Source organism: Phyllostomus discolor, chromosome 7 (assembly GCF_004126475.2).
Source record: "Phyllostomus discolor isolate MPI-MPIP mPhyDis1 chromosome 7, mPhyDis1.pri.v3, whole genome shotgun sequence".
Lineage (NCBI taxonomy): Eukaryota > Metazoa > Chordata > Mammalia > Chiroptera > Phyllostomidae > Phyllostomus > Phyllostomus discolor.
This window is the reverse complement of record NC_040909.2, coordinates 6,295,573-6,430,329: the sequence shown is the minus strand read 5'-3', so window position 1 is coordinate 6,430,329 and position 134,757 is coordinate 6,295,573. Positions and strand designations below refer to the sequence as shown.

The window sequence follows — 134,757 nt, the reverse complement described above, 5'->3', positions numbered from 1 at the left end:
TAAGATATATGTGAGTTTAGGTTCTCTTTAGCGCTTTGACTCCCTGGGAGAATATGATTTGTTGATATCCAACATGTGACAATTTGACAGTTAGCTAATCACTAGGAATTGAATAGGAGCCCCCAGTCCACACAACACCCGCCCCCATGGCAACACCCCTCCCACACCTTGGCCCTGAACAGAAAACCAGCTCTGCCTCATGCGTGCGCCCCAGCTCTCACTACAGAACGGCTCGGTTTTGAAAGGACTAATTTCTAGGTAGAACATTTTCTATTTGTTGACATTTACAATTGGTGGCATTTATAATTGCTGACACAATTATCATTTTACATTGTATACTGAATTGATGGGGCACAAAAAAAATCTTTCTGTTAAATCAGATCTCTAAAGTGTTGGATGTGCTTTTTACTAGTTAGCATAGAACGTTTATAGTTTTTCTCTTTTGATAAATAATGTAAGTTACCTATTTAGTAACTAGTGTTCGGTGTGGGTTTTGTTTTGTTTAACTTTGCCTTTTTGTGGTATTATGAACCAAAGAATAAAAATGGAAAAAGCGGTTTCAGTTCAGGTACTATTTAAATACTCTTTCAATTTTCTTTTTCAATATTTTATTTGTTTATTTTAGAGGGAGAGCAACATCAATGTGTGTTTGCCTCTCACGTGCCCCCTACCAGGGACCTGGCCTGCAACCCAGGCATGTGGCCTAGACTGGGAATCGAACCGGTGACCCTTTGATTCACAGGCTGACACTCAATCCACCAAGCCACACCAGCCAGGGCCTATTTCAACTTATGAGAGCTAAATATTCAAAAGCATACTCATATCTAAGCGGAAATATTTTCCCCCATAACAGCATCAAAACGCAATGCAATGCTTCAATGGTATACATATGGGAGAAGTGGGCCGCTGTACGGCCCGGGCTCCTTCAACTGCAACGTGTGCCCAAATGGGACTGAGAAATTCAGCAAAGGAAAATGCTTCCCATACATTTGAGTTTCAGATAAACAACAGGTCATTTTTACAAAAGTAGGTCTCAAATAGTGTGTGTCATACTTACATACACACACAAAAATATTTGTCATTTATCTGAAATTTAAGTGTAACTAAGTACCCTATATTTTATCTGGAAACCCTTCGCCCAGACCTCCAGGGAGCAACTGCTCAACATGTACAGGGTTTTACTGGGGCAATTTAAACATTTCGGGATGGGGTAGAGGGGCAGCGGCCCCACACTGTGAGTGTACTGAACGCCCCTGATTTGGTCACTTTACAACAGTTGATTTATGCCGTGTGACTTTTTATTTCACTTAATACATAAGCAGATAATAAGTAGAATATGTAACATTGGATATTATATATAACAAACATAATATTTACTGGTAATAGGAATCTTTATGTTGATGATCCGAAGTAATCTACAGATAAACTAGAAGACTTGGTAAGTTTTATGGGCTGAATTGGATCACGTCAGAATTTATATGTGGAAGTCTTCACCTCCAGGACCTCAGAATAACTATTGGAGAACAGAAATAACTGTTGGAGACAGGACCTTTAAAGAGGTAATTCAGATAAAATGGGGTCATATGGCTGGACCCTAATCCAATATGACTGGTGTGCTCACAAGAAGAAGAGCTTAGGCCCTGGCCGGTGTAGCTCAGTGGATTGAGTGGCGGCCTGTGAACCAAAGGGTCGCTGGTTCCATTCCCAGTCAGGGCACATGCCGGGGTTGTGGGCCACGTCCCCAATAGGGAGCACGTGAGAGGCAACAACATACTGATGTTTCTCTTGATCTCTTCCTTCCTCCCTTCCCCTCTCTCTAAAAGTAAATAAATAAAACCTTTAAAAAGAAGGAGAAGAAGAGCTTACGACAAAGATGTGCGCACAGAGGAGAGACTGGGAGAGAAGAGCAAGAAGGCGGCCGTCTGCAAGCCAAGGAGAAAGGCCTCAGAAGAAACCAAACCAGCAGACGGCTTCGTCTTGGACTTCCAGCCTTCGGAACTCTGAGAAAAGAAATCCCTGCTGTTTGAGCCCCTCGGGGTGTGGCATTTGCTATGGCAGCCCGAGCAGACGGATAGAATGAGGAAGTTTCATCAGGTCGCCTGGATACAAGGGTGCAGATATCTGCACCCACAAAGATGGAAGCAAAAGACACCATTTCCTTTAACATTAAAAAAACAAACTTTTTAGCCCTGGCTGGCATAGCTCAGTGGATTGAGCGCGGGCTTCGAACCCAAATGTCGCAGGTTCGATTCCCAGTCAGGGCACATGCCTGGGTTGCAGGCCACGGCCCCCAGCAACCACACATTGATGTTTCTCTCTCTCTCTTTCTCCCTCCCTTCCCTCTCTAAAAAAAAATAAATAAAATCTTTTAGAAAACACAAACTTTTAGGTATAATCTAACAAAAACGTACAAACCTCTATATAGAAAACTATATAAATGACTGAAAGAAATTAAACAATACCTGAAGAAATCTTCATGGACTGGAAGGCTCAATATGATAGCAATATTTATTCCAGCTCCCCTCTGAAGAGTCGATGCAGTGAGAAACTTATTTAAAACTTAGGTGGAAATGTAAAGGACCGAGTACAGTCAGGATACCCTTGGACATGAGCCCAGAGGGAGAGCACCTGCTGTGCCAAACACCCAGGACCTTTACCGAGCCACAGGAGCGAAGACAGAACGGCCTTGCACAGGTGCGCCCGCCACGCAGAACAGGGCATGAGAAAACCAGCTCACACACGCACAGTCGGCGGACTCTGGGTGAAAACGGTGTGGTAGAGCAGTAACGGGAGAACGAGTTCTCCAACGAACAGGGCTGAATGAACGGGGCACAGAGTCACCGACATCGCAATGACTACGGAAGGCGACAGATGGGTACGAGACTTACTGCGATAGCTTTGTGAGGTATATAAATGTTGGGTCGCTATGTTGTGCACCTGAAGCTGATACTGTGCATCAACTATAGTTAAAAATAAAATGAAAAGGCAGTGCTGAATCTGTGTATGGAGCCAACGCCATGGAATACTATACAGCAGCGAACATGAGCAAACTTCTGCAAACACCGAGGGTGACTCTCACCGACACACAGCCCAGCAAAAAGAAGTAGACGTACACGCACAGTTATACAAAATTTCAAAACCACAAAACCACAGGAAACCCAACCTATGGGGTTAGAAGTCAGAAAAGCAGCTAGCTCTGGGAAAGGGAGGGGGATGGTGTTTGTAAAGAGGCATGAGGCGCTTGTCTGGAGTTCTAGTCTTAATCTTCTTGACCCGAGTAGGGGTTACGTGGTACTCACTTGGGGATCCTTCACTAGCTTGTAACCCTTATTGTCTGTACACTTTTATGAATGCTTCATATAGTTCAATAAAATAGTTTTTAAAGTATTAGTACTCATTTGATAGTGCTGTGTAATGAGTTCCCACAAACTCAGTGGCTTCACACAACATCATTTATTGCATCACAGCTCCCAGAGGTCAGAAGTCCGGCGGAGCTGGGCTGAGTCTCCAGGGCGGGGCACCCCGCAAAGTGCCTGGGGTCGTCTGCACACAGGAAACCTCCTCACCAGGGCACTGGGATTCATTTCTGAGACGGGCTGGGGTTTGCACTCCCACGTCCTCCACTCGCACGCAATCCATTTCAAAACCTCTAATAGCTGTGAAGCATGCCTGGGTGTAAACAAGTACCAAATCCACTTAGGAAGCACTTTAAATGAGATTCTGCAGGTGTTGTGAGCCCCAGTGGGACCCCAGCTTGCCTTCCCAAGTCTCACTCCTGGCAGTCTGTCTGTCTGCCCGCCCATCCAGCTGTGTGCTGGGGCCATTGGCCTTGGGACCAGGAAGTGACTGCCTGAGTCCACGTTGTTTGATAACACCAAAATGACACTTGGCAGAGACTTCTGGGTTTGTCTCATCAGCGGGGGGAGGGGGCAGGAGGAGGGAGTAAGCGCCGTCTGGGACAGCTCTCCCTCCTCACTGTGCTCAGCACAGAGCAGTGCAGTAAATATCTGTTGAATCTGGTTGGAAGGAGAAAAATCTTGCTGAGAAAGAATTCTCAGGCATTGCCACGTCTCAAAGTCTACGTCAGACTTTCCCTAGCCTAACACGGTTTCCAGCGAGTGCATCCAGGTGGTCTCGTCTTACACAAACGGCGAACTCTCTTGAATAAACCCCGCCCCCCCAAACTCAGCATTGCTTGGAATTCTTGGGGTTTGTTTCTCTCCTTTGTTGTAGCTCCCGGCTCCCGGCTCAGGATCGGAAAGTGAGGTGTTTTCCCGCGGGGCTTCTCAAAGTCCTGCCCTCGCCTCGCCCACGCCCCTTTTAGAAACTGGGGCCCAGACTTCACATCCCCAGCCGATGGAGTGAGATTTAGCGAGAGAAAGCCAGCACTAGAGAGAGGGTGGGGAAGCCGAGATTTCCGGGAGAGCAGGTTTCTGGACCACCGTCTGGGGGAGAGAGGGCAGGGGGTGAGCTGGGCGAAAGGGAAGAAAACAAGCAGTGTACGGTCCAGCGTTGACAGGGAGGTAAACTCTGGTGATGGGGTGGGGGGGCGGGGAGGGAGGGAGGGCAGCACGCAGCGCCCCTCAACCAGAAACCAGGGAGGCCCAGAGCAAATGGCCCCTGGGCTGTCTCCAAAGACAAGCCAGTTCAAGTTCCCCCTAAGAACGACCTTGCAAGTCACAGAAAAAGAAATACTGCTGACCCTTGACCAACACGGGGTTAGGGGCACCGACCCCCAAGCACAGTTGACAATCCACATATGACTTGTGACTCCCCCAAAACTTAATTATTAATAGCCAACCGTTGACTGGAAGCCTCACCCAAAACGGTCCGCGAACACGTATTTTGTATGCGGTATCTATTATATACTCTATTCTTAACAATGAAATAAGCTAAAGAAAATATTACTAAGAAAATCATAACAGAAAATACATTACGTCTTTACTGAGAAAAACCCGCATGTCAGGGGACCCGCACAGTTCGAGTCCATGGCATTCAAGGTCAACAGTGCAAGCATCCCATGAACTACAGGAAACCATGTAAATCCAAACAACACCGAGATGCTATTTTTCACATCCAGAACTAGCAAAAATTAAGAGGCTCCGTACGGCCAGCTGGTGAGGATACGGAGGGCACGTGGGGGAGGGGAGAAGGGCAGGAAAGGGGACTGGTGCAACCTGCTTGGAAAACTAATTCGGGAAGGTTCGCCTTTTCACCAGGCAATTCCTCGGCGAGAAATTCACCAGCTGGTTACACTCTCCAGCATTCCCCAGGATTGCTGGTCCCCAGAGCTCCCTGCCAAATGCAGAAACTCGCCAAGTGTCCATTCATTGATTAAATAATGTATAATGTGTCTCCCAGGGAATTCGTATGATATACCCCCCAGCACACACACGCAAAGGGAGTCCTCTGATAAGCCTTTCTCTTCCTATCCGGTTTATGCAGCTGGACTGAGTCTGTCTGCCCCAGAGACTGCAGACCTGCATGAGCAAGAAGCCATCCTTCCAAGCCCCACACAGAGATCTGTGGCAAAGGCAGACAGACCGGGTTTCCGACCGCTGTTTAAGTTCCTCATTGAGAACAAAAAGCCATTAACTTGTTAATGAACTGGCGGGCGGGTCTCCTCCCGAGCTGTTGGGCGAGGAGCTAGGTGGGATTAGACGCCCTGCCCCACCTCCGCCGGAGGGACTCCCCAGCCCAGCCTGCCTGAAGGTTCCGGGAACAATGACAGGTAAGATTCGTTGCGCCCCTAGGAATTCTGTGACAAAAGTAGCCTTTTACCTTAAAACCTTGTCACCGTGCTGCAGAAATGGCTGTCCTTTCGGGTAACTCTTTCGTTGGGGTTAATTCCGTGCGTTCTCCGCCAAGCTAATCTCATTGCCTGCTGCGCCTTCCTTGAAGTTTAGACACACACTGGAAGTCTGTCTTTCCATTACCATGTTGTTGGGTTTGACTGTTCTTGGTTGGTTGGATGGTGTTAAGTCACATGCTTATTTGCGTGACTTTAAACACACAGGTCTGTGTCTCCTGCCCCAGGTTTTAACACACAGCACCTCAGAGGGCGACAGGGAAACGTCCCAAGGCCAAGAATATCATTTTTTGTTTTTTGTTTTTCATTTTCAGTCCTCAGTGCCCTCCCTAAGGGAAGAGGGGGACTGCCCAGGACTGGACAACCCCCATTTCACAAGAGTCTCCTAACCCCACGCCTCTTGCTTTCTGGGACTCGGACACGGAGCACTCGCTGGCTGGAGGCTGGTGGCCTCTGTGAGTTCCAGCAGTGACCGGGCACAGGTGTCCAGTGGCCGTTCTAGATTCGCTGCTCAGTGCCCTGACTCAGAGGCAGAAGCGAGTTTTTGCAGTTACCACAATTACAGTCACTGATTATTGTCCTTTTTTCTGCGACACGGTGGGGTCACTTCTCCTGACTGCGTCCCCAGAGCCCAGTAGACACATTAAACGAACAGCCTGGTGGTCCCCAGCCCAGTAGCAGATACCCAGCCACTCAAATACCGCAGCCCCCATCCTGAAACCCCGACCGGGTTGTCTCCAGGCTGCGCACACCGGACTTTCCCCGCCCCCTGCACCTGGGAGGAATGCAGGTCTTCAGTGAGTTCCCTCCGCTGCTAGATGGGGCTTGGTGCGGCGGGGAGGCCGACTGCCTTGGGGCGTGGGCGAGCTCGCCCATTGCCAGACTCGGAGCCCCATCCCTTCCTCTGAAAATGGGGAGGCTCTTCCCAGGGGTCCTAGTTCAAGTTCTAAAACTTCCACAACAGCCCTTTTGGATAAGGAGGCACCAATGCTGCCCGTTTGGCCACAGACCTGCCCACTCTCCGTGGAGAAGACCTTTAAACCCCACGAGTGCAGTGAGCCGTGTGTCCCTGAGGTGAGACTAGCAACGCCCACGCGACCTGCGCTCGGGTTTTGAGGGCTGTGAGCGCTGCACCATTCCTCCCTTTGTTTCCCTGAGGCCTCCTCGCAGCTCCTGGGGCTGGGAGGGTCGCCGCCTGCGCACCGCCCTCCCCCACATCCGGCTTCCAGAGCTGGGGCCGAGTTGGGGGCCCCCTAGGAATGCCTGCAGCCGCCCGGAGCCGGAAGGCCACACGGGGAGTTCAAGGACAGCGGGAATCCACCGGCCAGCGGCTGCGTGCTGCGGGCTTGGGAATGCGGCGAGCCCTGAGTAAACGAGCTGCATCCACCCGTGGATCTGATATGGCCCTCCCCGCCCCCAATAAAAATAATTCGACACTTAACTCTCCCAAGATGCAGCTGTGGCTGCAAAGAGCGACCCTTCTCAGCACCGGTGGACCCCGCGCGGTGACACAGGCAGGCAGACACTGGCGCGAGAGGGCCTCTGCGCGGCGGCTGGCTTCTGCCGCGTGTGGGGCCGGTGAACAAGGGCCGGTGACAAGGGAATTGCAAAAGAGCTGCCCGTTCGCAGCTTTTCTTGACTTGCAGTGTTTGGTAGGCGCCGGGCTTTGACTTTAGAAATTAGAATTCAATTATCTTGAAGAACTACCCATGACTTTGGACGTATTTAGTAACAGATTAAATACTCTGGGGCGCACCTCGCCAGCTGGGATGTGACCGCAAAAAAGAAAAAAAAAAACGCTTTGAGGATAACCGAAGACACCGCTGAATTTGGGGTTAACGCTGGTGTCGTGGGGGGCGGGGCGGCGAGGGCACGGCAGGGGGACCGCGCGGCGGGCGCCGGGAGGCCGATAAAATCTCGGTGGAACCCAGTGCCAAGCCGAAGCGGCCTCCCGTGCCATGTTTGTAGAACTTTGTCCTGGGGCGGCCTGGCACCCTGACTGCGGACCCCCAGGACCCCCAGGCCGCCCCCTCGCACCTTCCCCTGCTTCCTCCCAGCCTCCACTTGCAATTCCAGGAATTTACACGCAGTCACGTGAGGTCAGGAACCCCTCTGGGACCCTTCCTGACCCTGAACTTCCATCAGTCGGCATTGCTAGCTGCCTGGCCTTCGCCCCGCCCCCTACGCGCTGAACTCCCACCCCCCACCCCCGCCCCACCTGAGTGTGCCCAGGCCAGAGCACGGTGCTCGACTCGCCTTTCTTGGAACCTCAAAGATGAAAGCGAATTTCAAGAATTAAAACTTGACAATCAACTATCAAACACCGTGAGAGTCCCATAGGCGGTGCTGAGAATTTCCTGATTAAAGCAATTACTTCCCACCGCTCCTCCAACCTGGGATTACCACTGGATGGTGTCATTGAATTGCCTCTTTTTTCCCCCAAAAATAAGTCTGGTATTTTTAACCCGCAACTAACGATAGGTATTAGGCCTGTTTAACCCCGCTTTTACAAGACTCCACCTTTTCCACTCGCTCTTTGTTTGGGGGCCTCTCACCTCGGCCCCCCTCCCCTGAAGAGGTTAGGCGCTGTCAGAGGCGTGGGTCCTGCCTCCCGCGGTCCTGCATCCCCCCCTTCCCCCCTACCCGCCCCCCCCCCCCCCCGTTGCCCCAGGTTGCCCCAGATGTCCCTGCTCCTGCTTCTCCTAAGACCTGAGAAACGCATTTCTCATCTGAGATAGTTTTGTTTTTAAATTCCCATTTGCATATCGGGGTAGCAATGAATTCAAGCCCTGGTGACCTTTCTCCCCCTGAATTGTCAGGAGCGATGATGGGCTGCATGAAGACGGAGCGCTTCTCTTCCAGGTATGACCCCGTCTCTCCTAGGAACTTCTGGCTGCTAGAGCTTGCCAGTGTGAGAAAGCATGTCCCCCCTTCCCTGTCCTTTGAGTTCTTCCGCTCGAACCGTGACAGACCTGCCCACCACACTGCTGTTCTTCCTGAAGGACCCAGCCTGACACTTACACCCCTTTGGGCTTGGCTTTTAAGGTTTTCAGCCAGGTTAGCGGCTCCGTCTGTCACCAGTGTTTTTCGACTCCCGTGGAAGAAAAGGTCAGCTTTTACAATGAAATTAAAAATCTGTTTCTGAGGACATTAAAGGCATGGACAGAGTCAATCTTTGCCAAAACCATTGCAAATAAGGGGAAATTTTTTGAACTTAAAAAACATCTTTCCACTGACTGGTTTGCATGACATAGTAAAATGTGATCTATCCATTACACAGAACGTTATGCCACATTTTAAAGTTTGTACATGAAAACTATATACAGGAGAAAAATACATATGAAGTAGATGATCAAAGATTTATACCTGCTTAATTAAGGTGCACATGAGGACAGAGCCAAAGAAGTAATAATACATATTGAAGAGAGTTGGATAGTAGGTGGGTTTTATTCTCATTTTTCTTTTTGTTGTTATATGAATTAAAAGAAAGGGAACTGAAGAAAAGAAAGGTGATACTTGAGAATTACTCTAGAATTTCCCCTTAGGGCTCTGCGGTCTTGTCCGGGTGATGAGAAGACCCAGGTGTTAACGGAAAAGATTCTATTTGCTTTGTTTTGCTAACGATGTTTGATCTCGTCCTAGGGTGATTTTGATCATGGCCATTTCCAAAGCATTTGAATTGCAATTAGTTGCTGGTAAGAGACTTTTGGTTCTTTCGATCACTAGTAATTTTTATGTGGCCCGAAACACAGACTCATGAGTTGGTTTTATCGTTAAGGGTTGGACCGCCGTGAACACACACGTCCGTCACAGGGAGACCTGGCCTTCCGGCGTGATGGCCTTCGGTCCCAGGAGGAGCCAGCTCTCCGTCATCGGCCTTTCCACTTTGTGCCACCCCTGAGAATCCAGGACAGTAAGCCCTACCTGCCTTAGAGCTACACTGTGGGCGATTTCCCTCTCCCGGTCCTCCCTGTGTTTTCTGTCTTTTGATCCTCTGTCACCTGAGAGAGCGGGAGGGAACCTACTTCTGAGTTTGGGCGGATGGCTGGACAGGTTTTCATTATGGAGAATAGTCAGGTGTCTACCTCACGCCCCTGGAGTTTCCTTCACCTGCTCCCAGGCCACAATGGGGACTCCGGGAACCACCGCGGGCCTTGGCATGCAAAAGGTCTCCCTGCTCAAAGGCACAGTTAGCAAAAGGAACACTAAAAACCAGAGCTTTGCTCTGCGAGTGAGGTCAACAATGTCTAGACATCCGCCAACACATCCGGGAGACTATGCGCTTGGTGCTGTGCCAGCCTTTGCTACCAGAGCTCAGCTTTTCAATCCCTCCACCCTCTCAGCCACCTCTTACATTCCAGGTAAGGAGCTCAACAAAACCTGCTGCCTGAACGGGGGGACCTGCATGCTGGGGTCCTTTTGTGCCTGCCCCCCCTCCTTCTACGGACGGAACTGTGAGCACGACAGGCGCAAAGAGTAAGCCATTAGGAGGGGGTGCGGTGGAGAGGAGGGGAAAGAGAAGTGGGCACTTGAAATACGTGTGTATCGCCTCACCCGTTCCTTCTCAGGAGCTGTGGGTCTGTGCCCCATGACACCTGGCTGCCCCGGAAGTGTTCCATGTGCAAATGCTGGCACGGCCAGCTGCGCTGCTTCCCTCAGACATTCCTGCCGGGCTGTGGTGAGTGGCGATTGTCCTTTCTGGTTGTTAGTGGGTGGTCTGTGGGCACTTAGCTAATGGGGTCTTTCGTCTGACCTCAGGCGTGCTACAGATTGGCAGCCAAAGCTCTGTTCATATAAGCGTCAAGGGCTCCAGATGGCAATGACCTTGGCATCCTTGATAGTTTTGCCCCCAAAACATCGCTAGCCCTGCTGCCTTTTGGATGGAGAGTTATTCCCAGTCTCTTTGACGTTTGATAGTACGTGAATGTCTGTTGAGGAAAACAAACAAGAAAAAGACTTGGTGTCTTGAAACACCAAGAGATGCTTTCTGGTATTCCTTTCCTTCAGGCAGGGAGACCCCAAAAATCTCCAGGGGGAAAGCTCAGTTAGTACCCACCAGTGCTAATGGCACCTAACTCCAGCTAATGCCCTTAAATTGTACCAGAGGCTTGGCCCCACCCTCATTCCTTAGGGACTTTGTGGTTTCTAGAAGGTCCCTGCACAGACCACCCCCCTTTCCCCCGGCGATTGGTCTCAGACCCCTTTCACCTGGTTGACTTTCACTGACGTGAAGAAGACAATGACAAGAAGGGCAGGGACCTAAAGCGGGCCCAGAGGAGCGGGCTCTGTCCCCACTATGACCTGAGCCAGATTTCTAGGTCCACCCAAGTTCAGAGGCCTCTCCCAGTTCCCACCCTGTAGAAGTCAGGAAGGGAAACTGTTCCGCTCGGGAAAGTAGGTGGAAGCAGTTGCTTCTCTTGAGTACAAGGTGGGGCCCCCCGACCCGGGGTAGGGGGGTACTACGGACTGCGTCGGCGTCTGTCCCATTTGCCTCCTGAGTCAGGCCGGGACAGGCATTTGGTGAGTGCACACGCTGAGTGACTGGATGGGTGGGGACTGTATTTTCCTCCTGCAACTTGGGACCCAGAACATGCTGTGCCCTTGTCCCCAGAGGCTAATGGAGCTCAGCTGCACCCCTGCGATTGACGGAAGGTGCCACTGGCTGGGGTAGGTGACCAGGTGCGAGAGCACACGTCCAGGGGAGAGCAAGTTCACAGTCAGCCCGTGGCAGCTCTCGCTGAGAGATTTTTCCGGGTGTCTGAATTTATGTAGTCGGTACTGTTGATCCCATAAACACCCTGTGCTCATGAAATGTTGGGCCCCCGCCGATTTTTGGCTCGTGTGGACACGCCACGTGTGTGGGCAGCAGGATCTACTGCCGGAGGGATTTTCCTTTAATGACCAAGCGCCCCTACCTTCCAGATGGCCAAGTGATGGATGAGCACCTCGAGGCTTCCAGCACTCCAGAATTGACACCATCTGCATGCTCCACCCTTCTGCTGGCTGGCACCTGCCTTGCTATAGGGAGTTAATAGCCATCAACATTTGCGTGCGACATTTGTCATGCAGATTTTGTGACCTGTGAAGCTGTGGCTCCAAGGTCCCGAGAGATGATCACTTGTTAGTTGCCTTGAAGTAGTGATAGATTTCCACAGTGGTCCCTGACACTCCTCACAGTGCGAGCACACCTCCGAGATGCTGCTGGTTTGATTCCAGACCGCTGCCGTACACAAATGTCACAATAAAGGGGGTCACACAATTTTTCCTGTTTCCCAGTGCATGTAAAAGTTATGTTTACACTAGACGGTCGTCTATTATGTCTACAACAACATACATACCTTAATTAAATGTATTTTGTTTCTAAAAAATGCTAACCACCACGGGAGCCTTCAGTGAGAAGTAATCTTTCTGTGGGTGAAGGGTGTTACCTTCCATTTGTTTTTTGTCTGTTTTGTTTAAAAGATTTTATTTATTTTTAGAGAAAGGGGAAGGGAAGGAGAAAGAGAGGAAGAGAAACATCAATGTGTGGTTGCCTCCCATGTGCCCCCCACCAGGGACCTGGCCTGCAACCCAGGCATGTGCCCTGACTGGGAATCAAATTAGCGACCCTTTGCTTTCAATTTGTAAACAAAACAAACAAACAAACAAAAACGCCATGTCCTTGTGGGAAGCACAGAGAAAGGAAGGCGCAACCAATGAGGTTTGCTTGAACCAGCTATTCACCTCTGCCCAGCCCTTTCCAAAAAACTACTTAAGAAAAAACCCCAGCTATGTCTACACTGTGCCTGATTCCTGTGTTTCTTGATATATGTAACTCTGCCAAGAGCTTCTTAATTATTTTCCTTTGAACGATTGTCTTAAGATGGTAAAAGCTCATCTAATGTGGAACTGAGGCTAACTCGCATCACGTAGGTAGAGCTGATCACCATCGATTAAAGACGGTGTCTGGAGAGCAAGTGAGGGGGCAGGCTCCAGGGAGCGGTGAAGGCCCGGATGCAGGTGCTGGGGGAGGGGAGGGGCGTGGCCAAGAACACCAGCGAGCAGGAAACAACAGACTGGATTGCTAAACTGATGATTTGGGGGCAAGTCTCTATAGGAAGCTGTAGAAGACAAGGACACCCCTTTTTTCTCAAGGCACTGTGAAGAGAATAAAGTCTTAGGAACAAAAAATATCTAAATTTCTCCAACAAGAGTGCTTAATCACCTGTTTTTTCCACACCAGGCAGTTATTTTAACTTGTAAAAGAAAATAGTCCCAGTGTATTTAGTTGTAAACCAGGGGATAGAGCTGTAACACCCACTTAAAATAGGGTGTGTAGGCCCTGGCTGGCCTAGCTCAGTGGATTGAGCACCAGCCTGCAAATCAGGGTTGCCGGTTCGATCCCAGTCTAGGCCATATGCCAAGTTTGCGGGCCAGGTCCCCAGTGGGGGGATGCATGAGAGGGAACCACTCATTGATGTTTCTATCCCTCTCTTCCCTTCCCCTCTAAAAATAAAATGTTAAAAAAAAGACTCAACTTTAAAAAAATAACAAAATAGGTTGTGTGGGTAGGCAAGAGGGAAGTAAGCTAATGTTACTCAGCGTCCCTACGCGTCAGCCTCACCCCAGACAGGATCCAGAAACATCCCTCAGCAAAAGGACAAATTCCTTGCAAGGTATTAGAGATCCTTGTCTCACTTCAAAAGAGCAGAGAGTCCTGCTTCCAAGATCTATGAAAGTCAAGGGCGTTGAGCTCTGGTTCGTGACCCCTGGTCCTTAGATTTCTTCTAAATATAACTCATCCTGTTTGTTTTACTCCATGGCTCCCAACCCAGGGTGGGACCAGTCCCTGGGGCTGGGCGTGGGGGCGGTTGGAAAAGCTTCGGAGTGATAGAAGCTCTTGAGTTTCCACAATAAAGGAAAGGAGTTAGTGGCGTTCAGTGGGAAACGAAAGCAAAGCACGAGATAATATTTTGCCCCTCCAGATGCCGAAGGCTCTTCTATGTGGTCTCTCATTCCATTTTTTTTTTTTTTTTAAGATTAATGGTCTTTCCAGTTTAGGCTCCGAGTTCTTTCACCTTTTGACTTCTGCGGGAAACCGTGCTTGACCTCTGGGGTCTCGATCTCAGAGCGGACAGATGTTTCATTCCTTCGTGTGTCCAAAGAGCACTGGCTTCTCACCGTCTCCACTTTACGGACTGTAATAAAGAACACGCTGTGCAGCCAAAAAAAGAAAAAGAAAAAATAATAAAGTAGGCTGTGTATATGCGCATGCCCAGTGAAGACGGGAAGGCTAGTGACCCAAGTGTGAACTGGGGCTACTTCTCAGTGGCGCGGGGCCGAGTGCCGTGTGGGTTCTGCGTGGCAGGGGCGTGTCCCATCTGCTTGCACTTCTGGAGCCGAGGGACCGGGAGAGCCCAGAGCTCAGGCCCAGTGTGGTTGCCGGCTCTGGTGTGTGTGCTGCTTGAGGGACAGGACTGGTTCCCACCATTCAGCTGCTAATGGACCTACCACTCTGGTTCTTCCAAGCTGACGCCCTGCAGATGCAGAATTCCAAGCGAGTGGGATTCTCTGCAGTGCCCCGTGGAGGGGAGGTCAAATGGGTTAAGCGGAGAGCGGTGCGGGGATGCCCCAAAGAGCTCATAGCAGAAGGTGGGCAGCCCAGGGTGGAGGGCCAATCCAGCCAGGCTGGCCGGTCGGGTCATTCTGGCCATTCGTGGGCACCGGGGCCAGTCCCCCAGCCCGGGAAGCAGGGTTCGAGCCCACACCGCCGTGGTGTTAGGATGAAGCAAAAGAAAGTAGAACACTGGTACGAGAGAGGTTCCCAACAAACATCACATTTCTTCTCTTCCTACCTGCCTCTTTACCACAGAGTGGTTTTAAAACATGTGTTTTTGCCCAGAAATGGAAAACGTAAGAGAGAAATAAAGGAAGAAAACTTTTTAGAGTATGGAAAGAAGGCTTCCCGTAACCACACGGGGCGGGGCTGGGGCGGGGCTGGGGCGGGGTTTCCAAACTGAGGCATTCACAGACCACCTTGCCTTGGGCCATGTCGTCTGCGTTCAATGTTTTTCTTTACATCCAGTCACTGTTCTCACTGTTAAATAACTCATAACATAAAACGGACCATTCTCACCATGTTTAGGTGTAAAGGTCGGTGGTGTCAAGTGCATTCATCCTCCCCAGTGGAGACTCCACCGGTGAAACAGGAGTTCCCGTGGTCCCTGCCCCAGCCCCTGGCGACCGCCATTCCACTTTCTGTTGGTGAATTTGTCCCAGGGGCCTCACCCAAGTGAGGTCATCCAATGCACCTCCTTCTGTGACCCGCATTCCCCCTTGCCACCTACCTACCCCTGCCCTCACCCTGCCCACCACAGGGCGGGCGGAGGGGGGGGGGCACTCCCTGAGCTGCAAGCCCGCCAAGGGACTCACAGACCCCCTAACACTCCTTTGGGGGCTTGTCTCCACGTCTGCCTCTCCCCACTAGAATGTAAGGACCCTGGGCACCTGTGTACCAACCGCTGGGGACCCTGGAGCCGCTGGGGAGATGCAGAAAGGGAGAAGGGGTGAGGAAGGCAGGCAGGAGGGGGCTTCCTTATCTTCCTCGGCAGCAACTACGTGATAAGACAATTAGGAGACCACGCCCACATCCCCTGGGGGGTGGGGGGGATGCTGGAAGAAGAGCTGGGAGAGGCCATTCGACCAAAGGTCTGGCACCTCCAGGGGTCTGCCCTCCCCTGCAGACTCGCCCGCTCCAGCTGCTGACCTGAGGGGGGCAGGGGGAGGAGAAATCCGCCTGCTTTCTTCTAAGCAACGCAGCCCTCCTCAACGACACAATTCCTCCTCATGCTGAGCGTGTGGAGTACATAGACCTTCACGGCCCCGCCTCCGCTCGGGGGGGGGGGGGGGGGCGTCCTTCCGCGCAGATGCCGACACCAGGGATCCGAAGGCAGGTGAGAAATCAATCATCTGATTCCAAATCACCTGGGTTTCCTTTCAACTGGGAAAGAAGAGAAGGCAGGCAGGGACTACGGACTAGATAAATGAGCATGTAATCGTGTCAATCAGAAGAAAATGACATTGACCATTACAGGCTTTCATCCTCAAAAAAGTCGAAACTGATTTTGGATTCACCAGACATCAGAACCCACGTGCTACGAAAAGGAAAACAAGTCTTGTTCAGTGTCAGGAAAAGTCGGACGCTGATTTTCCATAGTGCCTGGAGATCTTTGAGAGATGGCGCTCCACCCCCCATAAGGAGCCATAGGTCCGCTGGGTGCACAGACGCAGCAGGTAGAAATATTGATAGCCCCCGGACGAAAGGTGGCCTTGGTTAGATCCTGTGCATAAGGCCCTTCCCTCCAGGCTTCAGGCTGTCTGCACTCCCACCTGCTGACAGTGACCACCACGCACCGCCAGACTCTGTTAGCCCAGCCACAGCCTGGCCAAGGGCCTCCGTTCCCCCAGGTCCAAGACTCCTCCCTGTCTGAGCAGGGGGAGGAGGAGGGGAGTCCTCCAAGGGAGGTCAGTTCAATGGCTTTGCAACTCCACGAGCCCCTAAGAGCCCCCAGTGAGAAGCATTGCAACAGTCACTGGCCACGTGGCCTCCTCCTTCCCAAGCCTTCCTGCCCCAGCCCCGCCCTTCCCTCCAGCCTGGGAAACACGCGGGTGCTCTGGGCCAGAGTCACGCAGAGCAGCTCTTTGGAGCTGGTTCTGAATCCAGCTGGCTGTCTCTCACCTCTGAGGACAGGGATTGGCAGCCCCCTGGTGTACACTGGGCCTCAAAGCCTCCAGGCACACCAAGGACGCAGATTTGGAGAGATTTGACCCTGTTCCCAGATGTCCCTGTCCCAGCCTCCTTTCCCCTTGACAACCGCTGGGTGGGCAGAGCTGACGGACGAGCATCTGCCATCCACCCAGCATTCCCAGAGCTCTTGGAAATGAACTCGGCTCTTGCCCTAGCTTCTGCCGATCCCAGCGGCCGGTGCTCTCACAGAGCTGTCCTCATTGCCCTTTTGAAAATAGCCAAAAGGAGGCCCAGAGCCCTAAACAGAGAGGTCAGTAGGTGTGCACACGCATTCACACCTACGCACCCCCACTCACACATGCTCCTGGAGACCAGGCACCAGCGCAGGCCGGTCCTGCCTCCTCACCAAAGGGCCAGCTTCCCCTTGGTCTCGAAGGAGGCCGAGCCAGCGCTTTCCTGGCACTCAGGGCGAAAAACCTCTCCCAGGTCAGACCTGTGCCGGGAAGAGCAGGGGCTGCGGGAAAGAGGGGCCCTCGGAGAGGACGGAGGAGAGCAGGAAACTGCAGGCACTCCTCCGGCTGCCGAGAGCAGGTCTGTCCAAACCGTGGCCTTCTTCCCCACACGCTGGGTTTAGATGCGGACAGGCTGGAAGCAAACGTCAGCGGGGCCTGTTACGGGCAAGTCAGTCACTTAACAGCCCGCTCTTCGGCCGGAGGAAGGCACGGCAGGCTGTCCATCGGGGTCTCGGCCAGGGCAGGGCTCAGTGAATGTGCTGGAAGGCCGTGTGGGGAGGGTGCGGCCACTGTGCCTCCCAGCATCCCGCAGCTCTCTCCCCGCAGACCCTCCCACCCACTCTCCCCCGCCGCAATGTGTGGGCTCAGCACCCCGGCTGAGTCCCGGGCGGCCGTGGCAAGCGTGGCCCTGGTTCCCTGGCTTTCAGAAGGGGGCTGATGAGGTTCTCATTTCAGTTGCATCACTAAGAGCATTGTGTTCTTTTTTCCTTCCCTTTATGATTTTTTTTCAATTGTTTTTGCAAACATTCTTGTGGCACCCACAGAGTACTGCGCGGTCACTGGAGCTCAGCAGCGCAGCAGCCCATCCAGGTGGCAGTGCCCCTCGGCCCCACTCCGAGCAGGACGTGGGGCGTGGCCGGAGGCGGCTGGCTGCCCAGGCTGGGTCTCCCCGTGCCCCGCCCCCACCTCGGTAGGTGTCACCACCAAAACCAACAGGAGACGTTCCTGAGCGTTGCAGGGGTATCTACGTCACTTGTGTTGCTCTTGCCTGAAAACAAGGTTTGCCCCTGCCTGGCTGGCCGGCAGTCCCAGCAGGTCAGGGGGTGGGGTTTGCTCTTCCGCAAAGTGAGGGTCATCCCCGGCCTCCTGCCGACCAGGCCGGGGCAGGAGGGGGGTGGACCAGATGGCGCAGAGGGGCAGCCGGCTGTCTGGAACTCCACTCTGCGCCCCAGCTGGCCTCTTCAAGCTGCCAGGGGACAGCCCTGTGCCTGGAATCCCAACTACAGGCTCCTGCACTTGGACATGTGGGGAGGCGCCCTCAGGGAGGGCCCCCCCGAGGCAGCCTCGGATGCTCCGAGGTCGCTGGTGCCGACCCCTTCCACAGGGGTCTCGTCCGCATCCCCACACCGGCCACCTACGAAAGCAGCAGTGTCACGTGTGCTGTCTGTCCCCTGCACCGGGACCGGCGCTCCATGGGGGCTGGTGCCGCGCTCACGGCTGTGTCCAGGAAAGTGCCAGCACGGGGCAGGCGGCCAACACACGGCTGCTGAAGAGGAGGGGCAGCAGCTCTGCCTTCGGCTGCTCCGTTGGAAGGCCTGCGTTTCTCCGTCTCTGCCTCTCTGTCTCCGTCTGGCTTCTTTGGCCAGGTTTCCGGCGGCTTGTTCATCCCTGTCGTGAAACCGCGTCCAGGCCGCTGACCTCCCCAGAGCCCTGGCAAGCCGAAGGGGGCAGGCAGGGGGCCGAAGGTCACACTTGAGGTCACCACACCACATCTCCCGCAGACGCTGTCGTCACGACTGTGCAGCGCTGACTGAGAGGGCCTGGGCCCGGCGCCCGTGAGGACTCTGTTCAGCACCCACGGAGCAGTGCAGGCCCGGCCTCTGCCGCTCCTGAGCAGGGGATGCTGGAGCTGCTGCCCTCGCCTGCAAGGGACCATCGGAAGAGCTGGCCCTCGGGCCTGCATGAGAAGCAGAAGAAACGGGGAGGCCCTGGCTGGTGTGGCTCAGTGGATTGAGTGCCAGACTGCGAACTAAAGGGTCACCAGTTTGATTCCCAGTCAGGTCACATGCCTGGGTTGCAGGCCAGGTCCCCAGTAGGGGGTATGTGAGAGGCAACCACACAGTGACATTTCTCTCCCTCCCCTTCTCCCTCCCTTCCCCTGTCTAAAAATAAATAAATAAAATCTCTAAAAAAAAGAAGAAACGGGGGGCGGGGGCGGGCACCTGGCATTGCAGTAGGTGCTCGGTGACTGAGCTGCCAGTACTCTGTCCTCACTGCACAGAACGCTGGTCTTTCATAGACAAATGCCATGAGTAAAGTGTGTGGCATCAGAAATGCAGAATCAGGCGTCCTGCCAAGGAGACATTCGGTCACCAAGGGTCCCGGCCATGGTGACTGCCCTGGAATTTCCAGGCTGTGGGGCCTTGTATGGAAATTCTCTTAACGAGACACACCACTGAAAAGCTGTGGGCCTGGCTCAGGGCGGAGGACACCCAGAGGCTCCCTCGGCCTCGAGTCCCCTGTCCCTGCAATGGGGGTGACGTCACCACCCAGGTCTGAAGGGTCTCTGGGCGTGGTCCCCAGCATGGTCGGCCAGGTTTCCCCGGGGACGGCAGGGCTGGGCTGGGCCCACAGTGCCCAGGATCACGCCCCCACCCCCAATGGCGAGGCTTGTGTCCCCTCTGCCCCTCCCTGGACACAAGGCCCAGGCCGCAGCACGTCACGTCTCACAGATTGAGACCGGCCGTCACGCTGGCCCCGTAGTCTCCGTGGCTCTGACGTCCACACATCTCAAAGCATTTTGCAACTACACTCAAGGCAGTTTTCGACTCGTAGCCTCAGGCCAGAAAGCCACCATCTTCGGATGCCCAACCGTCCCTGACCCAAGGACCAAAGTCAAGTCACCTGGCACGACCTTCGCTGGAAGACCTCTTGGTCTCCAGAATGAATATACACAGACAGACAGTTAGACGTGTCAAGCTTGGCTGCAATGAAACAATTTTGCCACGTTGGGTGTTCTACAGAGAAACATTTCATAAACGGCGATTCATCTGTTATGTCCCCCTTATCTTTGTATTCCCTTTGCTGTCGTTGTTATTGGTACACGTCTGGGGAACAGCAGACCACAGGCTAACACATTGTTGCCCCAGAAAATCTAATAGGCCAGCTCGAGGCCTGGGAACCCCTTCAACCACCTTTGTGGGGAATGACAACAGCTTGGCTTGCACAGGACACGGCGGGACAAGCACAGGGGTCCCCTCACGTCAGCCGCCCGCCGTGAAGTGCAGGCTGTGAGAGACGCCCACATCCATCCTATTGTTTATGCACCGGCTCCCCCGCAGCTGTGCGTAAAGCTTGGCTATTCGCGATTTGATTCGTTATTGAGGATGTATTACAATTTACTCACTACTGACTGAAGTTGGCACGAATGATTTAGTCATTAGTGATTAACATCCACACTGATGCTTTCAATTAAAAGAGAAATTCAGCCCTGGCTGGGGTGGCTCAGTGGATTGAACTCCGGCCTGTGAAGCAAAGGGTCTCTGGTTCGATTCCCAGTCAGGGCACATGCCTGGGTTGCAGGCCAGGTCCCCAGTGGGGGTTGTATGAGAGGCAACCACACATAGATGTTTCTCTCCCTCTCTTTCTCCCTCCCTTTCCCCACTCTAAAACTAAATTTAAAAAAAAAATCGCTGCCGAATGCCTGCCCGTGTGTTTAAAAAAAAGGGAGAGAGAGAGAAATTCAGCCTTAAAATACCTCATTAGCCCTTAGAACCTCACCTCAGCCGAAGAGAAAGGGGTTTTTCAGATACTCTCAGGCGGTCATGCCTTACCCCCCTGTGGTGTCTCTGTCGAGGGCTCGGGCTCCAGAGCCCGCAGCCAGCCATGTGAGGCCGGGCAGAAACCGCCGACACTCTTTGTGCTCCTGACGGCGGGTGTGCGGCCTGGATGGGAGTTATTCATACAAAGAGCAAGGACAGGGCGTGGCCAACAACGCAGGTTCTCTGCGTGTCATTGTCCCTGAGCCCTCTGAGGACTGAAGGAAGCTGCGGACTCTCTTCAGAAAGAAACCCACATATGAAGGTACATGCAAGGGCTTCACGGACCCTCTGGAGCCTGTTGATGATCCACGGACCTCAGGCCAAGAACCCTCCCGGAAGCCATTGCGTTCAATTGGGAGGTGACCTTGAACCCTGTCATTTCACAGAGGAATAGAAGGACTTAGAATGAGGAGTGTCCGAGACTGGACAGAGGCACAGCCCTTAGTCTTAACTCAGCCCCTGGGCTCGCCCAGCGCCCCAAGCCCACCCCAGGCTGCCCCTGGCGGCACCTTGACCACCAGGAGAGAACAACATCCCGGCAGGCCGTGGAGACCCTCCAGTGTGACCGGCGGCACCCCCGGCCGTCCAGCAGCAGCGCCGGCTGCATGCTGTCACTCACAGATCGCCCGCTGCGGTCCAGGCACGGGGTGTCACGTGCCTTGACTGGTACACGTGTTCTTGCTCACACGTGTTCTCGCTCACATGTGTTCTCGGTCACCCGGGTCCCAGTGGAGGGTGCAGGAGCAGCCCCATCACACTGCCCCTTCAGCCTGGCCCCTGCCCCATGAAGCCAGCCTCGGGGCCGGCCAAAGAGCTGCCCTCTGGGGCCCGTCCGCCCACTCTCCCTGAGCTGTACCCTTGAGATGCAAGGACGTGCTTGGCCAGACGAGGCTGGACTCAGCAGTCTCAATCTCAGCGTCTGGAAAAACCCCAAAATACTGCCCGCCCCAAATAACCTCCTCCATCGGCTCTGCCGGAGAATCTGTCCCCACTGCCATTTTTCTGCAGAGATGACAGGAAAGATTCCAGTACAAATGTCGGCGTAATCCGGGGCCGCTCAGGCACCACGGCCCCCTCCCCACCCAGCAGGACCGGCTTACCCGAAGTCATGGAACTCGGATCAGCCTCACCAAGGACCGGGAAAGGTCAGGAGAGAGGCAAGAGCCCAGGCCCTGCCAATGTCACAACTCTCATCTTTCCCCGAGCATGATTCTAAGTCAGTCCCCGGAGAGAAATCTCCAGGGGAACAGACTTCTCATTCCCTACAGATTTAGTGCATCGCGAAGCAGCCCAGTGCTCCCGGCCCCAGGAAGGCACTAGAAGCCTCCGGGGAGAGCTTCTGGTGGCCTTGGCAGAGGAGGCCCCTTCGAGAAGCCCCAGTTCCCTGCCCTGTGTGCGGTGGGGTCTGCGGTGGACAGAGACCCGGGCCGCTTGGGAAACAGGGCCGGTGGGCCAGCCGTTCTGTCTGTCCAGCCTGTCCCGCCTCTGCCCGGCGAGCCCAGCCCTCAGGGGCCCGTCCACCTACAGACCCTTTCCCTGCCCGCCCCCCAGCAGGAGCAGCCTCATCGTCCTGGGGGGGGGGGGTTCCCACACTCGTCTTCTCTCCTCCGTCACATCCGCCACACTTCTCATCCCTCTTCGTTGTCCTCACTGACGACGCATTCAATTCCATCACGTGAGCAAAAGCACTTTGCCCGCTAAAAAGCGTCCAACGACATCTGCTCAATTTTGAGTTTCACAGACACTTTCTTTACAGTCATGACACTTGACCTCACCACAGGGTCCAGAGGCGTCTGGGAACACGGAGCCGGGTCCCCGGGAAGGAATCCCCGAGAGGAGACAGAAGGAGAAGCAAGATGCTCACCTGCTTCCTGTTTCGCTCTCATGGGGTCCCCGGGGAGGAACACGGGTTCGCCTACAGGTAAAGCCACCCGGAGACGGCGGAGTAAGGAACACGGCCCCGCAGGAAACCCCGCAGGGAGACCTCCCTCGGATTTGGCCTCGCCCGGAGACCTCTGTGCTCGTGCCGACCGCATTTCACAAACCAGAAAGAGAGACGCATGGTCTCCGGGCAGCAGCATCCTCAAGGGTGAAGAGGTTAGGATGCTTGCAGTCGGGAATGTCCTCAAATGTTGCTTGGGAAGGTCGCCTTCCCTCCGTAACCTTGGTCATGGGCACCGTTGAACTGTCTGTGCTTGGTGGTAGGGTCCTCTGGGGACGGACACTCAAAGGGCCTCTTGTTTTCCGCTCGGCCTCGGCCGCATCGTACCAGGTTCCCCAGCGGACGAAGCTGGACGCTCAGGAGTCACGTAAAGTCAACGGGAGTGCAGCCCCCACGTTCTGAGGCTCCGAGCCCTCACCTTCTATCGGCCAAACCCCAAGAATCCAATTTTATTTGGCCATTTATCTGGTCATCTGGTGCTTTAACATTTCATTTATTGATCTTGGGAAGAGAAAGGAAGGGAGAGAGAAAGAAACACTGATCCATTGTTCCACTTGCTTATGCATTCACTGGTTGCCTCTTGTGTGTGCCCTGACCAGGGATTGAACCCGCAACCTTGGTGCATCAGGACGACACTCTAATCAACTGAGCTACCCAACCAGGGCTTGGCATCTGTTTTTTTTAACTAACCACCTTGGCCATTGAAAGGACCAGGGCAGTTTCCCAACTCGCTGGACTGTCCATGACTCAGTTGTCCTGACTCTCTTGACGGCCCGAAGCTTAATCCAAACTCTCTCCCACCGCGCACAATAGACACCTGGCACCAACCACTGTACCTGGTGGCCACACTGGCCCTTGTGCACCTGTGAACAGCCTGCCCTTTGCCTGACCCCTTGTCCCAGCTCACATCCTGGAACCCTGAGGCACCCGTCTGGAAGAACAAGAGACTAACCCGTCCTTTAACCCCCACAACTCCCCCACTTTTTCTTTTAAAACCCCACTCTTGCCTCCCCCACAGGGCTGCAGTTGACCCCAACCCAACCCATCTCTCAGTGCCGCATCAAATAAAGGCACTTGGATCAGATCAGCCGGTTCCTCCTGCCTCTATCTCTTGAGCACTTCTTACAGCCATAACTGTGTGTGTGTGTGTGTGTGTGTGTGTGTGTGTGTGTAATCCTCACCCAAGGATATATTTATTGATTTCAGAGAAAGAGGAAGGGAGAGAGAGAAACATGGATGGATGTGAGAGAGAAACATTGATCAGAATCCTCCTGCAGGTGCCCCAACTGAGGATTGAACCTGCAACCCACGTATGTGCCCTGACCAGGACTTGAACTCACAGCCTTTTGGTGTTCGGGACAATGCTCCAACCAACTGAACCATCTAGCAAGGGCTGGCCATCGCTATTTCCTATGTAAATAGCAAAGATTTAATTAACTTTGAATCCCCTGCTTCTTCCTTATTAAAATCATGGCCAGGGATGAGGACACCCCAGAGTCAAGGGTGGCTCAAATCATGCCACGTTCACCGTGGTTTATATGGATATCTACAGTATACACGTCCTGTGCCTAACATGTGACGTCAAGAGCGTCTGCCTGCTCTGAGTTCAGACTGACGTAAGTCCGAGCCTCAGCTCTGCCACTGGCAGCTCTGGGGCCGTGGGCGTGTCCTTTGGCCTTTTTCAGCCGCAGCCTTCATATCACACAATAAACCCAGGCGACAGCTCTCAGTGAAGAACCACAGTACGCCCTGGCTGGCGTAGCTCAGTGGATTGAGCGCAGGCTGTGAATCAAAGCATCGCAGGTTCGATTCCCAGTCAGGGCACATGCCTGGGTTGCAGGCCATGACCCGCAGCAACCACACATTGATGTTTCTCTCTCTCTCTCTCTTTCTCCCTCCCTTCCCTCTCTAAAAAAATAAATAAATAAAATCTTTTTTAAAAAAGAACCACAATACAACACAAAATGCTTCACACTATAACACACACAAATATTATTTTTATCTTCCCCTTCCTCCCTCAGGTAGAAAACTAGTCTCCTGTGCTTAAATTTAAACATTTTACCTTGTGACTGGGGGAATTTCCCACTCCTTCTGACCAGGAAGCAAAGGGATAGATAACTAGCGTGTCCTGCGCATGCGGAGCATGGTGAGCTCTCGGAGGGAACGGAGCTCGTGGTTAGAAGGGAAGATGATCTTGTTAGTAGGAAGGCCCTGGGCCAATCAGCTTTTCCCAGAAGAACATCCAAGTGAAAGCTAGAAAACGCCGTGCGACCTGCGTAAACGCTCCAGGTGTCGCAAAACCAGCATCAGTAAGAGGCTGGAATCGGCTCCAGGAGCCCGTGGGCTCCCGGATTTCTGCCTCAAGGAACTTGGAATTGCTTATAAAAGGCCTAACATTGTTGGGGGGGGGGGGGGGGGCAGTACTTGCCTTCTCAGCGGAGGAGCTGTTTGAGAAGACCACCCCCCCAAGGCATCCCTGCCTGTTCAATAAATTGTACACACAGGATGAAAATTTGGAAATTCAGAAGGTTGTCCATTCAAAATTCAGTCGAAATGGAAACATCATAAATGTTTGTCCTCTGAAGGAACAGATTATGGAGCCTGTGAAATTCCACGCTAGGGGATTAGGGAGGGTTTTTTGGATTCCCCCCGCCCCCCTCCCCCAGCCCAGGGGAGTAGCCACACTTAAGAAGCTTAAGCTGATAAGTTTTTCTTAAAGGACTTGCTAATAACTTCAGTAAAGTTGGAGGACTCTCCTGTAACCAGAAGTCTTTCTCAACATTTAGCATGTCAGTGGAAAAAAAAAAATCCTTCAAGATTACCTTTCACCTATTAAATATTCAATTCTCCTATGGATTTCTTTTCAAGAGGGAAATGGTATTTTCAAAATTTTTACTGCCGTTTTATCCTGTTCTCTCTGTTTGCATATCGCGTCAGCTAGAAAGACCCTAAAGCAAAACAGGTGTTTTTACCTGAAAACATGCTCCGGAGATAATCAGTGTTGCTCTGGGTATCGTTTCGAATAGGTGATGCGTTAGGGGCGGCCCCCAGCCCTGCCTCCGGGTCCTCCCCGTGAAAAAACCCTCCACTGCACAAGCCGCCTCTGCTCTTTCATAAGACGTGCACTTTGGGAGGGAAAAGGCTTATTTTAAAAGATTTACTTTTAGAGAGGGAAAGGGAGGGGGAAAGAGAGGGAGAGAAACATCCATGTGTGAGAGAAACATCTATCAGCTGCCTCCTGTACATGCCCCAACCTGGGACCCCCCCTGCAACCCAAGCATTTGCTTTGACCAGGAATCGAACTGATGACTCTTTGATGTGCAGGGCGATGCTCAACCAACTGAACCACATCGGCCAGGGCGGGGAAGGGCTTACTAAATCCGCCCACACAACCAAAATCAGCTATTGCAGCTGCTCCACGGCCCTAGGCTTCCGCAGGGGAGGTCTGAGCATCGATAACCAGGGGTCGTGGCCCCGCAGGGTTTGGTGAAGAGCTGATGGTCCCAAGGGGCCATTCCAGGTGTTAACCCAAGAGCATGGCGTGCGCGTGGGAATGGCTTCGATGTTGCTTTCAACCCAGGAGCCCTTCTGGGTTTGAGGCCATTCCCTGGGAGACAGTCCCCGTTCCCTGGGACACGGTCCCCAAGGCCAGTTCCCGCTCCTGCTGGGCAGCACTGGGCAGACTGTGAAAGTCTTCACCGCCCTACCCTCCAGGCAGGGATTAGCGGCTCCAGAGGACAACAGGCTTCTCTAAGTCATCCTGTAAAATGACTCCGAAGTGTGACTTGTCACACCATCCCAGGCTCCTTTACCCCCAGGGGCAGAGGGTGGCTTTGCCCGAGGCACAGTAGGTTCGTGCTCCCCGATAATCCAGGGCGTGTTCTGCACAATAACTGGTTCCAGCCAAGTCATGGTCCCTGCGGGGTCTGCCAGAGCAGAGCTCTCCGGCCCGGGGTGGGCAGGGGAGCAGGGCATGGGGGCTATTTTTCACCAGGAAGGAGGCCACCATGTCCCTGGAATGAGAGCTCTGTGATCCCAACCCTAATTCTATGCAAGGAACCCTGAAAGCCTGGGGCGTTTCTGTAACCCCTCCACTCCGCATATAAAGGGCTGAGAGACCCTGCGTCTCAGGACCGGCCCAGAGCTGTGGCTCCCGCCCCCCTTCACACCACCCAGACGGCAGCCGATTCATCTCTAAGGTAAAGGGGGTGTGGACGTGAGTGTGCCAGGGATGGAAGCTCACCTTGCACTTCTCGGGGGAAGTGGAGTGGCCGTGGTCCTTGCAGACCTGTCTTTCCCAGCCCCTGAAATCCACCCCTCCCCTCTGACGCTTCCCTGGCATCTGCTTGGGAGTGAGTTAGAAATCTCACGGGGGGCGAGGGGTGGGGGGGTTCCTATCTAATGTATGCATTTAGACGACGCCTTTCAAGTGAGCTAAGCTCGGTGCAGAAGCCAGAAGTCAGGGCCTGTGTTCACTGAACAAGGCTCCAAGGAGGTGAGATTCTGTGAAGAAAAGCAATGCGTTTTTGAGGGAAAGCTGCTAGCTGCCCCCAACCGACGGCCCCAAGGAACGTTCAACAGGGAGCGCCCCAGCCCGGGGCTGTGCAGAACACTGAGGCTTCAGAGGGTGAGCCAGGTGTGGGGCTGCCACGCCCGAGCAGGGCACCTTCGACTTGAACACGCCCGTGAGCCATCTGGGGGCTAGTTAAAACGCAGGGTTTGACCCAGGTGTTGGTCCTAACGACTCCAGTGCTGCTGGTTTGGGGGGGCAATCGGCAGCAGGGTCCCGTGATACTTCCGGGACGGTGAATAACCTCTAGACTTCTCAGTGGCTGAATCTGACCAAATCAGCAAAAAGTCAAAATGGCCATGATGGGTGTGGCTCAGCGGGTCGGGTGGTTTCTCGCAAACCAAAACGTTGCCAGTTCGATTCCCGGTCAGGGCACAGGCCTGGCTTGCGGGCCTTGTGTCCAGTGGGGGGCGTGAGACAGGCAATGTGTCTCTCCCTCTCTTTCTCCATCTCTTCTCCCTCTCTCTAAAAATAAATAAATAAATAAACAAACAAATAAATACATAAATTAAACCTTTTTAAAGAAAGTCAAAGTACTGCTAAAAACATTTCTGTTCTATTTTTAAATGTTTATTTTTGCATGCACACATGGTTAAAAAAACATCTCGTGTGTGTGTGTGTGTGTGCTCAGCTCTGAATCTATCACACCGACAGCTCCATGTAAACCACAGCCACAGTCAGAAAACAAGGCAGCTCTGTGGCGCACCTCAAACTCCCTGGTTCTCTGCCTTTGTAGCAACTCTGCCCCCTTCTCACCCCAGGCATTTGTTACGGTCTGTCTTTCCCAGGCTGTCCTATGAATGGGACGTAGAGAGTGTGTGATCTATTGAGACTGGCTTCTTCCTCTCAGCTTGATGTCTTTGGGGTCCATCTGAGGTCCCGGATGTGTCAGGGATGTGTTCTTCTTTATTGCCACGAGGCACTGCATCATATGGCTGTCAGACAGCTGGCCACCCGTCCACTCACTGAAGGACTACCAGGTTGTTCCCGCCCACCGGCCAGCACAGCTAGAGCTGCGTGAGGGGTACCGGCCTCTGCATTTCTCCGGGCCACACACCTAGGAGTGGGGTGGCTGGGCTCTGCGGTGGGCGTGTGTGCGATTCATGGGAAACTGCCGAACCGTTTTCTGGACTGATGCCTGCCTGCACCGTGCTGCATTCACAGCAGCAATGTAGGAGAGTTCCAGCTGCTCCACACCAGCCTCTCTCGCACTTGACATTGTGTGTGTGTGTGTGTGTGTGTGTGTGCGCACTTCTCACAGGAGCGGGAGTGGCGTCTCTGCGTGGCTGTGTATCCTCTGGGGTGAAGAAGCGCTCTGCCCATCTCGTAGCTGGGTTGTTTGTTTGCTCTCACGTTGTTGACTTTTGAGAGTTCTTCATACCCTCTGGGTGCAAATCCTCTGTCACGTATGCGGTTGGCAAATGTTTGTTCTAAGTTTGTTTCTTGTCCTTCATTCTCTTAACAGTGTCTTTGCAGGGCAGACTTTTTCATTTGGACGAAGCCCAATGCATTATTTTTATTCTTTTATGAACTGTGCTTTCGCTGTCACTTCTAAAAACTCTGCCTAGCCCCCAAGCCACAAAAGTTTCTCCTGCGTGTTCTCCTGAAGGTTTTACAGTTCTACATTTTGAATTAGACCTGTGATCCACTCTGAGTTAATTTTTGTATAAGGTGTAGGGTTTAAGTCAGGGTCTTGTGTGTGTGTGTGTGTATTGATATCCTGTTGTTACAACACCATTTGTTGAGGATCAGCCTCCTTTCTCTATAAAAACATCCACCTTGGGTTTTGATTAGAGTTGCAGCAAATCTACAGATTAATTCTGGGAGAGCTGATATCTCTGCTGTGTTGAGTCTTCCAACCATTAACACGATCGTGTCTCTCCATTTGTTGATCTTGTCGCTCACTTCATTCATCAGCATTTTGCAGTTTTCGGCACATTCTGCACAAAAGATTTATACTTAAGTATTTCATTTGGGTAGTTACTGTAGATGGCAATCTGTTTTTTTTTCTTGATCCTCACCCGAGGATATGTTTATTGACTTTAGAGAGGAAGGGAGAGAGAGGGAGAGAGAGGGAGAGAGAGAGAGAGAGAGAAACATCCATCAGCTGCTTCCCCTGTACTCCCTGACCAGAGAGGGGACCCGCACCCTAGGTGTGTGCCCTGAGTGGGGATCGAACCTGCCACCTTTCAGTGCACGGGGCAAGGCTCCAACCACCTGGGCCGCCCAGCCAGGGCAGTAGCATGTTTTTAATTTCAGTTTCCACTTGCTCATGGCTAGCATATACTAATGTGTATTGATCTCATATCCTGCATCTTTGCTAAACTCACTTATTAGTTCTAGGAATTGCTTTGTGGTTTCCTTCACGTGCACGCGAAAGGGACCCGTGCTCTGCCACCGCTGGGTGGAGAGACCCGTAAGTTACACTTCAGTGTGGCTGGCCGAGGGTGCGGCTCGGGCGTTCTGTGCCTGTGGACATCCTCTCTCCACCCGTGTCATTGTTTGGGTCAGAACCACGCCCTTGCAGCCCGTCCGGAAGCCAGCCCAGGCGCTCAGAAGCAATGTTCAAGGAGTTTCTTTCCAGAGGTCCACCCTCCTCTGTGGTCTCCCGGTGATTTCCAGTTCCCCGAACTCCCCTTGGCCGGCCCTTCGGCCAGAAACCTGGGGTTTGGGTGGCCTGTTTCTGCCATGCATCGTGCGCTTCGGGTGACCGCACTCACACCTGGGGTCACGTGCCCAGGGGACTGAGAGAGGGACTAGGCAGTGTGGGTCCACTCCACGGGACCGGACACAGCTCCTCCTGCTGGAGCGAGGTTTACTGTCCTCGGGAGTCTCTGTGTGCAGGCCCCGCTGCTCACTGGTCCATCACCCCCACTGCCGCTGCGAGCCTCCCTCGCCTTGGAATCTCCTGGAGACCCACCTGAGAGGCTGGGAAAAGAGCAGCGAGTGATTGCCCCCTCCTCCCCTGAGCACTAGGAGTCTCCTTTCTCCCTAGAATCAGAGGGCTTCTTGGCGCTCCCTCTGCCCCCGCTCCCATTGTGGGTTGCTGTGAGTCCAAACTGGGGAGAGCAGAGTGAGAAAAAAGAGAGAGAGAAAATTTAGCTCCATTCAGTAATAACTGGAATTCTGGTCTTCAATGCACCTGCTTCTGCCTGCATCCTGAGTCCCCAGTCGGCTGCCGCGCCCAGTCTGTCCGGGCTTCGGAGCTGCAGTGGGAGGAGACAAACCGTGTGGCCTATTTCGAGCTGTCATGTTTCTGAGGGCTTTTACAATGTTGTGAAAAATAACCGCAAAAGAGCTGCTCTTAAAAGGTGTCAGATATACGAGAAGTATCACAGGGGCACGCACGGTCAGCCGGCGCCAAACGAGCCGCTCTAGAATGAGTGGCTCCTAAGAGTGAGCAGTACAATCCAATTCTTTAAAAAACAAAACAAAACAAAACAAAACACCTTTCGAATTCCTCATTCTGACTTTAATACTCCCAGTAACCCGAGATGTGGAAAATCACGTGGCTGGCACAGCGTGTGAGGCTGCACGAGGGACAAGTGTGCCTTTGTTTACTCAGTGGCTTCGCCGAACACCGCGGGCCCCTGGGCTGCGGAGCTGCCTCACGGGAGCTGCAAGTTTAACGAAACTGACGGGAAGGGGTCACCTGCTGCTGCTCCCTGCAGGCAAAAGTGAACTCCGCCAAGTGCATGATGGTCCTTGAGGTGACCGCTTTCCCACGGCGGTGCCGATTGGCTGGGCCGTCGCAGTCCCACCTCTCTCCGTGGACAGGTAGTCTGGTGGCTGTGTTCCCAGCCGAGGAGCTACGGAGGAATCGAGCCATTTACGTATCAAGGACAATCCCCTGTGTTTCCAGAGGGCTCTCCAGCAATAGACATTCCCCTCCTCACATTTCAGCAGGATGCACTAGTGGCCTCATGTTAGAAGCCCGGAAACCGACACACGAATGCTCACAGGAACACTGTTACCCGCAAAGGAACCGGCTGAGACGACCCCTAACAACGAGGTGCCCACGTGGCCTCCCAGGAGCTTAGCTAGGGACCTGGAGGAAGCTCTAGTCCAAACACAGAGGAGGTTGTTTTCTCTTACTGAGACGCAGCTGATGGGTAAGAGAATTCGCCCATTGCGCTGGCTGGTGTAGCTCAGTGGATTGAGCACGGGCCTGTGAACCAAAGGGTCGCTGGTTCAATTCCCAGTCAGGGCATATGCCTGGGTTGTGGGCCAGGTCCCCAATTGGAAACACTCAAGGGATAACCACACAATGATGTTTCTCTCCCTCTCTTTAAAAGAGAGAGAAAGAGAGAGAGAGAGAGAGAGAGAGAGAGAATTCGCTCATTTGACGAGTTTTGGCAATTGTATAATGCAGCTGTATCACCATCACTAGAAACGAGGTATAGGTTATTTTCATGATCTAAGGTCCCCTCCCCCATCCTGACCCCAGGGCACCCCACCCGCTGCTCCCCTCTGCCCCACAGGACTGTCACCGAGGCCTCGGCACAGCCCGCCTCCGCACCCTGGTGCTCCTTCCCACTCGTCCCCACTGTCCCTTCTCCTAGGAAGCACCCTGAACCCCTCAGGCCACGTGGGTGACTCTCCAGTGCCCTCGCCCCATCCCGCCTCCTGTCCCAGGAAATCCCGGTGCCTGTGACAGGTGTGTCCAGCTTACTCCCTGTTACACCTGAAGTCCCTTTCATGGTCAAGTTGACCTTCAAAGGCATTTTAAAGCCGAGACACTGAGGCTCGGAGGATGGACTGACAAGCAGAGGGGCATCGAGTCAACGCACAAACGGGGCAGAGTCGCCAGTGGGCTTCAAGCCCCTCTCCCCCCAGCAGACCCACGGCCCCCCTCAGTCTCTGGGAGGGGCTGTGGTCCAGACCCCCATGTGTCTCTAAGTCCCTTCCCAAGTCCTTTTCCTTGGAGGTCAGGCTCCCCAGCAACTCACACTGTCCAGCTCCAGCTGGAGGCTGCTCCCCAGGAGCCCGGCTCCGGTGTTCCCCCATCTTTGCACAGGCGCGGCCACCGGAGGCTCCACGGCTAACCCACACCTTCATTCACCACCGCATTGGCACCCCCAGAATACACTGGGACCCCGTCCACTTGTCATCATCCGTGCCACTCCCACCCCGGGCACTGCTGTCCAGGGCCCCCTAACTCTCTCCCTTGACCCCCAGTCCCCGCTTCTGACCCGTGCGCGGACCCACGGAGGTCTGGGAGTCGGGCAGAGGTTCTTCACGTAAAAGAACTGCGCGCTCTCCAGTGTCTGACGCGTATCAGTCCGCACCCGCGCGTGCTGCGTGCGCCAGGCACTGGGACCGTGCGCTGTGACGGCCCCTGCAAACGGCTCGGAAACCTCCCCAGGTCTGTGGTCTGCCTTCCGCTGGTTATGTCCGTGGGAGCACAGGCAAGCTCTGTGACCCGCAGGCGTCCCACCTATGCGTGGGGACAGTGAGGGCCACGCGTGGGACCTTGGGGTGGGTAGTTGTGCACACTGCCTGCACGCACTGCTGTGGATGAAGAGTCGAGACGCCGTGCTCGGGGGGCGGGGGGGACGGAGGTATCTGCCACGAGCCCGGGACCTGCCCGGCTTCTGGGTTCCTAGCCCTGGATCACGTGACTGTTGTTCCTCCCGCTGCCTCCGGCCAGGGTGTCCCTCGGGCTAACGAGGTGGGCGCCCTCGAGAGTCCGGGGGCGGGGGGTCCACGCGGGTTCCGCTGACACTTTCTCCTCCAGGGGATGAACAATCAGTACGTGCGCCGGGAGGTCTTCTGCCGGAACACCTGTCACGAGCTCAAGCGCTTCTGGGAGAGGGAGATCGGCAAGCAGACCTACTACCGCGAGTCGGAGGAGCACCGCCTGGGGCGAAGCGCGCTGCGGAAGTACGTGGCTCGTGTGTCTCTTACTAGTTAGCTTTTAGAAAGGGACTTTACTTCTTAGGGCAGGTTCACGGCAAAATCCATGTGTGTCTATTTCTTTATGCATAATTGATTTTCCCAGAAGAGTGCCAGATGGGCATCTCAGAGTATGAAATTATTTACATTTTCCACGTATATGTTGCTGCCACCACGGATGCGTGGTGGCGTTAACGAATGCGTACATATTTATCTTTACAAATGGGGGGAAAAAATCTCTCCTGTCGCTGGTTCTAGTGCAGGAGGGGTACACCAAATTTGGGAGCATATATTTGGATATCGCTTTTTTTTTATTCCATTTGACACTCTTTGCACTTTAATCGGATTGTTTACATCATTGACATCCATTGGTTTGATTGGGTTTCAATCTACCATCTTGCCAGGCTTGCTATTTCTCTCATCTCTTCTTTATTTCCTTTCTTTCCCTGGCTTCCTTCGGATCAAATGTTTTTATGATTTCATCCTATCTCCTTGGTTGGCTTTTTCATGATATCTTTTTGTGCTACTTTAGTGGCTGGTGTAGGATTCAGACGCACGCCCTGAACTCGCCACGCCGCGCCTGCCTTCAAGGCCGCATCGCGCCCCACGCGGTGTAAGAACCTCAGTGCTGCAGCCCCATTGCCCGCCCCCCCACCCCGCCTCCACCTCCGTGCCGTGGCACCCGGCGCATTTCAACTTCCACCTGCGCTACAAGCCCCATGTTACAATTAATGTAACTGCAGTTTCGCTTTCAACCACCGATTATCTTTAAGACAGGTTTAAATAGTAAGGAAAAGCTACTAATGTGCACCCACGCAGCCGCCTGGTCAGATGCTTTCATCCCGTGGGGATCCCATTCCCACGGGGTGCCACTGCCCTCTGCTTGAAGGGACGGCCTCGCACATGCGCCGTGGCAGTCTGCCAGTGATGAAGTCTGTTTTTACACACCTGAAACCCTGTTTGTCAAAGACGGTCTTGTTGGGTAAACAATTCTAGATTGACAGAGTCCCCCCCATATGTTAAAAATATTGCACTTTCAAAGAAAAATTAAGAGGATTAAGATTAGAATACTTTGAGCAGACAAGAGAATTCAAATATGGATATAGTTAAAGTGGCAGGTCCTCTGCATTCCCTTTGCAACCTGCAAACACACACACACACACACACACACACACACCCATTCAAGGAAAAAAAAAAAAAGGAAGGCGGCTTCCCCCGAACCAACGGTCAGGGAGTAAGCCTGTCCCTTCTGTGGGTTTCGTTCCTACTTTCAGGCTCAGAGAAGAATGGAAGCAGAGGCTGGAAACCAAGCTGAGGCTGCGGAACAATCAAGACGAGACGGAAAAGCAGGCGAACGTTGGCCGCGAGCTCCTGGCTTCGCTGACACCGGAGGGCGCCAAGCCCTGAGCCCGCGCTGCGGGAAGCAGGCAGCCCGCAGGCATAGCACGCACGGCCGAGTCCCTCCGCGGCGCCGCACAGATCTCATGCCCCTGTCTCCCCCGCCTGGGAGGGGTGTGCCTGCAGCCGCTTCCCCAGTGCTCGGTGGAATTGTCAGCCAAATTAGTCCTCTCTGCCTGTCTCCAAAGATGAGCTTGTGCAATGCCGAAGCTCCGTGTCTAGTATTGAAATCCAAATATTTTCACTTCTAAGCGCACCAGGGGGAGGAGCTTCGTGGCCACACCTGAGGCATTGCACAGGAGTGCTGCTCCACGTTTTCGTCCTAGGAAACAGTTTCCTGTCATCCTTTCTCTTGCTTCCTTTTTATGAGAAGAAAAATGCATCTGTCTGCAGAAATAAAAATGCTGTAAATAGTCGTCACAATAAGGTTTGCAAACCAATCGATCTAATGCCAGTTTTTCTTCATATGAAATTCATTTGGGCTTATTCAAAAACGTGATTCTCTAGACCTATTCAATAAGATCAGGGTAATTTTAATAAAACTCGGTTGCCTGATGCTCCCCAGTGTGTGTTTTATTGCTTTATTTAAAATCGCCACTTGCGCCCTGGCTGGCGACAGGGTCCCTCTTGCAGCCTGGGATTCAATTCAGCTAGTAAACTGTGAATTCCGGCCAGGTTCACTTGGGGCCATTTTGATGAAAGGGCTTTTGTTGGGTGTAGGAGGAAAATAGGAATGACATAGAGGGAGAAGGGAAGACACGGCTTGTGGGCTGGAAGGCTCTCCGAAGCGAAGGCCGGCCAGCCATCGTGAAGGGCAAGACGCCACTGCTGGAACCTCATGCGGAACAGTGAGGCAGGAAATGTGGGTGAAGAGTCTTTGTGTGTTTCCTGGTCCACTGTGGGCCAGGCACTGTGCCATAAACAACCAGAATCCAGCGGGGAAAACCAGAAGTACTGGCTCTGGGGCTACGGTCTGGGGAAGACGGCAGCAAAGTCAAGGTCGTTAGCGGAGGGGACTTCAGCGCTGGGAGCCGCAGCAGGTAGTGGGTGCCCTGGCCTCTGGAGGCTTTGTAAGGACAGGCTGGTTGAGGTGAGGCTGGTGAAGCCCAAGTAGTTGCCATGCAGGTGAAGGTGAGCTGCGGGGCCCCTGGGGCCTGGGAGCTTTGAGAGGACGCATTCAGAAAAGCTGAATGGGAGTGAGAAGAAGGGGTAGCGAGAGCGGAATCTGCAGAAATCTTCATGCACAGCTTGTTGGCACAAGAAGGTACCGTAGGGTGCTGGCCAGGGGGGTGCCACACGGCCATGGTCCTGGAGGGTTGTCCAGCACCAACAGGTGGGAGGACCGAGGTGGGAAGGCCCGCTGGGGGTGTCTGCAGACGCCTCCCTGGGGAAGCCAGAAGGCCCACATTCGGGCACTCGTGCGGCCCAGACAGGGAAGGAAAGGGAGGGAAGTATCAGGGCCGTCCCCTCACAGCACTGGAGGCCGGGAGTTCAAGGTCAAACGCCAGCATGCTCCGCTTCCTGTCTTGTAGACGGCCACCTTCTCTCACCGCTGTCCTGACATGGCATGGGGGCCTGAGTGCTATCTGATGTCCCTTCTTGTAAAGGCATGGTTCCCGCCACGAGGGCCCCGCCCCCTTGCCCTCATCTAAACCCAACTGCCTCTCAAAGGCTTCGGTCTCCAAATACTATCACGTTGGGGGTTAGGGCGTCAACCTTCAAATTTAGATGGCGGGGACGGGCGGGGGGGAGTACATGATTCAGTCCAAAGCAGAATGGGAGACTTGAAATCTGTGTATCAAGTCCTGGACACACCACATTTATAAAACCGACCAGGATCAACACAGCAAGCCCTGCAATTCATGGAACACGGCCCAGGTGTCACACTGGCCTCTGGGCAGCCCACAGCAGCGCTGCCAAGGCTTTGACAAGCAATCGACACGTGAAACATAGCCCACACACACGGGCCAGGGCATGCCCTCTTCACATAAATAGATTGCCTGCCTGCTAAAATAGACACGTAAGAAGGAGACAGAGTCTCGTAACCTTGTACTCAAAATGTCCAGGGGACAGTCTACAATTTCCTATGCCACCAGCCAAGGCGATCCCAGCTCAAAGGAGAAAGGATAAGGAACAGACCGAGATGCTGGGATTAGTCACGAGGATATTCAAGCAGTTACACCGATGCTCCGACAAGCAATCATAAGCACTGCTTAAGCCGATTTAAAAAGCAAGAAAAGACCTCCAGCCAAGATGGAAGCGAGAGGAGGCAATGTACTTTGCCTCCTCGCACAACCAAAAGCACAACAAATTTAAAATTAAAAAAAAAAAAACAACTAGAACTGCCAGAAAATCAAACTGTATGGAAGCCCGACAACCAAGGAATTCAAGAAGAAACGTTCACCCAGACCGGTAGGAGGGGCGGGCACGGGCAGCCGGGGTGGAGGGGACTCACCGCAAGGCAGCTCCTGGAGGAAGGAGAGGACTGGGGCGGGCAAGGCAGTGGCTGGCGGACTGGGCGGCCCCATGTTTGTATGTGGATAAAACAGGAGAAACAACTGGGAAGTGAGACAGACTCACTCTGGGAGTGAGTGAACCCAGGGTTCCAGCACTGGGGAATAAAGCTTCCAAATCTCTGAGTGAAAAAACCTATGGGGGTTGCAGCAGCCAGAGAAACTCCCAGCCTCATAGAAGACTTCACTGGAGAGATCCACAGGGTCCTGGAACGTACACAAACCCACCCACCCAGGAGTCAGCACCAGAAGGGCCCAGTTTGCTTGTGGGTAGCGGGGGAAGTGACTGAAAGCTGTCCCAGAGCCCAGCAAGTGGCATGGTTCCCTCTTGGACCCCGTCCCCACAGACGGTGCCACAATGCATGGACGTGGGTTGCCCCTCCCTGGCAAATACCTAAGGCCCCGCCCCTTACTATGCAACGGGCACACTGAGCGGGGGAAAATATATACATATATGCCCCAAATGAAAGAACAGATCAAAGCTCCAGAAAAAATACAACTAAGCAATGAAGAGATAGCCAACCTATCAGATGCACAGTTCAAAACACTGGTAATCAGGATGCTCACAGAATTGGTTGAGTACGGTCGCAAAGTAGAGGAAAAAGTGAAGGCTATGAAAAATGAAATAAAGTAAAATGCACAGGGAACCAACAGTGACAGGAAGGAAACCAGGACTCAAATCAATGATTTGGACCAGAAGGAAGAAAGAAACATTCAACCAGAACAGAATGAAGAAACAAGAATTCAAAAATATGAGGAGACACTTAGGAACCTCCAGGACATCTTTAAACATTCCAACATGTGAATCATAGGGGTGCCAGAAGGAGAAGAGAAGAGCAAGACATTGAAAACTTATTTGAAAAAATAACGTAGAACTTCCCCAATCTGGCAAAGGATATAAACTTCAGGAAGCTCAGAGAGTCCCAAAGAAATTGGACCCAAGGAAGCACACACCAAGGCACATCATAGTTACATTACCCAAGATGAAAGATAAGGAGAGAATGTTAAAAGCAGAAAGAGAAAAAGGAGACAGTTACCTACAAAGGAGTTCCCATAAGACCATCAGCTGATTTCTCCAAAGAAACCTTGCAGGCAAGAAGGGGCTGGAAAGAAGTATTCCAAGTCATGAAAGGCAAGGACCTACATCCAAGTTGACTCTATCCAGCAAAGCTTTCATTTAGAATGGAAGGGCAGATAAAGTGCTTCCCAGATAAGGTCAAGTTAAAGTTCATCATCACCAAGCCCTTACTATACGAAATGTTAAAGGGACTTATCTAAGGAAAAGAAGAAGATCAAAAACTATGAACAGTAAAACTACAACAAACTCACAACTACCAACAACCAAACCTAAAACAAAAACAAACCAAGCAAACAACTAGAACAAGAACCGAATCAGAGAAATGGAGATCACATGGAGGGTTATCAGCAGGGAGGGGGCAGGGGGAGATGGGTGAAAAGGTACAGAGAATAAGAAGCATAAATGGTAGGTACAAAATAGACAGGCAGAGGTTAAGAATAGTAGAGGAAACGTAGAAGCCAAAGAACTTACATGTACGACCTACGGACATGAACTAAGGGAGGAGAATGAGGGTGGGAGTGGGTGTGCAGGGTAAAGGGGAATAAAGGCGGGGGGGAATGTGACAACAGTAATAGCATAATCAATAAAATCTATTTTTAAAAAATTCAGCAGAAAAATAAAAGTTATAAAGAACCAAATGGAAAGTTTAGAAAGATATAATAACCAAAGTAAACAAACCACAAAAATAACGCTGGCTGAGCTCCACAGCAGACTGGGGAATACAGACAAGAACACCAGTGAACTTGCACAGAGCTAATAAAATCATCTAATTTGAACACCAGAGAGAAAACAGTTTTCTTTTTAAAGAAGGAACAGAGTGTCCGATCCATGGCAGGGGGCAGGGTCACCAAGCAGCGGCAGCCTGTGGGGTGGAGGCCAGCTTGCAGTGGGAGGGGGCCAAGGGAAGGTTCCAGCCATGCGGGCCGGCAGTGGGCCGGGAAGACCCAGGCCCCGTGACTGACCGGTGCCCAGAGGCTGAACGTGCAGGCGGAACCCTCAGCTGCTGCAGCATCCAGTACAGCCCCGAGGCCTGGAGCAGCATTGATAACACACGTCAGGAGACACAGAGCTTGTCTGTTGGGCGAATGAATGGGGGGTTTGCCGAGAGAGCCCAGGCACACTGCTTTCTGGGGAACCCCAACATAATACCCCATTGAAAGCAGGGCCCAGGACACTGAACGAGCGTCTCTCGAGGCTACTTCCTCCCAATTCTGGCGGGGACCCTGCCCACCGGCCTGAGTCAGTCAACAGGAAACAGAATGATGTCACCTGCTATGCCTCAGAGGCTTCTCCTTTTTCCAAGGCCACTTCCTGACCAGGAGACTTTCAGTGTTTCACAGTCGTCCCGGCGTTTCCATGCGGCCTATAAAATGAAGGCCCCAGCAGGGTGTGGTGTTTCTGGAACCTCCCCACGGCGTGCGCACTGCAGCCGTGGGCGCGGCGGCTTCTGTGCTTGCAGATCCCCCCCATCCCCCCAACACACACAGCTGTCCCTGGGCCTGCTGGGAGGCTTTAGTGACGATGGGCGGCCCCACCCCACGGTCAGGATCCTCCCTGCCCCAGCGGCTGTCTCGGAGGACAATTCCCAAGTCGACAAAGGACTTGAGATGAGAAGAGGGACAGACACAAAACTGAGGAGAGTCATACCCACGGAGGAGAGGGGGAGCACCGTCTTCTGGAAAACCCCTTGCACACACAGTGTAGAAAAGCTCCTTCATGGACCGCCCCACCCGGCAGAGGCTAGCCAAAGCCATGTAGTTGGTTCACACAGCATCAAGCCAGCCGCAGAGGAGGCCAGCCTGCAGTGTAGACCTCAGCCACATTGCCCAGGCTCCCGGGCCCAACCGGCTGAGCGAGCCCCATCAACCCACCACCAGCGATTTCTGCCTTAGAAAGCCAGGCGGCTTTCTCTTGGCCTGAAGGATTGATCCAGGTGCGGCAGAAGGTCCTAGAAATTGCAGACCCCACCCTGGCGGGCAAGGAGGAAGTCAGGGAGACTGTGTCATCCTTAATAGCCCTGGCCAGCAAGCTGAGGCAGCTCCAAACGTCACCCAGAGCCCAGGGGGTGTCACTGATCACTTCTGCTAAAATCAGGGACAAGTTTCACACCTTTTTTTTTTGTGGTTGCATGACTCCCATTACAGGGAAAATGCCCTCAGGGTCACATGCATCGTCTGGGTAAACAAAGGCAGCCTCGTTTTGAGATCTTCGAAGTGTCTGAGGGCCACAGGTGTCCCTATGACAACCACCCCCAGGTACAAGTCACCTACGGGCTTGATAGGATGCAGCCAGGTGTGTGAGGGGGAGGGGGGCGGTCTTCTGACACTGAGCCCTTAACCTGTGGGACCCCACCCTGTCTCCAGGTAGACAGCACCAGAGCTGAGTTAAATTGTGGGACACCCAGCTGGTGTCTGAGAACTGCTTGGTGGTATTGTGGGGGGCAGGGAGGGGATGTATCAGAATCTGTGACCAGAGCCTTAGGGAGAACCCACTCGTGTGTCTTTCCCAGCTTCCAGGGGCCTGACATTCCCAGGCTCCTGCCCCTCCCCCACCCTCAATGTCAACAGCAGCGCTCCTCTCCGGCCAGCCCTCTGCAGTCCCCTCCCCCCCCACCCACTGTCTCCCTCTCCCACCCTCTCCCACTCTGACTGGGCCCGCCCAGGTAATCCGGGATACTGTGCCCACCACAGGGTCCCTAACTTCATCACACCTGCAAAGTCCCTTTTGCCATGCAAGGTGACCCATTCACGGGTCCTACGGATTTTACACCATGGACACCTCAGGGAGACAATTATTCTGCCTTTGACCCCCAGCAATTTAAGATTGAAAAGGCAAAGCAAGACTTAAATTATAGGAAGCAGCTTCCTGTCCCTGGGGCTGAGGGGAGAAATTGGAAGAGGCCGAAAGTATTGAAACCCCACACTTGGAAGACAGGTCCCGTGGGGCAGGAACCCAGAACCCTGAGAAAGGGGTGCATCTCGGCCGGCCACAAGGCTTGGGGCGGAGGGGGCTCAGTGATGAGCAGGGTCTGCAAACGGGAGCTCGGGCCAGGCGCTGCTGAAGAGCCTTTGCGATACCAGCATTGGGTGTCAGTGGCCGGCACTCTCGCAGGCTGGAGCTGGGAGCAAGGAGGGCAGCTGACACTCAGCCAAGGTGACCACCGGTGTTTTGATTACAGTGATGGCCTGGCAGGCACTGCTCGGCACACCCCAGCGGAGGGCTGCTTACCGGCCTGCAACTGGGCACTGGTGGACAGTGGGAGACCCGCCTCCCAGGTCCTGTCCCTCCCGGGCGTCTCCATGGTGGATAAAGTGGGCCCTGCCCAGCAAGCCCATTGTTACATGGAAATGGTCCCAGAAGGGAGGAAACCAGCCATAGACGGACCATCCCACCTGCATGGAGGGGGGCCGGTCACCCCCAGGTGCAGCTATCCCAGAGGTGGGGGCTGGGCCAGCAGCCCCGGCTCCTCGTGAGCTGCAGTACGCTTTAGCCCACCAGGGTCCCGCTGCAGCTGGCCGAGCATGGGAAGGACTGGTTAAAGCCGTGTGTGAAGACAAGACCCTGCCCCACGGACAGAGATGCAGACCCTGAGATGCAGACCGTGGTGCTTGTCCTGGGAAGCACCCCCAGAATGCACCTTGTTGCATTTACCCCCCACTTGGAGCTGGTGGCCGGTGCACTGTTGATGTCGTCTGGCACCCGACAGTGGAACAACTGGATGATTGAGTCCCAACCCAAGGGCACAAACCCTGGGGCAGCAGGCTGCCCGGGCCCCATGCCCTCTGCTCGTGATACACACAGGTGCCCGTGGAAAAGGACACTCTGGCCGTGAGCATCAGTGGGACCGACAGGCTGACTGGTTCTGCATCACCCAGGTAGGACCCCGGCCACCTGGAGGCGCCATCTCACAGGGCATCGAGCCGCAAATCAAAGCCAGGCGACGTCAGCACGCGCTGCCAAGGAAGCCGGGCTATGGTGCCCGACTTCCCCGCCATCAGGTGACAAAGAGAACCCCAGGGGCCGGAGTCCAGTGCAGTGACCCTGCCGGTCCCGGCAAACGGACCCTACAAACCCCCTCCCAGGGTGGCACTGGGGGCTGACTACGCTGGGCGCCTTTTCTGGGTAGGACAGAGCTCCCACTTGCAGAGTGAACGCCGGCCACGCCATCCAAGGACTCCTCACTGTCCAGCTACGTGGTGAACTCCCCGACCTCCAGACACCACCGCCGCCCTGGCGGCCAAGAGCACCAGCAGCGGGCAGCAATGTGGGTGTTCACGTGACACGTCAGGCCCCAGGGCACCCACAGGCACAGGTGCCGTTAGAGATCAGAGGGCCCTGACCTGTGTGGCTCAGCGGGTTGGGTGTTGTTCCCACCAGCTGAAGGGTCGCTGGTTGGGTTCCCGGTGGGGGCACCTGCCTGGGTTGTAGGCCAGGGCCCCTGGTGGAGGGTGTGCGAGAGGCAACTGATGGATGTTTCTCTCCCTCTTTGTCCCTCCCTTCCCCTCTCTCTGAAAATAAAATCTTTAAAAAAATAAAAAGATAAAATGAACTCTTAAAAAAACTGGGGGAAAAAAGTGGACCCAAATTGTGGTCATTCCCCAGAAGAGCACCACCTGTTTAAACACGCTTTTTCATCACGTGACTGCAGCCACGTAAGGAGCCCTTCGGGAAACAGGCCCGGGGGACCCAAGGGGCAGTTACGGACACCGGCGACCATGATTGTGAGCGTGAGGTGCGAGATGCTCTAAAATGATGCGTTGTGATCACCTGGGCATGATCACCTGGGCACGAGCCCAGGCGGTGGGTGTGTGCAGCAGGGCCGGGTCCCACTGGCCACAGCTGGGTCCTGCTGCCCAAGGCCGAGAGAACAGAGCCGTCCGGCTGGTGGGGGAGGAGCGCGTCGGACTCCGGGGGGTCAGAGACGGCACCATCAGCATCTTCTGGCTTCCACACGGGATGCCCGGCCCAGCCAGTCGTCTCAATGCCGTGATGCCTTGTCCCAGACTGTCACCACTGCCCTCGCTCTGACTCCTGGCCCCCCCGTCCTCTCAGACTCTCAGCAGAGGACCAGACTTGGGAGGCAGGATGGCGACCCGGGAGGAATTTCCTAGATCGGACTGCTCTCCCTCGGCCTCCCAGTATTGCTGCCCGTGCCGGGGTCTCTCCCCATGCCTGGGGTCTCTCCCCGCCATGACAGCTACTGCTCTCCATTGACTGCTTGGCCGCCACCCCCTCTGTGCCCCTCCCCTGCCCTCTGCCAGCTGTCCTTGGACTAATCCTAATCCCTAACTCAAGCCCTAACACTGACCTTGACCCTGACCTAACCTTAACACATCCCTACCCAAGGGGCAGTCCAGCCCCTCAATGACCCCACGGTGGGCATCCCTGCAGGAGAGGTGACCACAGAGGCCGTGCGGCCTCACTTAGGTCTCTGCTCAGAGAACGTTCGCCGTGGGCCAGGGCTGCGCTGCCCAGCACGGGCTCCTGGCACCCTTGGGGGCGACCTGGATAGACAGAGGCCTGGGCCCCCCGAGACGCCGCCAGCTCCCACTTACAGGCACTACAGACCCCATTTCTCCAGCTTCCTTTCTTTGCCCAGCAGGCGCAGGGGGTCTGCTGGTGCCTCTGGGGGCAAGGAAGCCAGCCCTTCTCACCTGGAGGGAGCTGGGACCTCGTTTGCTGTGTTCCAGACCGTCACCCATGCATGGCCCGGGGGTGGCACCCAGCGGTTTGCATAGAGGCACCCCGGCCAGTCTGGTGAGGCTTGGTGACTGAGGGACGGAGGCAATCCCTGCAGGGGACCTCATGGGGCCCCCCTGTGCCCCCACCCCTTTCAGGACACGGTCCCCACCAACCACAACTGGGTCAAAGGCTGTCACCTGGTCGCCACGGGGCGTTTCCTCCAGCAGGAGTTCAGTGCCCTGCAGTAGACCGAGGCCCGCAGAGGTCACGCCAGACCCGCATCGTGCGGTCAGCTGTGGGCAGGGGAGGTCAACCTGAGCCCTGGAGCGGACAGGGAAGGTGGCTGCCTTGTTTCTCTCTCCTGGGGCTGGGACATCAACTTCCTGTCTATTTGCAGCCCAAGGCCGGCCCAGCCCCCATCTCCCTGTGGGTCCCTGCCTGTCCCAGCTGTGCGCGAGGGGCTTCTGTTTGCACAGATGTGCCCTGGCTGGTCTTAAACGCAGACCTGCCCTGGGGTCCAGGGCCCTTCACAGTCCGACCTTCCCTGAGTCAACCTGCTTCCACCCTCGCCTCCCACTGCTGAGGACTCAGGCCCAGGGAGAGGCCGGGGAGCAGGCACCCACCTGCCACGTATCAGTAACGTGATGGGGACGCCATAGGGGTTTCTGGCAAAACCAGGGCCCACGACCCTTTGTTCTGGCTGCCACACAGGGGGAAACCGGTTAGAGAAAGCTTCACCCCTCCCTTCCCGACAGTGGCAGCGCAGGGGGGGCAGCCGGGTCTCTGGCCCACTGCCCCACATCATCTCTGAGGGCTCGTGGGTGCCCCCCTAGGTACCCCCCAGCCCTGAGGCTCCCAGTGGGGATCCGGCCTTCAGCTCAGGTGTACTGGGCTTTCTCGGAGCCTCCCGCAGCCCTCCCTCGCAGGCTGAGGTGTGTTCTTCGTTCACGGAAGGCGCACCTGGAGCCAGAAGTGGTGACCGCCTTGCTTCGGGACGAGGCAGAGCGGCGGGTTGGGCTGGCAGCTGCGCAAACGCACCTCTCCCCACTCCTCGCCCCACAGCAGGGGTGGAAGGAGGCAGGTCTCCAGGAGCTGCTCCTGGGGAGAAGGCTGGTAGGCAGAGGGGTCACTAGCGGCCTGGAGCCTCTGAGCAGGAATGGGGAAATGGGGACAGACACCAACAGCGACAGGAGAATCTCAGTGACAGCCCAGAAGGACTTCCAGGACTCCAGCAAGACGGTGAAAGATCCTTTACAGACTGTCGAGCCCATTTTACAGACTGCCCCACTGAGGCTCAGAGATGTGGGAGCCAGGCTCCGGCAAGGGGAAGCCAGCGGCTCCTCGCCCCCAGCTCCAGAGCTGTTGCAGGTCAAGGTCATCTGAGACTGGTCCGGTGGCAGGGGAAGGGAAACCACCAGCTCTGGGGCCACCCCTGCCACCCCTCACCCTCACCCCCACCCTCACCCCGGTCGGGTCTGCCGCAGCGTCTCCCTGCGAGAAACTCGTCTCCTCTGAGAGCCGCCTGCGGGGGCCCACCCCGCCTCGGCTGTTGGGCCGGGGGGGCCAGGCGGGGCCACGCGAGCTGCACGGGACGTCCACAGCGACATCTCTCAGCTCCACGGTTTGTCCCGGAGAAGCGGAGCTACCAGGGCTCCCTGGAGTCCCGGCGGCTGGGCAGCCGATGCATGTCGTGCCGATGCATGTCGTGCCGCTGCAGGTGCTCGTAACAGGACTGGAGGGAGAGAGGCCGGGCTGATGCCACTGCCCGGCCCGCTGCCCGCCACCTGCACAGGCTTCCGGGCCTGACGCCAGGGACAGCCCCCCGCCTGGCCCGGACCCCTGTAACTGAGCTCCCACCACAGTGTGCAAGGCAACAAACAGGGCCTCCCCTCTCCCGCCGCGCTCGGGAGCGGACTGGAGCACCCTCGGGGCCCCGAGGTCCCGTCCCCAGGGCCGGCAGGCACTGCGGCGGTCCTCCAGCCCCTTCGACAAGGGCGGGACCGGGGATGGGTGGGGACCCCTCCCGTGGAGGCACACATGTTGTGAACATGAGTGAGCTCATCCCCACGATGGTGGCTGGGGCGGGGACAGCGTCTGCCCCGGTGGCCGGGACACTTGTGTCCCTCACCTCCAGGGCCGTGAGCAGGAAGTCGTACAGGCCCCCCGTGTGGATGGGGTCCATCATGTCACGGATCAGGTGGATCTCGGCTCCCAGGTGCTGGATGCTGGGGAACAGGCACCCCCGTGAGAGGAGAGTGGGGCCCTCGGGGCCAGGCACCGGGCCGCGGGGGAAGCAGCCCTGGCCGGGGGGGGCTGGGCCTCTGTGGCCAGGGCCCCGCTCTGCTCCTGACACACCGGGGACCCTGGGGGGGAGCCTGGGAGCCCTCCAGCCCGGGCCTCAGGGTCCCCACCTGCACCTTGGAAAGCAGTGTGTGTGGGCAGGGGCCGGGCGGGCGCGGCTCCGGGTCCCGGCCCGGCGGTAGCTCACCGGGCACCAGCTCACCGGGCACCAGCTCACCGGGCACCAGCTCACCGGGCACGCGACACCACGTAGATGAGCAGCGGCAGCAGGTCGTCCATGGGCAGCTTGTGCTCCCGGCCCAGCACCCGGGACACGGTGGCCTCGATCTCCCCGTACGTCCTCTCCAGCACCTCCAGCTTCTCCCGGGGGTCCACCGTGGTGCTGCAGCGGGGCAGCTGGCTCACATGGGTGCCCTCGGGCTCGGTCCCAGTGGCGGGGGAGGGGGCCCCAACGCTCCTGCCCCCTGCCCCACCCCGCCCGGGGCGCGGACTCACATGATCTTCTGCAGACACTCGGTGGCTGACAGGAAGCACTTGTCCTTGACCAGGGAGTGTCTCTGTGTGGCAGGAGGGGCAAGCAGATGAGTGAGGCCACGGTCCCCCCAGCTCTGCCACGTCCTCCTCCTTCACCGCCCACCCCGTCCCCGTCAGCGGCCTCAGCTCAGCCCTGCCCAGCGGGGGGAGTGGCCCAGGGCGTCACAGCTGTGCTGCGAGCCTCAGTTTACGCAGCTGTCAAGTGGGGTAAACGTTGGGCGGGAGGCTGGGGGCCTCATCAAAATGAACACAGAGGAGTCGTAACGGCCAAGGGCCCCGGGGTGCCCCCGGTCTGACTGCCAACGGCAACGGCTCCCGAGCCCGAGAACGGGGCGAGACACCAGTCCCCAGTTGTCCTTGTTTCTGCCTCAGGAGGTCTGGAGTGGGTCCGAGGATCTGCTTCCCCGCCAGCCTCCCGGGGCCGCTGAGGCTGCTGGTGCAGCAGTGCCCGGGGGGGGGGGCGGCCCCCCCAGCGACCGTCCTGTGAGGGGCTCTTTCACAGATGAGGAAACTGAGGCACAGAGACCAACCACCAGGCCCACGGTGGCAGGGCCAGTAAAGGGGTGGGGCCTGGGTTCGAGCCCGGTCACCTCGGGCCACCAGCTACACCCTCGGAAGCCTGGCATCCCCTTCCTCACGCACTGCCGCCCCCCGCCCCGCCCCGGTCCTCTGCGGCCCCTGACCCACAACGTGGAAGCTTGGGCGAACCTGGAGGTCCAGCTCAGGGCCCAGGCCTCCACCTCCCCGGGGCCAGGGAAGAGCCCACCCTCTCACCTGATTGGTTGTCAGCGTGAGGTCCTTGAGGGGCCACAGGTGCCTGAAATTTAAAAAACGAGACAGGAAGCCTTGCCAAGAGGAAGGGACAAGGTCTGAGGTCAGAGGGCAAATCCCTTGTGCCACCACGCCCCCCAGAAGGGCTGAGCACAGGAATGGGTCCACAATGGCACCCCAGGGTGCATGCGTGGAGCCCAAGGCAAAAGGGGGCAGAGAGGGATTGCCGGGGGTCGGGGGTAGACCTCCATCTGGCCCAAAAACATGAAGGCAACTTGGCAGCCGGAGGAGAGACACCTGGGAAGCCACCGGCCACCAGGTCTCCAGGCTGGTGACTGGACAGGTGCAGGGAACAGTCATCACGATGGGAGGGGAAACGGGGTGCTGGGGGTGCGGGTGGGAGGCACCATCGCTGACTGACAAAGACCAGCTGTGGGAGCAGAGCATCCGGGTCACCCGTAGCATTAACAGAGCAGAGGGCCGCTGAGGAACAAGGCTACTGCGGCAACTGCAGGCAGACGGGAGGCCTGCCCTGCCCCGGGAACAGGCCTCGGTTTCCCCCCGGGGATCTCCCTCCTCCACTCCCAGTCCAACAGCCAGGAACAGGTGACCTTGGCCCAGCCCCAGTGGGAGATACCGAGGCAGGCCCGGCCAGTCTGGGCAGCAGCCAGCAGTCAGGGAGCACTTAAACCCAAGCCAGGGAGGGACTTCGGGGCTGTGCTGGAGCTGCTGGGAAGGAGACGCCAGCTCCCTGTGGAGACGGGGGACACTGAGCTGGGAGAATATAGACCTTGAGTGGCTGGTACCATACTTGCCACCATGAGGGGGAGCTAGAGACAGACCAACAGAGACAAAGTTGCTTCCCTTTTATCATGCCATTGAGCACCTAGATCCAGCCACACCTGAATGCAGACACCAGCATAACCCTAGAACTTCATGAGTACGTGGCCAATTAATGCCCTCCTCTTTTGTTTGCTAACGGACAACCTGAGTTGAGCCTTTATCCTCCGCTACAGAGCCCTGGTGAACGCGGTGTCGGCGAAGGCTTACTTCTGCACGTCCAAGAACTCCAGAAGCTTGGTGTCAGGAAACAGGCTCAGGTTGGCGAGGCCCTGGCTGTAGAGACTGTCCTCTCTCTCGTGAAGAAGCAGGTAGAGAGTGAAGAGCTCCGAGTAGAAGCTGGGCAGTATGAGGGGCAGCACCAGTCCATGCATCCGCAGGTCCCTGCAAGACGGCGGCCAGGACAGGTTGGGGCCCGCAGGGAGGCGGGCTGGGGGCGGGGATCACTACGTGAGCTGCCCTCCAGTGAGCCCACATTGCTCCCTGCCCCCCAGCAGTGTCCCCGCCTCTGGCCTCCTCTGCTCCCAAGAAAACCCTCCCAAGCCTGTTCTCTGTCCCGGCACAGCTGATGGATCCTTGTGGCCACCTCCTTGTCTCACTTGGCCTGGAGACCCCACATGGCAGGTGGGGCAGGACTTTGATGCCGATGTGACTGAAAGCAAAACCAGGGCCCCGGGTGGACGGACTCGGGACTGGCAGCAAAGCCCTCTGAGGGCAGTCCAGCCGTGCATCCCAGTTTTGGGTGCTGCCTGGGGCTCGGGGGGAGGGGGGGAGTTCTCCCTAATGTCCGAGCCCTTCCTCAGGCTCCCTGCAGTGCGGTGACAGCAAGGTCTCTCTGGCCTTCGGACTCCAGGCCCTGGCCACCCTGACAGCACCTCTAGGCCCGGAGCCTGAAGACAGCTATGCAGGTCTGATCCCGGGGGACTCGGGGCAAGAGTCAATGCCCAGTGTACGTCCTGCTGGGCGACCTCCGAGTCAGCCCCTGCCAGGCTCACCCCCGTGTGTGCAGACACGAGGCTGCGCTAGCACGTTCCGAACAAAGAGACACATGATGCACCACTCCCCGCCCACCCGCACCCCGGGAGCAGAGGTCAAGGGTCATCCTGACCCTCGAATGCTCAAAAGACAAAGCTGGGCCAATAGCCTTAATTCCTAGCACTTCCCCAGAGGCGCCCCCCGCCCCCCGAGGGAGGCTCGGGGAGCCAAGGTGCCCCGGGTGGAGAGGGGGGACCCCAAGGACCCCGTGGGGCCTGGGGCAGCCACCTTGTCTCTGTGTCTTCTTCCTCTTCCTCCAGGGCCTGGCCCTTCCGCTGCAAAGCAACCTGCAGCAGACCCCTGTAAGCCAAGCAGAAGGGGACAGTGTGGCCGCCACCTCCCACAGAACTAGAGCCCCAGCTGTCTGTCACCAGGGGCAGGTGACCCCCCCCCCAGAACCATGGGGACTGGAGATGCAGCCTGCGTATCCAGGGTCAGGCTCAGCCTGTGCTGAGGTACAAGCTCCCTTGGGGTCAGGGGTCCGCCCAGGGCCAGGCTGGGCCTTGCCATCATCTCCCCACGCTCTGCTCCCCAGCTGCACGCTGACCAACCCATCTACCCACCCTCTTCTTGGAAGAAGCGCCATGCCTGCCCCGGGCTCCAGAACAGCCGATGCTGGGAAAGGGCGGAGCCCGCTCCCCGGGTCACAGGGCAGCAGCTGTTCCCACATGCCACCCAGCTCACCGGTAGGCGGCCCAGAGCTCCCGGGCGTGCTGCTTCACCTCCTCCTGGGCCAGCCCCTGCAGGTGCTTGTTGGCCCCGATGCCCGCGTACGTGGCCTGGAAGGTCTGCATCAGCGTCCGGAGCAGCATCCCCAGGGGGTGCAGCGAGCTGCTCAGAGCCTGGCCGGCATGTAGACAAGGAAGGGGCGATGCTCAGGGCAGGGGCTGGAGCCTGGCGGGCCCAGACGAGGCCCCCAGGACTGCTCCCACGTCACACATGGGAACCCCACCGCCCCCTGAGAAGAAGGGGCCACGGCCTGTCCCCTGGGTCAGCGACAGGGGCAGTGAGGAGGACCCCCACGGGCCCCGCCCCAGGGCCCTCACCTTCGTGAGGTACGACTGCAGGGCCGCAGGCTCCCGGTGCCGCAGCAACTCCTCCAGGATGTCCTCCATCCTGCCCACACTGTCATCCGGTGGGGTCCTAAGGCGGCACGCACACACGTCTGTCAGCCACGCCTGAGCCCAGGTCCGCCGGCTCCAGGAAGCCTTCTGGGTGTCCTGGTGGGCACGCGGGCACACCCACCCCCGGGCCTCACCTCTCGCAGCACAGGTACTCCTGCGACCTGCGCAGCTCCCTCGAGCTCTGCACGTGGAAGCCCAGCAGAGCCTCCTGCAGGTGCCCGGGGCAGCCGGCGCGCACGAAGTCCCGGAAGGGGCCGTAGACGCCCTGCCAGCGGCTCTCCACGGGGAAGGCGCCCAGGCCCAGCTGCCTGTGACGGAGGCGGTGGGGGAGAGGGGGTAGAAATGGGACCGTGGGGGGCAGGACCCTGCCCAGACCCGCCCCGGGAGAGGTGGGGGTAGCCAGCACGGCCCAGAGTCAGGGCCCCGGGAGGGTGGATGGACTGGGGGTATAGGTGGGGCTACCTCCGACACTCCCGGAAGAGGAAGGAGAGGCTGGGAAGGGACAGAGAGAATTCGCCCTTTGGTGGAGAGTAAAGAGAGGGCGCACAGAGCCCTGGAAAGGTGACAGAAAGTTCTGGAGAGCGGGAGGCGCAGCCCAGAGAGTGTGGTTTGGGCCTAAGAGAGGCCAGTGCCCGGAAGTCCAAAAGTCCCCGGCTGAGAGACCCTGCTCTCCCTCCCACCCCACCTGGGGCCTTGCTAAGCTTGACCCCAGCAGGCCTGGGGGTCTGGCTCTGCATGTGCCACTGCCCTCCCCCGTCACACTCACAGATTTCCCCACCCCGCACCCCACCGGGCTGGGCGCCGCCCCTGAGGTGTGCCACCACACTCAGCCCCTCCTGTCGGGAGCAGCAGTGTGCAGGGACCACGGCTCAGGCAGTCACCTGCACCCTGCCCCACGTCTGACGTGCTGGCCGGTTCTGCGCCCCATTAGAAGCCCCGCCCACAAAGATGCTCTCATCACTGCAAAACCAAGTCTTCCTCTTCCACTTAGCAAGTTTCCTTCTTCACCTGGCCTGCCAGGGAACTCAGAGCCAGACTAATGCTCAGTCACACTCCTTATAAGGCCTATCTGCACCTCCCTTTTTTTTTAAGCTCCACTCACATTTTTATTTTCTATTTTATTTTTTGTTTGTTTTGTTTTTTTAAGCTGTCTTGTACCCTTCCTAGGAAACATGCAGGGTCTAAGCAAAACCTACTTGGAATATTTTCCTCCGATTTGTGGCACGCGGCGGCATTATTGTCCCGTGGCCCTTGATTCCAACAGTCTCCTGGGTGCCCAGCTCTCTGCACTCTCCAAAGAGCCAAGCGGACGCACAGAAAAGCCTCCCTGATGAGACCCGAGCCCTCGGGGTGGAAACGGACACGAAGACGCCCCAGGCGAGCCCCAGAAACCCCGGCCAGACCTCAGGGCTCTCACCTCTTGCAGGTGCTGCTTGGGTCGGGCGGGGGGGCGGCCGTGTCCAGCAGGCCCTGGGTGTGCAGTCCGCTCCCGGCCCCGCTGCCGAAGGAGCCCTCCAGGGTGAAGCCGTTGGGGAAGGTGACCTTGCCCTGGAGGCCGGGAGGAGGGCACAGGGATGCCTGTCTGTCCAGGTGCCCTTCCGTCCAATCGTGGCAGGTCTCATGCCTTTCCATCCCGGGTGACACAGGCTAGAGACTGGTGGGTGGTCTTCCCTCCTCCCATTTAATCTTCCCAACCCCGAGGGAGCGCCCCAAACTCCCCCCACTGCAGGAGCTCCGCCCCCTGCACAAGCTCCCCCACCTGCACAAGCTCCCCCAGAAAGAGCTGTGCCCGTCTCCCAGGGGATCATCCCTGAGGGAGGAGCCAGGACAAAAAAGGAGATTAAGGGACTGGAAGCCCAGAGTGGGAGAACCACCACTGTGTGGCTGGGGCGGGCACATCCAGAGGTAGGCAGGGCCCTGGCAAGAGCATGGGGCACTACTGGCCCCGGGGAAGGGATACTATTTGCTGCACGGGGCTGCCCCATTCCCAGCACTCCCGGTCTCCACCCAACCAATGCCAGTCGTAACGGAACCAAAACAGCCCCCACATTTCCAAAGGCCCCATCAGGGACTCAGCCGCCTGCTGCGGGGTCAGCCCAGGCAGAAAAGACACCTGCCCAAGGCACTGACGATGCGGGTGGAGCCCCAACTGAGGGGCCTGTGGGGGGACATGGCCAGGGGACCAACAGCACCCTGCTGTGCCCAAAGCGAGCCCATGTCCCCCTTCTTAACTCCCCCCAGGATCAAATCACACCTCCGAAGAGGGAGGGCTCCTGGGATGCGTGGAGATGGGGGAGGCCCTCCCTGCCTCCTCACCCACTGCCCACACCCTTGGCCCTGGGCCCCAGCAGCAGGCTACGGACGCCGGCCCCAGCCTTGGCAGGGGGCGGGGCTGGCCCTCACCTTCCCCAGGAGGACCAGGTCCCTGGTGAAGGTGCCCTCATACAAGGAGTCGTCTTCAGAGAGGAGGACCCCTGGGCCCTAGGGAAGGAAGGCGGGCAGAGAAGTCGGTTCTGAAGGGCCAGGAGACGTGGGGGGAGGGCAGGGGAGAGGGGAGGTGGGCACTGATTCACGAGGGAACCGGGTTCTGGGCCCCGTCGCACCTCCCAGGACTGTGCCAGGTGGCAGGCCAGTCCTTGGCCTGCTGCGCACCAAGCATGCGCCCCAAGGCCCTCATCCCTGGTCACCCTGAAAGGCGCCCTGGGGCCCTGGCTCCTCCTCCCCGGGGCCCTCTCTCGGAAGCCCTCCCTTGGCCCCTGTGGCTCTGGAAGCACCATGCTTCTCCTGAACCACCCCCCCAGCCCCGTCACACGCGGGGAGGGGACAGCGGGGCGAATCGCACGCCCCTGCTGCGCTGGCTGGCAGGAAGCTCAGAGCCAAACAGGATACGATCTCGGTCCCACTTATTTCTGAATCTATGTTACGTGCCCATCCTCGTCTTTTCTCCCCCTTCGGTCCCTCCCAGAACCCAGTGCAGGGCAGATAGACAGACAGGCCACCGCAGCAGGGACAGCCATCGGGCCGGGGCGCCACAAGGTTCTAAGGCCCCAGCAGGGTGCCAGCGGGGCAGGGGCTGAGGGCCCGGTGCCCGGGCTCAGGGGACCTGGGGCGGAGTCTCAGCTCGGCCGCTCACTGAGAAGGTGACCGTGGGCAGGCCAGTCTGACCTCTCTGAGTCTCACATGTGTCATTCGTACATGAGGGACAATGACATGACCCACAGGGCTACAGGGAGGACCCCACCAGGTTGAGCTGGGAGGCTGTGACCAGAGCTGGGCCTCCGGCGGGGGGTCCACACCCACGGGCTGTGCCGGCGGCGGGGTCCCCACCACCGCACGCCTTGTCCTTGTCTGCAGCCTCACTGAGTCCTTCCCACCGGTCGTCGGCCGGAGCTGCCGATGGCGAGGCTGAGGCCGGGAGGGCTGGGACTTGGCCGAGGCCAGGGTAGGTGGGCGGCAAAAGGTTCTGGCTCCGTCCAGCACCCAGGAACCCAGCCTCCCACCTCACCCACCCCTGGCCGGCCTCTGGAGTCCCTGGAGGGGCGGGTTCCAGATCCAGCCGGCTTGCAGGGACAGGGACAGGGCAAGCTCGGGACGCGTGCGGGTCGCCCCACTCACCACCATCTTGTCTGCCTGGAAGTTCCCCTGGTAGCAGACTCCCGCCTGGGTGACCATGACCCCCGGGCCGTGACGCTGGTTGGCCTGCCACATGCCAATGTAGCGCTCGCCCCTGGGCAGGAGGGAGAGCGGCCGGAGCTGAGTCAGAACTGTCCCCATGCCCCTTCCGTGTGTTCTGCTGTCGTGTGTGCGTGTGTGTGTGTGCGTGTGTGTGTGTGTGTGATGGGAGGCGTGCAGATAAGGACCAATGACATCACCTGAACCTACTTGACTCAGACAAGGGGCAGGTAAAGTCGGGACCCCCAAGAGAATGGAGGAGGGAGGGCGCCTGGCAGGACATCCAGGGGGTGCCTGGGGGAGGACATCCTGGCAGACTTCCTGGGGGAGGTGGCAGGAAGGACAGAGGGAGTGGGAGCGCCATTCACACCGTGAGAAGCACGGAGGCAGGAGTGTCCAACAGAGAGGCGGGGTTGTTAGTGGTCTAGAAGGCCGGAGGGGCGCACGGGCGTCCTGGCAGGAGCGGGGCCCAGGGAGCCGGCGAGGCCTCCATCGCCAGGCCAGGACCCCGAGCTCCTCTCGCAGCCCAGAGAGCCCAGGAGGGCTGGGCCTCAGATGGGACCGGGTCAGGGGCCAGAAACGCCTCTCGGGCGGCGTGAGGAGGAGCGGGAGCTCTGAGCCGACACAGCCAAGGGCAGCAAACAGGCTCAGGGGACAAACGGAACGGGCTCCTGCCCACAGGAAGCCTGTGCTTCGGGGCTGTTGGGTCTGCGAGGGTCTCCTCTGCCCCCCTGCACCGATCCCAGGGGGGGCCGAGGGCTGCTCACCTGTCCCTGTCCTCCTGGACGCCGTAGCCGCTCCTCTGGCCCCTCTCCCAGTGGCCCGTGTACTTGCAGGGCCCAGGGAGCTGCGGGGCACTCTCGAGGACCCCAAAGCCGTGCCGCAGGCCGTCCCGGAAGTGGCCCTTGTACACCTGGTCGGTGCCGTGCCTGGGGAGAGTCGCCAGCGGCTGGCCCTGCCTCCCGGAGCTCGGCCCGGGGGCCGCGCCTGCACCCAGAGACCCCCCCACCTCCCCCCCCCCCCCCCGCCCCCTGCCGCCACCAGGCCCAGGGTCACTTACTCACAGATGCCGTAGCCACACATGCTGCCTTCCCGCCAGTGGCACTTGTAACAGTCAAACTTGTCCTCAGAGGCCTGGGGCACCAGGCAGATGCCAAAGCTGTCCGCGTGGGTGGGCAGGGAGGGGAGTCAGCAGTGGCCCTGGCGCTGGCCCGGGGGTGTGCCTGCCCCCGGGGGCTTTCTCGGACAGTGGGGAGAGACCCCCAGGTACTCAACCCAACTCTTCTGTCCAAGCCCCCTCTCAGCACAGCCCCCTCCATCCTGCCCCCAAGCACCCTGGGACCGCATTCGGGCCCCCCGACCACACCCTCCATGGCCCGCCCTCTGCAGGGCCTCGGTTTCCCTTTTGTCCAAAGACAGGAGCTGGACCAGATGGCCTCTGAGTTCTGCCTGGCTTTGGGGATTGGGATGGGGCCAGGCTGGGGACGTTGGCAGGGACGAAACCCTCTCCTGCCCACACCGCCCCCCCCACATGGGCCCAGCCTTACCCATGCTCCAGGCCCTGGCAAAAACTGCCCACATGATTCCGTCCATCTGGCCACTTCAGCGTCCCCCTGGAACACAGGTGAGGTCACGGGCATCAGGCCCAGCAGACCCATCTTCACACGCAGGGGACCCCCGCCAGCATCTGCCACTGAGTCTCTCAGAGGCCGGGCCTCCCCTCAGGCTGGCCTCTGCCCACCAGCCCTCTTCCTGGCTCTAGGACCCCAGGGGCTCTCAGCCCTCTGCCCTGACACGCGGGCCCGGCCGCCTTGAGGGGCCTGGTCCTCACACCCCGTAGGGAGAGCTCTGGAAACACCTGGGTTCCCCCCCACCCGCTTTTTTTTAAAGATTTTATTTATTTATTTTTAGAGAGAGGGGAGGGGAAGGAGAAAGGGAAGAAACATCAATGTGTTTTTGCTTCTTACACACCCCCAACTGGGGGCCTGGCCCGCAACCCAGGCATATGTCCTGACTGGGAATCGAACCAGTGACCTTCGGTTCACAGGCCGGCACTCAATCCACTGAGCCACACCAGCCACGGCCAGGTTCCCTTTTACGCTTGATGGACAGGAAGCTCAGCTGCTAAAGTTCAAGCCCAAGCCAGATGCTAATCACTGGGGCTCCTGCTGCCCCCCTCTCCCCTTCTGACACACCGTTGTCTTATCTTCTTTTTGTCCCTAAGCATCCTCAAGCCCTTTCCGAAAGCAAGGAATCGGGAGACCAGAGCCACGGACGTGCTTGTGAGCTGTAACCCTGGCGAGTCCCTTTTGCTTCCTGGGCCTCACAGCTTCGCCAGCTGGAGCGCAGGGTGGGGTCACGTGTTCTCCAGACGCCCACCTGCCTGTGGGGTCAGGGGGACCTGGAATTGGCCCCATACCCCGCCCTGAGGGCCTCGGGCAAGTCACGCCAGTCTCAGGCCTGTTTCCGCACTGACAAAGCAGGGGACACGGCCCCCCGGGGGCATCCCCTCAAGGACCAGTGGAGACAGGATGTCTGCAAACCCCTCCGCCACCTCGAGGTGCCGGGCAGAGGTGGGAACAGCCCGCGGGCCCTGCTCTGCGGGCCGGCCACCAGCCCCAGCCCCACGCCCCTGTGTCACAACATCGGGACTTTATCCAGCACACCCCCACCGCAGGGCAGGCCTTGTCCCCGACAACTGAAGAGAAACGCTGGGGACACACGGAAGTGACCGAGCGACCACAGGAATGAGCGCCTTTGGCTCATACCCCGAGGCCCCGAGTCCCCCCCCCCCCCCCCCGTGGGTCCTGCCTGCCCCCCGCCCCCCGGGGGGGAGCCCCGGTCACTCACTTGCCGTGGGGCCTGCCGCGGCACCACTCGCCCTCGTAGGTGGCCTGGCAGAGCCGACCCTCTGCCAGGAAGGTGTACGCCACGGAGCGGCAGGTGGGGGTCTCGGAGGGCTCCGGGCCTGCCCCCAGCACCGGGAAGTCTTTCTTCCCGCGGAGGGCCTGGCACACGGCCTGGGTGATCTTCCACCGCCAGACTGCCTGCCGGGGACAGGGCAAACACAGGACAGGTCACCACCATGCCCCTCCGGGACGCCTTCTGGGGTGACTCCAGATGACCCCCTCCACACCCCACCCTGCCACTGGGAGGAAGCGCCACCTGCTCCACACTGCTCCCCGGGGCCCTCCACCCACCCACACCTGAGCCCCAGGTCGGCGGTCGGGGGAGGGTGGATGGCACCCCAGGCAGGGGCCACCACAGGCCCCAGTGCCTGAGGCCTGGCAGCCCCGTGGCGCCCCCGGGGTGGTACCCTGGAGCCCTCCCCTCCCTGCTCGCCCCCACCTTGGCCCCACGCCCCAATTCCCAGGTCGCCCACACTCGCCTGGTCCTGGGGGTTCTCGGAGGAGAAGAAGAGCTCTTCCTCAGGTGTGAGGAGGTGGAGCGCGCACCTAGACAGACGGGAGTGACGAGTAGGCCCCCGCTCTGTCCAGGAGGGTGCTGAGGAGGGCCCGGGTCGAGGCCTTGGGGTGCGGGCGGTTTCATGGGGTCGAGGGAGGAGAGGCCCGGGGTGTCCCTGGAGGAGGTGGCTCACCCGTCCTGCTCGGGATCCACCCACACCAGCTTCAGGTCGAAGGTGTGGACGCTGTGGCCCTAGAGGACGACAGGGCACACGTGTCACCCAGAGCCCAGACCGTCTAGGCGCCCACCAACCCTCCGGGCGGGGCGAGGTGTCCCCAGACTGCGTGGTCCAGCCTGGCGGGGAGCCCAGGACCGGCCTCCCCCAGTCCTGCTCCATCACGGCCACCAGAGAGCTCTTCTGGAAATACAGCCAGGGGTCATCCCCTGCTGGAAACCCCTTTAGGGGTCCTGCTGCCCCAGGGCACGAAGGCCTCCCGGCTGAGCCCCCCACCTGAGGCCACAGAGCCCGCCCAGCTGACACGCCCCGCCCACCCGCCCTCCCCATGCTGCTGCCTCACGGCCACGCCGCGCTGGCACCTGCTTGCATGTGCCCCACCCTCTCCTCCACCTGACGTTCCTCCTGCCTGAAATGCCCCCCTGCTCTGACAGCCAGCCTCCATGTCCCTTCCCCCGAAGACCTCCCACCGGCCCAGGCCAGCCGACCCCTGCCCCGCCGCCACAGAGGGGGAGAAGGGGCCAGGCCCGGGGCCAGGGGAGACAGGTGCGCCAGACACAGGCCAGGGACGAGAGGGGGTCCGGCGGAGACGAGGGGACGTGCAAAGGTCCGGAGGCGGGGAAGGGCTCCACGCACGTGGGTGATGGAACCCCTTCGGTGTACCTGGGGCTCCGAGTGTGGAGTCAGGAGCGGAGGGGAACTCGGACCGAATCAGAGCAAGCCCCCCAACCAGGCTCCGCCGGGGCGCGCAGGTTTGGGCGGGCCCACTGGCGTCTCCCCCTGCGTGCAGGAGAGTTCCAGACTGACCTTCCGGGGGGCACAGAAGACAGTGCTGTGGCCGTCACACGGGCAATATGAGGTCAAGGGGACAGGGCACAGGCAGGTCACTGGCCACGTCGCAACCTCAAGCCCGGGCCTGGCTCTCCCTGGCTTCAGCACGCTGAGGGCCCGGGCCCTGCTGCTGCGTGCGAGCCTCCTCTAGAAGCCTGCCCACCCCCTGGGGGGTAGGGGGGTCCTCCAGCCCTCCTCAGCCTCCATGGACCACCCAGGACCCGCCGCCTGCGGCCCCTCTCCTGTCTGAGGAAGAGAACCGAGCCGGCCGGCACCTAGTCACAATGACCCCATTTTCCAGATGAGAACCGGAGGTGACGACATTCGCAGGGGCCCCAACAGCCCTTCCGCGCCGTCCGGGCTCCGTCAGCGACACCCCCGCCCGCCCGCCCGCTGCCCCAACCCACCCGGCCCTCTGCCCCAACCTACCCGGCCCTCTGCCCTCCCGCCGAGGCACCTCCCCCACGAGCCCGGGTTCTCACTCCCAAGCTGCTCATCCCTTTCCCACCTTTCTCAGTCAGACCCCAGGGACCCCCCCACGGCTCCCAGACCTCCAGTCCGCCCCACCCAACCTGCAGAAGGACGAGGACGTCATCGAAGAGCAGCACGCGCTCTGCCCGCAGCGGGGCGACCGTCACGGGGATGTCCTGGCTGTCTTGCAAGAGCCGGCGAGCAGGGGTGCGGAGAGCATCCTGGTGGGGGGGACAGGGGCGGCGCAGGGTTCAGGCAGTTGTCCTGGGTGCAGCCCGCCGCTCCCCTGCCCGCCTCTGCCCCCAACGCGTGCCCCCAGGTCAGTGATGGACACTGATGGACGGTGCTGGGGCCCCAGGGTCTGGGGGGTCGTTCCCAGCCACCCCGACGGGGCAGCATCACTGTGTCCTCCCCCACCCACCTCCAGCCCTGGCCCCACCCAAGCCCCTGTTAGCTGTCACCTGTGGTTCCGCAATGCCTGCCTCCCTCCGGCAATTCTTGTCCACGCCCGCCCCCCAACCTGTTCTCCCGATCCTCCACCCTGGGTCTGGAGCCTGTCACACCCCCTCAGGACACAGGGACCTGTGTCCCCCCCCCCCCCCCCCCCCGTTGCAGGGACAGCAGGTGCCATGGCGGGCAGGGACGCGGGGATGCAGCCACGTGGTGACATCCCAGGAGACAGGGCCGGTTTTGCTGACCGCTCCCGCCCAGGGCCAGCTCAGGAGGTGCTCAGCAAGTGGGCAAAGACGGCCAGACAGAGGGACCATGCAGCCACCTGGTTCGGTGGCCACCCCGCTTCCAGACGAGGACCCTGCGGCCCGGCGGCACTCACCCGTGGCCGGCTGCTCAGGGTGCGCCAGAGGGCCTGCGTGGCCTCGGCCTGGTCCAGCGCCTGCCTCAGGAAGGACTGCAGGCTCCCGAAGAGCGAGGCCGTGCGCACCACCAGCTCCCGGGCAGGGTGGCGCTGCGGGGGGCAGAGCAGCCAGGGCGGGGGACTCATCAGGGGCCTCCCCCTACTCGGTGAGGGCTGCCCCAGCTGTGTCTAAGCCCAAGTTCACCTGTTCTCCCCACCAGTCCCCCTTCAGGGAGCGGCCAGCACGCAGGTGCTTGCTGGGGGTCGGGACCGTCCACGGCTCCCCAGCGGGGCCTGCGCCCTGGGCCCTCACACCCAGTATATGGTTCCCCGTCAGCTCCCTGGGTCTCTGCCAGCCCCCCCAGGGCCGGGCCAAGAGCCTCAGCCTCCCCAGGGCAAATACGTGTCCCTTAAACCCCCCGGAACAGAGCCAGGCCCCCAAAGCCTGGCTAGCTCCTTCTCAAACCAGGGTTCCTGAGGGCGGCAGGCGTCCTGAGCCGGGGCCCTGTGTCCCCCCACCCCTGGCTTCCCCGCAGGCGACACGCCTGGCCAGCAGCGCCCGGCCACTTACGTCTCCGATGGTGTCGCCCAGGCTCAGCAGGAGGAGCACGTACTGCTGCACGTGGTGGGTGAGGGGCTGGCGCAGGGCCTGGACCAGTGCGGGGCCCGTTGCGCGCTCGGAGCCCATGCCCCACAGGAGCTGCCGCAGCGCCTTCCGCTGGGCCCGCCAGTACTCACTGGGTGGAGGGAGGGCCACAGGCCGCTGTGACTCCCCCTCCTGCGTCCCCGCGCCCACCGCCACCGCCTCCCTGCCCTGCCAGAGCCCAGGCCTCTCCCCCAGCGGGCTGGCGCACAGCCAGAGTGGCCCTCTTGGAGATTCGGTGGCAGCGTCTCAGGGTTTCCGTGGGTCAGTGACTACCACCACCCGCCCCAAGTGGTAGTGCCGCCTTCCCCGCCGCCCCAGGGTCACCCCGGGCTAGTGGATTCCGGGAGTGTGCTCTCAGCAGGTTTGCCGCCCTTTCCGGTGTGGATCAGGGAGGGATTCGGAGACGGGAAAGCTCAGGGCCCAGGGTGAGTCACCCGGCGGGGCTGTGGCACTCAGGGCTCTGAGGCAGGGCCTCCCCGGCCCTGCCCTACCAGACACCCCACCCACCCGGAGGCCCACCCCTCGCTCACCTCCTCCACTTCGCTGCCTTCTGAAAGGCCTGCACCACCACGCAGCTGGTGTAGGACTCGATGTACCTGTGGGCAACACAGGGGGCGCCCTGCAGGCCCAGCGCCCCACTCCGGACTCCGCCCTTGCCCTTCTAGGGTGCCCAGATCCCACTCATCGAGTGGCCCCAGCCCTGGCTCGGGGTACAGGTGCCCTCGGTCCTGCCTGACCCAGTGAGGCAGCTCTCACTCACGGACTCTTCCTTCCCTGCGGGGGCCCCGAGGCTCAGGTCTGGGGTGTCCCACCCGACACCAGGCTGATGCCCAAGGCCACGGAGGCCAAGCCCAGATGGGTCCCCTGCAAGGTGAGGCTGAGACCCCAGGTGAGCCCGACCCCAGGTGAGCCCCACCCCCTGCCCAGCCCTGGCCCACGTGAGCCCGGTGCCGGGTGGCACTCTGACCGCCCTCCTTGCCGTCTTACTCCACGTGGACCCGCAGGACGTGGTCGGCGCCGCACAGCAGCTGCACGGACTCCAGGCCGACGGCGTCCGGGTGGCGCAGCCGCTCCCGCAGCGAGTGCAGGCTCTTCTCCGTCGCCTCCCAGAGCTGCTGGCAGCTGCTCTGCAGCTGGAGCAGGAGTCGCCGGCACTCTTTGCCCTGGGGGTCCGAGGGCTCTGGGGCAGGGCCACAACCACACTGTGAGGGGCGCGGGGCTGCCCCACCTTCCAGGGAGCGCACACGGGCCCCAGGCGGTCACCTCGGGGCCAGCAGCACCCCACAGCCCGGAGCTACAGCCAGGGTCCCACATCCCTGGGGTCCTTGGGACGAGACTAGGAGCCTGTGTGCCCCCTGAGCAGCCCCCTGAGGCATAAATACACACACTGTCCGCCTCCTACCAAACAGGGACAGCCCCAGTGACCCTGGGGCTCCCAGCTCATTAGTGGCCCAAGTCAGCTTCCTGGGACCCAGAATGTGGAGTCCACAGGGCCCTGCAGTCCCTGCCACTCACAGATGCAGGGCACACGTGTGAGACCCAAGCTGGAGGTGACATGTGCCTTCCTGCCCTGCCCCAGGGGTCAGCAGATAAGCACTCGGCCAGAGAGCCCAGGCCTGTGCCCTGGAAGAGGCAGGATTTCGTCTCCAGGCACAGCTAGGTCTGGGCTAGCATGGGGTTCACAGCCTGGCCCCTCAGGGACCCCGGAGAAAGGAGCAGCCAGCCACTGGGGGCCAGGACCGCAGTGCCATCAGAAGCTGCAGCTCCGAGGGCCCGGCAAGGTAAAAATCAGGTCCCCGGGACCATTCCCGCACCCCCTACCCCCATTCTCCCCATGGGAGGCCCGAGACTCACCGGCCTCGAGCAGGGGCTGGAGGACCTGCCCGTTGATTCGGTCGAGGGTGGCCAAGAAGACCTCCTCCAGCTGCAGCAGGGCCTCCTCCTCGGGGCTGCACATGGCCGGGGCCGGCCTCAGGGCCTGGGAACGTGCCCGGGGTTGCAGCGATACAGCACCCGGCCGCAGGCCCAGGGCCCGGCCTCTCGGGCACGTGCCAGAAGTGAGGCCCGTGACCGACCCCCCATCAGAACGGAGCAGTGAAGCCAGGTAGCCTCAGGGAGGAGCCCCGCACTGGCCACTGCCCCCTGCCCACCCTCCGCCTGGGCCCAGCCGCAGGCAGCCTGAAGGAGTGGGGGGCAGGACTCAGAACCACCAGCAAAGCACCCCTGGCCTGCTCGCTCCCGGGCTCAACCACCCGCCCTGGCCCCATGGCTCAGAGAGACATCCGGAGGGGCTCTGAGCGAGCCCTCTCTCCACTGAGTCTCTGGAAACCAGGACACGCTGTCCGGGGAGCCCAGCCTTTCTCCAGGCCGTGGCACAGGCCCCGCTGTCCCCCAATAGGGCAGGGTAAGCAAGGCGATGTCTGGGGGGCTGGGGAGTTCCACTGGAGCCGTGGGGGGTGGGCAAGAAATAAAAAGGCAGAGAGGAGGACAAGGCATGGGCAGGTGGGAGACCATGAGAGCAGGGGCTCATGGGCATGAGGGCCCCGGCTCTGCGGGTGGCCCACCAAAAGCATCCTAAGTGGCCGACAGAGGAGCCGTGGAGGACCTCGAAGCAAGGGGGTAGTGTCAGTCAGACATGGGGACAGCTGCAGAGGAGACGGTGCTAAGCAGTGAGGGGGTGAGGTCAGGGTGTGTGGGGGCCTGACCCTCCATGCCCCCCAACCTGCCCGACCCTGCTGGCTGGGTTCTCCTCAAGACGTGGGCACAGGCAGGTGGGCTGGAGCCTTTGCACTTCCTGCTCTGGAATGAGAGATCCTCCAAGCAGGCAGGGATCACCTGACTGGCGACCCACCTGAATGCAGCCTCCCGACTGCAGGGAGGGACAGCGTGGGGCCTGGGCTCAAACTGAGCCCCACAGCCAGGCCGCAGCCTGCCGGCGGACACGGCCCTCTCTCCCCAGACCGTGGTGCCCTCACCTGGCCAAGGAGGTCATCTGCCCAGCTCTGCCCTTCCCTGGCGCTGACGCTCTGAAGCTCTGGACTTAGATCACCTGGGTGGAGCAAGAGACACAATGCAGGCAGCCAGTGACAGGCAGGAGGAACGGAGTCCCGTCCCTCCGCATCCAGCCCCAAGGAGCCTATAACTCCCAGGACATTGGTCCTAGGGCACAGTGGGGCAGGCGCCTGGGAACTGTGGCGAAGGGGGGTGGGGGGGCGGGCATTCCCACCCCGCCTTTCCTGCTCCTGCTGCTTCGGGAGGGCGAGGCCTGGTGGGGAGGGGCAGGAAGAGGAAGTGGCTGGATGCCCAGCTGCAGCCTTCTCTCTCCGCAGGCCCCTGAAGCAGCCCCAAGAACCCCCACCCAGTCCCCAGAGGAGAGAGGCAGGTTGCTCCAGGTCAGCTCAGGCAGGCCAGCAGAGCCCAGCCAAGGGTCAGGGGTGCGGCAAATAGGGCCCTGGCCCAAGCGATCCTCACCCACATCTCCAGAAACTGCTAGAACGGAAAGGTCCTTTGGGTGGTGACCTGCCCGCCCTCAGCTGGCAGGTAGCTGAGGTCTGGGCTGAGAGATAAGGGCAGTGGCTAAAGGTGGCAGAAGGAGGGTGCAACCCGGATGGGAAGTGCGGACCGGGGGCCAGATCAGGGTGAGCCGGGGACCTGCAGTAAACACCTCGCTGCTGGGAGCCTCGAACACCAGCACCCCCACACTCACCTGGGGCCTGGCAGCAATTCCCCCCCCCCCCCCCCGCCCACCAATGCCACACTCAGGATACAGAGCCCTCTGCCCCCCTCTCTGCAGCTGGCAGCTGCCCCCCTACCCTGCAGCTGTGGCCCATATCTCAGCTGCTCCCACAGGGCTGCCGGGCCCCTCCCCAGCAGTCCAGCCCAGCCATGCCCTCTCTCCTCCGGGGCCCTGCTCCTCTCTGGCCCGCAGGCACCTCCTCTACAAAACGGGGGTCTGACCAGGTCAGAGCTCCTCGAATACTCAGCTCCCCCTAAAAAGGATACACAGGGGAGGGGAGTGGCTCTGGGTTTGGGGACCTGGTCCTCAGCTTCCCTCACCTCTCAGAGCTGCCCGGGACCCTTCGGGATGAGTTTCCCAGACCTGGTTTGCACACGCTACTCTGGGGCCCGTCCAGGTCTGTGGCCCAAAGGGGTCTCTAACCCTAGGGAACTGAGTCACACGGACCAGAGGAAAGGCCAGAGGTTAGGCATGGCTGGTGAGGCGTGGGTGGGGGCAGGCTGCCGTTGAGGCTCAGGGCCTGGGCTGGTGGCTCCCGGGTTAGTAAGCTTTGGGCTTCATCCCAGAGGTGAGGAGGGTGTGAGGCAGGGGTGAGGCCCCACAGGAGCACGTATGAGTCTGTGAGTGTCTGCAGGGGAGGAGGAGGGGAGGTGCTGACCCTTAACAGGAGAGGGACCCAGCAGGAGTTGCCCCCTCTCTCACCCAGCCCCACTCCGATGGCCGTCTCACCCTCTCCCTCCACCTAGGTCTAAGGTTCCTTAGTGGCAGGCTGCCCGTGATGTACGTATGGGGAAACTGAGGCCCAGAAAGGAACAGGAGAGCCCAGAAACACCAGCTGTAGGCCTCTGGCTCCCAGTCCCACCAAGCTCACCTGAGCTAGGTAGTTCCGAGAAGCTGAGCAACTCACCTGAGGGCCCACAGCAAGGTCCTGGTGGGGCCCCGACTCCTACCTCCCCAGGCGGCCCTAGCACTCCCCAGGGGTGGAGTAAGCACCGAGCTGGCCAGTCCAGGCATGCCCAGGTGCGTCAGGCACCCAGCCCGGGTCAGCCTAACCAGCAGTGAGGTCTGCCCTCTCCCCTGCATTCCTGGCTCCTGGCCATAATGGGTCCCTCTCGGGCCAGGTCACTGGGGCCTCCCCTGCCCTCTGGGAAGCCTGGCTCCTCTGACCCCTCAGCCACACCCTGTCAAGGCACCCATTCTGGTATTTCCTGGTCTGGACAGGCAAGGAAGTTCTGCTTGCTGTGGAGAATTTCTCCTGGGCTGCCCTGGAGTCCCCCTGGTGAACCAGCAAGCCCAGCGGTAGACAGCTAGGCAGGGGCTGACCAAGGGGGTGGGGGCCTGGTCACCCCCCCACCATTCTCCCTCTCCCTGCTCTGCCCCTTCGTGCTTCCCAGCTTCTAGTCCTAGAGGCTGTTCCACTCCCAGTCGGGTCACATACTTCACCACTTCCCCTCCTCTCCCGCCCAGGCGCACGCAGACACTGGAGTTTCCCAAACATGGGCTCCTGTTCAGCTCCCAGGCAGGAGCCCACACGGTTCTCACCGCAGGCGACACCAGCCAGCGCCCCCTCCTCCGGGCAGTCTCTCAGGCTGGCTGAGGCCGAGCCCCTGCACCGCGGCCCAGGCCAAACCCCAGGGCGATGCGCCCCCGTGCGGGGCCGGGCCCCGGGAGTGGGGGGCGGGCGGGAAGGGAAAGGGCTGCCCCTACGCTGCACCTAAACCCGGCCAAGCCGGGAGATCGCAGGGCAGGGAGGACGAAGCTTGAACTCCGCGGGGTCGGAGGGGACCTTCGGACAAACTCGTGTCGCCGGGACCGACGAGTCGCAGAGGGACTGCGGCACCTCGGCCCGAGGGGGCGCGGAGGCGAAAGTCCCACCAGAGAGAGGAGAGCGCGGAGCAGAGGAGCCCGCCTACAGGCGCGCGCCTCCGCCGCTCTTACCTGCGTGGCGCTGTGACCCGTGCGGGGCGAGCCGGGCCGCGGTACGCTCGCCGCCGCCCGCACGCCGCCGCCGCCCGCCACGCCCCTCCGCGCCACGCCCTCGCCACGCCCCCTCCGCCATTCGCCACGCCCCCAGGAGTTCCTCTCACCAGCGGGAATAGCTCTGCTGCCGGGCCCACCTAGGAGGAGGTGGGACCTGGCGTCCGTCTGCTGTGCGTCCTAGGTCTCTCTTGAGGTCTCCCTCCGGTGCCCTTCCGGGTCCGAAGGTTCCTGGGACCCAACGAGGGGGACAGGGAAAGGGAGGGGGTGAACTTGACCCTTCCGCCCCCCCCAACACATGGTCACTGAAGCCACTCAAGCCCAGGTTCACCTCACTTCCCCGGGGCCAGGGCTCCGAGTAGAGCCAGAAGGGGCCTCGGTTTTATCCTCCAGGCAGGGCCTTCCCGGTCCCCCCTCGGCCCCCTCCCCATCCTGATGCTCTGCTGGCCTAGGGTGCAGCCCATGGCCTCGACCCTCGCTGAGTCACAGAGGCCAGCACAAGCAGAGCACTGGGTGGGTTTTGTGAAACCTGTGGCTGTGAGTGGGGTAAACTGAGGCTGCCCCGCCACCCCTTGGACCAGGCGGCCATGGCCAGCCGCCACTCTTGTCTGTGACCTTGGGAAAGTCCTCCTCCCCCTACTCCTGGGTCTCAACCTAGCCTGGTAGAGCATGAAGCCAGTGGTTGTCTGCACCAGGGCCTGCGACCTTGAAAAGGGTGGCGTAAGCCTAGTCCCGAGGACCTCCGGGAGGGGGAGGGACCAGGGTTGATGCCTGTAACAAAGGAGCCTGCTGTCTGACCCCGTCCCCCTCTGGCTGCTAGGCCAGCTTCCCGTCACTTCCTGCAGCTCGCAGTTTCCAGGAGGTGACCAGACACACTGGGCCACCTCTGCCTCTTTCACCGCTGAGAACACGTCCAGCAGCAGGCGGTGCAAGAGGAAAAAGGGTAGGGGGTGGCCCACCAACCCCCTACCGAGGTCTGGGGCGGTGGCAGGCATGTCCCATCCTGCCGGGCTGAAGGGAGACCCTGGTGGAGGGGTCCATGGCCAGTTCCATGGGTTCCTTAGCAGATGGGCAGGGGCTCGGGAGGTCTGTGGGTCCCCGGCACATGAGAGTGGGCAGGCAAGGGGGTTTTTGGGGCTTGGGAGGAAGGGCCAAGGGCTGGAGAGTGTCCATGGCCATGTGGGGAGAGAGCAAGGTCATCCAGGAACCTGTGTTGGCACCACTGGTGACACCTGGGGTAGGCAGGGCCCTAAGCAGGAGGAACCTCATCCTGTGCTGGTGTCTCTGGGCCAGCCCGTCCCCTCTCTGGGCCTCAGTTTCCTCGTCTGCACCTGGAGCCGAGGGAAGGCGGTGCTGCCGGGACTCGAGCAGGAAGGGAAGGGCCCCGGCAGCTTCCTCCCCAGAGCTCAGGCTTCCTGCTCAGCCACATCTGAGGGAATTGGAAGACTGGGGGCCAGTCTCCGCTCCCCCACTCCCCACTCACTGGGTGACCCCATGGGCACTGCCGAGTCCAGCTTTACTGTCTGCCCAATGGGTTATGACCGGCCCAGCCTCTCTCCCAGCTCATCCTCGGCTTGGGGCCAGGTAATTTGTAGTGGCCCAGGCAGTGCCCAAACAACAAGCTCCTCTGGGTTCACCTACCCTGGGCCACCTGCAGCACGGCCAATCCCACCCCAGCCCCACCCTCACCCCCACCCCCACTTGCACGTATGACACCGCAGTAATGTGGTGGCGTGTGCACTCACTTGTGCCACACAGACCCATCTGCTATGGGACTCACTGGCGGGCCTCAATGTTGCACAAGTCAGGGGCAGCCCTGCATACGGGCACAAGTGTGCAGACCATGCACACGCCCACGCGGACACAGACGTACACACTGCTCCGTGAAATGCATGCTGAGACTCACTCCCAGACACACATAGGCAAGTGCACTCGAACTCCTGTGCACACAAATGCCTTGGAACACAGGCTCGTGCTTATGCACACACACACAGGTACCACCCAGGCCCGGCCCAGCCCCAGAGCTATTCTGAGCCGGGCGTGGGGCCAGCAAGGTCAGAGATTGCCAGCTCCCAGCAGGCCCCGGCCGCTTGTCACAGGCCCAGGCTGCCCCGCCCCCACCCCCTAGTCCAGGCTGAGTTCAAGGTGCCCCAGAGCCCACCCTGACTCTGACTGGGGGGGAGTCCTTGCTTCCTCCTCCTGTTCCCTCAGAGCCAAAGCTTAAGCCCTGGGGTTTCAGGCCCCAGGAGAGAACTCTCCTCGGCATCCCCTGCCCCTGCCGACTGACTCTGCTCATGGCTTGCAAGCCAGAGGCGCTGGAAGCTGGACTGGGCTCCTGCAGGAAACCCACACGAGCTAAAAATAGCACACGAGGGACAAGCAGGGTTCCGCAGGCCGGCTCTCATGCGACCATGCACGAAGGGGACGCTGTCGTCCAGGGAAGCCAGGCTGGGGGGCCTGGGCATCCAGAGCCCCACCACCCCGGACCTGACGGGCCCAACTGGGGGCAGGGTGCAAGGGGACAGAGGAGCCCTGTGAGAAGTAGGAATAGTAGCGGACAGTGGGCAGAGCCAGGGCTTAGGGGCTGAGGACGAGTTTGGAGCCCCAGTTCCTGAGTGGCCGGAGGCAGGACACAACCCCGCCCCCCCGGGCCTCAGTGTGCCGTGCGTGAACAGGGGAGAGGAGTAAAAGGATGAACAAGGCTTGAGCGTCCAGGACGCTCCTCTCAGCACGGTGCTCACTCTGGGAGAACCGGAAACAATGCAGATGTTGGACAACGGGGGGGGGTTCTTCAGTGTCGTGTGCCGTTGTGTTCAGTGGCAATGACAGCGAGGACCACAATGACTAGCACTTGCGGAAGGCCTGCGGTGTGCAGGTGCCGTGATACCGCAGCCACACGCGTTGTTACAGGTGACCGCTGAAGCTCCAGGAGGTGAAGTGGCCCCCAAGGACTCGCAGCCGTCCACGGGAGTGTGCCCCAGAAGTCTTAGTTCTGAGCGTTAAAGCATCAGAACCTTTCGAGGTTGTATAGCACGAAGCTACCGATTTACAAGAGATGTAATTTCCAAGTTCAGTTACTTACATTTTCTCTCTGCTAATCTAGTGAATTTTGGATAATAACTTTTTTTTCTTGCCCGACGTTTGCCAAAGACATTTAAATAATGCAGCTTTCAAATGGTGTTTCTTGCAAATGTGTAGCTTTATACTCCTGGGGTTATTAAAGCTTAAAACTGCACGGAGACTGTCAGGACAGCCTGCAACTTTGAGTCAGTGTGACTTCACAGCCCGTGTGACAGTGTTTGACAGTGTGTTTGGGGTGCGGGTGGCGGGGGTGGAGCTAGGGTCCTTGTGCCGGGTACAAAGCCCGGGGAAGCGTGCGTGGTAAACAGCGCACAGTGAGGCCGCAGCTGTGTTCAGGAGCCTGCGGAGAAGTGGAGCCCCCTGGGAGCAGTGGCCGTTTCAGAGGACAGTGGGGACGTATGTGACTGTATTCCCCTTCGGATTTCTTCGTGGGGCTTGCCCTGCCTCTTGGAAGGAAAGATGGTGAACTTCACGAAGAGAGTGGCAGCCCGCCCCTCCCGGGCTGAGCCATCCTGTCAAGGAGAGCCGGCACGCCCCGTAAAGGTGGCTCATACAACCCTCCCTCGGCCCTGGGAGGACAGTCCTGCCCTTGTCACCCCGCAGGTGAGGACATGGAGGTGCAGAGGAGTGATGTTATGCCTGAGGCCACTGTGAGTTAGGTCCACTAACCCCAGCCCAGTGCAGCCAGGTCCTCTCAGACCCCATACCCCAAGGTGACCCCATGTCCCTGGCTGGTCAGTGTGGCCTTCCCTAGCCTGGCCCGTGACAGGGGGTGTGGGGAAGTGGGGCGCAAGCGGAGAGCTGCTGCAAGTGACTCGGGCTCCGGGGGACCCCTGTGTGCCTGGCAGCCTGGGGAGGATGGGGCGGCCCGGCCCACCCAGTCCCCTGGACACGGCCGTCTCTGCCAGTGGCTCTCTCCTTTCCCTGCCTCCCATCATCTCCCAGTCATGACACCTGCGCGTGTCTCAGGCTGGCCTGCTGCCCTCTGCTGCATCCGCCTTGGTCCTTGCCCATCTATGGCACCTCCCGGCAAGAGCCCCACGAGCCTCTGCATCCGTAGAGTACCCAGTTCTGAGGGTGGACCAGCACCCCAGCCTGCTGGAGTTCAACACCTGAGCTGCCCCTCCAGCAACTGGCAGGCGGGAGATGAATGATAATGGGAGGAAGGAAGGAAAGGAGGGAGGGAGGGAGGAAAGGAGGGAGGGAGGGAGGGAGGAAGAGAGGGTGGGGAGAGGAAGGAAAATAAAGCAGAAGGGTCTCCCCACCCAGGCTGCCCACTCCTCTTCCACAGGCCTTTCCAGGTCCCACAGCCCCTCAGGGCCTCCCTCCCTCCTCCCCTGCACCCCTGGGTTGTCAGGGCGCACCCTGGGCTCAGGACCACAGTGAGATGTGGGCCAGGTTCAGTGTGGGGTCAGGGTCAGGGTCAGGGCTCAGCTTTGTCAGAGGCTGAGGGTCAGCCGGAGTCCGCTTTTCCCGGGAAGCCTACCCTGTCCTGCTAGCTGCAGATGCCAGCTCCTTCAGGAACCTTCCACAGCACCCACAGCCCGCAGCTCTGCCCGTGCTATGCCCTGCTCCCCATCCCCCACCCCAGCTCTGGTGTCCAGGGTGACCAGAGCCGCCTCTGGGCAGGAAGCCAGCCCAGAAAGCCCAGGACATCCCTGAGCGCCTGTCACCATGGCAACATGCCTGCCATGCCCCCCTCCACCTAGGTCCAGGACAGTGTTTCAAATCCAGAACGTCAAAATGGGAAGGGCCTCCTAGATCAAGCGATTCCGGCCCCTCCCTTTACCCCAGATGAAGAAACTGAGGCCCAGTGGGGAAGCGAGGGTGGGCCCTCCTCCGTCCAGGTGGTGGTGGGGTGGGGGGGTGGTCTGGAGTCCGATCCTCCCGGAGGGGGCGGGCCCTTCCCCGGCTCCGCCGCCGTGGGGGCAGACGGCACAGCAACCAGACACCAGCGATGAATAAATGATGCTCACTCGCAGCCTGCGACCACACCGCCACCGTCGAGCGCCAGCTGGCCAGGGGACCGTCTCCGGGCCTCCAAGCATCGCTGGGCTCCCGGACCCGCGGCCCTGATCAGCGGGCGGCGCGAAGATGGTGGCCGGGAGGCGGCCGGGCGCGGGGCCCCTCTGGGCGCTGGGCGGCGCTGCTCTGGGGGTCTGCCTCGCGGGGGTCGCTGGGCAACTGGTGGAGGTGAGACCTGGCGGGGGGCGGGGGCAGCTGGGCCAGGGGGCGGGGAGGGAGGCCGTCACGGTCCAGGCGGAGGATGGGGTGGAGGGCCTTTCTGACCCGGAGCTGCGTTTTCCTTCCCTCTCGCCCTGGGAGACCACCTGGCTTAGTGAGGCGACCTGCCCCAAATGCTTGCGGGCTGTGGGGAGACAGCCACGAACCTGAGGGCCCCGGTGTGAAGGGAGGAGGGCGCAGCTCCTGACTTCAAGGACATGCGTCTGATAGAGGACACTCACCCTGACCTGACCCTAAGCGTTCCCTGTCTGACTGGGGGGGACGGGGCGCCGGCCTGATGGGGTCGCTCAGCACCCCTCCTCTAGGCTCAGGGCGTGACGAGGGCCCTGGGGAGAGGGGTGCACAGTCCTGTAGTCTGACAGGAAGACCTAGTCCCCGATTGGGGTGTCTGCTGAGGAAACCGCTTCTGCCCCCGGAGGCTCTGCAGGGTCCCCACCCCGTGGGGCCGCCACAGCCTCGGGAAGCCGGTGGGAGCATCCAGGCTGGAGGCCTGGGATGGGGGCGAGGAGACCCCTTACAGAGCAATCACCTGGTTTGAGTTGGGCTGCCTGCCCAGCGTTCTGCCCAGCGTTCTGCCCGCCCAGGGTTCTGCCCCGCAGGGGAGGGGCGGGCAGGGCAGGACGCAGGGCCTTGGGCTCTGTCTTGGCCCTGATGATAACAGGGAGCTAGCAGAAGTTTCTGGAAGGGCAGAATCTCTCCCGGTTTGGACGGGAGAGAATGAATCAGAAAAGGGCGCGTTGTTGGAAGAACGGGGAGGACTCCGAGAGCGCCCAGGAAGAGGGGAGGAAGATGGCTGGGCGGTTGGCCAGGAGCCTGGCTGGGGCTGGGAAAGGCTGAGAGGGGCAGGCTGGGGACCACCTGCAGCCTCCCTGGTCCTTCTGTACCCCGCTGCTGCTGAGCCAGGAAAGGGGGTCGAAGAGGCAGACCAGACCCCGAATTCTGGAGAGTGAGGCCGAGAGGCAGGGCCAGGGAGGAGTGAGGGATGGGGGGGGTGTCAGGGGGCAGGGTGCAGGGAGAGCGGGGAGGACTCAGGAGGGCCTGACAGGCAGTGAGGGAGACAGGATGGGAGCCTTATCCTGGGGGCCTGGGAGGACACAGCCCTGAACCGAAGGGTCTGAGGGACATGGGTGGGGACAGAGCCCTGTAGCTGGATGTGACGCTGCTGCTGCTGCCACTGACCAGGGGGTGTGACCAGAGGGCTGGGCCAGAGTCAGATGTCAGCTCCAGTGTCCCTGTAAGGGGAGCCCGGCTGGCTTGAGCCCCATGCGTGTATTTGGGTCCCTCACTGGCTGCCCTGATGCCTCAGGGGCAGAAGCCGAGCTGGCCTGGGTGCAGGAGGGCGGGGGGACGGGTGGGGGCTGAGTCAGTTCTGAGCCAAGGACTCTTCCCCAGCCCCCAGAAGCACGTCTTCTCCCAGCTCATTAAGGGAAATTGCATTGGGGGTCCACCTGCCTGCCATCATCCTACAGCCTGTGCCAGGCCCTGGCCGAGCCCAGGGCATCCAGGGAGGCACCAGGAAGATGGGCAGGGCTGGGGTCCGTGGCACCGCCCACTCCGGCCCTCCAGGCTTCAGCCCTCCAGGCTGTGAGGCGGCTCTGATGGAGGCCGGGACCTCCAAGCTCCAGAGTGCAGACCTCCAGCAGTGCCTGCCACAAGGAGATGCCAGCCTGCTACCCGTTACCCTCTGCCCAAGCCCCCACCACTGCCCGGACGCTACTGCCACGTGCTGACCACACCCACAAACGTGTGCCTGACTGTGTGTGCCCCGCCCCCCATGTGCACCTTAAACCACAGGTGTGCCTGACCCTGCATACTTGTGGTACCCGCCCCAGTTCACGCCGGTTAAGAGAGCTGGGAATCACGTACCAATCCTGGCACAAAGATCCTCTGGGTTACCAGGGGCCGATCATCTCCAAGTGTCCCCAGCACATGCTGAAGGGTGTTTACTCAATGAGGAGGTGCCGGGCTTGTGGGAGGCACCCGGGCCTTGCTGACGGCCCAGGGGACAGACTGTGGGCTGCCTTTCCTTCCCAGAGAGCCGGAGAGACTCCCAGGTGTGTCCTAGTCTGGCTAACCAGGGGGCCTGTTACAGAGACGTCTCAGGTTCCTCTCTCCTTCTAAGCACTAACTGCCACCCACGCGCCCCTCAGCCAAACTTGGTGACGGAGGTCAGTACGGATCGGGGACCAGTCTGGATCAGACCCCTTCACCCCACTCCAGGGCAGGGCGTGTCCCACTGGGAAGGCGAGAGGTGACAGGCACTGCTCTGCTCAGACTTGCTCCAGCCGTACTTACACCTTTTGGCCTCCAGGTGTCGCTGCCGTACCGTGAACAAAAGATCTGGTCGTGCCCCATAAAGACTGTGCTAGCCTTCTGGTCAGAGGAAGTGACCTACTCTGGTAGCCGGGGCAGCTGCTGAGGTCACCTGCTGGGGGGCCTAGCCAGGTGGCAGAGTCTCAGGCCCGGACTGCAGCTCCACACCCCGCCCCGCACAGAGGGTACCTGAGAGCAAAGTCCAGAGGGCAGCACAGGCCCTGCGTTGTCCCTGGCCTTGGTCCTGAGTCCCCGTCTGCCTGTGGGGGGCCCCGACGGCAGCAGCAGGAGAGACCCACAGGCTGCCTGAAGGGGCCTCGAACCTGGTGGGGGACAGGCTGTTTCCTTCTGTCCCCTTGGCCTCGGTTTCCCCAAGCACCAACCACCCTTGCAGTCCAAGTCCCGGCTCCAGGGGGCTCTGCTCCCTTCTCTGGCTTTAAATCGGGAACTCCCCAAGATCTAGGGCATTGGCCATGATTCCAGGAGATTCTGAAATGCTTGCACTGGGTCCTTGCTGAGACCCGGGTCTCTCTCAGCCCAGTGCCAGCCCAGTCCCGCCCCCGGCCTCTGCCCAGCTCACTGCCCTCTCTCCCCGTCCGCAGCCCAGCACGGCTCCGCCCAAGCCCAAGCCACCCCCGTTGACCAAGGAGACGGTGGTGTTCTGGGACATGCGCCTGTGGCACGTCGTGGGCATCTTCTCGCTCTTCGTCTTGTCCATCAGTGAGTAGCTGCCCCCCGCCCTCCCGACACACGCAGTGAGAGCTCAGCACCCCCGCCGCCAGCACCCCCCCTGGCCCCCCCCACCAGGGGCTCAGGGCAGCAATTCCGGGCAGCACGAGCAGGCCAGGCGCCCGCAGGAGGCCTGCTGCGGCTTCTGGCACCTCCTGCTCCACACAAAGTCCCTGTGGAGGGCTGACAGGCTCGTGGTGACCCGAAGCATTCTCCCCAGCCGGGGATGCAGCCACATGGCAATTACGGTAATTACAGGGGACTCCAGGAGCCAGGGCGAGGACGTGTCATTTTTCCCTATAGCGGGCCTCCTGATGCTTTTCCTGCCCTTTGGCCAGCTTAAAGGGCCCACACCCAGGGGCCCCAGCAAGGCCACCCTGGCCGCAGCTCAGCCCAGAGGCTCCCCAGATGCCCGGCAGCTGTGTCCCCCAGGCTGCAGACCCTGCCTTGTCACATGCCACTGCCCCAAATGACTCACGCCCACCTCGGTTAACAGCAGGAGACCCCCTTGTCTCCCGGGATTGGGCACCCTGCTTTCAGTCCTCCTGCTCCAGCCAGGGTCTGCATTTGGGTGGAGGGGGCAGAGAGATGCCAGCTGCGGTGGGGTGGGGGGACCATGGGACTGAGTCTGAGGAGTTTCCTACAAGCCAGAGGCAGTGGGGAGCGGCCCCTGCAAAGGCTGCAGAGAGGAGGAGCCCCGGAGCTGCCCATGGGGGAACGTGGGAGGGGCTTCTGGGGGGGCTGCCGGAAAGGTGCTCTGGACGGAAGGGACGGCGTGGGCACGGGTCTCAGCTAACCCCTGCAGCATGGTGACAGAGGGCACCCTAGGTCGGGGCTAAGGTAGCATTTCAGTCCCAGCAGATGAGGTCCCCGAGGGCAAGGCCCCCGAGGATGCAGATGCAGGGCCCCAAGGGTGACGGGACACCTGATTTGCATGTGCTTCTCTTGGCACCAGAGGTGCCCTCCCTGTGAGAGAACGTCCACCCCCCTCACCCCCGCCACTGCTTCCCAGCCGGCGGGGGGACCAGGACCTGAGTGGGAGGCTGCGCTGTGCTCCCAGCCAAGGCTGAGGCCCGGTCAGGCCGCTGTGCGGGGGCCCCAGACAGACAGACAGGCGCAGTTCCCGTCTCAGGGCAGGGGCAGCATCTGCCCTGCTGGCCCACAGGAGTAGTCGAGGGTGTGGGGGCAGGGGCTGCCCTGGGACGCCCCAGGGAGCAGGGGCGAGTGCACAGTGGGGCCTCGGAACACACAACAGCCTCTCCGGGGCTCTGCTCGGCCCCGCGTGGTGGGGGTGCCTGGGGCCCAGAGCAGCACCGGGACTTCAGCCGCACAGGCCGCCCCACATTTCCTAGAAAGGCAAGGCTAAGGACGGTCCCCAAGGCCCCCCGAGCCATAGAGCAGCACTGGGTGCCTGCACGCAGGGCCCAAGGGAGCCGGGACGGCACAGCCTGTCTCTGGAGGAGGAGGCAGCTTTCCAGCACCCTGGTCCGCTCCGGCCTGGGAGGTGCAGCTGCTGGAGGAGTGTCACCCCCAGGCCCGAGTGAAGAAGGGCTGGGCCTGGGTGGGGTGCCTCGGGGGGGTCTCCTCAGCCTGGGGCCTTGTATTCCAAGCCCCTGCCGGGCCCTGGAACCCAGTCCAAGGCACTCCCTGGAGAGAGGGGCCAGGTTTGAGCCCTACCTGCCCTGGCCTCCTGGGGCTGCCCCGGGACTCCCTGGAAGCCCAGGCCTGCCAGGTCTGGAAGCCGTGCTGGGGGAGAGCCCCCAAGCCTGCGTGGGCCCGCGGAGGTGCCCCGTGGGTGGCTGGAAGAGGCGGCCCGAGCCAGTGGGGTGGGGCTGGGAGAGCCACCTTGGGCATCGGGTGTACACACCAGGGTCTGGAGAAGGCCAGGACCCAGGGCTGTGGGTCAGAAAGGCCCGCTGTCTGCCCGGGTCTCCCCGCAGACAGCAGAGTCCCCTCAGACCTGCTGTTGGGGCTCACGCAGCCCCTCCCCAGAGTGGTCCCGGATGCCACTGCCCGCTCCATCCATTCACTCGGGGGTCCAGTCTTGTCCTCAGCAGCAAAGGCTGTGAGACGATCTTTCTCACCCATTCATTCATTCTTCCTCTTTCATGCCGTGAGTCTGGGTGAGACTCGGTGGGGCCGTAACGTGTGGCCAAAGTTGCACAAGGCGCCTCCAGGCGGTGCTCCAGCCCCGGCCACGTAGGTCTGACCCACCTTCCCCAAAACACGCCCGGCTTCTCCTGCCTGGCCTTCCTGTCCCCGGGAGTCTGCCAAACAGTCATGTCTGGTCATCTGATTTAGAATAGGAAGTAGCTCCGGCCCCTCTCCTGAGGCTGGGGTCAAGGTGGTCAGACGCAGAGTTGGGGGTGGGGCTCAGAAAAATAAACTCGGTCCGACCAGGTCCTGGCAGCCCTCCCCTGCCCTGCCGTGCCCTTCACCAGACCGGCCAGCTCCTTGCCCTGGCCCAGCTAGTGTGGGCGCAGCCGCCCTCGGCAGGAAAACCGCTTCTGGAATAACTGTCTGAGGTGAACGCCCCAGGGCAGGACTGAGCCTGCTCCGCCGTTGCAGCCAGGAGGAGCCCAAGCTGGGCCTCCGGGAGGCTGAGGGGGTGCAGCTACGTCCCCCGGGGTCTGAGGGCGAGCTGGTTCTGCTCTCAGGGGCCTGGGGAGGACAAACTGGGACGCACACGGAGCCCCCGGGCCCGGGCTGGAGGCACAGGGCAGCTCCAGGAAGCAGTGGCTCGAGTCACAGCGCAGCTGTCCGCCCTGCTCTCTGGGAGCTCTCAGTCCTGAGGGTCCAGGATCAGGGACAGGGCCGTGCCACACGAAAATGTGAGACCCCTGTTCAAGACTGGCGAGGAATTTCACAACAGTGAGAGCAGAGCACGCACCCAAGCACCAGGCCCTCGTCAGCGTGGGCACTGCGTGAGTGCACGGAGCCAGCCCTGCTCAGGAGAGGGCTTTACAATCCCGGGGACCACGGGGGTTTGTCACAATGCAGAGCCTCCTGGCCCGGCCTCTCGGGTGGGACACGCCTAGCTAGATGAGGAGGCACGCCTGAAGCCTGGGGACCGTCCTGGGTGTCTGAGCTCCGGCCCCGGCCAAGCCCACTCTGTGCCCCCCCCCCCCCGCCCCCAGTTATCACCCTGTGCTGCGTTTTCAACTGCCGCGTGCCGCGGACCCGGAAGGAGATCGAGGCCCGGTACCTGCAGCGCAAGGCGGCCAAGATGTACACCGACAAGCTGGAGACGGTGCCGCCCCTTGATGAGCTCACAGAAGTCCCTGGAGGTGAGCAGGCCAGGGCCCCCGCCCCCGCCTGACCCTGGCGAGCCAGCTGGTTCCTCGGACCTGCCGCCCAGTGGATTCAGGGAGGGGACCCAGCTCTGCCCCTGGACACCAGGGGACAGAAGCTGGTCAGAGGGAGGCAGGTAACACTAGGAGGTACCGTGCAGCGGGGAGAGGCGTGAAAGAAAGAAGGAAGCAGGGGGTTGGATGTGGGAGGCCGTGGTGCGGGCCTCAGGATGCTGACTCTCTCCGGCCACACGTCTCTTCGCCCCACAGGTGATAAGAAGAAAAAGAAAAAGGACACTGTGGACACAGTGGCCATCAAGGTAGAGGAGGACGAGAAGAACGAAGCCAAGAGCAAAGGATAGAAATGGGGAAGGCCTCCTGGAGGCGGCAGCCGGGCCTGGCAGGCCTGGGGCTCGGGTCCTGGCCGGGGCCCGGGTGTCTTGGACCGCAAGCTCATCCACGGACCCCAGAGGTTGTAGAGCATCCTCTCTCTGTTCAGAGGGAGTTGCTGAGGCCCGTGGCCACGTCCTGATGGCCCATCACGGGCAGGGACGAGACCGCTGGTGTCCTGCCCCCCAGCCCGGACTCCGCTGCTTTCACACCGTCCTCCTGGCCGTGCGGCAATGTCGGTCTAGGGTCACCGCCCCTCTGCAGGTCCAGAGCAGCCTCCCCTTGCCCCCGCCCCCAGACATGGCTCCGTCCCACCCTTTGGCCAGAGCAGCAGTGGCTCCAGAGGGGCGATGGGAGGTGGGTTCGCTCCGGGAAAGACTCCTGGACCGGATGCATGCCGGAAGCTGCGGCAGCAGGAGGTTCTCAGACTTGGCTGGATAGCAGCCCTGGGGCCGAGGGGTCTGGCCCGAGCCTCGAGGGGGTCCTGGCCTGGTGGGGTGAGCAGAGGTGGCCAGAAGCAGGAGCACCCCCAGCCCAGCCAGCCGAGCTCCCGGCGAAGGCATGCACTCACTCTACACGTTGTCATGGAGCTGAGGCTGCTGGGAGGCCGAGAGGAGGGGCCAGGGCTGCCGGGTCGGGGGGCAGTCACGGACACAGAAGGCCGAGGCCAGCGGGCCAGGGGCAGGAGGGAAGAGAGCTGGCACCTGGGCCCCATCCTAGGAATCCAGGGAACATTTGAGCAGTCCGGGGCAGGGGTGGCCCTCAGGCTGCTTTCGGACCCTATCTCTGCTCAGCTGTGGCAGAAGGGCTCAGGGCCCCCAAAGGGGGCAGCTAGGGGTGGAGGCGGCTCCTTCTTCTGTGAAGCATTCTCAGCAACAGTGCCTAGAAGGGGCACTGCTGACCGGAAGGCACGAGGGCCCCGGGAGACGGCCCCCAGGGAGGAGAGGCGCACAGAGGGGCTGCCGGGGCGGGGAGCAGTTGCTGCAGCCTCCAGACCTGGGACTGGAGAGAGGAGAGACCAGAGGTCTCGGAGCCAGGGGAGCTGCTGGGAAAGCCCCCGCTGCCCTGCACCCCCCGCACAGGTCTGTAAATAAAGCTCAGTGCCTTTTCATACCCGAATGACCGGGAGTGACCCCTCAGGACGCCCCATCCTGGGGCATGCATGTGAGCGCCGATGCATCTACCGGTGCTAGGTGTCGGAAGCCGGACAAAAGTTCCCTCCCCTGACTTCCCTCCGAGCCAGAATTAGGATGAGCTGGAGGGAGAGGCGGTGACCAGAGGCGGAGGGGCACCTCCTGCCAGTTGGGCGCAGCCAAGGTGGAGCCTCAGGGCCAGGGGAGCAGCCAGCTCTCCCTTCCCCTCCTCCCCTTCTCCCCTTGGCTCCCAATGGGCCTTCAATGGCCTGAGCCCAGTGCTGGGGACACCCAAGAGTCAAACCTGGACCCTGACCAGGAGCAGCGAGGGGGCAGAGGGTTGTGGCAAAGGTCATTCTGTCCCTACAGACCAGAGCCCTCCTGTGTGGCTGGGCAGCAGATGCCCAGAGGGGCAGGGGCCACTTGAAGTCAGAGGAGCAGCTGGTAAAGCCTGGGGAGTCCAGGCCCAGGCTCCCTGACCTCTGACCTGGGCCCCCAGGAGCCCTTTACGGACAGGCAGGGCTGCCGATGGCGGGGATGATTTCCCACCCCAGTGGGCGCCTGCCCGGTCTCCAGGGAGCGGGTGGCCCTGGGAGGTCAGAGTCCACTATGGGGCTTCAAGGCAACGACAGGGTGTGTTCTAGCCACTGGCCAGGAGCCGGGCTGAAGTCAAGTAGAGCCTGACTCCTACTAGAGTGTTCCAGACCGAACACGCTCAGCTCCCCGGCCCTCACAGAGCGACGCCCTCACCCAGCCTCACGCTGTGTTCTGGCAGCGCCATCCTTGGCCCGGGCAGCGTCACCGACCCTGACGTCACCCCTGCACGCACGCTCCCTCTGCCTTCCGCAGGAGCCGCCCCGACCTCAGGACAGAGGGTCCGGAGCCTCGGCACTCTGCAATGCTGAAGCCCCCGCGCCGCCCCGCCCCATCTGGTCCAGTCATCTCCCTCTGGAGCGGGCCCAGGGAGTGAGGGGCCTCCGAGGCCCAAGGAGGAGGAGGCGTGGGGAAGAGGACTGTTTAATTGAGCATCTAGCCCCTGCCCTGCCTTGTGGGGGATGGGAGAGCGGCGCCCGAGGCATCCTGGGTACAGAGGCTAGGGGGCCCCAGGGACAGCCGAGCGGATCAGCCGGCAGCCAGGAGGCTCAGGGGCAGCGGCAGTGCCAGGAGCAGGACCCCGGACGGGGCCGGCAGAGCCTGCCCGCTCATGCGCTCATAGATCCAGTGTTTGTAGGCGGAGACTCGCAGGTAGATGGGCGGGGCCTCCTTCTGGCCGCAGCCTGGGCCCCAGCTCACCATTCCCACCAAGTACCACGTGTTCTCCACAGGACAGGCCAGGGGCTCCCCGCTTATCTCCTGTGGGAGGGGCGAGAGGGTCGGGGAGGCGAGCTGTGGCCTGAGGGAGACGTGTCCCAGCTCCAGGGCCAGCAGGCGTCCCCACACCAGATCTGCCCCACAGTCCCCAAGTATCATATGGCTGAGAGGGGCCCGGGAGACCTTCCGCAGAGGGCTCCGTCCTCCTCCTCCCCGGTGCCAGGGCTCCATCCCCTTCTTTAACCCACCCTCCTCCATCTTCCACCGTCACACTGCCCCTCTCCCCCCAGACCCCCGTCCCTCCCCCCCACCCCCTCTCCTCTTCCCCATCTGCCTGCTCTGTCACCCCGCTTGTCCCCTCCTCCCCCACACCCCAGCCCCCCGCCAGGCGCCCTGAGTCCGAGAGTGGAGGCGCAGGGCTCACGTAGCAGAACTGCTCCCGGTCGGTGTCCTCCGCGCACAGCATCTGGGTGTTGATGATGCGGACCACCGAGGGGATCCCGGAGAACTTGTGGTAGAAGCCATCACACTGGTTGTTGCTCAGGATGGTGACTTCCTTCTCCTGAATGGTCCGGGACTGGGGCCACTTGCCTGTGGGACAGGGGCCCCCCTCAGGCTCGGTGACCCCGCTGCTGCCCACCGCTGCCAGCCTTGTCGCCGGCCTCCCTCGGCGCCTCGTCACTCCCCCAGCCTCTTCCACCTGCCACATAGCAGCCCTGGAGGTCTCTCCAGGTGCAGCCCACCTGCCGTGCCCGCTGACTTTTCCCCCAGCGTACCCCTGGGGATAGAGATGGTGGGGCGGGCTGCCCGCCATCCCGCCTTGTTGGGCCTCACCCCCTACAGAGCCCATTCCGGCCTCAGCATCTCAGCTTCGACTTTCCTTCCACCCCGAATGCCTGCCAAGCCCCCCCACCCCCGGTTCAAATCCCTCCTTTTCTGCATGCCCTCTTCACAGGCCTCTCTCCCCAGGGAGCTTGCCAGACGCCCCTCCCCGGGGCCCAGGCACTGCTCGACCCCCGCCCCTCTCCCTGTCTCGGCCCCTAGCCTGAGCTAGGGGACAGGAGCCTTCCAGCCGCCCCAAGCCATTCCCGGGACAGGCCATGACTGGAGAGACCAAAAGGCCGCCCCCTCCTCTGGGCTGGGACCCCTGTGGGGCATTTTTAGGTGCGTTGACTACGTGAAGCTACAGGGAAGGGCGGCTTTCTGGGGGGAAAGGACAGGGGTCCTGGCAGGGAGTCGACGCTGCTGGGGCTCATGAGGAAACGGGCCCTCGGGTGACCGGGGACAACGCTCCCACTCTCTGGGCCTTGCTCCTCAGGTGGGGTCACAGGGGACTGAGGGCCACTGGGGGCACCCAGAGGGACTCCCCACCTCTGGGTGCAGACCATGCTGGGCTGGCCATGGGGGCCCCTCTGGGGAGCTTTTCACAGACACGGAACCCCACCCCTCGCATCTCAGAGGACCTGCCTCAAGCCACAGCCGCCCTGGGACCGAGCGGGCGGCATATGCCTCCTCTGGGCCCCTTCTGCCCCGAGGACGTCCCGTCTCCAAGCCCCCGCCCGGGCCCCCGTGTTCGCTGAGACCCCCTACGGCCTGAGTGACCGTGGTGTGCTCACGACGGGAACCCTCCAGGGGGAGGAGACACTGGGTGCCAGGGCCCCAAGGAAGGGCAGGGCAGAGGGCTGGCGGGAGCCGCGTCTCGGACAGGTCCGTCCCTGCAGACCCCAGCCTGTGCCCGGGCCCTCTCCCGCACCCCCACCCCTCCCACCCCGGGTCTGGGGAGGCTGCGACTCACCGTTCGCCCTAGGGAGCCCCCAGCCCGTCACAGTGCAGAGGGAGTTGGGCTTCACTACGTGCTCTATCTCGGGCAGGCAGATGGGCCAGACGTACTTGCTGAACGGGAGCGCCCACTGCAGCTGGAGGAGGGCGATGTTGTGGGCCTGGCCCACCCAGGACCACAAGCGACGGGCCCGGTAGCGGCTGTTCACGATGACCTGGCGCACGGGGACTTCGGCGGCGGTCGGAGCCGCCTGGTCCATCTGGGGGCTCCCCACGAGGACTGAGTAGTTAACATCTTTCCTAGGGGAACCACCCAGAGAGTCCGCCATCAGCTGCAGGCACCCCCGCCCGGCCTCCACCCCACTGCCGCCCTCTGGGAAGATCCAGGCAGGCCGCCCACCGGCTGCAAGCCCAGAGCCTCTCCTCACAGCGGGCGGGTCAGGGCCCTGCACGCACGGTGTGGTCATGTCCTCAGAACCACCCTTCGTCTTGATGGAGGGGGCAACCAAGGCTCAGAGGCGGAAACCGAGGCTCAGAGAAGCCCAGTGACCAGCTCAAACCCACACGCGGCTAGGAAGTGAGGGAGGTGGGAAGCAGATCCTCTGGTTCCAAACTCGGGGCTCTGTCCAATGGCCCCGGGCTGGGCCCCGAAAGTGACAGGGGCCCCATGCAAGCAGCCCAGGTCTCCCTTCCCAGGGTGCCTCTGCAGTCTCGGTGTCAACTGTTAGGCTTGGATGCTTTGCCCCCCCCCCCCCCCATCAGCCCCCCAAGGCGGCAGAGACGCTGCCCTCAGGCCACTCCCCCGGCACCGGAGCGGGGGGCGTGCCTTCTCTCCTTTCCTGTCTGTCTTCCCAGCAACCCCAGGAGAAGCGACCTGTCCCCTCGCAGCTGGCCCCCCAGCGCCCAGGCCAGGGCCTGGCTCCCAGGGCGTGTCAGAGGCTGTCGGTTGAATGAAGGAAGGAATGTGTAAGGGAAGCAAAGGGTGTGGGATGAAAGAGCTAGGCCCTTCTCTCTCTGGACCGAAGGGAGGAGGCCCGGACCATGGCTTCCAAGCCCCCATTTCCTGTCAGGAAGACTGCGCAGGACCCAGGGACTGGGGGAGGGGGCGAGCTCCTGCTCCCAGGAAAGCATCTGTAGAGCTCAGCCCCCTCCTGCTTGGACCTGGGACGAGGCTGGGCTAGGGCTGCGGGGCTCTGCCAAGGGCACCGCCAAGGGCACCGCTGCCACTGAGGGGTCAGCTGGAGGGAAGACCGGGCCCCATATGGCTCCAAATGCCGCTCCGCCCGCCCACCCAGCCCCGACTCACTGTATCATGCAGTGGGCCACGGTCAGCACCCACTGGGAGGCAATGAGGGTGCCCGTGCAGATGTGTGTGTCGTTGGCCCGCAAGCTGACCATCCACGGCCACCGCCGAGCCATGGCCTCTGGGTCCCTGAGGGTGGGGTCCTTCTCCTGGGACATGCCGCAGGCTGAGGAGGAAGGGGAGAGCTTGGTGAGGGAGAGGACCTTCCAGCCACGTGCCACGGCACCCTCCCTTCCCCTGCCCTCGGCCCCGCCCTCCGCCTCTCAGCCTCTGGCCGGAAACTGTCCAATAACTCTCCTTTCTACTGGGCATCACGAGACGGTGCGGTCTGTGCCCGTGTGCACTGGGGTAACTGACCTCAGAATGGCCGCAGTGCTCCCCAGGTGTCCTTCTCCCTGTCCCCACTGCACCGGCCCCAGAGCATTCCCACTGGCCCCTCAGTCCTGGCCAGAGCCTTCACACACTCATCCCGGTTTCCACCTGGCCCCCCTGCTTCAGCCAAGGAGGACCCCTCTCCCTTGCTGGACTCCCCAGAGCCCACTCCAGTGATTCAGAGAGAGGCAGGCAGATGACCTAACAGGAAAACCAGCGGAGGAAAACCAGCGGGGTGCACGAACAGACGCAGCCCAGGGAGCACACCCCGCAGCCACGACCAACACGGAGCCCCAGCAGCCCTCAGGAAGGGCGGGGCCGAATCACAGTGAGGCTCCTCCCACTCCACACGCCCCCACTCCCGGGTGGTGGTGAGGACTCGCGCCTCACACCGCCCACTCTGCTGGAGGGGGGTGTCAGTGGGTGCAGACTCTTTGGAAAGGATTTTGAACCGCAAATGCACACAGCCAACATCACGGAAGCCCCACTGCCAGGTGTGTTCCAAACGGAGCAGTGGCTTGTGGCACCAGGGTAGGGGGGCCACGAGCGGCCTTTGTAAATGCTAACCCAGGAGAACACCGGCAGAGCGAGCGCGGCTGCATCCTGCGTGTGAGGCCGGGGGTGGCGGTTAAATGGTGTGAGCCGAGTTCCAGGACAAGGAGTATTTCCCTCCGGGTCTCAGTTACACACGCTTGAAAGCCACTGCTCAAGACAACGCTGGCGCGTGCGCCCAGGGCACCCGCAGGAAGGCTCCCTGGAAGCTACGCTGGAGACCCTCCACCCCCGCAGTGCGTGTCTGGGAGCCAGGGGCACTTCCTGTGCCTTCTGCCTCACCGGATGGGAGGCCTGGCCCGTACGGATGCTCACTCAACACTTGTCCCCCGGGATCAAAGGTTCGGAAGACTCCTCCAAGCCCCCGCCCGGACGGAGTGAGTCCACAGTACTCACTGAGTGGCACGACTTGAGAAACAGGGCTCTCCATGGTCGGCAGCGTCATGGTCGGCAGGGTCGTGGTCGGCAGGGTCGTGGTCGGCAGGGTCGTGGTTGGCAGGGTCGTGGTCGGCAGGGTCGTGGTCGGCAGGGTCGTGGTCGGCAGGGTCAAGGGCGGCGACAGAGTGGTAGCGACCTGCCGTGGGAGGCGAGGCCTGCCTGAGGTACAGATGGCACTGCGGGCACAGGGGGCGCCAGAGTCGCGGGGAACAGCCATGGACCCTGACCCCAGGGCTTCGCCTGTGCCCAAGCAACCTGTGGAAGGGTGTGGAGAGGGTCAGAAGTGGACAGCGACGCCCTGAAGTGAGCAAGGGGAGGGGGAGGGCGGGCTCACCCTCCGGCCTGAGCAGCAGTAGCAGCAACAGCAGCAGCAGCAGCAGCCCAGCCTGGGCCAGGGAGGGCGCAGATGTCTTGCGCCAGGGCTCCATCCCGGGTCTGCAGCTACTGCGCCTGCCCCGGAGTTCCTCTTGCGATGGCGCCCGCGCGCTGGCTGCCGCCCACGGCTCCGGGTGTGTGGTGGATCCCCGCGTCCCTGGTCCTGGTGCACGCGGCGCCCCCCTGCGGCCTCCCGCGATGGTGCTCCCGGGGTTCCGCCCGCAAGGGCGCCCCCTAGTGACTGTCCTCCATCATACCTGCCAGACCTGGAGGGCGCGCCAGTTGCCTGGTTTCTGGTCCTGCCTGGGGCCCCCCGTTTCCTCGTACCGCTTGGCCAAATAGTTTTCTGGAGCCCCTCAACTCACCTCGCCAGTTCCTGTACCCACCGGCTCCTGCGGCCCACTGCCCTGGGCTAGTTTCGTGTCTCCATCCCTCCCCTGGAGAGATGGCCCAACCCCTGGTTACTGAAATTAAGCAGATTGAAAAGTTTTCAGTAAAGATTTTTAAAGACTGCACAATTTTGCCCTGACCGGTGTGCCTCAGTGGGCTGGGCATCATCCAGCAAAGTGAAAGGTGGCCGGTTTGATTCCCAGTCAGGGCCCATGTCTGGGCTGCAGTTTGGTGCCGGCACATGCAAGAGACAACAGACGGATGTTTCTCTCACACATCGATGTTTCTCTCCCTCTCTTTCTCCCTCCCTTCCCCTCTCTCTAAAAGTAAATCCATAGATAAGTAAATACATCTTTTTTTAAAGATGACATACTTTTAAGCAGCGCGCCACCCTCCCCAATCCAACCTCCATTCAGCAAAGACCCTTCCCTGACAAACCCACCCACGTGGGGACGGTGGCGCGGGTGAGACCTCCATCCCCAGAGGAAGAGTGGCGGTGACCATCGAGCCCTCCTGGGAGCGGAAGGCCACTGTGTGTGTTGGAATTCGGGGACCACTTTGATGGCTCAGGGACATAGATGGGTAACACAGTTAAAACGCAGTGTGGGAGAGAGCCTATGAGGAGCTTTGTTTCAAAGCCGTTGGAAAATTCTAGCCTGATAAAAAATAAGGTCAAAGTTCAATCACACCGGGGCAGCCTAACTTTTGCCAGGGCCTGCTGTCTGGGAGATGCCCGGGCCAGCCATTCAGCGCTCACGTCTCTGAGAAGACAGCAAACCTCACTCACTACCTCTCTGGGGCTCACAGGGCAAGGGCAGCTGCCCGCTCGGAACCCGAGGCCCACCTGGTCTGAGGGACCCCGTGCCCCCTCCACATACACAGGGGCAGGACTCTGGCACCTCAGCCTGGCAGCCTTGGGCCAGCCTGTCCCCGCTCTCCAGCATCCCATGGAGGTCCCCGAGGCGGCCCAGGGGCTCAGGGGGCAGTCACCTCACTCGGCTCACTCAAGTGTGCGCTCTGCCTTGCCTTCCCCACCCGCACCAACGCCCCTCCCTGCCAGGGAAGGAAGAGAAACTGGTTAGGGTCTGTAGACCCTTCGGGGGACATGAGGGGTCGGGAGAGGCCGCAAGTGCAGGTGTGGTCTTCGTGTCTTGGGGAGAGGCCAGCCCTCGCAGGAATTCCTGAGGGCAGCTGTTGGTCAGAGACCCAGGGGCGGGTCCTGGGGGCCTGCGAGTGGGGCCATCTCTGTAGGGTCCCAGACAGAGTCAAGGAGAAAGATGATGACTTCAGTGGCAAAAAGTACAAAAGCATCTTCATTGAACAACTGAAAAACCAGTGGCTCGGGGACCCTCCCCCAAGGGCACTCTGCCCCTTCGTCCCCGCACACCACTGCCAGCCTCCGCTTCTTCTGCGGGGGGAGGGGAGGGAGAAGCGGCCTCCAGAGCGGCCGCCTGGACACAGCGCTCACAGGAGCCACAGGGAGCCCAAGAAGACCAGCAGGAGGTAGCCGGTGCGGAAGACCCGGCCCGGCAGGGCAGAGCAGGCGCTGCTGATGAGCCTCACGTTGGAGATCTGCCCCTGGATCCACTGGGTGAAGTGGGCGGTGCTGGTGTACACGTCGGGGAACAGGTGCCGCTTGCAGCTGAAGCTCCAGCTCTCCACCCCCACCTGAATCCAGGTCTTGTTCAACTGGCAGACCATGGAGCTGCCGGAGTTGCTCTGTGGGTGGGGTGGGAGGAGGGAGCCATAAGGGAGGGAGCAGGAGGGTCACAGCGCAGCCCCTGGAGGAACTTGCCCCTTTCCCCAGGCTCAGCCTGAGCAGGAGCTGCGCTCACCCTAACCATGATGATGCGAGCTGGCTACCAGCGGGCTCTGGGACACGGGAGCAGAGTGCTGCCCTGGCGCCCGAGCTGGGGACCATGCTGGCCCCTCCCTTTCCCCTCTCTGACCTTCACTCCCCGGCCCCACCTGTGCCCTCCCCTTATAGAAATAAGGTGGTGCCCTTGACTGTTTTCTTTCGGCAATCCTGCTTGCAGAGTGAGCCATCTGAAATGCGATCCAGCCCCTGCTCTTTTCGTGCAACGCTGGTGCAGAGATAAGGACGATGCTCACCACGGCACAGCTCAGTCAAAAGGCAATTCTAAAGAAAAGGTGATGGCTATTCTTTCTGCTGATGGTGGGTTTATGGTCTTTTAAACACTTTCTTTATAAACCAGAAAAACCAGAAAAGCAGCTCTCTCTCTGTAGATACAGGCACAGATGATATCGATTTTTTAAGATAATGCAAACCAAGACTTACAGGACAGAATCTAACGAGCGCGCATAAGACACTTAAGGGGGAAATGACAAAACTAGACCTGAAAACGCAAACGAAGACCTACGGGAACGTCCTAATACACCCTGTCCTGGGGCGAGTCCACCGAAAACAGCGTGCTGATACCAGTTCTCAGCACTGGGCTTCCCACAGTATGGGAGCCCCACCCAACCTCTCGAAGGTAACTAAACATTTGCGAGGATCATTTTAAATGCATAAGTGAGCTGGCAAGAAAAGAAAGATTCCTCGGAGTCCAAAACCCAAGAGAGGGCTGAAACCCAGAGCCCCTGTTCTGTCTAAAACCAGCTAGAGGTCGCCACTTAGCGCACCTAAGGAAACCCTGAATAGTAAGCACAGAAAGAGAGTCCAGGGGAACCCAAGGGTTTCCTAGTCTGCATCACCCAGTTGCCAGCCCCCTGATAGTCTGGGGGTGCAGGGACCCTGTCCCCCAGGCGCACCAGAGGAAGGAGATGGGTGGGGCTCAATGAGATTTAAATCAAGTCCATTTTCAGACTGAGACTTACAATAGGACAGGGCGTTTCGTGATTGACAGTGACTGGCAGTTATGGGCTCTGCCCATGATGATTTTTTTAATTCTTATTTATTTCTTTTTAGAGAGAGAAGGGAGGGAGAAAGAGAGAGAGAGAGAGAAACATCAATGTGCGGTTGCTGGGGGCTGTGGCCTGCAACCCAGGCATGTGCCCTGACTGGGAATCGAACCTGCGACACTTTGGTTCGCAGCCCTCACTCAATCCACTGAGCTACGCCAGCCAGGGCTTCCCATGATGATTTGACATAGGGCCCATGTGGGCAATAACTTGAAAGAATGAGACCTCTTAGCGTGGACTCCCTAACACACTGAGACGTCTCAGCAAACGAACGCAGGAGCGCAGTATCATTTATGCCAATTGAAACACACAGATAGCAACACTATGTATTTCTCAAAGATATAACCATCTTTAAAAACATGTATCAAACAGATTGACGTGGAAGCCTTTTGCAGGGAGAAAAAAATGTCAGATGAGGGGGAAACCAAGCTGGCGATGATCGTGTTGGGGGTGTTTCCCTGAGAGACGGGGTCGGCGGAGCCCAGACAACTGAGAAAGAGAATGGGGGTGGGGGGAAGCGAGAGAGATTCTTCTCTGTGGGCATCCTCTCATCAAAGTAACATACAACCAGGACCCAATAACAAAATGTGAACCACTGCGTCACAGGAAGACAAAAATAAACTTTCAAAATGTTAAAGTAAAAACAAAATTAAAGTCCACCGTTAGGGTGTAGAAAGGTAAGAACACACCGTACCCCGGAGCCCATGGGCCGAGAAGAGTCCTGATCTAAACACTTTGAAGATCAAATGGGAGAGTTAATTATTTATCATCATCAATTCTTCATCACTGCACAGTCAGCGCAGGCCACTTGAAAAGGAACTCAAAAAGGCAAGAGGAAGACACTCACGTGCCAGAAAGCAGAACAGTCAGAGGCCTAAGAAATGAAACCGGCAGCTTGTCCTTAAAAAACAACAGAAGAGATAAGCACCTTGTACGTCTTGCCAAGAAAAACAAAGAGAAGGAAAATGCAAGTAACACGTGGTGTGAGGAGAAGAGAGATGAGAACCACCTCCAGGGGGAATACGTTTTCGCAGAGTCTGAAGACTGTTTATAACTTCCTCTGCATGGGCTTAAATTCTGGACGAAGTGGATGAGTTCTGAGAAAGCGCAGACCCGAAAGTCCGACCCGCACGGGCAGGCGGCCCGAAACATGGCCCAGGAACTGCCCCGCAGAGGGGGACGGGCCTGTGTGATTTCACCGGTGACTTCCACGGAGAGTTCAAGGAGCAGATGGTTTACTTCAAATGTTCCAGAACTCGGTGCATTGGTGCATCACAGGAAGCAGCAATCGTAATTCTGTGACTTAATGAAGGGCGCCTTCCTTCCTCAGCACACCTGAAGATGGAGCCCAGCCTCACCAGGGGAGGAAACGGGACAGAGCACGAGGGCTGAGTGGACCATGCTGAGTGGACCACGCTGAGTGGACTGTGCAGTGTGGACTGTGCTGAGTGGACTGTGCTATGTGGACTGTGCTGTGTGGACCATGTTGAGTTGATTGTGCTGTGTGGACCATACTGAGTGGACAGTGCCAAGTGGACCGTGCTGGGTGGACCGTGCTGTGTGGACTATGCAGTGTGGACCATGTTGAGTTGATTGTGCTGAGTGGACCATGCTGAGTGGACCATGCTGGGTGGACTGTGCTGTGTGGACCATGCAGTATGGACCATGCAGTGTGGACTGTGTTGAGTTGATTGTGCTGCCTGGACTGTGCTGCCTGGACTGTGCCATGTGGACCTGCTGAGTGGACTCAAGAAGCAGAAGCACGTTTACTGAACGAGGCCATTTATGCAAAACGGGCTCTGCCAGCACCAGCTCAGACCCAGGCACGTGCCGGACTGCTGCTCAGACGTGTTTGAATGACCCGGGGAGCAGTGCCACTGCGACTGTCACTGTGGACAGGAGCAGAGGGCGGTTTTACCTCAGGATCACGGCCCGGGGAGCTGAGCCCTGGGGGAAGCAGATTTGCACTCGGCCTCCCAGGGCCCCGTGAAAAGAAAGGCACGGCCCCTCCCTGCCCAGGCCCCTCCCCGCCCCGGGCCCCTCCCTCCGCACCTGACACGAGTCCACACCCAGCTCTGAGCTGGCACACAGCATGTCCTTCCCCACGAACATCCTTTGGTCCTTCAGGAAGAGGAAATGGTACCGATCGTTGCAGATCCGGTTGCTGATGATCCTGACGGCCACCTCCTGAAGGGTGTAGGGGGCCGTCTGGTTCACTACAGAGAGAGAAGTCTTGCCTTGGCATCCCTTCAACAGTGCGGCACAACTCTACCCTGGGGGGACCCACATTCCCGGATGGGGGGCGCAGGGCCATTTCCCCTGGGCGGTGACTTATAAAGGCCCGGCCCACGGCCTGACTTTGGAAAAAGCCCGAGCTTATTAACTAACAAGACTAAGCAAAAGTCTCTCAAGGGGCTTAAGCGAGCGATGACCTGACCAGGCACTAAAATGAGGTCAAGGAGAGATTATCCCGGGAATTCAGGGTCCATGGTCACTGCTCCGTGGCTGCCTGGCAAGGGGACAAGACCCTGGAGCCCAGCGTGTGCTGCCTGGATTCTAGGCTCCTGGATTCTAGGACCCCAGAGTGACACCAACAGGCGGAAGACCTCCAGAAATTGTTGGCGTCTCGAGGTAATCGGTGTTCAGCTGCCCAACGCCTCAGTGCCCCCGGGACGGGCCCCCCCACCCCGCCCCCTGCAGACAGGGAAACCCATTACTAGGGGTTAATTTTCTACCGTGCTTCAAGGCAACAGCTTGGCATTGGATTTAACTTTGGGAGCCGAGGTCCATGAAGGTCAAGTGTCGGTGGGAAGGTCGGTGGGAAGACCCACCGACAGAGGTCGGGGAATGTGTGTGGCGGAGGGAGCCAAGAACGGAAAAAAGGGGCGGAGCTGCATTCCCAAGACACAGGTGCCAGCCCGCCTCCACGCACCTAGCGCACTAGAGCGCCCCCACACGATCATCCAGCACAAGGTTCCCTTAGATAGCGTGAGTTTGGTGCTAGGTAGGCAGACAGGCTGGATCATGGGCGACCAGACAATGGGGTCCTTGAGCTTCAGGAGGGCAATGTCATTGGACATGAAGTTCCTGAAATTCTCGTGAATCACAATTTGAGAAAGCGGAAGACGAGTGCCGTTTTCCGGGAGGTGCTGGACCCCCACCATCACGGAGTACTGGCTAGGCTCCAAGGACCTGCAGAGCCACGGGTAGGCAGTGGGGTCACCAGCAAGAAAGCCACTGCTTCCAGAACCCCAGGTTCACCAGGACCCCCAGGCCAGAAAGCAAAGCCCCCGGGACCAATGCCACCTGCCCGGACTGACCTCTGTAAGCAGTGCCCAGCCGTGAGGATCCACTGCTGGTGGATGAGGGAGCCGCTGCAGACATACACGCCCAGGAACAGGATGCTCACCTGCCAGGGCCACTTGCCCACGTCCACCACCTTCCCATTCACCACCCTGCAGGACACGTTGGTCTGACCACAGCCCCAGAACCAGGGTTCTGAGGAAAAAGATAGAGAAGGGGCCAGGCCAGCCCCGTGCAGACTCTCAGGCGGCAAAGCAGCCCTCAGAGCCCTGCCCACAGCGGACCGTGGAGGCGGAGGGCCACCTTGCAGCCGCCGTCACAAGCAGCCGCTGTGGCACACAGCGGACAGGTGACCCGAGCCAGGACTGCCCCACAAGAATACGTAGGGTTGCCCAGAGGCCTTCTGTCACCTGGGGCCCCAAACTTTTCACCCCCAAAGAGTCTACTGAGACCTGGTATTGGATCCTGGCTGCACGAGGCACTTATGATCTCTGGCTTCTGATGGTGAGGTGGGGTGTCGCTAAAGCCCACCTCCCGGGCGCTGGGATGTGAGCCATCTGAAGAGTGCTTTATGGAGGGTCGGCCGTCACCCACACAGCACATGGCCGCCGCTGGCCCCGGCTCTCCCAGGGTGAGCCTCGCAGCAGACAGGCTCAGCTGCTCCGTGGAGGTCAGCCTGTCCCTACGTTTTTAATGAGGCTCCTCCTTCATGTTCACGTCGCCCCGCACGCTGGCACAGCCCCGACACCGTCCGGGTCCCCAGGCTTCGCACACCGTGAGGTCCAGTGAGGAGGTGCCCGTCGGGCACGAGGACAGCTGACACTGACCCCTCCTGCTCCTGCCCCACGTCCCCAGAGCCCTACCTCCCACAAAGAGGGGATTCCCGAGTCTGCCGGGAGACAACGGCAGTGAGAGGCCCTGAAGATCTCCTGACCCGCACGCCATGGCAAGCTGCAGCTCGGCCACCCCGGGCCTCCTTCTGGGATGTGGGGCCGGGGCAGTGGCAGGGCGTCTCCAGTGTTCTAGAGCATTCTAGAACCCAGGGTTTGTTTATTCAAGGTAGCCGGGGGTGGGCGGGGGGCTCACACAGCTGGAACGGCATCAGGGTGCGACCTGGGCAGGAGACAGTGTGGCCACGGCGAGGCCCCATCGGGACGCGATGTAAGGCTACCACAGGGCACCTGCCTGCAACGGTGCCCCTGGGCTCAGCCTGGGTCTCAAAGGTATCCCCTTGTGCCCGATCCCAAGGCTGTGACAGCACCAGGTGTCTGGCTTGGGACAGTCCCCAGTGCTGGGCCCAGGAGGCACCCCTGGTGCCCAGCCCGAGCTCCTTTATGACACTTCTCCAAAGACCCCTGGAAGGATGGCGCCTAAGCAGCGCAAGGCTGGTTCTGGAGGTGGAGACTGAGCTGCAACCAGACTTTTCCTTTTTCCCACGGGCTTTGCCGTTTCAGGGACCAGCTCCCGGGTAGAGGGAGGTCAGGAGCTCTGGGCCTGGGAAGGCGGTTTCCTGAACGGATTGCAGGCCTGGGTCTCCAAGAATCAGCAGAATACATGACATCTGGGACCCCTCCCCACCCCTCCGCTGAGGTCCCCTTGCAAGGATCCCGTGCTCCTGACACTGTCCACGAGGACAGGGGGTGCCTGCCCAGCCCCATCGCCGGTGTTGGCGGGGACGTGGGGTGATGAGGTGGTTCGCACACTGCCGGGGACACGGGCTGCGGCCACCACTGTGGAGAGAGAGCTTTGGGATGGTGAGGAAAGCAGAAACTGTGCCCACCCCGGTCCGGCAGCTCCACTGCAGGCTGCGAACCCCACATTCGGCCCGGGCGAGCCGCAGGGAGACACGTGGTGCTGCGGAGCAGGGCCCCAGCGGGAGTCACACGACCGCCATCAAGGATGAGGCAGGAGCCCAGAGTCCCCAACAGCAGTGGCCACGGACACATGAGCACTCGGAGACTCTCATCGACATATTTCCCAGTGAGAGCAGCCAGACACACAAGGACACGTATTGTAAGAAATTCAAAAACAGGCAAAACAAACTATTTTTAGGGATACCTGGTAAAAAATCAAGGAAATGAGTATCCCTACAATTGAATTTCCTCTAGGAGGAAGAGGCAGCGGGAGGGGGAGAAAGAAAATACTTTGTGGAGAACAAGCAATAAACCGAAGGCAGACAATTGAATAAAGACGCATCTCCATTATTATCACCAAGGTGAATACTAAAAAAAACCCTACTTTAAAAGTCAAAGATTCTTCTTACAGGTTTTGGGTAGAAAAAGAAATCTACTCACCTGCTACTTACTAAAGGCCCACCCAGAACAAAGGGACATAAGCAGCCAAAAGCAAAAAGATGGGCAAAAAATACTGAGTATATGTAAGCAAAGACAGAAATGACAATGTTAATCTCTAACACCGTGATTCAGCACGAAAGCTTTACACAGAGAACATTAATTTATGTTGGAAACAGATAAAAATTAACGACGACTGTGCAACATCATGAAGTTCTGCTCATAAATAACATCAAACGTGCAAAGCAAAATCAGCCAGTGATTCATGAGTAACTGGGAACCCTCCCTTGTAGTGGGAGAGTCTTCCACTCTGTGTCTTTGAGGAATGCAATATCTATAAAAATCAACCACACACTAGACTACTAAGGAAACCACAATAACTTCCCTAAAAGTTGACCTAGTTTGGCCCATATTTTTTTACCATGATGCAATGAAACAAGGATTTAATAATAAAAGAGTAACCTAATCAAGTTACTTGAAAATGTTTAAATAAACTTTCTCAACTTATTTGAGGAAATAAAAATACCCTATAAACGATTTAGAAAATACCAATAATTAGAGTAATGAATAAAAAAAAACTTATTGGGGACTTCCGGCAAGATGGAGGCATAAGTGGACACACCGTATCTCCACGCACAACCAAGATTGGAACAACAACAATTCAGAGGCAGAATAACACCCAGAACTGATAGAAAATTTATCTGAATGGAAGCCGGACAGCCAAGAAGTTGAAGTAGGCCCGTTCATCCAGACCGGTAGGAGGGGCGGAGATAAGCAGCAGGGCGCGGGGCACAGCATGGGTCGCAGCACAGAGAACAGGGAGAGTTGGGCGCATAAGGCAACCGGGGGCGCGTAAGGCATCTGGGGTGCACAAGATCGCAGCAGGTGGACCCTGAGTATGCAAGCGGCAGCTGGCGGACCCAGTGGGGCGGTGATTGTGGAGCAGGGCAGAGCGCGCAACCCAGGATTCCAGGGAAGGGACTGAGGTCCCACAGAGAAGGGAGCTACCGCCCTTGTTCCCTCTCGACTCCGCCCTCACATACAACGTCACAATCTAGCTACTAGGGTGCCCAGCCCCGTGAACACCTAAGGCTCCACCCCTCACTGTAACAGGAGTGACCAGACCAAAAAAAGAGAGAGAGAGAGAGAGATGATGGCTCAAACAGAAGAACAAATCAGTGCCCCAAAACTCATCCTTTTGAGCAACCAAGAGATAGCTAACCTATCAGATGCACAGTTCAAAACACTGGTGATCAGGAAGCTCACAGAACTGATTGATTTTGGTTGCAAATTAGATGAACAAATGCAGGTTACCATAAAAGAAATGAAGAAAAAATGCATAGGGAACCAATAGTGATGGGAAGGGAACTGGGACTCAAAACAGAGTGGACCAGAAGGAAGAAAGAAACAACCAAACAGGAAAGAATGGAGAAATAAGAATTCAAAAAAACGAGGAGAAGCTTAGGAACCTCCAGGACATCTTTAAACATTCCAACATCCAATTTATAGGGGTACCAGAAGGAGAAGAGGTAGAGCAACAGATTGAAAACGTATTTGAACAAATAATAAAGGAGAACTTCCCCATTCTGGCAAAGGAAATAAACTTCCAGGAAGTCCAGGAAGCTCAGAGAGTCCCAAAGAAGTTGGACCCAAGAAGAAACACACCAAGGCACATCATAATTACATTAGCCAAGGTAAAAATGAAGGAGAGAATCCTAGAAGCAGCAAGAGATAAGGGGACAGTCACCTACAAAGGAATTCCCATCAGACTGTCAGCTGATTTCTCAAAAGAGACCTTAGAGGCAAGAAAGCGCTGGAAAGAAGTATTCCAAGTCATGAAAAACAAGGACCTATATCCTAGATTACTCTATCCAGCAAAGCTTTCATTTAGAATGGGAGGGCAAATAAAGTGCTTCTCAGATAAGGTCAAGTTAAAGGAGTTCATCATCATCAAGCCCTTATTTTATGAAATGTTAAAGGGACTTATCTAAGAAATGAGAATTAAAAAAAACATGTATAGTAAAAGGACAGCAAACTCACAATTATTAACAACCACACCTAAAGCAAAACCAAAAGAAACTAAGCAAACAACTAGAACAGGAACAGAACTACAGAAATGGAGATCACATGGAGAGTTAGCAACAGGGGAGTGAGAGGAGGAGAGAGGGGGAAAAGGTACAGAGAATAAGTAGCATAGATTGTAGGTAAGAAATAGACAGGAGGAGGGCAAGGATAGTATGGGAAATGTAGAAGCTAAAGAACTTGTGACACATGGACATGAACTAAAGGGGGGGAATGTGGGTGGGAGAGGGTGTGCAGGGTGGAGGGGAGGGAAAGGGGAAATGGGACAACTGTAATAGCATAATCAACAAATATATATTTAAAAAAACTTATTGGATGTGTTCAAAGCAAATCCATAACCTTAAAGGTATTTATTATTGAATATCAAAAATGAAAGTCAATGAATGAAATGCTCAAATCAAGAAACTATAAAAGGTACAGAATAAACCCATGAAAAATCTGCAGGAAACATGTACAAAATATAAAATTATACCCTAATCCATTTGAACAGCAGAACTAGAAATGAACTCTATAAGATGAGCCAGATCTTTGAAAAAAATATGTATTAAATAGGACAAAGGCATACGGTGTGTTGATAGGGCATACCCTCCCCCCAAGATGGTGCAGTAGGCATAAACTTTGCTCTCCCGATGGCACAGCTTTGAAACATAAAGCAAGAATTATTATCACTGCAAGAAGAAATAGACAAAGTTTTAATTCCTGTGGTAAACCTCGCAGAAGCCAGCGGATTACACAGACATAAAATATTAGAAGTGTTGAGAGGATTCGAGTAACACAATCGACATGCCCGATCCAACCAGCTTGTAGCTAGGACTCCGTTTCACAACACACGACACTTGTGTTTCAAACGCCCAGGTAACAGGCACAAATTAAACCTCAGTCAGCTCCAAAATGCAAAAATAATTAAGTCCATATTGTGATATGATCTTTAATAGAGAAAAAGGAGAAGCTTCTACCCTTCCCCCAAATTATCCGTCAGGAAATTAAATAATACCCCTCTATTTAACTCTTGGGTTAAATAAGAAATATAGTATGGAATTAAAAAATATAAAAATGAAAGACAATGAGGTCAGTACACATCAAATCCTATGAAATAGGGCCAAAGTAAGACTCAGAGGGAATTTTATGGGATGAAGTGAAAATATTAGAAACCAAAGAAGTCTATAATAATGAACTAAGCATACTCAAGAAGTTAGAAAAAGAACAATAAAATAAATCTCTCAAAAGTAAAAGCTTGGGCCCTGGCTGGTGTAGCTCAGTGGATTGAGCACAGGTCTATGAAGCAAAGGTTCACAGGTTCGATTCCCAGTCAGGGCACATGCTTGGGTTGCAGGCCAGGTCCCCAGTAGGGGGTGCAAGAGGCAATCACACACTGATGTGTCTCTCCCTCTCTTTCTCCTTCCCTTCCCCTCTCTCTAAAAATAAATAAGTAAAATATTTTTTAAAATATATTTTTAAAAAGTAAAGGCTTGGAATTACTAAGTCTAAATGATCTTTAATGAAATACAATGAACAAACAGGAGCAGGTTTGATCACTAAAACCAGAAGTTAGTTTGTACCATTCAGGAGCGCCTAAGCAAGAGAAACTTCCACTCAAACAGGCCTCACTTTCTGTCTCTTCTCTTCAGTGGCGGCAGCTGCATTCTGACTTGGTCCCCTTGTTGAAAAATGTTTGCCAACAGCCCACCTGCTTCTGCCACCTCCTCCATGTGCAGAGGGAGGGCCTGTGGCTCTGCTGCAGCCGTGCCTGACGCTGACTGGGACAACCCGTGGAGGTCGGGTGGCTGGGGGCTGGACCACGCCTTCTGCATGAAGCCCTTGCATCGCGCCTCCTGGGAGCGGGCTGTAGGATTGCTTCCGCTGCAGCACAGGAGCCGCACGGCAGAGGCCGCGGCGGGCTGCTCACCAGGACCCGGGGTAACATGAGGGCAGGGTGGATGCCAAAAAGGTGACCGACAAAAGCACACCAGACGGTTTTTTGAAAACACCTGTGAAATAGACCAAAATCCGTGATTCTGTCTTTAAGAACAAAGAGCCCTAACCAGAGTGGCTCAGTCGGTTGGGTGTCATCTCACAAGCCGAAGGGTGTCGGCCTCGATTCCCAGTCAAGGCCCAGGCCTGGACTGCAGGTTCGGTTTCTGGTCGGGGCACACGCGAGAGACGGACGATAGATGTTTCTCACATCGATGTTTCTCTCCCTTTCTTCCTCCCTCCCTCCCCTTTTGCTCTGGAATCAATAAAAAAGAACAGGGAGAGAGTACACATATAAATAATATTAGCGATAATAAAGGGGCCATAGGTTCAAGTTTTATACATCAGTTTGAAATTTTAAAATCTAAGTGAAATGAAATGATTTCTAGGCTGAAATTAATGCCAAAAGAGGTGGGAGAACCCAGCTGGCCAATAACCATAGAAGATTTTTTAAAAGATTTTATTTATTTATTTTTAGAAAGGGAAGGGGGGGAGGGAGAGAGAGAGAGAGAGGGAGAGAAACATCAATGTGTGGTTGCTGGGGGTCATGGCCTGCAACCCAGGCATGTGCCCTGACTGGGAATCGAACTTGCAACACTTTGGGTTGCAGCCCGTGCTCAATCCACTGAGCTACACCAGCCAGGGCTGAAGATTTCTTTTTAACAGTCAAAGGTTTTCAGAAAAGGCACTAGGCCCGGTGAGTTTTATGTGCACAACCTACCAAACCTAAAGTACCAACAATGCTGGTGTCATAGGCACTGCTCTAGGCCATAGGAAGATACTAGAAGACGTCTCAACATGTTTTAAGAGGCTAGCACGGCCATGACACCAAACCTGAACAAACGGTGGAACAAAACGGAAAACTGTAGGCCAATCCAACACTGGGGCAAAAATTCTAAACAAAACGCCACCAAACCGAATCCACAGCGTACCACAGGGTTCTCCTAAGTAATCTGCTGAGATCCAGTAATGTATTATACTATGTGAATAAGAAAAAACATATAATCATCTTCATAGTTCACTATTGAGTCACCAGGGCCCCAGACAGTGTCTGGCTCAGGAAAGACTCCCAGGAAATATCTGTGGGCAAATGAAAGAATGAAGTCAGGACCCGCACACGAACTCCCAGAGTCGTGGCCACCACTTCCCAGTGTGCCGGGTGTCTCCGGCGATGGAGTAACAAGTGAAATAGAAATGATACGCTTCCAAAAAGGACAAGATGTAGCAGTCACCATTTTAGGTAACTTGGCTACCCAAAAAATAAGCCAAGATAGTCCAGTGAAGAACTAATGAATGAAATAGGACAGTTTTGCAAGATGGCAGGAATCAAGATCACTGTTTTGTTAAATCCATCAATATTTTTTAAATACTTCACATGTAGAATTAGAAAAAATGCACGGGAAAAGATACTATCATCCACAACAAACATGGTCAAAAACTGTAAAACACTGAAAAACAAACCCAGCACTTTTCAGACATACATGAACAGGAGAGCTGACCCAACGGAGACCTGCACCATGTGCCTGGCTAAGAACTCAACACTGCAGAAGTGATGGTTAGCCCCAAATTAGTCTGTGCGTCTAACTTCAATTCAAACACCAACAGAGCTCTTCATGGGAATTAACAAACTGGTTCTAAAGTTGATATGGAAGACAAACTTTGAAGATGAGGCAATATTTGTTTTTACAGGAGAGTTTCTGCTACCACTTAATAAAATGTAACGTAAAGCTGATTGAAAGAGTACGGCACTGACCCAGGGACAGACAAGCAGATAAGTGGGCATATCTGAGATTGAGATTTAAAAAACATACCCATAGGACTTCCGGCCAAGATGGAGGTGTAGGTAGACCCACTGTGCCTCCTCATACAACCAAAAGAAGGACAACAACAAATTAAAAAAAAAAAAAAAACAACTGCCAGAAAATCGGACTGTATGGAAGTCTGACAACCAAGAAGTTAAAGGAAAAACACTCATCCAGACCAGTAGGGGAGGGGCAGAGATGGCAGCCAGTGTGGAGAGGACTCACAGCAAGGTGGTGGCTGAAGGGCCAGGTAAGGTGGTGCTGGCAGACCAGGAGATCCCACATTTGCGTGTGGATAAACCAGGAGGAACAACTGGAGAGCAAGACCTCAGGGTGGGGAAATAAAGCCTCAAAACCTCTGACTGAAAAAACTTGTGAGGGTTGAGGTGGCAGGAGAAACTCCCAGCCTCATAGGAGAGTTCATTGGAGAGACCCACAGGGTCCTAGGGTGTATACAAACCCACCCACCAGGGAGTCAGCACCAGAAGGGCCCAATTTGCTTGTAGGTAGCAGCGGAAGTGACTGAAAGCCCGCTGAGAGCTGAACAATCAGCATTGTTTCTTCTGGGACCCCCATCCCCACAAACAGCACCACAATGCAGCAATGTGGGTTGTCCTGCCCTGGTGAATACCTAAGGCTCCGCCCCTTACTACGTAACAGGCATGCCAAAGCAAAAAAAAAAAAAAAAAGTGGCCTAAATGAAAGAACAGATGGAAGCTCTAGAGAAAATACAACCAAGCAAGGAAGAGACAGCCAAACTATCAGATGCACAGTTCAAAACACTGGTAATTAGGATGCTACAGAATTGGTTGAGTGTAGTCACAAAATAGAGGAAAAAATGAAGGCTATGCAAAGTGAAATAAAGGAAAATGTACAGGGAACCAACAGTGACAGGAAGAAAACAGGAACTCAGATCAACAGTTTGGAGCAGAAGGAAGAAATATTTAACTGGAACAGAATGAAGAAACAAGAATTCCAAAAAAATAAGGAGAGGCTTAGGAAACTCCAGGACAACTTTAAATATTCCAACATCCAAATCATAGGGGTGCCAGAAGAAGAAGAGGAAGGGCAAGAAATGGAAAATTTATTTGAAAAAACAATAAAGGAGAACTTCCCCAATCTGTCAAAGGAAATAGACTTCCAGTAAGTCCAGGAAGCTCAGACAGTCCCAAAGAAGTTGGACCCAAGGAAGCACACACCAAGGCACATCATAGTTATATTACTCAAGATGAAAGATAAGGAGAGAATCTTAAAAGCAGCAAGAGGAAAGGAGAGAGTTACCTACAAAGGAGTTCCCTTAAGACTGTTAGCTGATTTCTCAAAACAAACCTTACAGAGAAGAAGGGGCTAGAAAGAAATATTCCAAGTCATGAAAGGCAAGGACCTACATCCAAGATTGCTCTATCCAGCAAAGCTCTCATTTAGAATGGAAGGGCAGATAAAGTGCTTCCCAGATAAGGTCAAGTTAAAGGAGTTCATCATCACCAAGCCCTTATTATATGAAATGTTAAAGGGACTTATCTAAGAAAAAGAAGATGATCAAAAATATGAACAGTAAAACAACAAACTCACAACTATCAACATCTGAACCTAAAAAAAAAAAAAAAAACCTAAGCAAACAACTAGAACAGGAACCGAATCAGAGAAATGGAGATCACATGGAGGGTTATCAGCGAGGGAGTGGGAGGGGGAGAGAGGGGGAAAATAAGCAGCATAGATGGTAGGTAGAAAATAGACAGGGGGAGGTTAAGAATATTATAGGAAATGTAGAAGCCAAAGAACTTATACGTACGACCCATGGACATGAACTAAGGGGGGAAGAGGGATGTGGGTGGGACCAGGTGTGCAGGGCGGAGGGGAAGAAAGGGGGGGAATGTGACAACTGTAATAGCATAATCAATAAATTATATTAAAAATGAAGTCTAAAAAACATACCCATAAATATAATAAAATGTCATTATTATAAATGTAGATATTCAAATCAGCAGGAAAAGGATGGCCTCTCCAAACAAATGTTATCAACAGAGTTGGTCCTCCAGTTGGAAACTGTTAGATCCCCACCACACACCCTATGCAAACAGAAATTTCAAATGGCTTACAGAGTTACACGTAAAAAGTAAAGTTATTAAAATATTGAAAGACATATAGGAGGATAGCTCTTGTCATCTGGAGATGGAGAAGACCATCTTAAGCAAGGCTTCACAGAACTCATAAAGAGAGAAAAGGCCCGGGCTGGCGTAGCTCAGTGGATTGAGTGCAGGCTGTGAACGAAAGGATCGCAGGTTCGATTCCCAGTCAGGGCACATGCCTGGGTTGCAGGCCGCGGCCCCCAGTAACCACGCATTGGTGTTTCTCTCTCTCTCTCTTTCTCCCTCCCTTCCCTCTCTAAAAATAAATAAATGAAATCTTTTAAAAAAGAGAGAGAAAAGACTGATGTGACAAAAGACTCATGTGACTCTGCAATAATTTTTAAAGTCTTGATGGAAAAATTACCCATCCATTGCACGTATTTCTAAAAGACCAGTGGCTCACTGGAGAAAATATTCATAAAATTGACAAAGGCTTAAGATTCAGAAAAGCCGAAGACCTCCCATCAGGAAAGATAAGCAACCCAAATTTTAAAACGGGCAAAGTATATGAACAGAGGATTCACTGGAGAAAAGATACACGTTTTCCAATACACACGTGAGAAAACACTTTTCCAATCCAGAAAATGCAAATTCTAACAGCAATGGTATAACTCTCGGCTAGTGGGTAGGCGTGAGCTTTAAAGATCAGTGACATCCACTTGTAGCAACAGGGGAAACTTGTTCTCATACACGACGGGTGTGAAGGTAGAGGGATTCCGTGCTGGGGACAGGTGAACTTGATAGTGCTCATCCGAAGTGATGAACTGTGTGTTTCTTGGACTGCCCCTCTCCGCACCGCGCGCAGGCGGGACAGAGTTCCGATGGCCGCTGTGCTGACAAGTCAGAAGCGGCCTGAGAGCGTGCTGGTTAAGTGACCTCTGACCCCTGGCACAGAACACAGGCAGTCGGCTCCAACTCCACACCACCCTCGGTACTGACGCAGGTTTTCAAGGCATCTAAATTCCTTAAATGTGGGTGGGTCATTGATAATACATACGTATAAACTCATTTACCTAAAATCATAAAGATAGGTTATTTAAGGATGCTCCCCATGATTACTTCTGGTAAGGGAACAGCATTGTGGTGGGGTGGGTAAGAGGAGGAAGTCTTTACCTGTATGCCTGATTTTTTTTAAGTAAATCGCAGGAATGTATTCAGATATTGCTTATAAATTTTTTTAATGCAAAGAAAAAATGTAGCTGTGAACACATAATACTTTTGTAATCGGTATTTTTAAATGCCGTTGAAAACGTCGAAGCTGAGCGGAGCACTGTACGTGGGTCCTCCCTGCTGTCCGCTGACAGCGAGTTTTCCAACGGCCTCCACACAGCACGCCCACGCCACAGGTGGGGAGACTGAGGCCTCGAGCCCTCCCCCTGCGCCCCAGCGCTGGTGATGGAGCAAAACCATCAGCCGCCGCTCTGGGGGACCACCTGGTAGAATTAATTTCAGGAGGCCCTGCCCTCCCAGCCACCCCCAACCACCAGGGCCACCCAGAAAAGAGAACAGAACAGCTCACATTTGCACAAATTTAATCCCTGCTGCTCTGGGCCCCAGAGCCAGAGCCTTCCAGGCCACGCCTCCCTTCTCCAGGCCTGCCAAGGCCTCCTCATCCACCGCATCCCCCCCCACTGAGACCAGGTCTCCCAGGGGTGGCTCTGTCCCCACCGTGACTCCTGTTGAATAGGAACACGTGGCCTTGGTCTGACCTTGATCTGGCCCCACTCGGCAGAGGCAGAGCAGGAGGAAGGAGGGTGGGGAGGTCAGGGGCCCGTGTGGGGCTGCAGCAGCCAGGGCAGGAGGAGGAGCCCGACGGAGGTGCAGGGGTCCGAGGGAGCCCTGCTGCTCATGTGATTCCTGATCCATCTGCTGTATTTGGTGACGCGTGTGTACACCCCCGGATTCTGTGCTTTGGCGCAGGCCTTTTCCCAGGACAACACCCCAGCCAGAATCCATCGGTCCTCGACTTCGCAAGCCAGCGGGCCTCCCACGTCCCCCTAGGCAAAGACAGAGGAGTGATGGGAGGCTGTGGGCCCTGCCGGGACCCAGGGGGCCCAGAATGCCCACGCTCTCCATTCCGCTTGGAAGACTCTTTCGCTCCTTCAGGCTCTTGCTACGTGGGGTCCTCCTTCAGCTCCGTGGTTGGAGGCCCCACTGCAGAATACCAGGAACATCCAGGTCACAGGGGAGGGAAGACAGGAGCAGAGCACTCACTGCCCAGTGATGGTGACAAGGAGCGAGGCCAGGCAGACCCCTCCCCGCCGGGGAACTTACCCCGCCACCCCCACCCCCGCTTGGGCGCGGCTCCCAGCGGAAGGAGAGCTCCCCGAACCTCCCTGAAACTCACATAGCACAGGTTTTCTCCATAATTGGTGGCACAGATCATGTCCCCCAAGACAAGGGGGACAACGCGGGGGATGATGGACTTCTTGCGGTAAATCTGGTCACACCTCTTGTTGTCCATGATGAACACCTCAGCCTCCTGCAGCTCTGGGGTCAGCGTGGAGTTGGCTGTGGAGGAGCCCAGCGGGGTGGGAACTGGCCCTTCGCTCCGCTCAGCCGCGCCCTTTCCCAGTGTCCTGACGCCTCTACCCTGGAGACCCGGCCAGGCCACGCCCCTTCACGCCTCCTTGCTCTCCTTCCCGGCCCCTCCCCCTGCTGTGAGAACGGGCTCTGACCAGCCCATTGCCCCCCAAGGCTGCGTTTCAGGGTCCCTTTCTCTGGGAAGCTTGGGCTTCTGAACCATGCAGGCCACAATCCGACTGCCACGCCACTGCGGGCGCACCGGGATCTCGGCACACATCACTGTGGCCCGGCCCGAGCGCCGCACTGGCCGTGCCCCGCGCCACCTGAACCAAACTCGCTGTCCCCACGGGCATCGCAGGCAGACCCTCTCTGCCCAGAAGGCATCCCAGATCCCTCTCAGCTGTAGCCCAAGGTTGCCTGGCCGCGTCTTTCCCTGCCAGCCTGTGCCCCCCACACACACTCAGGGACGAGCTCCCGACAGGCAGGGCCTGTGTCCCCAGCGCCGAGGGTTCCGCATGGGGCAGGTGCTGGAAGTTCAAGTGAGCAAACGGGTGAGTGGGTGAATGTGTGGCTCCCTGGCTGTGAGCTCCTGCGAGGCAAACGACCCTGCGCAGCCCAGGCACGGCTGGGCCCGATGAGGTGCCCGCAGCCACGGACCGTGGTTCCCACGTGAGGGGTGGTCCTAACCCATCCCAGAACCAGGGACCCCTGAGCTTCCAGAGAGGCACCGCAGGGAGAGCAGGCATCCCTCAGGCAAGGCCCCAGAGGAACAGACCACCCCCACCCCCGCCCCGCCCCGCTCACGTGAGAAGCGCTGCTTAGCCTGGCTCCAGCCGGTCACCCAGCACTGCGTCCCGATCTTCAGGTCGAAGGTGGGCTCGGGGAGACAGATGGGCTGCACGTGCTCGCTGAAGGTGGCGGGAGCGTGCAGCCGGAGAAGGGCAACGTCGCCCATGGTGAAGGTCCGGCCCCAGTACTTGGGGTGCATGATGATGTCCCTCACGGGGATGGAGACGGCCTTCCAGGGGCTCGGGGGGTTCAGCTGGGAGGTGCCGAGAACCACCGAGTACTCTTTGGTGCTACAGGGGACACAGAGCCCCACCTGGTAGACGGCGGGGCCCCGAGCGGCACCACGCCCCAACCTCCGCCCAGGACCCTCTCCCTTAGGGACGGCTACCTCCCTGTTCATCACTCGAGTTGGTGCAAGGTGGTCTGTGTGTGGTGCATGTGGGTGCTGGTGGTCTACATGTATGCTCTCACGTGTGAGGGGATGGAGGTTCTACACTGAATTTGTCTGTCGCCCTGTTTAGGATACGGGCTTTGTTGCTTGGAGCTCCCAGCCCCCTGTATCTCAAGAGCCCGCCTCCCCTGTTCCGAGCACCCCTTTCCACTCCCCACTCCCACGTTGCCTCACAGAGGAAGCCAGGAAGCTGGGCGGGGCCTGTCGCAGCCCCAGGTCCTGGGCCCTGGAGACTCGGGCCCCACTCACCCTTGGATGCAGTGGGCTGCAGTCACCACCCACTCGCGGCCAATGAGGGCCCCTCCACACACGTGCTGACTTTCCAGCCGGAGACTCGCTTCCCAGGGCCAATGGCGGGTCACGTCCAAGGCCTTCGACCACCAGGGCTTGCCACAAGCTTCAGGGACAAGGGCGCCAAGGAGACACAGTGACCGCACGGGAGGGTGAGAATGAGGAGACCAAGATGCCCCAAGCTGGGGCAGCCTGCACACAGCTGTGAACTGGGGCCTGTTCGCTCGTCAGTGATGGGGGAGAAGGGCAGGGGCCTTCTGCCAAGGGCACTGAGCTTGGCAGAAAGTGACAGTGGAGGAGACAAGACGCATCAAGACAGAGGCATCAAAGGAGGGAAGGAAAAGAGATACACCAGGCACAATCAGCACGGAACCTCAAAACAGGCGAGACGCAGAGAAGCCCTGGGACGAGAAACGCCTTTTCTTGCGTCCAGTGCGAGCTCCCAGGCCGCACTCCTGAACGGCTCTGATGCTGCTGCGTCGCTCAGGTGCCCACGCTGCTCAGAGCGAAGACAAGCTCTGGACTGTGATCCTACCCGGGCCATCCAAGAAAGAACCCAGCCCGGGCCCCAGGCCCCGCCCAACCTGGGCCCAGCCCACCCCCACAGCTCACACTCTCCGTGTGCACGCGGTTCCAACAGTCAAGTCGTTCGACTCCATGAATGGATGCAGATGCACGTATTGTAAATAAATATTAACCAACATCACATTTTTATAAAATCATGCACTATGATAGCGTAGAGATTGTCCCGGGAGTGCAAAGGGGGACCCACAGTGGGGGAGCCCTCAGTGGATTCTCTGCAGAAAGATCCTGGGCTTTTCTCAATACACACAGAAAAGGGCGTTGGAAAAATTCAACACGTATTTACAACTACACACACACACACACACACACACCAACCTCTTACCTAGCAAACTAGGGAGAGAAAAGAAGTCACTAACTCGATAAAAGTTATATGCCACAAAGCTGCCTCAGACATCACGTAACCCTGAGGAGCAGGCAGAAAGAACCTGCTTACACGCCGGACGCCGGAACAATGGGACTCCTTGAGGGGAGGGCGCCGGGGGCCTCTGGGTGCTGCTCCTGCTCCGCTCACGCGGCTGTCGAGGGCACAAGTGTGTGCGCTGTGTGACTACTTCTTGAGCCGGACACTTACACACTTTTTGTGCATATATACAATACTTCCACAACTTGCTTTTCAAGTCAGTAATATTTCCCTCGCCCGGCACAACCAACAGAAAAAATATGCAAAAATCGGGAAACATTTTCAATAGCAAAGATGTATGAAGTACCAAGGAATTAACTCACCCAACCCTACACGAGATTTCTGCGGCGACACGTTTATAACTCGCATAAAAGCTCTGGAAACGATTGGCATAAATGCAGAGACATCCATTGCTGTCAAACAGAACAACTAAATATTTCAGATGTAATTTTGAGACAAGCTGAGCCTCTCTTAAATGGATGGGGATGTTCTTCAGTTACCTTTAAGCCTCTCCTAGGTAAGATTAGTTTCCCTGCAGGCCCTCCCCAAACCAGGGTGCCGTCGCCTTCACCGGTCTGCGCAGGCGCACACTGAGAACCAGGCTGGGAGCTTGGAGAACAAAGAGGCCCGCTGTGCGCCTGCGCGAAGAAATGCAGCGCTGGGTTAGCCCAACCCCAGCAGCCATTCGGGAGCCGTGCTCCCTGTTACTGGTAGGGGCTGGGGGCAGCTGGGGGGGGCGGAGGGGGCTCCCTTGGTGCATGGAGCTCCGGCCCTCCTTCCCTTCCCCTTGTTTCCGGGAAACCTCCTTTCAAATTGTTTTCATCTCTGCTCTTGATTTCTATCTTGGGGGAAAGGGCAAGACCCCTTTCACTGGTGACAATTTTTCCCCAAATGAATTCTAGAAAGTCACTTTCCAAGTCAGAATTGTTAAGAAGTTGGAGAAGCTCGCTCTAAAATGGAAATAGAAAAGCAAGTTTTCCTGAAAACCTCAGACTTTGAAAAAATAGATCCAAGAAGGGACACTTGTCCTAGGAGCTATTAAGACACCCATCAGAGCCACGCTAGCAAAAACAGCGTGGCACTGACCAAGACAGACTAATGCACCAACGGAAGAGAATAGTGAGCGTGAGAGATTGTTCCAGGGACCACAGGGACTCGTTGTAAAGATAGGAGCTGCTGCCATTGGTCGGTGGAGGACAGCTCCCCGAGGATATGGTCCTGGGAAATCGGCTCAGTCTAGAAGAAATAAGAAAAGCAAGACTGGATTCCTCCTCTCTACTGGCACTGGAAGGCCTCATCACAAACAGCCAAACTGGAGGCTTCACAGCAGCCCACGCAGCGTGGGGCAGGGAGAGGACTCCTAAAACAAAACCTCGCAGCACACATCATAAAGCATTCAACTGAAGGTGACACAGAATGAAGGCTTTCTGACCCCATGAACGAGGTCAGCAGACAGGTGACAGGTGAGAAGGCAGCATTTGCGACATCCAAAATCAGCACGAGACTGTCATTAGGAATATACAAGAAAATCGACAAGGAAAAGGAACAGACAATATGAAAAACATAAGGACCGGCAATCTATTACAGGAAGAAACTCAGTAGGCCAATAACGGCACATTGAAACGTGCTCAAACTCGTCAGCAGTGAGAAAAATGTCCAATAAATCGAGAAGTCCTTTTTTTTTTAACCTATTAGACTAGCAGAAAAGGGCACACGTGGACTGGATCAAAGGTCGGCAGACCCGCAGCAACACACACACCCCCACAACCTGCTGGTGGGCGTGCGGGGGCGGACCACGCTGAAATACGCACAACACACAAAAGTGTGGCACCGATGCCACTTTCTGAAGTTGCTCAGTGCGCTGTGGCTACTTGAGAGAATATTCTCAGAAAACACCAACGTATTTAGAGAGAAAGAACCATGTCGTAGGTTCCCCGTAACTGATCCTGAAAAAATGTCTTGTGTATGTGTGTTCTTTGTACTGTTTGTATTTTCAGTGTTTCACGAGCTTAAAATTATTGCCAAATAAACCGTTTTTTTTTTTAAACGGGGCTGAATGAAAAGAGTGGGAAACAGAAAGAGACCCAGAGCACACGCCATCTGTGTCCGTTAGAAACACGTGCCCACGAAACTGCGGTATGTACTTTTACAAAAACACACCAAGAGAAAGAGACGCACTGCGCATGTGAGAAAGGCTGGAGAGAGGGCAGAGAGAGGGACTAGCGGTGGGGCGGGGACATAAGCAGGGATGACCAACTTAGACAATTCACAGCAAATCAGGGTGCACCCATGACCACGTGACCACGGAGGCCCCTGAACAAGCAACACAAAGCCACCCTCCACCCTTGCGGTCTAAGGATAAAGGCAGGAAGACCCAAAAGTGCCAGGCTCTGCAGGTGCTCCGTTTGCAAAGAAACAGTTTGGAGCCCAGAGGTCTCTGTGCAGAAAAGGGTCACACCCCCTGATGGGACACAGCCTGGGCTGAGCTCAAAGAGGCTCCGCATCCCACGGGCGGCCCGGCTGCCCTCTCCCCCGCGCTGCCGGGTCCGCCTGTCCTGGCAGCCACGGGCTACCCTTCAGAAAGCAGACGCTTTACACGAAATCTCTGCTTCCTGCAGACCCAGGAGCACCACCGCCCAGGGGACCCTCTTCAGAGCACACCCAGGAACTGAGGGGACCTGCAGCAGGGGCTCACCCTACCCACCTGGCTTGGTGTCATCTTCTTTGTAACCTGGAGGAGAAAAGGGGGACCAGGATGAAGCGAGAGGTCACAACAGGATGACAGTGAAGAGGTGCACTGTCATCCATTAGCTCATTTATTCATTCACCGAATGTTTTCTTTTTTAATTTTTTAAAAAATTATTTATTTATTTTTAGAGAGGGGGGATGGGAGGGAGAAAGAGAGGGAGAGAAACATTAATGTGCGGCTGCCTCTTGCACACTCCTACTGGGGACCTGGCCTTCAACCCAGGCCTGTGCCCTGACTGGGAATTGAACCTGCGACCCTTTGGTTCGAAGGCTGGCCCTCAATCCACTGAGCCACACCAGCCAGAGCATCGTTCACCAAATACTTTCTAATCTCCAGCTCCGTGCCCAGCCTGGAGCCCAGAGCTGGTGAGGACAGAGCTACCGGGTAGATGCATGCTGTGTGTGCCCTGGAGGAACGTGCGGGCCAGCAGGGGACACCGAAGCAAACGCCATCACTGGCATGAGATCAGTGCAGGGACGAGGCCACAGGGGTCAGGGGGGCAAAGACAACGTAGTGGAAATAGGGGTTATTGTGCCAGGTCTTCAAGATGAGACGGCACAACAAAAACGAGATGTGACAGTGACACTCCTTACAAAAGCAACATCTCGGTGTCTGCCTGAGGCTTGCAGGATCAAGGGCAAGGCCTGCGATGGCGAGAAATGAACCAGGACAGCAGAGTCAGGGAGAGGAGCGGCCAGGAGACAGGGGACACGGTCAGGCTCGTGTTGTGAAGGCAGCAAGGAGAATAGACAGGAAGGTGACGAGACTGAGGGCGGGGAGATCCCACGGGAGGCTCTGCAGACACCAGGCAAGAAACCCGGAGGTCTGCACGAGAAGTGGCAGGGAGACCAGACACAGCGAGCTGGCGGTGGGGCTTGGGGAGACGGCTGAGCAAAGGGTGTCCCTCCTCCCCATTTTCTTTTAACGCTCACTCAAGGACCTGTTTCCATTGCTTTTAGAGAGAAAGGAAGGGAGAGGGAGAAACATCCATGCAAGAGAGAAGCATCGATTGGTTGCCTCCCGGATGCGCCTGGACCAAAGACTGAACCCACAACCTAGCTATGTGCCTGACCAGGAATCACACCCACAATCCTTTGGTCCTAGGACGGTGCTCTAACTAACTGAGCCACACAGGCCAGGCCCCGCCTCCCGGTTTCCGATCTGAGAGACGAGTGGCTGCTATCCACCAAGTCAGAGAACAGAGTGAGAAAACCAGTCTGTAGGGAGATGAAGGTCTCCCAAGCAGCTGAGATGCTTCTAGGTCGTCCGGGTGATGCCTGGTAGTGGATGCACATCCAGACCCGTGAGGCAGCATCGCATAAACGGCAGCTCACCCACTGCCCAGGGCATGTGAGTTCGCCCGGGGAGCAATGAGGAGGGAGCCCCAGTACGTCAGGGAGGCACAGAGCTCGGTGGCTGGGAGGGTCACAGGAGAGCAGGGGGGTTGCCCTGAGGGAGAGGAGAACCGAGACAGGCGGAGCCTCTCTTAGGTGGATGATGGCAAGTTCCTTCCGTTACTCTTTGAGCCTCCCCTAGAAAAGATTCGAGTTGCTCTTTGGTGAAAAAGACGAAGGGATTAAGAAGTACCAATTGGCAGCCACAGAATAGTCACAGTGATGTGAAGCGCAGCATAGGGACGACAGCCTATAATATCGTGATAACTAGCTCTAGGGCCAGGTGGGCACTGGACATGCTGGGGGCGGGGGAGCCACTCTGAAACGGACAGGATTGTCTAACCACGTCTGAAACGAATACAGAATAATATTGAATGGAGACTGCAAATGAGGAATTAAAATTAGACTTTCTCTTCAGGCCCTCCCCAAACCGAGGTGTCTGCACCTGCGCCCGTCCATGCCAGGCCACGGCAGGAACCTGGAGAACAGAGAGACCCGCTCCTCGCCTGCCCAGAGGGACCCAGCGCTGTGCCAGCCCGGCCCCAGAGCAGCTGGAGCTGGCTGTTCGTGGGGCTCCCCTGGTGCACGGGGCTCCCCTGCTGTCAGAGCTCCCTCCCTCCCTCCTTTCCCCCCTCCTGTTTTCAGTGCACCTCCTTCTGAGTAATCGGTTCACCTCGCCCAGGAGGGAGTCCTAGAAAGGTCGGGACAGTAAGGCAAGGCGCCTGCCAGGAACGGGCTGAGGATCAGGTGAGGAGGCACCGGAGGAAGCACGAAGTGAACACTGTAATGGTGAGAACTCCCGCAGTGAGGGAGAGAGACAAGGGACACAGAGCAGACACCAAGGGAGCGGATAAAGGTCTGTAAGCACGGCTGATGGAGGGAGCATGCGCAGGAGGGCCCACCTCGAGCGGGAGTAGGGAAACGGGTGAGGGTGGGGCTGAGTAGTCAGGGGCCCCTGGGGGCAGGAGGGGGTCAGGGAGACAGCGGCCGAAGGCCTGCGTCCACTGGTGAACCAGGCTGCGCTGGTGAGGCGCACCGGGCTGGAATGGAGGGGCTCGGTAGGAGATGCACAGTGGAATGTTCTCCAAGTAGATGGACACCACGAATCCATGCCGGCCAGATAGCCGGCCCAAGTGGGGTCTGCAGGGGGAGCCCAGCTGCCTAGAAGATCTAGTCCGGGGAGAGAGGGGTAGCATCCGAGAGGCTGAGGATGTTGTCAGGAGGTGGTTGGGGTCTTAGCCCCGGTGCCCATGCTGATAGCGGAAGAAGTGGTTGACTGGCTCGGAGAAAAACCAGGGGTCCCCGGAGGGGCCTGAGGGAGGAGGCCAGAGAGGGCAGGAGCTCGGCGTTCCTGGAATCTTCCAGGCGAGAGTAGAGAAGAGATGACTCTGGGGCGGGTCCAGCCCCTGTTCCCGCCTCCACTGCGGGTGGGGGAGGGGGAGGGTGGGCAGAGGAGAGAGTGGGGTGGGGAGGGGAGGGGGCGGAGGCTTGGGGAAGAAGGAGGGAAACAGCTGCCCTGGCCTCACCGGAGTTCAGCAGCGGCAGCAGCAGCGGCAGCAGCAGCAGGAGGAGGCTGCGGCTCAGGCCTCCAGGCCCGCACAGCGAGGGCGCCATGAGGCCCAGGAGGCGTCACCCGGCAACTTCAAAGACGCGAAGCCGCCACGATGCTGCGTGAGGGCGCCACTAGCGCAGGATGGCGGCTCCAGCACGTCACCTACGGGTCTCCGGGCGCGAGACCGCCCGCCCGACTGGCCGCCGTGTATAATGATGACGTGCGACGGCGCCCTGGAGCCCTGCAGGGGCCGTGAACTCTGCCCTGCGCCCCCTCCTCACGCTGCTTCCTGGAAGTTGATTGACCTCAGAGCCCTGGATCTGGGAGTGCCTCCCTGGCTCCGCTCCCCATGAAAGCACCCCAAGCGCCTTAAACTGGTGGCAGTGCCCCCAGAACCTAGACAGGAAGGCACACGGAAATCCCTGGGCCCCTGGGCCGGTGATGGGGCGTCGGCACCCAGGCTCTGACTGCACCCTTGGTGCTCTGGAGTTTCACGGTTTATACTGATTTGAGAATCTGGAAATCTGTAGGAAGCACAAGAGAACAGTAAGGCTAGGGCATCAGGGACGATGTGTTTGAAAAAGCACCATTTGAGCTGGACCTAAGATTGGGGCAGAGTCTTGGGGAGTTGATATTCCTCCTCTCCCACCGACCAGAGGGTGCAACTTAAAGACACAAAGGCCTCGGGCTTTCACGGGGTGATCTGGCGAAGGGACCACATCTCGGAATCCGCTGGTGAGGCAGGGGTTGGGAGGTGACCACCAAGATTCCTGTCCCGTGCCTCCTGTCCAGCGTGAAGGGTCCAGCTCTGGGGACCACATTCCCCAGCCTGGCATCTACGGGGGTCGTGTGCGTTCCCACCAGGAGGAGGTGCACGCAGGTGGTGTGTGCCACTTTCACGCCAAGACGGCCGAGAGGAGGAGGCCTTCTGTGTCCGTGTAACTGCAGGGCAGAGGTTCTCAGCGCATTGTCCTCGGAGCAGCAGCAACAGCAGTAACACTTGGCAACTCGTCAGAGGTGAACCCTCTCAGGTCCCACGCACACCTCCAGGACTGGACACTCTGGGAGTGGAACTGGTGGTCTGCATTTTAGCGAGCCCTCCAGGGACTGCCGATGCAGGCAAAGCACGCACACGGGGCTCAGTGGAGCCATAAGAAAGAGCAAAGCTACCTGCGGACCGAGTTATAGGAACAAGAATTGACTTTGTAAGCCCTGGCTGGCATAGCTCAGCGGATTGAGCGCGGGCTACGAACCAAAATGTCGCAGGTTCGATTCCCAGTCAGGGCACATGCCTGGGTTGCAGACCATGACCCCCAGCAACCACACATTGATGTTTCTCTCTCTTTCTTTCTCCCTCCCTTCCCTCTCTAAAAATAAATAAATAAAATCTTTAAAAAATAATAATAATAAAAGAATTGACTTTGTTGACCCATGAATATTCAGCGGCTTCTTCAAGCAGCTGGTTGGATGCACATTAAGAGACTGGGTTCGATGCAAGCTCTCAGTCTCTCAACCCCAGCCTTCCTCGGGCAACAGGTGGGGCTGACACGGACTGCCCTCTGAAGCCCCCAGATATCTGGGGGGGAACCTGGACCCCCTGGGAGAGCAGGGGACAGATGATTGGGAGGGTGGGGGGGAGTTGATCAGCAGCTAGCCAGAGAGACTCTGGGACCTTGGGCCTCGGATGAGGAGGAAGAACTGCATCCTGACACAGCGCCTCTCTTGCCCGGCTCCCCGGGGGAACGAATGCTGATCTCGGTAACAGTCGGGGGTGAGAAGGAAGTAGAAGCAGTGGGAGAGAAGGAATATTCCTCATGCCCCAGCGTTGCCCTTTGCCCCAGGTCCAGTTTCTCTGGATGCTCTACTCTGAGCTGCAGAAGCCGTTGAATTGGGCTACAAAGCCCCCTACAGACCCACGGATGATGACCACAGGGGCACAGGGAGCGTGGCCCAGCTGCCTGAAACCGTCCCTGGGACTCACATCGGAGCTGCCAGGGACTCACCGCTCCCTCTCATCGTGGGTGTCCAACCCGTGGCCCGCGGGCCGCACGCAGCCCAGGCTGGCTGTGAATGCACCCAGTACGAAATCGTACATTTACTTAAAACATTATGAGATTTTTTTGTGATGATTATGTCTTGCATTATATTTAATGTGTGACCCAAGACAACTCTTCTTCTTCCAGTGTGGTACAGAGACACCAAAAGGTTGGACACTCCTGGGGCTTAAAAAGAACCCTATATAGCCCCTACGTGGGAAACGGCCCACCACAGGGAATGTTATATGCACCCCACCACGTCCAGGGCAGCAGAGACGCAGAACGGCCAAGCCAGTCTCCAAACATTTATTCAACTGACATCAGAAATCTCCGAGCTCCTTCACGCCTCAACACAACTCGGGCTGAGCCTGCATGTGGCCGCCAGGACGCTGAGGAACGGGGTTCGGGAAAGGGGCTGACCCAGGAAGGCTGGCGTGGCAGAGCCTGGCCACTCACAGGTGGATCTGCACTGGGGTGCAGGGAGCTTCCCCCCGCCCCAGACACCCGAGTCCTGCAGAAACCACAGCACAGCAGGGACAGGGTGACACCTCCTTCACTCCCTCTGGACAGTCAGCAAGCTGACCGGCTGGACGAAGTGTCAGGTCTAAGGTGTCCTCGGTGGATGACGTCTCTTCCTCGGCAGACGTGTTCCGAGAAGTCCTCACAGCGCCTGCTCCGCCTGGCAGGTCAGCTGGCCCCAGAGCTAGGTGGATTCACCCCTCCCTCCTGGCAGGGTGGGGGCGGGGCGGAGGCAGGGGCTGGGGACCAGGCAGGGACACTTTCAGGACCCCAGTCTTTCCCCTGCTCTCTGTTGTGTGGCTCTCCGCAGGGTCAGTGGGTTCCAACAGGAAAGTGAGGGGGGGGGGGCGCTGAGGAGCGGGAGGAGAGGCCCCAGAGGAGCCTGGGAAACAGAGGGGAGCGTGTGGCAGTGATGGGTGATCACGGGGTCGCCAGGAGGCCCAGGGGCAGCCCCAGACACAGGGGCAGGATGAGGAGTCCTGCTGAGCGAAGAGCAAAAGCCTGACTCATCTGATGAATGACCCAGTCCTTGTAGAAACTAACGTCTGTGTAAATTCCAGGGTATCTCTTGCGACCACAGCCGAAGCCCCAGCTCACGATCCCCACCTGGACCCACGAGTCATTGAATTCACAGACCAGGGGGCCCCCGGAGTCTCCCTGGAGAAAGAGAGAGACACAGAGCAATGGAAGAGGGCCGACAACCAGAACAGGCTGAGTGCCCTGCAAGGCCCTGGGCGGCCGGGCATGTGCGGGGCTTCCCCAGGCACCCGCCTGGCCCAGGGTTCTGAGAAACATTTAAAAGTTGAAAAAAAATGTTTTAATTGAAATTTTTTAACAAACACAATTTGTATGTATACTCAAAAAGCTGCACAGCCCTGGCTGGTGTGGCTCAGTGGATTGAGTGCCAGCCTGTGAATCAAAGGGCCGCCGGTTTGATTCCCAGTCAGGGCAATATGCCCGGGCTGTGGGCCGGGTCCCCAGTAGGGGGCACACGAGAGGCAACCACACATTGATGTTTCTCTCCCTCTCTTTCTCACTCCCTTCCCTTCTCTAAAAAATAAATAAATAAAACCTCTTTTAAAAACTGCACAGAAAATACTGACTATAAGCAGAGAAAATGTACACATTCTGTGACAACAATAATGAATAATGTTATCTCGGTACATTGCTAACCACAAAGGCGGGGTTCAAAGCACGTGATCCATCACTGGCATTTCCCGCCTGAACCTCCCCTGCGCCCTGTCCCCTCCAGGCAACATCGGCTCCTCCCTCCTGAAAACGGGCCCCGCTGAGTCCCCTTAATTTGAATGAAGGGTGAAGGGAGGGGCTGGCAGGTGATGCAGGCGCTTCTGCCTGTGGACGGAGAAGCTTTGGGGGGACAACCAAAATTCTGAGGCAGCAAAGGGCCAGGAACTGACCTGGCAGGAGTCCTTTCCTAGGTCACTGTACGCACAGATGACCCCTTTCTTCAGTATGTCCGTCGACGTCTGTAACAGTTTCTTTAACATTTCATTACATTCCTTATAGCGAATGATGCTTTGCTCGGCCTCCTGCAGCAGTTCCGGAGCGTCCTCTTTGGAATCTGTGCAGATAGTGTAGGAGTAGGTGGGTGTGCTCAGCCGGCCGGGACAGGAAGCCCTGGCCCCCACCCTCAGGCGGTGTGTTCACATGCAGGCACCCTATGAAGGCAGTGGACATGGTCCCCACTTGACATTGGAGGACATGAGACCCAGAGTTGACCTGGGGAGAGGAGGAGGTAAGAATCCAAACCAAGACGAGAGAAGGAAGAACCAATCAGGACAGGAGGAGGCGGGGCCTTACGAGCCTGGGAAATCAGAACTAAGGATCTGTCACTCTGAGTACCGTTAGTAATAGTGACAGGTGTCCTATACGTCAGTGAGTTATCTTTACTTTGGGGCACGATCGCAGACTCTCAGACAGGAAGTGCCCTAAGGGCACCAAGTCCAGCCTCTCCCCAGGGATAGGAGGCCCTGCAGTTTCATCGTGAGGCATTTGCTGCTCGCTCTCCCTCTCTCTTTCTCTTTTTTTTCCCTCTTTTTTAAAAGATTTTATTTATTTTTTTTTTAGAGAGGGAAGCGGGGGGAGAGAGAGAGAGAGAGAGAGAGAAACATCAATGTGCAGTTGCTGGGGGCCGTGGCCTGCAACCCAGGCATGTGCCCTGACTGGGAATCAAACCTGCGACACTTTGGTTCACAGCCCGCGCTCAACCCACTGAGCTACACTAGCCAGGGCTTCTCTCTCTCTTTTTTTTTTGTCGGCCTCCAAACTTCTTATTTTTACTTTATTTTATTTTTTTAAATGATGTTATTATTATTCAATTACAGTTGTCAGCATGGATGGAACTGGAGAGCATTATGCTAAGTGAAAGGGCCTCTTCTCACTCACAGAAAACTCCCTAAACACCAAGCCAAGGACTTCCAGTCTGAAGCAGCTCAGAGGAGCGGACAAATCAACACCACTGAGCTAAACCCCCCCTTGCTCGTCACCCGAGCCCTGAGGTCCTGACACACTGATAGAGATTTGCAACACAGTCAAACCACTCCCTGGCAGCATCGTCTCCACCCCCCCCCCCCACCTTGGCCACTGGCTAGAAAATGGCCTCCCTGTGTCTCCCTTTAGCGCGTAGGCTGAGCCCAGGGCACCAGGCAGCCCCTTCCCAGCCGGGACCTGCGTCCCAGTCTCACCTTGTTCGCGCAGCTTTCCCCATCCAGTCACCCAGCACTCCGTGCCAGTCTGCACCAGGAAAGCCATTTCGGGGAAGCACACGGGCTGGATGTACGAGGAGTAATTCACAGGGAACTCGAGCAGGGCCAGAGCAATGTCATTTTGGACTACTCCAAGAGAATTATAATCTTGGTGGATAACGATGTCTTGAACGGGGACCTTGACCGCCATCGTGGAGGTTTCCCTCAGGTGTGTGTCTCCTATCTTCACCGTGTACTCCACATGGCTGCAGAGAGAGCCTGGAGGGTCTGCATCCCCCTTCCGCGTGTTCTAGGTCCTTCCCAGCCTGGTCCTGCCTCCACCAGTGCCGGCCATCAGCCGCTTCCCTCCCTCCGAACCACACCCCTTCCCCGCACCCCCGGCCGCTCCACCCACTGGCTCTCCAAGTTTGGTTCTCAGATGAGCATCAGTATCCCATGGGAACTTGTCAGAAATGCCAATTCTCAGGACCCCCTCCTGAGCTACTGAGTCAGAAACCCTAGGGGTTGGGGACAGGCACTCCGTATTTTAACGAGCTCTGCAGGTGTTTCTCGGCTTGTTACAGTCTGAGACCACCGATCCAGCCAAACTGGTCTCTTACAGCCCACTCCCCTTGCGAGTCTCTGTGCTCCCACTGTCCCCTACCGGCTTTGTCCCCACACTGTCTCTCCCCCTGCTTGCCACTTGGTGAAGGCTAGCCCACACTGGCTTCAAAGAAGTGGCTTTGAACCTGATTTCGGATCTTTCCAGCCTACCAAGGGCCGGAACATTACCTACCACCTGAAGAGGAGGGGCTGTGATCCCTTTTCAGATGAGAAAGAGAAAGCTCAGGCCCACCCAGCCGGACCCGGAGCCCAAGCCCGGGTCCTGGAACACTCACCCAAACACGCAGTGGGCCGCGGTCAGCACCCACCGACTGCCAATGAGGGAGCCCCCGCACACGTGCTCGTCGTTGATGCGCAGGCTCACCTGCCAGGGCCACTTCTTCTCGGAAGCCGGCCTTCCGCCGATTATCCGCATGGTGCGCTGGCCGCACACTGCCACAGGCCAAGGGAGGGAGGGGAGGGAGAAAGTAAAGCCACTGACGCGACCACCACTGGGGCCAGGTAACCCTCCGAAATCTCAGAGCAAGGCCACGGCCCCTCCCACCCCAAGGCCGGTCTGTTTACCCACCCCCCCCCCAGACCCTCCAGGAATGGTGCGGGCCGCTCAGGACTCGAGGGCAGGGTTGGGTCCATGCCGAACCTCGAGCGGAAAATCGTGGGCCCTGAGACCCTCCTCCCCGAAGGCAGGGCCCATGGCCCTCGGACCTGGCCAGCTCCCTGTGGCCGGGCGGGGCCCAGGCACCCTACCTGTAGAAATGGCCAGTTTTCTGGCCGCTTCTGCGGCTGGGGGTGATGTCTGCGGAGCTGCCACAGCCGCGTGGGAACCAGAGCCCCCCGGAGTAAACGCCACCCAATCGGGGGACTCTGAAGCCACAGGGAATTCCGGGGCCTCCGAAGGCCCCTGAAACCCTACGGGTGGCAGCTTCCACAGGCTCGTCCCGGGGTCCTGGCGGCCGCCCTCCGAGGGGGTGGGAGAGCGTGAGGGCGGCGCAGTCCCGCCCTGCGCCCCCTCCCCAACCGCAAGGGCCTCCCAGAGCAGGGGCTGAAGGAGCAGGAGCCAGACCCAGAGGCCCAGGGATGCCATGGCACCGCCGGTGACCTCGGCCCTCTCTGGTGGCGCCCCCTCGCGGCTGCTGCAGCCCCTGCCTTGGGTGTTGGCGGGAAGCCGGGGTCTGTGCGCAATCAGGACCGCTGTCCCCCCACCCCCAGCGCCGTGAGGTCATCCGGGGGTCGGGGCCTGGGCCGGCTGCGGAGTCGTGGGAAACTCAGGTGAGTCTTCTTTCTCTCCAGCTTGGCACGGACTCAGTAACGGGGTGCTTCCCCGGCACTCGGCGTCTCCTGGCCCAGCTCCCTGGCCGCAGAGAGCGGCAGCCACCCCAGTGCCTGATGTTCACACGGATCCATCCGCAAGGCCCTGCTGCGCTTGGATTAGGCCCTTCTCAGCAGGTCCCTCTCCTGCTTGTTACAATGAAAAATTTAAACTCAACAGAAACGTTGCCCTTGACTAACCACTGCGTTAGAAATAATAGTGCTCCCTTTAAAAAAAAAAATCAACACCCACATGAAAAGAGCCATCAGCAAAATGCACATCAAAACCCCAATGAGATATTATTGCACACCTAACAGACTGGCTAAAATTAAAAATAGTGACTATGCCGCACACTGACAAGGATACCGAGATATTGGATAATTCATACATTGTGGTAGGAATGTAAAATATTACAGCTTCTCTGAAAAACAGATTGGCGGTTTCTTAAAAAATAAAATATGCAATTACCATACGACCCAGTAATTGCACTCCTGGGCATTTATCCCAGAGAAATAAAGATTTATGTTCACACACAAAAATAACTGTTCAAATGTTTATAGTAGCTAAATTCATAATACAGTAGTTCCCCCTTATCCACGGTTTCACTTTCTGTGGTTTCAGTTACCCCTGGTCAACTGCAGTCCAAAAATATTAAATGGAAAATTCCAGAAATAAACAATTCGTACGTTTTAAAGGTCCCTCCGTTCCGAGCAGGGTGATGAAATCTCACGCTGCCCCGCTCTGTGCTGCCAGGAATGTGGGTCATCCCTTTGTGCGGCACCTCCACGCTGTGTCCTCTGCCCTCCCGCTAGTCACTCAGTGGCCATCTGCGTCATCGGGTTGGCGGTCTCGGTATCACAGTGCTTGTGTTCAAGGCACCCTTATTTTACCCAATAATGGCCTCAAAGCGCACGAGCAGTGATAGAGACTGGTAATTTAGACGTGCCAATGAGAAACTGTAGAGTACTTCCCTTCAGTGAAAAAGGTGAGCACACTATTAAGATATTTGGAGACCACATTCACGTAACTTTTATTCCATTATCTTGTTATAGTTGTTCTTTTTTATTACTAGTTATTGTTGTTTCTTGCTGGGCTTCATTTATAAATTGCACTTATTATAGGTATGTATGTATAGGAGAAAACACAGCACAATTTACCCTTGAACAACATGGGGGTTAGGGGTGCCAACACCCTTTGTGGTTGGAAAATCCACATATAGCCCTGGCTGGTGTGGCTCAATGGATTAAGCACTGGGCTACAAACAGAAGGGTCACTGGTTCAATTCCCAGTCGGGGCATGTGCCTGGGTTGCAGGCGAGGTCTCCACTTGAGGGGGGGCGGGGTGAGAAGCAACCAATTGATGTATCTCTCACAGATTGATGTTTCTCTCCCTCTCTTTCTCCTTCCCTTCCCCTCTCTCTAAAAACAGCCCTTAAAATAATACATAAATAGTCCTTGCTGGTGTGGCTCAGTGTGTAGCTCAGTGGAATGAGCATCGGACTGTGAACCAAAGAGTCACAGGTTCAATTCCCAGTCAGGGCACATGCCTGGGTTGCAGGCCAGGTCCCCAGGAGGAGGTGCATGAGAGGCAACCACACATTGATGTTTCTCTCCCTTTCTTTCTCCCTCCCTTCCCCTCTCTCTAAACATAAATAAAAAATCTTTTAAAAAATAAATAAAAGTACATAAATAAAATCTTTCAAAATAAATAACAAAACTGAGAGTTTTAAAAAAGAAAAATCCACATATAACTTTTGGATCCCCTAAAACTTAGCTACTAATAGCCTAGTGCTGACAGGTAGCCTTACCAATAACATAAGCAGTTGATTAACACATATTTTGTGTATTGTATGTATTATAGAATGTATTCTTACAATAAACTAGAGGGAAGAAAACGTTTTTAAAAAAATTCTAAGAGAAAATACATGTACTCTACTGCACATATTTATTGGAAAAAATCTGTCTATCCACAGACCTGTGCCATGCAAAGCCATGCTGTTCAAGGGTCAACTGCATGTATGGGATTCAGTGCTGTGCATGGTTTGGGCATCCCCTGGGGGTCCTGAAATATATTCCCTGCAGATAAGGGGGGACTACTGTAGCCAGCATCTGGAAACAACCCTGTAGTAGACAGGATAACGGCCCCCCAAAGGCATCCACATTCTAATCCCTGGATCCCGTGAATATATTGCTCCACATGGCAAAAGGAATGTGATGAAATAAAACGTCTCGAGGGGTGAGGTTGACCTGGATGACGTGCACAAAAGTGGCCCCAGCGCTTTGCAGCTCCTCCCATCAAGCGATGGAGTCAGGTGGTGGGACGAGCAGCCTTGTCACTCAGGGTATGTGACCTAGCAAACCCTACAGTGCTCGAGTTTGCTGTGGGGAATGAAAATGCTGTCAGGTGTCTCTGCTATGTCCTGTCCAGAGAGTCACATTACAGTCGCCCATAGTTCTGGAGCAAGACCATGCTGTCTGCAGTGAAGAAACTGTGCCTTCTTCGGAAAGCAAGTCCTGACACACTACTGCACTACATGCCAGACCGTGGCAACTCGGGTGGCTAAGAGATCAGCGCCTCCGATCATAAGGTGGATATTGAACCATGCGTCTATTCTGTGACCCACCAGTTCCTCTCCGAGGTTTATTCCTAAAAGATGTGGGAGCAGATAGACACCCAAAGTCTTGTCCTGAAATGTTTGTTAGCCCCAAACTGGAAACAACCCAATGTCCAACAGTAGCAAAAACAAACTGTGGAAAAGTTCGTGCAACGATTATTATTCAACAATTAAAAGGAATGAACTAATGGTACGCATAACCACATGGGTGAATCTCAAAAACAGCCCTGGCTACTGTGGCTCAGTGGATTGAGTGCTGGCGGGCAAACCAGAAGGTCGCCAGTTCGATTTCCAGTCAGGGAACATGCTTGGGTTGCTGGCCAGGTCCCCCTGTATTGGGGGCATGCCAGTTGGGGACTTGCGAGAGGAAACTGGTCGACGTATCTCTTGCATACTGATGTTTCTCTCCCTTCTCCTCTCTCTAAAAAGACATAAATAAAATCTTAAAAAAAAAAAAAACAGTATGTGGAAGGTAAGCCAGACACAAAAGAGCAATTACTGTATAATTGCATTACTATGTGATTCAATTACATGCAAGCTGATAGTGATCAGACCAGTGTGTGTCTCTGGGAGGGGATGGTTAAATAGGGACACAAGGGAATGTCCTGGGTTGATGGAAATAGTATCTATTATAATTTGCGTGACATTAACATGGAGGACACATTTGTTAAAACTCGTAAAATTATGCATTACAATGCGCACGTTTTACTAAATATAAATTACACCTTGATAAAGAAAATAATATAAAAATTCACTAAGAGATAATAGTCATTCGTTGACATAAGCTTTTAACCTTCAATTTTTACAAAGTGAATACAGAAGAAAGCAATGGCATATAGTGAAGTAGAAATAAAAGGAATTTAGTCTTAATAATAAATGACTTTAAATGCTCATACTCAAAGCCACCCGGAAATAAACCCCAGAGAATACCAATTCAATCAGTCAGGATGAGGTTTTTCTAGGAATAACTGAGACTGATGATGACAGGGTCTTAATTAAAAGAGGTCGTAGCCCTGGCTGGTGTAGCTCAGTGGATTGAGCGCAGGCTGGGAACCAAAGTGTCCCAGGTTCGATTCCCAGCCAGGGTACATGCCTGGGTTGCAGGCCATAACCCCCGGCAACCGCACATTGATGTTTCTCTATCTCTCTCTATCTCCCTCCCTTCCCTCTCTAAAAATAAAATAAAATCTTTAAAAATAGAAAATAAAATAAAAGAGGTTGTTTCTCTCTTGCATCAAGAGCTATAATGGCAGCCCTACCAATTCTGGGGAGCCAACTTTCTCCTAAATTCCTGTCCCTTGCCCTAAGCGTGTCCCTCATATCCCAAGATGGCTGCTCAAGCTCCATCACCACATGCACATTCCAGCCAGGAGAGAAGAAAGTGATGAAGAAGGGCTTTTCCTCCCTCTAAGGATATTTCCCAAATCCATACCCAACATGTGTTTGTGTTTCATTAGCCGGGACTTTAGTGCCACATTTAGATACACGGGAGGCTCGGAACAGCAGCCGTGTAACCCTGGGCGACACAAGCGCAGATGGGGGAGGAAGGGTGCCAGGGGCAAGGGACCGGCTGGTCAGCAATCTCTGCCCCGCTTGCTTCTTCATCCACCTAAACATTCACATGCATCTTCCTTTCGTATGCAAAACTCACAGCATCCCCTCCTGAAAGAAGGCGACCTCGAACTTGCAGGAACAGGAAAGGAAATAGGGGTGGTGAGGTGCTCTGCACCATGACAAAGAGCTCCGCTGGGGCAAAAGGGAGGGAGGGGAATGAGCCAGCACGGAGCCAGTGACCCGACTTATCCTCTCCCTGCGCTTCAACCCTGTCTTGCGCAGCTTGCTCAAGGTGCTCTGGCGTACAGGGCTCCGTACACCTAAACGGGGAGCTGCTGGACCAGGCAGAGAACAGGGGCTGCAGGCTGGATGTGCTGCCCGACTCCTCTTGCTCCCAGGCTCTCACCTCCTCCCCCCCAGATGCATGGTAACTCGGCAACAGAGCTCCCTGCAGACACGCTGACAGCCGTGGAGCACCAGAGGAACTCACCTGTACACCCACCCGTAGACCCGCCTGTGGAGCACCCATCAGGGTGGGCCAGGGCCTCCCCTCTCACTGCAAGGCTTAAAGAGCATCAGAAACTTCTTCCCACAATGAATGTGAGCTAAGTTCACCTCAGGGCCCCTGCGCCCCAAACCAGCAGAGATGCAGAACACACGAGCCAGCCTCCAAACATTTATTCAACTGACATCAGAAATCTCCGAGCTCCTTCACGCCTCAACACAACTCGGGCTGAGCCTGCATGTGGCCGCCAGGACGCTGAGGAACGGGGTTCGGGAAAGGGGCTGACCCAGGAAGGCTGGCGTGGCAGAGCCTGGCCACTCACAGGTGGATCTGCACTGGGGTGCAGGGAGCTTCCCCCTGCCCCAGACACCCGAGTCCTGCAGAAACCACAGCACAGCAGGGACAGGGTGACACCTCCTTCACTCCCTCTGGACAGTCAGCAAGCCGACCGGCTGGACGAAGTGTCAGGTCTAAGGTGTCCTCGGTGGATGACGTCTCCTCCTCGGCAGATGTGCTCCGAGACGTCCTCACAGCGCCTGATCCGCCTGGCAGGTCAGCTGGCCCCGGAGCTGGGTGGTTCCACCCCTCCCTCCTGGCAGGGTGGGGGCGGGGCGGAGGCAAGGGCCTGGGGACCAGGCAGGGACGCTTTCAGGACCCCAGTCTTGCCTCTGCTCTCTGTTGTGTGGCTCTCCGCAGGGTCAGTGGGTCCCAACAGGAAAGTGAGGGGAGGGCGCTGAGGAGCGGGAGGAGAGGTCCCGGAGGAGCCTGGGAACCAGGAGGGGAGCGTGTGGCAGTGATGGGTGATCACGGGGTCGCCAGGAGGCCCAGGGGCAGCCCCAGACACAGGGGCAGGATGAGGAGCACCACTGGGTACAGAACGGCAGCCTGGTTCACCACTGCGACGATCCACTTAGCATAGAACGCAATATCTGTGTAAACTCCAGGCACGTCTTTACGACCACAGCCGAAGCCCCAGCTCACGATCCCCATCTGGACCCACGTGTCGTCATATTCACAGACCAGGGGGCCCCCAGAATCTCCCTGGAGAAAGAGAAGAAGCAAACTGCAGGCCTGGGAGGGCACCGGGGTCCGAGCAAACTGGTCGCACTGCGCGGCGGGCCTTCCCCAGGCTCCCGCCAGGCCGGGTCCTGTGCACGTGAGCACTAAGAATTGAAAAGTTAACGGGAAAACTTTAATATCCTCCAAGGCTATTATGACTGGTTATTTCCCAAACCGCAGTGGTTGTAAAACGCTCTGCCACCTCTGATGAGAGCCCCCAGATCCTTTCATCCGGCCCGGACTTTCTCTAGAGGTCCTCACCCAGAGAGCCCGCTGCCTCCACAGTGTGAGCCCCACTCCCAGGCGCCCCGTACACATGCCCCCCGGCTCCGGAAGAGCTCTTGGCCTTCCCCGAAGCTACCCTGGTGGCGCCCTTACCCACCGTCTCGGCCAGACACACTCAGCCTCCCCTCCCCCCCATCCTCACACGCAGGCACCAAGAATGACTAAACACACCTCTGTCCCCACCCCCCCCACTGACCCGGGCCCTGCTCGGGACTCAGCGTCTCTCCCTAGCCTACAGTCCTGCCTGGAAGGCATCTGGAAACTCGGTATGGCGTTCCAGGCCACACCCATTCTGGTTCTAACCCCCTTCTCTGGCCACAGCTGCTACCTCACTGCTCCAGACCTGTGAAATGTTCCCTAAACGTGACATGTCCCTTTGGACCTCTGAGCCATTGTCTGTGTTCTTCCCTCTCCCTAAAATACTGTTCCCTTTACCAGAAATCCAAATATGCATCCTCTAAGACCTGGCTCAAACAGCCCTTCCCCAGGAGGGCAGCTTTGTGCACAGGGCAGACTATGGGCCCGGGGGGGCCTGTAGGCTCTCGTGGCGGGGGGGACCTTGAACTAATGTCCTCGACCCTCACCACACCTGTAGCATAGGGATGATGTCTGCGCTGCACGGCTCGATGTGGTGGCCTGAGCCACCTACTGTGGGTAACGCTCACACCAGCACGGGAAGTGCCACCTAGGAGGAGCTCAATGAAGGGAACTCGCATTTTAGCATTCCCTATCCCCATCCTCCCCACACCCCGGAGGGCCCCCAGGCAGTGGGGCAGCTCGGGGGGCCACCAGGGGGGTTCTCCCCCTGCATCTCCTTAAGTAAGGGTGCAAGGAGGAGGGAGTCAATAGCCCGGGCCCCGCCACTCGGGAGTGAGGAAGCTCCGTGGTGACTGCCTCCATGCCGAGGCGGGAAAGGGTCGGTGCGCTCACCTGGCAAGAATCCTTCCCCACGCCTTTGTAGCCGCAGATCATCCCTGGCAGCACCACGTCCCTGGTCTTCCACATGGCCTTCTTCATCATCTCGTTACACTTATCATAGTAGATGACGTACTGGTCAATCTTCTGGAGAGTAAATGAAGCCAGTTCACCACCTACAAGTTGAGACACGCAGCAGTGGGTGGACCTGCGCAGGGGACAGCAAGCCCCCAAGCGCCCAAGACTCCACCCCGAAGAAGGCAGCACAGTGGGCACTGTCCCCATCTGACACCAGAGGAAACTGAGGCCCCAAGTTGACACGGAGAGAAGAGAAGGTGAGAGCCAAAACCCAGACAGGAGAAGGACAGGTCAGGACAGAAAAAGGCACAGCCTTACTGGTTGAGAAATGACAACCAAGCGCCTGTCACTCTGAGTGTCAGCGGTCAGAGAGACAGGTGTCCTGTGCACTAGGGAAGTGACTTTGCTGGGGAGCAGGATCACAGACTCCGACGGAAAGTGGCCCAAGGGCACTAAATCCAGCCTCACCGCAGAGACAGGAGGCCCTGCAGCTTCCCCTGGCTCTGCCCAGACCGGCTGCCAGGTGCCCACCAGGACAGGCACTTCCGGGGAGGTTACAGGTCTGACCGGCAGACAGCACGCCACACCCCGAGTGGAAATCCGCCCTGCACAGAATGCCACAGCATCTGGCTCTGGCTCCAAGCAACCTAAAAGAGCCCCCAAAGCAGCCAGGCAGCACCATTTCCCCACAAATCTGCAGAAGGGAACTTCCCCCGGGGGTATTTCTTCTCCTGAAAGCCGCTCAGGTTCCCAGGACGGGTGCTTTTTCCAAGTGGCCCAATTTCTGAGCTCCAGGTGATCAGGAACCACATCCCCGGCGGCCCTCCGCCGCCCTGTCCCTCCCTGCGGCCTCCTGGCCTAGTCCAGGCTGCCTCTCCCCCGCCCCAGCTGGCACGCTGGGGCCCAGTCTCACCGATTTCTTGTTTTCTGCCCCATCCGGTCACCCAGCACCTGGTCCCAACTGCCACTTTGAAAGTCACGTCAGGGATGCAAATGGGGAAGATGGTGAAGGTGAAATTCACTGGGTAGTTAAGCTGGAGAAGGGCCAGATCATGGTGAATGGTTCCAATCGTGGTGAACCGCGGGTGGACAGTGATGCTTTTGACCGGGACCACCACGCTGGTGATTTCCTGGAAGACACTCCGATCGCCCATCTTGACGCTGTAATCGTGTCGCCTGGTGGAGAGAGGGCAGGCCCCTCGCGGAGACCCTAGGAAACACACCCTTCCCGCCCGCCTGCACCCCGGCCTCCCCTCCTGGCCTCCCCCCGAGTTTCAGAGGTTTCCCAGGGCGGGCCGCAGCCCCCCTCCCCTCGCCCCCACCGCCCTCTCCCCAGGCCCCGCCTAATGACTCTCCGAGCTGGTCGGCTCTCCCAAATCTCCACTTTGTCCGCAAATCTAGCGCTCCAAAGCACAAGGCCAGCGACGCCGAAGCCCTCCGATCCCCGCCACGTGGGCTTCTTCGGCTTCCGGTTCAGGCTTCGCTTCCACTTCCGGTTGCCCTGCACCACCGCCCCCCCATCCCCCGGCCCGAAGACCCGGGTGGCGGGTGTCTGCAGAGGGCGGGCCCGGCGCCTCCGCCCGCGCGCCTCACCTGAAGATGCAGTGGCCGGCCGTCAGCACCCACTGCTCCGTGATGAGGGTGCCCCCGCACACGTGCCTGCCGCTGATCCGCAGGCTCACCTGCCACGGCCACTCGCCTTCCTCCACCTCCTCGCCGCCCACGACCTTCGAGAGCGCTCGGCCGCACACTGCAGCGAAGACAGTGTGGGCAGAAGGACCCCAGTAAACGGGGCCTGTCTCCCCGGGGCGCCCCCTCCCACTACACCCACGAAGGCCGCGTCCTCCGAGGCTCCAGGGACGTGCTTCGGAGTCCCCAGGCCGTGTCCCTCTGACCTCCCAAGGCCCAGCTGTGTCCCGCGCGGACTCCACAGGCAGGACTGGGGTCACTTGGACCCTGAGGGCGGAGCCTGGTCCCCCACCCCCCATCCCCTCCCCCAAGGAGCCCCGCGTCCCTGCCTGAGCCTCAGCCCTCGCTCGTGACTCCCAACACAAAGAGTCACCTGAGGTGAACTCCACCACCTTCAAGCCTCCGGCGGCCGCTTGGGAGGTGGGGGCCTCCGAGGGTCCGGGAACCCCTGTGGGTGGCAGCTTCCCCGGGCTCGCCCTGGGGTCCTGGAGGCTGCCCCCCGAGGGCGAGGGTGTGGGAGAGCGTGAGGGCAGCGCAGTCCCATCCTGAGTCCCCTCCCCACCCGCGCGGGCCTTCCAGAGCCAGGGCTGAAGGAGCAGAAGCCAGACCAGGAGGCCCAAGGACGCCATGGCACCGCCGGTGGCCTCGGCCCTCCAGGAGCGCCCCCTCGTGGCCTGGCGCCAAATGGGGGGCCATGGGGTCATCCAAGGGGCAGAAACCACGAGGCCTGGCATCGCAAGATTCCTAGCGGGAGCAGGAAATGTCACACTCTGTTTCCCTGAGATCCACGCTCCAGACGGTGTCCAGCCGGAGAGCCCTGCCCGGTACCGAGGGGCTCGGGTACCTCTGGGAGAAACTGCCCTCCCAGTTTGGGGGGACACTTCCAAGGCGGGTGTCCCCTGATGCCCCTGCCCTCTCTGGTGTGGTACCCAGCCTGGCGCTGGTGAGGAGAGGCCATCTGGGAATGAGATGAGGAACACCCAGCTCTCCAATGTCCCGACTTGCTCCAACATATGATATAAGATGTCTGCTTTTCCGTGAAAAATTTGCAAGTCATGCAAAGAAACCGGAAAGCTGGACCAGTGCAGAGCAACAGAAGCAGACAACTGAAGCTGTCTTTGAGGGGCCCCATGTGCTGGACAGACTACCCAAGCACGTCAAAAAGAGCTATTTTAAATACAATATGTTCAAGGAAGTAAAAGGAATTATGCTCATAATCTATATGGTATACATATGTGTGCATCTACACACACATCTCAATTGATGAAAGAAAGCATTTGACAAGATTTAACACCCTTTCATGATAAAAAAAAATCAGTGAACTAGGAATAGAAATTTTCTCAATATCTTAAAGGCCATATATGAAAACCCACAGTGTATATCATACTCACATGAAAGACTAAAAGCTTTTCCCTAAGAGCGGGAGCAAAATAAGGATGCCTGTTTTCACCACTTCTATGTAACATCTTACTGAAAGTCCTAGCCAGAGCAATTAGGCAGGAAAAAGAAATAAAGTCACCCAAATTGGAAAGGAAGAAGTCAGATTATCTCTGTTCACAGATAGCATGATCTTATATATAGAAAACCCTAAATATTACACACACACAAAACCTATTACAGATAATAAATTCAAAAAAGTTGCAAGATACAAAGACAACATGCAAATATCTGTTGTATTTCTGTACACTAACAGTGAACAATCAAAAGGAAATTAATAAAAATCTCATTTACAATACCATCAAAAAGAATAAAATACTTAGGAATAAATTTAACCAAGTTGGTGAAAGACCCATACATTAAAAACTATAAAACATTGCTTAAGTAAATTAAAGAAGACTTAAGTAAACCGGGAAAATGCCATATATTCATGGACTAGAAGGCTTTAATCTTGTTAAAATAATATTATCCAAGCAATCTGTAGAGTCAATGCAATCCCTATCAAAATCTCACTGACTTCTTCTGCAGAAATCAAAAAGACCATTCTAAAATTCATATGGCATCTCAAGGATCTGAAATAGCCAAAATAGTCTTGAAAAAGAGAAGAAAGTTGGAGGACTCATACTTTCTGATTCCAGAACTTACTACAAAGCCACAGTAATCAAAACATTGTGGTACTGGCATAATGACAGACATATAGACCAAGGGAATAGAATAGAAAGACCAGGAAAAATCCTCACATATATGGTCAAATGATTTTAAACAAAGGTATCAAGAACATTCCATGGGGTGGAACAGTATCTGCAACAAAGTGTGCCAGGAAGGCTGGATATCCACACGCAAAAGGATAAAGTTGTACCCTTACCTTACACGATATACAGAAATTAACTCAAAATGGATCAAAGACCTCGATGTAAAACCTAAAACTATAAAACTCTTAGAAGAAAACAAAGCAGAATACAGGATTTGGCAGTGATTTCTTGGAAATCACAGTGATATCACCCCAAAAGTACAGACAAAAGAGAAAAAAAAATAGATAATCTGGACTTCACCAAAATTATTAACTCTTGTACTATAAAGGACATTAGCCATAGAGTGAAAGAAAACCCACAGAATGGGAAACAATATTTGCAAATCTTATATCGGATGAAGGATTCATACCCATAATATGTAAAGAACTCCTACAACTCAACAACAACAAAAAAATTTTAATGGACAAAGAAATTGAATAGACACCAAAGAAGATTCACTAATGGCCAATAAACACATGAAATGATGGCCAACATTTCTAATCATTAGGGAAATACAAATCAAAAATCACAATAAGATACCACTTCACACCCGTTATGTTAGCCAAAAAACAAACATAAACTCAACACTATAGAAAATAACAAATATTGGTGAAGAGGGGAAAAATTGGAACCCTGTGCATTGCTGGTGAGAATTTAAAATGGTACAACCACTGTGGAAAGCAGTGTGGCAACTCCTCAAGAAGTTAAACATAGAATTGCCATATGATCCAGAAATTCCACTCCTTAGGTATGTACCCAAAAGAATTGAAAGCAAGGATTCAAATAGATATTTGTACACGCACATCTGTATCCTCAAAACCTGCAAATATGTTACCTTACTTGGTAAAAGGGACTTTGCAGATGTAACTAACCTTAAGGACTTTGAGTGGAGACATAATCCTGAACTATCTGGGTGAGGCCAATATAATCACACGAATCCTTACAAGTGGAGAACTTTTCTTGGCTGTAGTCAGAGAGACACAACCGTGCTAACTTTGAAGGTGGGAAAAGAGGGGCCGCAAGCCAAGGAATGAAGGTAACATCCAAAAGCTAAAAAATGCAAGAAAACAGATTCCTCTCTAGGCCTCCAGAAGGAATGGGCGCTGCTGACACCGTGATTTTAGCCCTCCGTCTTCCTTCAGACTTCTGGAAGGCATACCATTAACTGAACCATGCAAAATAAAAACCGATGTACACAGTATTATCCCATTTGGATAGCGGCAGAAAGTTCCTGTTACGTTCATAGCTGTGTATCTACAAGTGGGAGCCAAATAAATGACAGCTGTCTTAAGGTGGTTGCTGCTCCAACAAAGATTCCCCTTCCCAGTAATTACCCATCACCACTGGGTACCCACAGGTCTCTGAGAGGTGAAATCACCCCATTGCCCAACCGTAGAGCTATTCACCACTATACCATCTAAGGTCGTAACTGTTGGGTCCCGAATGGCAGGTGACCTGATGCCCGCCAGTAAGTTTCAGGAAAAGTTTTTGGGAACCTCAGACAAGGCCTCCTCATTCTTCTCAAGAACCTTCCACCAGTGGCCCCGCTCCCATCCCCTAACAGTGAATGAAAACAGGTGGGCTCACTGGGCTGGTGTTGAGTGCCCTGCAAGGCTATGGGCATCAGCTTCTGAAAGCACTTGTCCTGAGGATGGCAGAGCACAGAGGAGAGACATAGAGACCATGGGTGCACGCACTGAAGCCACCCAACCTGTGCATTCTCAAGGGACAGCCACCTGTTAGTCTTCTTCACGTTCAGAGCTGCTCAACGTCAGTGTTCTCTCCTAGAGCACCATCTAATCAGCTCAGGCGTTCATTTGACTTCCCCTTTTGGGGTCTGTGTCTGCCCCTCCTGCTCCCCACATGTGCATCCAGGCCCAGTCAAAGGATCAAGCCTTCTGCCCCTGCCTCAGGGAGGTCAGCAAAATTATACAACAGAGACACCTCTCACTGAGACTCTTTTGAAAACTTAAACTCTCATCTTTATGAGGGGTAGGAAGGAAAGGGGAAAGAGAGAAGGGGGAGAGGGAGGGAGGGAGGGGAGGAAGAAACTGAGTTATATATGGGCAGGAAGATCTGCAATGCATCATTTGTGAAAGATGTAACTGCCTTCTAAAACAAATCCAAATGAACCAATTGAAAAATGAATAAAACAATAAGAGAAAAAAAACTAAGAGGGCTGGGGAAAGATCAATACATAAAATCAATAGCTTTCTACTCCTTAGCAATAACAAATTAGAACATATAATAGGGAAAAACATATCCTATGAATGTTAGCCACTCACATTTTTGCAAATACCTAGGAATTGGCACGGGACGTCGTACCATGTGCCCAGGTTCCTGTGACCCTTTCTCATCACTGTCCTCCTGACTCCCAGGGCCCCAGCCATATGAGCCTTCTAGATGTGCCTCACTGGCTGTCCCTCTGCCCTCAAATACCCACACAGCTCATTGCCTCCCCTCCTGGGTCTACACCAGTGTCAGCAGGCTTTTTCCGTAAAGGCCAGAGAGTAAATATCTCAGGTGGGCTGAGAGACAAAATCAGGACTATTATGCAGGTACTTATATATAATAAGAGAGAAAACAAATTTCCACAATTTTGTTTATTGATGAAATGAGAAATATATTTTTTAAAAAATAAGAACTGAATACTGTTTGTTGTTGTTGTTGTTGTTGCTGTTGTAGTAACACAGGTCAACTAAGGACAAGAATGGAATTCTGTCCGGGGGATAACATCAAAGTTAATGTTCCCCACCACGGAATTGATTGCAAATGTCCTTCTCTAAAAATCTTTCTCAGTGAAGAGATGGTGGGCCAGCTAAACTCCAATGTCACCTCCTCACCGAGGCTCCCCGGGACACGTTCTCGAAAACTGTCCCACCATACAGCTCCGTGCTCTCAATCCCGCCCACCCCCTGTACCGCACTCTGCAGCATTCCTCACGATCTGACAGACTGTATCTTCTCCTCCTGTGTACACCGGCGGTCTTCCCCTTCCGTATGTAAACTTCATGCAGACGGGGGTTTTGTCTGTCGTGTCGCTGCCGTATTCCCAGCATCTGGAATATGTCTGGCACATAGTAGGCTCTCAATAAATATCTGTTTAAATAATGATGGATGAATGGACTGAATGAATAGAACTGTAATGAGGAGAGAATGCGTTAATACCTGTAAGTCCTTAGAGCATTGCCTGGCACTCGCCGTGCTCAATCAGTACTCATCACTGTTATTGTTACTTTCAGAAGGGGCCCCCAGCAGCCGGAAAGTGCAGGCTCCAGAGCTAACAGACAAAATCTTCCAGCCACCGGACGTGTCCACCATCTGCCCACTTGCCTGTGGCATCTCCTACCTCCCGAACCCCGGGCCCAGGGCCTGATCACTGCCTGGCCCTTCCACTCCCCCGAAAGCCCCCTTCTCCCGTCTTCTGGAAATCACTGTTCCTGGGGTCCGTCTGCTCCCCGGCACTGGCCCCCTCTCTAATCCCACCGCAGCATCATCCCGCGGGCAAGGAAACGAGAGGTGGGAGGCCAAGTTTTCCAGAATCATACGAGGCAGGGGCAGGGCTGGGGAGAAGGGGCCCGGGGCCCACAACACAGCAGACGG

The 134,757-nt window shown here is 57.2% G+C and overlaps 9 protein-coding genes across 9 annotated transcripts; 3 read left to right on the top strand and 6 right to left on the bottom strand.

Annotated features, from left to right (window-relative positions):
- Positions 1–8,587: 8,587 nt before the first annotated feature.
- On the top strand, positions 8,588–12,028 carry TDGF1 (teratocarcinoma-derived growth factor 1). Its single transcript, XM_028518620.2, has 6 exons — positions 8,588–8,671; positions 9,452–9,504; positions 9,588–9,722; positions 10,171–10,285; positions 10,378–10,487; positions 11,732–12,028. Exons 1-6 carry the CDS (start codon positions 8,634–8,636, stop codon positions 11,839–11,841), a joined length of 561 nt encoding a protein of 186 aa, XP_028374421.2. The 5' UTR covers positions 8,588–8,633; the 3' UTR covers positions 11,842–12,028.
- Positions 12,029–32,781: 20,753 nt separating this feature from the next.
- FAM240A (family with sequence similarity 240 member A) lies at positions 32,782–34,968 on the top strand. The gene is made up of 2 exons (XM_028518619.2): positions 32,782–32,984; positions 34,271–34,968. Exons 1-2 carry the CDS (start codon positions 32,842–32,844, stop codon positions 34,401–34,403), a joined length of 276 nt encoding a protein of 91 aa, XP_028374420.1. The 5' UTR covers positions 32,782–32,841; the 3' UTR covers positions 34,404–34,968.
- Positions 34,969–44,905: 9,937 nt separating this feature from the next.
- Positions 44,906–66,126, bottom strand: ALS2CL (ALS2 C-terminal like). Its single transcript, XM_036030426.1, has 27 exons — positions 66,060–66,126; positions 63,361–63,434; positions 62,240–62,363; positions 61,373–61,565; positions 60,916–60,981; positions 60,311–60,476; positions 59,719–59,850; positions 58,988–59,107; positions 57,543–57,601; positions 57,329–57,399; positions 56,795–56,987; positions 55,492–55,557; positions 55,005–55,103; positions 54,712–54,873; positions 53,888–53,999; positions 52,676–52,753; positions 51,690–51,820; positions 50,407–50,580; positions 50,195–50,291; positions 49,833–49,990; positions 49,377–49,448; positions 48,324–48,497; positions 47,277–47,319; positions 46,464–46,525; positions 46,201–46,350; positions 45,796–45,892; positions 44,906–45,399 (listed from the first exon to the last, which is right to left on the bottom strand). The coding sequence occupies exons 3-27, from the start codon at positions 62,340–62,342 to the stop codon at positions 45,310–45,312; spliced, it is 2,868 nt and encodes a 955-aa protein (XP_035886319.1). The 5' UTR covers positions 62,343–62,363; positions 63,361–63,434; positions 66,060–66,126; the 3' UTR covers positions 44,906–45,309.
- A 4,997-nt stretch (positions 66,127–71,123) lies between these two features.
- TMIE (transmembrane inner ear) lies at positions 71,124–79,246 on the top strand. The gene is made up of 4 exons (XM_028518618.2): positions 71,124–71,372; positions 74,339–74,456; positions 77,603–77,752; positions 78,026–79,246. Exons 1-4 carry the CDS (start codon positions 71,274–71,276, stop codon positions 78,115–78,117), a joined length of 459 nt encoding a protein of 152 aa, XP_028374419.1. The 5' UTR covers positions 71,124–71,273; the 3' UTR covers positions 78,118–79,246.
- A 1,016-nt stretch (positions 79,247–80,262) lies between these two features.
- On the bottom strand, positions 80,263–85,318 carry LOC114501279 (probable threonine protease PRSS50). The gene is made up of 5 exons (XM_028517812.2): positions 84,992–85,318; positions 83,675–83,837; positions 82,385–82,668; positions 81,014–81,180; positions 80,263–80,631 (listed from the first exon to the last, which is right to left on the bottom strand). The coding sequence occupies exons 1-5, from the start codon at positions 85,248–85,250 to the stop codon at positions 80,401–80,403; spliced, it is 1,104 nt and encodes a 367-aa protein (XP_028373613.2). The 5' UTR covers positions 85,251–85,318; the 3' UTR covers positions 80,263–80,400.
- A 679-nt stretch (positions 85,319–85,997) lies between these two features.
- LOC114501439 (serine protease 46-like) lies at positions 85,998–92,968 on the bottom strand. Its single transcript, XM_036031508.1, has 5 exons — positions 92,887–92,968; positions 92,041–92,218; positions 91,735–91,912; positions 90,773–90,988; positions 85,998–87,517 (listed from the first exon to the last, which is right to left on the bottom strand). Exons 1-5 carry the CDS (start codon positions 92,966–92,968, stop codon positions 87,263–87,265), a joined length of 909 nt encoding a protein of 302 aa, XP_035887401.1. The 3' UTR covers positions 85,998–87,262.
- Positions 92,969–103,822: 10,854 nt separating this feature from the next.
- LOC114502135 (putative serine protease 45) lies at positions 103,823–113,097 on the bottom strand. The gene is made up of 8 exons (XM_036031507.1): positions 113,010–113,097; positions 112,732–112,795; positions 112,520–112,623; positions 110,045–110,071; positions 106,314–106,461; positions 105,629–105,903; positions 104,646–104,809; positions 103,823–104,295 (listed from the first exon to the last, which is right to left on the bottom strand). The coding sequence occupies exons 1-8, from the start codon at positions 113,095–113,097 to the stop codon at positions 104,062–104,064; spliced, it is 1,104 nt and encodes a 367-aa protein (XP_035887400.1). The 3' UTR covers positions 103,823–104,061.
- Positions 113,098–116,010: 2,913 nt separating this feature from the next.
- Positions 116,011–120,003, bottom strand: LOC114501856 (serine protease 44). Its single transcript, XM_036031506.1, has 5 exons — positions 119,667–120,003; positions 119,195–119,351; positions 118,296–118,561; positions 117,009–117,172; positions 116,011–116,247 (listed from the first exon to the last, which is right to left on the bottom strand). Exons 1-5 carry the CDS (start codon positions 120,001–120,003, stop codon positions 116,011–116,013), a joined length of 1,161 nt encoding a protein of 386 aa, XP_035887399.1.
- Positions 120,004–125,060: 5,057 nt separating this feature from the next.
- LOC114502103 (serine protease 42) lies at positions 125,061–133,611 on the bottom strand. The gene is made up of 5 exons (XM_036030425.1): positions 133,441–133,611; positions 128,832–128,988; positions 128,152–128,414; positions 127,176–127,336; positions 125,061–125,942 (listed from the first exon to the last, which is right to left on the bottom strand). Exons 1-5 carry the CDS (start codon positions 133,481–133,483, stop codon positions 125,706–125,708), a joined length of 861 nt encoding a protein of 286 aa, XP_035886318.1. The 5' UTR covers positions 133,484–133,611; the 3' UTR covers positions 125,061–125,705.
- Between the last annotated feature and the right edge of the window lie 1,146 nt (positions 133,612–134,757).

Excerpts from the sequence above, each read along its gene's own strand:
- TMIE (XM_028518618.2), top strand. The coding sequence starts at position 71,274 with ATGGTGGCCGGGAGGCGGCCGGGCGCGGGGCCCCTCTGGGCGCTGGGC. Across the intron at positions 74,457-77,602 it reads GCTCTTCGTCTTGTCCATCA|TTATCACCCTGTGCTGCGTT; the intron begins GTGAGTAGCTGC and ends CCCCGCCCCCAG. Across the intron at positions 77,753-78,025 it reads GCTCACAGAAGTCCCTGGAG|GTGATAAGAAGAAAAAGAAA; the intron begins GTGAGCAGGCCA and ends TTCGCCCCACAG.
- LOC114501856 (XM_036031506.1), bottom strand. The coding sequence starts at position 120,003 with ATGGCATCCCTGGGCCTCTGGGTCTGGCTCCTGCTCCTTCAGCCCCTG. Across the intron at positions 119,352-119,666 it reads AAAACTGGCCATTTCTACAG|TGTGCGGCCAGCGCACCATG; the intron begins GTAGGGTGCCTG and ends GGCCTGTGGCAG. Across the intron at positions 118,562-119,194 it reads GCGGCCCACTGCGTGTTTGG|CCATGTGGAGTACACGGTGA; the intron begins GTGAGTGTTCCA and ends CTCTCTCTGCAG.
- LOC114502135 (XM_036031507.1), bottom strand. The coding sequence starts at position 113,097 with ATGGCGCCCTCGCTGTGCGGGCCTGGAGGCCTGAGCCGCAGCCTCCTC. Across the intron at positions 112,796-113,009 it reads GCTGCCGCTGCTGAACTCCG|GCCCCTCCGGGGACCCCTGG; the intron begins GTGAGGCCAGGG and ends CTCCTCCCTCAG. Across the intron at positions 106,462-110,044 it reads AGAAGATGACACCAAGCCAG|CTTGTGGCAAGCCCTGGTGG; the intron begins GTGGGTAGGGTG and ends TTGTCCCTGAAG.
- LOC114501279 (XM_028517812.2), bottom strand. The coding sequence starts at position 85,250 with ATGGCTGTTCCCCGCGACTCTGGCGCCCCCTGTGCCCGCAGTGCCATC. Across the intron at positions 83,838-84,991 it reads TTCTCAAGTCGTGCCACTCA|CCTGCGGCATGTCCCAGGAG; the intron begins GTGAGTACTGTG and ends CTTCCTCCTCAG. Across the intron at positions 81,181-82,384 it reads GGGGCTCCCTAGGGCGAACG|GCAAGTGGCCCCAGTCCCGG; the intron begins GTGAGTCGCAGC and ends CCTGTCCCACAG.
- ALS2CL (XM_036030426.1), bottom strand. The coding sequence starts at position 62,342 with ATGTGCAGCCCCGAGGAGGAGGCCCTGCTGCAGCTGGAGGAGGTCTTC. Across the intron at positions 52,754-53,887 it reads TCCAGGCAGACAAGATGGTG|GGCCCAGGGGTCCTCCTCTC; the intron begins GTGAGTGGGGCG and ends TTCCTTCCCTAG. Across the intron at positions 47,320-48,323 it reads GAGTTCTTGGACGTGCAGAA|GCACCTGTGGCCCCTCAAGG; the intron begins GTAAGCCTTCGC and ends TTTAAATTTCAG.
- TDGF1 (XM_028518620.2), top strand. The coding sequence starts at position 8,634 with ATGATGGGCTGCATGAAGACGGAGCGCTTCTCTTCCAG. Across the intron at positions 8,672-9,451 it reads ACGGAGCGCTTCTCTTCCAG|GGTGATTTTGATCATGGCCA; the intron begins GTATGACCCCGT and ends ATCTCGTCCTAG. Across the intron at positions 10,488-11,731 it reads GACATTCCTGCCGGGCTGTG|ATGGCCAAGTGATGGATGAG; the intron begins GTGAGTGGCGAT and ends CCTACCTTCCAG.
- FAM240A (XM_028518619.2), top strand. The coding sequence starts at position 32,842 with ATGAACAATCAGTACGTGCGCCGGGAGGTCTTCTGCCGGAACACCTGT. Across the intron at positions 32,985-34,270 it reads GGGCGAAGCGCGCTGCGGAA|GCTCAGAGAAGAATGGAAGC; the intron begins GTACGTGGCTCG and ends TCCTACTTTCAG.
- LOC114502103 (XM_036030425.1), bottom strand. The coding sequence starts at position 133,483 with ATGGTACGACGTCCCGTGCCAATTCCTAGGTATTTGCAAAAAT. Across the intron at positions 128,989-133,440 it reads TCCTAGGTATTTGCAAAAAT|TGTGCGGCCGAGCGCTCTCG; the intron begins GTGAGTGGCTAA and ends TCTTCGCTGCAG. Across the intron at positions 127,337-128,151 it reads GGGCAGAAAACAAGAAATCG|GTGGTGAACTGGCTTCATTT; the intron begins GTGAGACTGGGC and ends CTCAACTTGTAG.
- LOC114501439 (XM_036031508.1), bottom strand. The coding sequence starts at position 92,968 with ATGGCGTGCGGGTCAGGAGATCTTCAGGGCCTCTCACTGCCGTTGTCT. Across the intron at positions 92,219-92,886 it reads GAATCCCCTCTTTGTGGGAG|AACCCTGGTTCTGGGGCTGT; the intron begins GTAGGGCTCTGG and ends CTTTTTCCTCAG. Across the intron at positions 90,989-91,734 it reads GGTCGCCCATGATCCAGCCT|AGTTGTGCCGCACTGTTGAA; the intron begins GTCTGCCTACCT and ends CCCCCAGGGTAG.